The following is a 142,731-nucleotide window of genomic DNA, read 5'->3' as shown; positions in this document are numbered from 1 at the left end:
TGGGAAGTGGGTATGGGGTATATGCAATTTTGCCAAGATGCACCTCAACTTGCATAGCAGCCACCTCTATGCCAGCACAGTCACAGCCCCCAGAAGTACCAAGGCCTTGCAAATCATGTGAGTAGGGATATGAGTTGGTGACATTTGCTTATTTTTTCTGGGGGAGGTTCACTGTAGGGCAGGAAATGAGGCAAGTGTCTGCTCCCTACCACATAATTGCCTTTCCTACCCTCTTTGATATCACTTCCTCTCTATCTTTAGTTGTTAAGTTTGTTCTGCCAGTCTTTGGGTCCTTTTCTGGGTTATTTACACTGATGTGAGTATCTAGTTGTATCAATGGAATGAGACAAACTTAGGGTTCTCCTACTTTGCCATTTTCCTAGCTTTTCTCCATAATTTTTCTTTTTTGTTTCTGTACACTCAAGCTATTGTCTGGAGCCACATACTGAATGCAATATAAGATTACTCACATTCAGCCATTTTTGCACATATTGGAAAATGTGTATTTCTCTATTCATAGACTCAATAATTAAACAATATGAATTTTATCCAATTATATACAAAATGATTATATATAAACATAATTATACACTATGTAGAATTTTATAAAATTAAAAATACAATTACCACATGATCAAGTAATTCCAATACTGGGTACTTACCCAAAGAATATTACATCAATAATTCAAAAAGATATATGCACATCTCTCAACACACAAAAAACAAATAATTCAGTAAAGAAATGGGAAGAAGACATGAATAGACACTTTTTTCAATGAAGACATCCAGATAGCTAATAGACACATGAAATTATGTTCAACACAACTCACCATCAGGGTAACATAAGTCAGAACCACAATGAGATACCTCCTCACACCTGTCAGAATGGCTAAAATGAACAATTCAGGAAACAACACATGTTGGCAAGGATGTGGTGAAAGGGGAATCCTTTTGCACTGTTGGTAAGAAGGCAAACTGGTGCAACCACTCTGGAAAACAGTATGGAGGTTCCTCAAAAAATTAAAATAAGGTTATCTTATGACCCAGCAATTGTACTACTAGCTAGGCATTTATCCAAAGGATAAAAAGTGTCAATTTGAAAAGGTACATGCAACCCATGTTTATAGCAGTGTTGTCAACAATAGCCAAATTATGGAAAGAGCCAAAAGTCCATCGACTGACAAATGATTAAAGAGGATGTGGTGTGTGTGTGTGTGTGTGTGTGTGTGTATAATGGAATATTAGTGATAAAAATTAAATCTTGCCATTTGAAATGATGTGGATGGAATTATAGTGTATTATGCTAAGCGAAATAAGAGAAAGAGAAATATATTATCATACTCATATGTGGAATTTAAGAACCAAAATAGATGAACATAGGGGAGGTATGGAAAAGTAAGATAAAAACAGAGAGAGAGAGAGGCAAATCATAAGAGATTCTTAAATACAGAGAAGAAGCAGGGTTGCTGAAGGGGAGGTGGGTGGGGAGGACAGACTAAATTGGTGATGGTCATTAAGGAGGGCAGCTTTTTGGGATGAGTACTGGGTATTTTATGTATGTGATGAATCACTGGTTTCCACTCCTGAAAAAAATAATACTACACTGTATGTTAACTAACTTGAATTAAAATAAATTTTTAAAAAAAGTATACTGTCTGTAATTATCAACTTTTAATATTCATCATATCTTTTCTAAAGTTAATGACTACCTTCATTAATGGGAGTTTGCAATATCCATCATGATTTCAAATACAATGTTAAATCAATTAATTTTAATAATTTGTTTTTATATGGAATAAAAAATGTTCATTAGAGTAAATTTGTTTAGCTTTGAGATAATAGTAATTTTCAAATTTGAAAGTGATAGTATCCCTTATTATCAAAACTATACTCTTAATCTCCTATCTCTTCATTCTCTGATAGCTTCCGTTTGTAACTTTTATACAAAAATGTTTATTTACATATGTGACAAGTATATTTCAATTTAGATGTTGAAATTTAAATTTTACAAATTCTACTGTATGAATTCATTAAGAAGAGCGACTTTTTTAAAGATCATTTTTTATGTAAATTCCCATTAGTTAACATGCAGTGTAATATTTGTTTTAGGTGTAGAATTTATTGAATCAGCACTCACATACAACACCCAGTATTCATCACAAGTGCGCTCCTTAATCCCTATCACCTATTTAACTCAACCCCTCACCCACCTCCCTTTTACTAACATTCAGTTTGTCTCTACAGTTAAGAGTCTGTTTTTTTTTTCCACTTGCCTCTCATTCTTCCCTCTATGTTCAGTTGCTCTGTCTCTTAAATACCACATCTGAGGGAAATCATATCGTGTTTGTCTTTTTCTGACTTGCTTCATTTAGCATAATATTCTCTAGCTCCATGCACGTTGTTGCAAGTGGTAGATTTCATTCTTTTTATGACTGAGCAATATTCCATTGCATGTATATACCACATCTCTTTTATCTGTTCATCAGTCAATGGATGCATGGGGTCTTTCCATAACTTGGCTATTGTTGACAATGATGCTATGAATATCAGCATTCATGTTCCCCTTCCAATAGGTATTTTGTATCCTTTGGGTAAATACCTAGTAGTGCCAGTTTGTAGGTTAGTTCTATTTTTAACTTTTTGAAGAACTTCCATACTGTTTTCCAGAGTGGCTGTACCAGTTTGAACCAAATTAACAATTTAAGTGGTTTCCCCTTTACATACATTGATTCCTGCATTGTTAACTAGTTCTCAACACAGTGGCAGTGACGTTTAATGTCCAGATTTATTTAATTAAGAATGTGAGAGAAATTAAATCAAGAGAGAATAAATATACAATGAGAAGAAAGGTTTTTTCCATTTATGATATGTGAGGTCATCAATCCCTCAAAATTCCTATCATCAGTGAGCCTTTATATTTTGGAACAGTAGTACGTTTTTGCCTTAAAAACTCACATTAAAATTCTACATTCCATCCTTTAGGGAGAAAAATGTTAGGATAAAGCTCAACTGATCCTAGTCAACATATATAAAGAAGAGGGAACATATTCTTCAAAATTTTAATTTCCAAGAATTCTTCCAAATTCAATGTTTACACATTTGGTGTGACTCCCATTTTTTTTTACTCTGATGCCTTGAGACAAGATTATAAAAGATCTGTCATACTTGTGGAAGAATATTGATATAATTTCCTGGTATCTTGTTTATGATAGAAAACTCACTACCAACAGGATTTTGGGATTTTCTCAAAACATAAAGAATGGATATATAAGATAAACTCCTCTAGTTTTTCCTGACTACCACATATGTAGTGATATTTTCTTCCAAATGGTATTGCTCAGAATTAAGTGTGTTGAAATTATACATACACTTCAAGAACCATAAAATTCCTGAGTAAACCTGAACAGAGATGTAAAATGTCTGTATGTTGAAAAATATAGAAAACTCGTGAAAGAAATTGAAGAAGACATGAAGAAATGGAAAAACATTCCATTCTCATGAATTGGAAGAATAAATATTGTTAAAATGTCAATACTACACAAAGCAATCTACACATTCAATGCAATCCCAATCAAAACTGCACTGTAATTCTCAAAGCTAGGACAAACAATCCCAAAATTTATATGGAACCACAAAAGATCCCGTATAGCCAAAGTAATGTTGAAAAAGAAAACCAAAGCGGGAAGCATCACAATCTGTACTTTAGCCTCTATTACCAAAGCTGTAATCATCAAGACAGTATCTTATTGGCACAAAAACAGACACCTAGACCAAAGGAATAGAATAGAGAACCCAGAATTGGACCCAATATCCAATGGAAAAAAAGAAGTCCCTTTAGAAAATGGTTCTGGGAGACCTGGATAGCAAGATGCAGAAGAATGAAACTGGACCTCTTTCTTACACCATAATCAAAAATAAACTCAAAATGGATGAAAGACCTAAACATGAGACAGAAAACCATAAAATCCAAAATGAGAACACAGGCAACAACTCTATTTGTCTTCGGAACTTCTTACTTGACATGTCTTAGGAGGCAAGAGAAACAAAAACAAAAATGAACTGTTGGGACCTAATCAAGATAAAAGCTTCTGCACTCCAAAGGAAACAATCATCAAAACTAAAAGGCAACCAACTGAATGGGAGAAGCTATTTGCAAATGACATATCAGATAAAGGGTTAGTATCCAAAATCTATAAAAAAATTACCAAACTCAACACCTAAAAAATAAGTAATACAGTGAGGAAATGGGCAGAATACATAAATAGACACTTTTCCAAAGAAGACTTACCAGCAATCAGAATCCAACCTTACATTAAATGAATAATTCACCACGATCAAGTGGGATTTATTCCTGGGCTTCAAAGGTGGTTCAAATATTCACAAATCAATACAAGATACACCAAAATAGTAAAAGAAAGTATAAAACCCATATGATCATTTCAATAGATGCAGAAAAAGGATTTGACAAAGTACATCATCTCTTCATGATTTAAAAAGCCTCCACAAAGTAGGGATACAGGAAACATACCTTGACATACACAGCCCATGTATATAAAACCCATACCTAATAATATTTTCAAAGGGGAAGAACTTAGAAATTTCCTTTATGGTCAGGTACCAGAGAGGGATGTCCTCTCATTCTCATCACTGTTATTTAACATAGTACTGGAAGTCTTAGCCACAGCAGACAACACAAAAAAATAAAAGGCTTCCAAATCAACAAGGAAGAAGTGAAACTTTCACTATTTTCAGCTGATATGATCCATAATGTAGAAAACATGAAAGACTCCTCCCCCAAAATTGCTACAACTGGTATATAAATTCAGTAAATTTGTGTGATACAAAATCAATGTACAGATCTATTGTATGTCTGTACATCAATAATGAAGCACCAGAAAGAGAAATCAAGGAATCAATCCCATTGTTAAATATGCAAAACCATAAGATACCTAGGAATAAAACTAACCACATTGATAAAATATCTGTATTCAGAAAATTATACAATACATATGAGAGAGATTTAAGATGACAAAAACAAATGGAAAAACATACCATGCTCATGGACTGCAAGACCAAATAGTGTTAAAATGTCTAAATGTTACAAAGTTAAAATGCACCTCCCCCACTCAACTTCTCTCTCACTCTCTCAAAAATAAACATTTAAAAATTTTTAAATTAGAGAAGAGAACACAGGAAGTAATCTTTTTGACATCAGCCATAGCAACTTTTACTAGACATGACGCCTGAGGTATGGGAAATAAAAGCAAAAATAAACTACTGGGACTTCATCAAAAGAAAAACTTATGCACAGTGAAGGAAACAAAGAAATTAAAAGGCAACCTATGAAACAGGAGAAATATTTGCAAATAACATATTTAGTAAATGGTTATTATCCTAAACATATAAAGAACTTATTAAACTCAACACCCCAGAAAACAAATAATCCAGTTAAAAACTGGGCAGAAAAGGGGCGCCTGGGTGGCTCAGTTGATTGAGCGTCCAACTTCGGCTCAGGTTATGGTCCCGTAGTTCATGAGTTCAAGCCCCACGGCTGCCTCTGTGCTGACAGCTCAGAACCTGGAGCCTGCTTCGGATTCTGTGTCCCCGTCTCTCTCCACCCCACCCCTGCTTGTGCTCTGTCTCTCTCTGTCTTTCAAAAATGAATAAACATTTAAAAAAAATTTTAATGGGCAGAAGACATGAATAGACATTCTTCTAAAGAAGTCATCCAAATGGCTAAAAGACACATGAAAACATTCTGAACTCACTCATCATCAGGGAAATACAAATCAAAACAACAATAAGATGGTACCTTACAACAATCACAATAGCTAAAATTAACAACACTGGAAACAACAGGTATTGACAAGCATGTGGAAAAAGTGCAACCCGCTTACAGTGTTGGGAGGAATGCAAATGGGCACAAGCACTCAAGAACAAAGTATGAAGCTTCCTCAAAAAGTCAAAAAAGGAGTTACCCTTTAATCCAGTGATTGCTATACTAGACATTTATCCAAAGGATACAACAATACTGATTTGATGGGAAAAATTTACCAGATGTTTAAAGCACCATTATCAACAATAGGCCAATTGTGGAACGAGCCCAAATATCCTTTAACTGATGAATGGATAAAGAAGATGCTGTTTTATGCACAATGGAATATAACTCAGGCATCAAAAAGAATAAAACTTGTTATCTGCAATGATGTGGATGAAGCTAGAGAGCATATGCTGAGAGAAGTAAGTCAGTCAGAGAAAGTAAAATACCAAATGATTTCACTCATATGTGTTATTTAAGAAACAAAACAAAGGATCACAGGGAGAAAATAAAGGAGAGACAAACTAAAAAACAGTCTCGTTAACTATAGAGAACAAACTAATACTTACCCCAAGGGAGGTGGGGAAAGAGATTGGCTATATGTAAGTATTGAATCACTATGTTGTACCCTTGAGTATAATTTACCCTGTATGTTAAATAAATGAAACTTAAATAAAAACTTAAAATGTAGTTGGTATAGAAAAGGAACAATATTTAAAATTTATGCCAACACAATGGTACAAGAGCGGCTAGAAGGTGCTAATAATTGTAAAGCCTTAGTTGCAATGATGATTAATAACAAAATAATCACAGACTACTAACTACACATACTGGCTTCCTGCTCTAGGCTTTGGGAGGAACAAGACCAATAACATAAAGGAAACTGGGATGTGGCTAACAGATATTTATAGGAAACCTGTTAGTCCCTAGGCACCATGATAGGCTTGAAGAGGTAAGTGGGAGGGACAGAGTGAGAGAAAGACAGTAAAGGAATAAAATATGGCCCTTGCTCCAAGGAGCTGTCATCTTATGAAGGAGGCAGATGCATGTTTATAATCACAGCAACAGTCAGCAGACAAAGGTGATAACAAAAATGATAACATTGCCATTAATGGTGTGTTTGCTCAGTGTCATGCCAGGCATGTACCTGAGTATTTTGCAGTGTTAACTCCCTTAATCCTAAGAACAGGTGCTATGAGATATGTACTATTGCAGAGAATTTACATCAATAAACTCTGCCCAAGGGAGTTGAGGGAAGATTTATGGGCAATGAAGGATACATAGGAGTCTATCACTGTCAAGAGTGAGAAAGGACATCCCAGGCAGCAGGACTAGCATGAACAATGGCAGATGGAGGGTAGGATGTGTGTGAGGACTGAAGGAAGGATCCATGTTGGGGGACACAGCATCACAGACAGTAGGAAACATAGTCCTGGGGTAAGGGTGGTGTGAGTTAGGTTGGGACCTAATTGTGGAGAATTTGTTAATTAAAGATGTTAGGGAAGAGAAATGGGGCCTTGAACAGCTTTGGGATTTATAACACTATTTCTGGACTTTTGTGGACCAGGGAGAATTTGGAAGCAGGAGACATAGGACAAGGGTCTTAAAAGACACTAGAAACATTGTAGGAGAACACAAGGCATTCGGAATGTCATCTCAGTTTTACACGAGGAATACATGGGAAAGAGACATTAAAGACTATGGAATTACTTACATTGAGTCTTGCTAAGGCATATATATGAATATTCAAATGAGTCCTGTGCACTATTCATGTAGAATCTACAAACAGGTTGAGAGAAGAGTCTACACAAGCCTCCCTGAGGGTTATGTAGAGAGAGGGGAGGGGTTGAGAGACTTCAGTGGTAGGACTCACAGGACCTGACAAGTGACTGGATATGAAGGTGGCAAGGCCACAGACTCAGGTAAGGATGGGTGAGAAGGAGAGGAGAAAAGACCTTGTATGATGTTGTAAGGATTAAAAGTGAGGCTCCTCTAGGAGGTGGTGGTGCTCCGCCAGGGATGAGGAACAAATTTCATGGGCTCCTGAGAAGGTGCTTGACTCAAGAATAATCTGCAAAGTGTGCATGAGGGCAAAGGGAGCAAGGAAATCTATTCATATTTTATGTGCAATCAGGCTCAAGAAAGAACCCTGTTTCCATCCCTCCCACTCATTCTACCCAGTAACATGTCCATCAGTTTTATAAATCTCTGACCATTGTCTCTGGGAGATCTGGGCAGGTAGGCCTGTGTAGAAAACTCCGACGTTCAGCTGGTCTAAACCCCTTTCTCCCTTGCCTGCCTCCACCATGGAGGCCTAACATCTAAATCCTTGTATTACCAGAAAAGCCATGTGACTCAGATATGAGCTTCCAGGGTGTGGTTGGAGCAGAGCTGGAGTTCTCAAGGGCCAGGTTCCCTTTTGAGGGTCAGTTTAAGTGGGTTGACTGGATCTGGATCACTTCACCACGTTGTGGGTTCTTCTGAGTGGGCCTTCTTAACTCTGGTTGATGGACCCATGCGGCGATACCTGAAACTTTAAGGGCTGTAGGAGTTGTTAGAATAACAGTATGTGGCCCAGTCCACCGTGGTCTAAGGTTCCCTCTTCCTATCTTTGACCCACACAGAGTCTCCTGGCTGAAAGGGGTGAATGGGGGTCCCTAAGGAAATTGGGGCCCTCTCTATGGTGTATCTCTGTAACTTATTTAGGACTGCCCCCAAGGTCTGGAGCTGTTCTCTTATTCCCTTGTCTCCAATCTAGTGTAGGTCTCCTGGGAGTTTTCCTAAACATGGGGGAAGGGGGTTGCCCATATAATAACTAAAAAGGGGAGAAACCCAGTGCCCCAGGCATGCATTGGGCATGAAGGAGGGCCAGCAGTAGTAAATCTGGCCATGGGAGATTAGTCTTTTGGTGGAACTTAGCCAGGGTTTCCTTGAGGGTGCGATTCATCCGCTCTACTTTCCCTGAGCTCTGGGGTCGGTAAGCAGTGTGCAGTTTCCAGGTAGTGTTGAGGGACGTTGTCAGGGTTTGTATAACATCTGCCACAAATGCAGTTCCATTATCACTGTGTATGGTTACGGGTACACTAAAACAAGGCACAATCTCCCATAGAAGGGCTTTAGCCACCTCGCAACTTCATTCCGTTCTGGTTGGGAATGCTTCACCCCATCCCCAATGTGCGCAGATTATTACAAAAAGGTACCTGAACCCTTTATTTGGTTGTATGTCAGTAAAGTCCACCTCTAAGTCTTCAAAAGGGGTGGCCCCCCCATCCTTTGCGTGCCAGGCAGGGGCCATGGGGCAGACCAAGCATTGTTTTTGGCACACGTTACACATTGCTCACTGACAGCTTGGCATAATGCCAGCAGCTGGCTGATATAGTAGTCCTTTTTGAGGAGGGCCTCCAGTGCAGTTTTTCCTAGGTGAGTGAGTTGGTGATATTCCTTCACTAGGTGTTTTCCCATAGATGTTGGGACAAAGATGTGCCTATTAGGCATGACCCCCCATTCCTCTTTGCTTACTGTGTCCCCTTCTGTTGAGGCCCAACTTCTTTCTTCATTGGGGCAGGGAGGCTTCCCTCTGGGGTGCAAGAGTCATAGGTAGGAGCTTCACCTGGGTCACCACAGGTGGCCGCTCTGGCTGTTTTGTCAGCCAGGTGATTTCCTTGAGTTATGGAGTTGTCTTTTTTCTGATGTCCCTTAAAGTGTAGGATAGATACTTTGTCTGGCAGCCATACGGCCTCAAGAAGCTTTAGCATTTCTTCCTTGTTTTTGATAGTTTTCCCTGCAGCAGTAAGGAGGCCTCTTTCTTTATAGATGGCCCCGTGTACATGCACAGTAGCGAAGGCATACCAGGAATCCGTGTAGATGTTGACTTGTTTACCTTTGCTAAGGATGCGGGCTCTGTTTAAGGCGTGCAGTTCAGCCCGTAGTGCCAACCATCCTTCCGGCAAGGCCTTGGCTTCCAGAATTTTGGTGGTTACCGCATATCCTGCTCTTTGGCTGCCCTCTTGTAAATAGTTGCTCCCACTGCTGAACGGGGTGATCTCTGGGATTGTTATAGGCTGGTCTTGGAAGCCCGGGCGGCTGGTGTAGACGTCATCCACTACTTTGGAACTGTCATGGTCAGGTTCTCCCTCCTCCTTGGAAAGGAAGGTGGCCGGGTTTATTGTTCTTACTGTTTCAAGAGTGACCCTTGTGTTTTCGTAGAGAAGGCCTTGGTATTGTGTCAGCTGAGAATTGGAGAGGAAATGATATCCTGGGGTGCTTATGAGGGACATGACCGCTTGTGAGACCTTAACATAAAATGTTTGTACCAGTATGAGTTTGCCTCCTTGATGAGCAGGACTGTGGCTGCCAGTGCTCTGAGGCATGGTGGCCATCCTGCAGCCACAGGATCAAGTTTTTTTGACAGGTAGGCCACTGTCCATTGCCAAGACCTCATGCTCTGAGTGAGCACTCCAAGGGCTATTTTGTCCTTTTCATGTACAAAGAGGTTAGAGGGCCTTTCTATGTCAGGCAAACCCAGGACTGGGGCTCGTCCCAGAGCTGACTTTATTTCTGTGAAAGCGGCCCTTGCCTCCTCAGTCCATGTAAGGGGCTTCTGGTCTTGCCCTCCCAACAGGTCATAGAGTGGTCTCACTATGGTTGAGAATCCAGGAATCCAAATGCGACAGAACCTTGTGACCCCTAAAAATTCATGAAAGCCTCATTTTGTTTGGGGTTGTGGCAGTGTGGTGATAACTTTCTTCTTTTCCGGTCCTAGTTCTCTTTTTCCTTTTGTGAGGAGGAAGCCTAAATATCGGACCTGCTGCTGACAAACCTGTGCCTTCTTCCAAGAGGCCCGGTACCCTGAATAGGACAGGAGCTGCAGGAGGACCTTGGTACCTTTCATACAGTCTTCTTGGGTGTCGCTGGCAAGGAAGAGGTCATTTACATATTGGAGGAGGACACACCCTGTGGTTTCCCTCGGAAAGTCGGCGAGGTCTGCAGCTAGTGCTTCCCCAAAAAAAGTGGGCAAGTTCTTGAAACCTTGGGGAAGTCGTGTCCAGGTCAGCTTCATCTGGCACCCTGTAACGGGCTCAGTCCATTCAAAGGCACACAATGGTTGACTTTGAGGAGCCAGGTGGAGGCAGAAGAAAGCGTCCTTTAGGTCAAGGCATGTAAACCATCTGGCTGACCCCGGAATTTGCCTGAGGAGAGTATACAGGTTCAGAACCACTGGGTGTAAGGAAACAGTCACTTTGTTAATGTCCTTCAAATCCTGTACTGGTAGGTATTCTCCTCCTGGCTTCTTGACTGGCAAGAGCAGGGTATTCCAAGCCAATTGGCACTCAATTAGAATACCTGCTTCTCAGCTTGGTCAGGTGCTCTTGTATACCCATTGTAGCCTCGAGTGGAAGGGGGTACTGCATTTGTCTCTGAGGTTGGGCTCCAGGGATCAGGTCAACAATGGTGGGGCCCCAACTCCAAGCTAGTCCAAGTGGGTTATCTTCAGCCCATACAGAGGGGAATGTAAGCCTGAATTCTGAGGGGCTACAGGGTAGGGCTTGGGCACAGAATAGTCTCCATTCTTCTTCCCTTGGCAGGGTAATCGCCAAGACCAAGGTTTATTTCTGCCTTGGGTATAGTTGGAGGCTAGTGTGTCCAGTGGGATCAAAAGTTGTCTGGGCCCCAAGTTTAGAGATCAGATCCCAGCCCAGGAGAGGAATCGGGCAGTCAGGTAAGTAGAGGAACTCATGCTGGACCTTGTTCTCTTTTGAGAACGTTGTCGAGCTTGACAGAAGGGCTGCTGCATCACCTGTGTCCCAGTAGCCCCAAGTATGGTTTCAGTCTTTTGGCTGAAGGGCGCCACTGGGGAAGTAACAATGGAGTATTCAGCCCCAGTGTCAACTATGAAAGTTATTGTTCGCCCCCCCCCACCTTCATTTTGACCATTGGCTTGTGGAGGCCAAGAGAGAAAGAGCCCGGTCCCCCTCAGTCCTATTCTACCCCAGCCAGACCAACGAGGTTCTCGCCTCAAGGTTCCTCCTGAACCCTCCTGGCTGGGTTTTGAGGGCCCCTTCCAATTCGGGCATTCATTCTTCCAGTGTCCTTTCTCTTTGCAGTATGCACATTGGTCCCTTGCTAAGGGGGCTCTGGGCTTCCCCCCATTTGGTGGTTAGGGTCTTTTCATTTTCGCAGCATCTGTTTCTTTTAGTACCGCTTTGAGAGGGATGGCTTTCTTTTTTAGTCTTCTTTCCGCTTCTCTTTCGGCTGCAAATTCTCGGTTCATGATAACTTTGTTGGCGACCTCTATCAGCTGAGTGATATTCACCCCAGCAAAGCCCTCCAACTTCTGGAGTTTTCTTCTGATATCTGGGGCAGCCTGTGCCACAAAAGAGGTATTTACCATCTGTTGACTTTCTGGTGCCTCGGGGTCAAACGGGGTATATACACAGTATGCTTCACATAATCTTTCATAGTAGTCTCTGAGAGACTCCCCAAGGTGCTGCATGACTGATGATATTTTAGTCATGTTCACGGGCTTTCTGGCTCCAGCTAGGACTCCCCAGAAGAGGGATTCCTGCTATCATTGGATGTGGGCCTGTCCTTCTTCTGTTTTGAAATCCCATGTTGGGCATTCTTCAGGTGTGGCAGCTTGAGCACAGACAGCAGGGTCATTAACCCCCGGGGGTGTGTGATCTTCTAGGTACTGTCGTTTTTCTCTCATTCTTCTTCTTCTTTCTTCTGTATTAAACAGAGTAGGGAGTAACTGTTGACAATCTACCCAAGTCGGTTGGTGTGTCTGGAAGAGGGACTCCATCAAGTTGACCATTGCTTCTGGCTTTTCAGAGTATGATGAAGTGTTGTGTCTCCAATTGAGGAGGTCGGTTGTAGAGAAAGGTTGATAATGCATCATGGAACGGCTGGGCTGGACTGTTCCATCCTCATTCTGTCTTTCAGGCTCTCTCATCTCCCTTACAGGCATTTGGAGAGCGTTAGGTCTGGGTCTGGGGCACAGCCTGTCTGCTGGCCCTTGTGGGGGAGGGTTTTTCAGTCTGAGAGGGACGGGAAGATGGGCGGGGGTGGCAGCAGTGGTGGCAGACAGATGGGGGAGGAGTTCCAAGCTCAGGAGAGCGGGGAGGGAGCTTGGCAAGTCATAAGGAGGTAGAAAGACAATATCTTCCTCCATGTCTCCTTTAAATATTAGAGGAGCAGTGAGTCGCTTCTTTGGCTCCCTGGGTGAGCCTCCAGATAAAGTGGCTAAAACCTTTGCCTGTCTCTGTTTGCTAATGATGAATTGCACCCAAGGCGGGGGATTTCAGGCAATTTCAATCCAAGAGTCAATGTATGGAAATTGGTCAGGGTGGCCTGGGTTCCCAGTGACTATTAGCTAGACCCACTGCACTATTTGAGCATCTAATGTCCCTTCTGGGGGCCATCATACATTGAATATGGGCCATTCTAGTTCACAAAAGGTCCTTAACTTCCTGGGTGTCATTTTCACCCCATAATCGCCTGAAAATCCCTTTTTAAAATTTTTGAGCATGACCTCTAAAATCGTAGGCTTACTCTGTTTTGATCCCATTATTAATTTCTTTCTCATGTTCGGTGTTGCAAAGGGAGGGCATCCCCTCAGATGAGAGGACCAATGAGATATTCGTCTGCTCATGTTCCTGAGGGAAACTTTAGGTGAGGTTTGGCCATAGCGGACTCAGCTTTGTGACCTGTGATTGGAATCTGATCCAATGCTGCCCTAGACCTTATACGCTCACCACAACACAGGAAAGCCCATTCAGACTCCGTAGACTTTTGGGGGCCTTAAAGGTGCCCGTCTGTTGATCCACAAACACGAACTCGACTGGCAAGCCTGGCTGAGCTTCACATTCACATTCACACACACCCACACACACACACCAGAGTCTATTACATTCCCTCCTGCAAAATTCTCTACCTGTGAGAACTGTTAAGGCCTCTGGGGATTGATCAGGTCCCCCTTCCACCCTTTTGGGTGGGCCTGACTTCTTTGGGGCCCTGGCCTTACTGGTTCCAACACTGGGTCCAGGTCTTCACCTACCAGGTTTCTTTGAGTCCAGTGGGAACAAAGGAGCGGGCCGGCCTGAGGCAACTGAGAAGGTGACTCCCAAAATTCAGGCAGGGCGTGCCTTCTCCCTTGTGATCCCTCGCTCCTCCGTCACCACGTCACCACCTCGCTGTTCTCCCAAACTGGTGGCAACACTAGACCAGCGCGGTTGGGTTTCCCGGTCATGGAACCAAGTATGTTACGGAACTAGGCTGGAATGCTGGCAGAAAAACCAGGCAGCACTCAGAGATCTTGGTGTATTGGAGATTTATTTAACACAGGTGGGCTCAGAGGAGACTGTTTCTCCAAAGGTCTGAGCCCGGAATGCAAGTGGGGAGGGTAATTTATAGCCTACATCCTCCATATCTGTGGGGGGTTTCATAGGCACAGCAAACAAAGGAAGAAGAAACCAGAGGAAAGGTCTCTGAGATAGAGACCAGAGTCTGTTTTAGCCCTGTCATCCATCTTTGGCATACTTTATTTACTTCTCCAAGAATCTCATGATTGGTGAGATCGGCCCTACATGGGCTCTGTGTAGACAGTGCCTATCTCTCAAAATAAATAAACATTTAAAAAAATAAAACACAGACAAAAAGACCAATCCAGAAAAGAGAAAAATTAATAACATGGACTTTATAAAATAAAACTTCTACCCTTGATAAACCTTGTTCACAAAACCAAAGACAAGCCACAAACTGGGAGAAGATATTTGCAAACCACATATCTGAATTTAGAATGTACCCTGATCCTAAACCCTAGCTCTCTCAGGGTCTTCTACCTCTAGGTTGGAACCCACAAATTCCAGTTAATCAGTCTAGTGCTGTCCCTAATGAGTCCTCTGGACAACCAGGTTCTCCTTGCATCTTCCACTTTTCCAGCCTAAACACATTAACCATTATCTCCAATGACTCAAGGCCCACCCTACTCCTATCCTCATTTCCTAAACCCTCGTGCCCTAAACCATTACCACCTGATCTCTCTAATCTCTCAACTAATAAGCATTCATTCCCCAAACCTTCTAAACCCACAGCCAATACTGTCACCCCCTTACCACTTAAACAATTACCCTCTCAGACCTTCACTCACTCACCCTTAAACCATCGCTTCCAAATTCTGAACCCACTAGCTCCCCCCCACACCACCCACTAAACCTCCTAAACCCTCCCCCCACAAACATCCACCAGCTTACCCCCTCATCCACTCACCCACAAGAAATATTTCATCTCAAACCCAATAACACTCTTCTTCCCACCTCCTCACACAAAACACCTAAATCATAAGGGCATGTGACCAAAAAGCCATATGCCATCAACCCAAAACCATACACCATTAAATAATAGAATCCTAAAACCATAATCTATAAACCATACACCATGATCCACACATCATGAACCAGAACCGTAATCATAACTAAAGCCAACATAAATATTCATAGCAATACTATTCACAATTGGAAAATGGTACAAAATATGCAAACATGCCACAAAGGGTAAAAGAATATACAACATGGGGTAGATCCATAAACAGAAATGTTCTTCCAATATATCAACAAATGAAATAAATTTGAGCAGCTACTGAGGAAAACTGAGTGGGAGTTCCTCAAAATCTTAAGGGTAATAATCTAATCACAGAAAAGAATATTATAAGATTCTACTTGTTTGGGGTATCCATAATAATCAAATTCACCTACAAAAAGTAACATATGGTTGACAGGCAGAGGAGAAAGGGGAATGGGGAGTTAATGTTTAATATACACAGGCTTTCACTTGGTCAAAATTTAAACATTCTCAAGGTGGAAGGTGGTGATTTGTGCACAATGGTAATATATTTAGTGGCATACAACTGTACACTTAAAATCTTTTAGGGTTGCCTGAGTAGCTCAGTCAGTTAAGGGTCCAACTTCAGCTTGGGTCATGATCTCACAGTTTGTAGATTCGAGCCCTGCGTTGGGCTCTGTGCCGACAGCTCAAAGCTGGAGCATGCTTCAGATTCTTTCTCTCTCTCTCTCTCTCTCCTTCTCCCTCTCAAAAATATATAAACATTTTTTTAAAACTTTTTAAAAATCTTTTAAATGGTCACTATTATATTTTGTAAATTGAACCACAATTAAAATCATGACTAAAGTACTAAAACATATCACAACATGAACAAAGATTGAAAATACTAAATTACAGAAGCCACACAGAAAAGGCTGCCCAGATTGGAGCCCTCTGTGATCTTTAAATCAATCATGGTTGTGAAGTGAGTGAAAGTCTCAAGAACAGAAAAGTGGGTCACAACAGGAGGAGTCATTGTCACAGAGTTCAGGCAGGTGATTACAGTTGAAGTGGCCTCTGGATTAGATTATCATGAGGAAACCATAATGATTTCCCTGTTTGGGAGTTCTATAACAATTCCTGGGGAAGGTGTCCTGTTTTGAGTAAAAAACAAAGAAGTATGTCATAAGAAGTGGCAACTGTGTAAAATGACAGCTGGTGAAGCTGAGTGCAGAGATAAAGAGTATTTCTACTGCTATTGCAAGCTTTCTATATGTTGGAAATTTATGGAAACTACATGACTTCTCAGAACAACTATATTAGTAACATACCAGAAAAGTGCAGAACATATCAAACCTTATGATGGAGGCCAAACCCTACCTGGACACAGTTCACAAGATGCAACATATTACTAAAGGACACTGTGGTAGAATTATATTAGTGGCCACTCTGCTGTGGATGTTGTGGATGACCAAGGATATGGTAGAAACATGCCATTTTGAGTTCCCATCTTTCACCACTCACTCCACACAAATACAAAAAAAAGTTAAAACAAATAAACAAACTCAGTGAAATTGTAGGATACAAATTCAAGATACAAAAATCATTACATTTGACAAGCTCATAATGAACCATCAAAAGAAGTTATGAAAACAATTAGAAAAAGATTTTACCACAGACATGAAAAACTTGTATCATGGAAATAAGACATTGATGAAGAAATGGAAAGATATTATGTGTTCCTGGATTATAAAAATGAATATTATGGAATTGTCATTTTACCCAAAGTGATGTACAGATGCAATGTAATCCCTCCTGATCAACATTCTAGTACCATTTTGCACAGAACTAGAAAAATCCTAAAACGTGTATGAAACCACAGAGGACCATGAATAGCCAAAGTGCCTGTATAAGAAGAACAAACTGGGAGGCATCACATTCCCTGATTTGAAACTATATTACAAAGCTACAGTAACCAACAGTATAATATGGGCCAAGAGATAGAAAGACCAATGGAACAGAATGGAGAGCCCAGAAGCAAATCCACACATATATGGACAATTAATTCGCAACAAAGGAGCCAATAATACACAATGGTGAAAAGACAGTCTCTTCAATTAATGGTGCTGGGAAAACTGGACAGCCCCAAGCATAACACCAGACCCCTATCTTACACACCACACAACAACTAACTAAAAACCCACAACAGCTAAGAGGAAGGAGGAGCACCAGTACGGAGGGCAGGGATGCCCTGAAGTTAATGAGGCCTGGTGTCCTGATGGGATTAATTCCCAGTGGGGACATTGGTGGGACCTGCAGTGGTTCTGATTTCCTCCTAAGCTCCACTTATTAAATATCAGCAAAGACAACTCTGGGCTCAGCTGTCTCCTGGTGATGTTTCCAACTCTGAAACAATGGTTTTACAAAGGAACAAGACAATGTGCCTCAGAACCTTCCTCAATGAGGGAAGGAAGAGGGAAATTGAAAGGGATGAACCCTTAAGAAGATTTTCCTGCAAGGGATCCTGTGGGGAGAGGCAAGGACCATACAGTGGGGAAGTGATGGACAACAGCACACCAAATGCCTCCCTCACACATGAGAAAGGCCCTGTTCTGAGGGCACGAGGACCAAGCACCCACTTCCATGCTGGGGGGCTCCTTCTCTCAGTCCCAACTGAGGGTGATGTCCTGAAGAGAGGTGTTCCAAGTTTGCACATGCATCTCATGGTTTAGGGTCAGAATCCTGATTGGGAACCCTTTGCCCAAGTATGTGATCCAGGTGATATTTTGGTCATCAGACACATCAGAGGATACCTACAAGGGGGCCCTCCCATGAAGACTTCTGAGAGGTGGGGCAGAGAGGGATAAAATGCACTGGGAGGGAAGGTGCATGCCTTACCCACGAACACCATCTCTGGGCCCCTCCAAGTAACAGAGTCTTGGGGGATTCCAGCCATTGAATCCAATCTCTTCCCCTACTCACTCTGACCCCCCAACCCCAGCAACTGTCTCTTCAGCCTTCACACTGGGATCAGACAAGTTACTTAACACATCAGGAATTCAAGTAATTCTTATTCACCACTGATGGGCACGGCTTTTGCCCAGGCACTGGTCCTCCAGATACGTCGTGCCAAGCAGGCATCAAGGGAGATACCAGAGCGGCATGGGTAGGCGGGAGTGGCGTAGTGGGCTGGACTAGTTCTAATATTCTATTTTTAACATCTTCTAAGTGCCTACCTTGGCACCCCAGCCAGTCACTGGGGTTACAGAGACAGAAAAGCCCCACTCTGTGCAGGAAGGGCATTGCAGGGGGCCCACTGACCCCAAGCCCACCACTGACCACACAGCCCTGAGCATTGCCATGACCTCTGAACACATCTACAGCCAGCCCATCCCCAGAGCACCCAGGCCTGGGGTCTTAACCATGTGGCATCTTTCCTCAAAAACATGGGCCTAGAATGCCCCCACCACCCACTATAGCCCCCAAGTTTCTAAACATCCCACATATTCTGTTGGATATCTGCAGGCTGCACAAGGATAAGCCAAGAAAGTGACATACTTATGGAGTCAATGATGAGGAGACTGTCTTACTCAACCCTATGAGTCCTTCCCTCTGGACCCTTGGACCCCTGGACCTCAGGGCTGGTGAGCAGGGCTGGGCTGAGAGGCTCTCTTTGCATTGTTGCTGATCTTTCCTTCCTCAGATGTGGCTTGGAACCTTGGAAATAAATGCTGAGATTGACTTTTTCAAGCATTTTCCTGAAACAGTGGTTGAGGCCAATGATGTTTTGATGCTGCCATGGATAGGTGCACAGTGGGGAACAGTCAGAGCTGGGGACAACTTGCTGCCCTCCACGTCCCTGGGCTGATGTCCCTCACTGACCTGGTAATGGAATTTCTCAGTATCTGCTGGTGGCAGGAGGAGGTGGGATCAGGATGTCCAGGGGTTGTTCCAAAACTATGGACATCTCTCTATGCCAGCCCCGTGTACCTGGTGGCTCTGCTTTGCATACTGGATCCCCTCATAAATTACATCTGGGATCAGATTCTGTTAGTTCCTGGCTCCAACCTCCATGTCAGCTGTCCATCCACTTGTGCTGAGGCTGAGTACAATATCATGGACAGGAGGCCAACCCTGGGCCTGATCCCCACTTGGCAACAGCAGGAGACCTGACACAAGCCATGGGAGGGGAGCTTACAGGAGGGTCTCATTTACAAGACAAATCTTTGAGTTGCTGCTGCTCCATGAGTCAGGGCTCGTTTTCTGGAAAAACCTTCTTGGTCAACTGAAATTTTCAGAAGTAGCTCATGGATTTGATGTCAATTAATGTATTATGAAAGGACCTTATTTGATCTTCTTAACTTTGATGCAATTGAATTAACAAACATGGATCCTATTTAAAAAATTCACCAGGTTGCCAATGAATAGACACCTTGAAGTCAGAAAGTACTGCATCAGGAATCCAGGTCCCCAGTGTCATCCTTTTGCAAACTGTAATGTTTGCAAACTTGTGAAGACATAGGATGTACTTTGTAAGGACCACTGATACCCTTGATCCTCAGAAGGTGAAAAGGATACAAGCTTGAGTTATGGCTGACGACCACATGGTAGACATGCCTGGGTGATCCCAGGTCCCACTGGGGCTTTGGCACACGTCTGCAAGACCAGGCCATGGCTCATTGAACCATAAAGCAATGATGTTCCCAAGGAAGCAGCCCTGACATGCCTGCCCCATCTACTGGCTTTTTCATTTCTTGGATCTGCTGCTCACAGTTTCCACATCTCTTGCTCATGTCACTGCTGCTAGCATGCCTCTCCTGCAAGAGCAACCACCTCCTATCTTTCATGGTCTATGTTCCAGGCATCCTGCAGCTTCACTTTTTAGAACACACAGAGAAGAGAGCAAGCAGTCAGGAGGTGGTGCCTGAGAGCTGCACCTGCATGCAAAGTCATGCCATCACGTGGACCTCATGTGACTACTTAGGGCCTCCTGGATGTCTGGGTTGTCCACGCACATGTCACATGGTCACATGCACATATGTGAGCAATTGACTGTGTCTAGCTCTTGTTACCCAAAATGTTTGATCTTACAGAGGCTACAGCCCTACAATCCAGGTGATATTTAATCTCCTGAGGTTGATGACCCTGAGGAACAGTTGTTTCTGGGCCAGTCCAGACCTTGTGTCTGACTCACAGAAGGAGAACACAGGGTTTATTTGCTGGGGCCAGTTGCCTCCATAATTGCACAGTCCCTCGAAGTCAGGCAGGAATTCTCCTTCCACCTCTGGAGCACTGGGAGGAGCTGCAGCTGAAGGAGGTGGTGAAGACACCACTTCATCCCCTCCAGGTGCATTCCTGGGCAACCTACTCCAGAGGTCATGGACCACACAGGCTCATCGACCACATCAGTATGCTGGATATGTTACGGAACCAGGCTGGAACGCTGGCGGAAAAACCAAGCGGCACTTGGAGATCTTGGTGGATTGGAGATTTATTTAACACTGATGGGCTTAGAGGAGACTGTTTCTCCAAATATCTGAGCACTTTATGCAAGAGGGAAGGGTAATTTATAGCCTTCAGCTTCCATATCTGTGGAGGTTTTTGCATGCACAGCAAACAAAGGAAGAAGAACCCGGAGGAGGGGTCTCAGCTAGAGACCAGAGTCTGTTTTAGCCCTGTCGGCCATCTTTGGTGTACTTTATTCACTTCTCCAACATAATCACAAAGTTCTTTGAATAAATTTGAATGGCACAGTGAGAAGCAGAGGGGATGAGACAGAGGAGCACATTACCTGAATCCAGGGGTGCAAACATTAACATGCCCAGTCTCACTCTGTCACATTAGCCTTTCCTGATTGTGGGGTCCAGAGCTCAAGTCAAAGCAGGAGTCCCACACCTGGAAGGGCCCAGAGCAAATGACACACAGTGGCTCCATCAGACAGGCATGGGGATAAGCATGCCTTACGCAGCATACCTGCACAGCCCTCAGTGTTCAGATGATCACCTGGCCTACACTGTACCTGAAATATATACCAGTGCAGCAGCTTGACCGCCAACAGAGAAGCTACGAGGAAGGTTGTGGCTTTAAAGACATGACTGCAGGGAACAGAGGACAGGGTCATCTGGGACTTCCAAAGGCAGTGTCTATGGAAGGTGGAGACCCCTTCAGGAGACAGCTGGCAATGAGGTTGGAGATGTAATACCTCTATGGTCTGAATGGTCATGTGCCCCCCAAGCTCGTGTTAGAACCCCAGCACCCAAGATGATGGTGTTAGGAGGTAGGGCCTGTGGGAGGTGGTTAGTTCAGGAGGATGGATCCTCCATGGATGGGAGTGGGGCCTTTACAAAAGACCCCACAAAGCTCGCTCACCCCTCCACCAAGTGAAGACATGGCAAACAGGTGCTGTCTGTGAACCAGGAAACATGCTCTCACAAACACCTGATCTGTGGGCATCTTGATCTTGGGCTCACCACTCACTGAGAGCAGAGGGGGTGCACAAATAAATGCCTCCTGTCCCCATGGGGAGAAGATTGAGGGGTTCATGCAGCCCCTTGGGCAAGGTTTTGCATTGCCTGGAATCATGGTGAGGCCCCAGCCTAAGCCAGACCCTGCTCTCTACTGTCCTGGGATGTGTCACCCTGAGCCAGAACTCCCCCTACACCAACATCCCACAGAACATGCCAATGATGAGGCAGGGGAGGGGGGTGTCTCCAGGGCCCAGGCCAAATGGCATGGTGGTGCTGCTCCCCTCCCCAACCTGGTCTTAGCATAATTCTCAAACTTCCTGGATGTGGACAGCATGCAGGACTCAAGTATCAAGGGCAGCACAGCATGCGTGGAAGGGCAGGTGCCACTGCCTGAGGACTCTGAGCTTAGCAAGGTGATCCCACAGTGCAGTCCTGAGGGATTCTCCAGAGGCCTGGACACCCTTGAGAAACAGAGGAACAACAGACAGTGTGTGCCCTGTGCAGAAGTGGAAGGGGTTCTCCGTGGTGATGTTTCTTCCCAGTGGGCACAACGCTGAGTGAATGTTCATTCTCCCACTGTGAAGGCACAGGGAGAAGACTGAGGCTCTCAGAACTAGCTTCCCTCTCTCATGCTGCATGCCGTCGTCCCATGCTCTGCAAGAGCCCTGCCCCCTGCACCACAGCAGAGGGGAGGGAGGCCGGGAGGCTTCTCTGGACAGGCCCCACCAGCCCCTTCTGGACACAGTGCCACACTGCCCTGCCTCTGGTCCTGTGCATCCATGAGAGGCTCCTGGCGGTCTCCTCTGGGGGTCTCTAGCTTCACTGTGCACATGGCGTCCAGCACAGGCACATGGCTAGGTGGGGTTCCAGAGAAACAGCATTCCGCTTCAGGGAGGACAGATAATTATCTCATGTTGGCAGAACAGTCAATGTTCTGGGTCTGAAGTTTACAAACAAAATCCCTGTCTTTGAGAAGGAAGATTAGCAATGGAATACCTTTCACATCGCTATCTGTGTAAATGATTTGTCCTGAAGTCAATCTCTCTGTGTGCCAAACAGCGTTCTGGGTGAGACTGTAAGGTGCTTCTGGGTGAGGTTCACACCAGAACCTGCCCTTGTCAGTGAGGGTGGGCCTTGTCCAGTGCACTGAGGCCTGAATACAGCAGAAAGGGGAGTAACCCCCTCTCTGCCTGGCTGCTGAGCGGAACCTGGTCTTCTCTGCCCCCAGACCAGAATGTGCACCTGCTGTGCTTGTGCTCTCAGACCTCCCGGCTCGGGCTCTGACCCCAACCACCAGCTCCCAGGTCTGCAACGGGTCTGGGTGTAGGTCAGGGGGTTCCCAGCCTCCATAACTATGTGAGCCAATTCCTTATAGTACACACACAGGTATACACACACACATACATACCACATACACACATGCACACCACACACATGCAGGTACACACACATACAGAATCATACCACACACACACAAACACACACACACCACGCACACACATACATACATGCATACCACACATATCACCAGCTCCCAGGTTCTCAGCAGGCCAGCCGCAGGTCAGGGGGCTCCCAGCCTCCATAACTTTGTGAGCCAATCCCTTGTAATAATGTTATAGCTTCCCTGGAAAACCCACACTAAGACACTCATGTTCATTATAAAAGACAAGAACCAAAATTACATTTGCATCGCTTTCCCAATTTTCACAATTTTATGTATATAAATACCTACATACACACACATGACACAGTTTGGGAAGAAACACAGCAAAATACCCTGAGGGTTAAAACTGAGTGGTGGGACTCTGAAGAAATACTGCTTCTCTATCCTTCATTCTAATTTCTATGTGTTGTACAAGCATAGTTTACTTTTTTCAGAAAATAATAAACATCCATTTTTTCTAAACGCATACTGTCCACTGTTGAAGGCATTTATTTACAACCATCACAAACATGGAAACCACCCAGTGCCCATCCACTAGTAAATGAATAAACAGGAGTAGGACTGTGCATACACGAAACCACATGGACAGGAGCAAATTGCTGGTGCGTGTCCCCCCACATCACAGTGAGGTTTAGATGTCCTGCAGACTCACTGGTTCGGTGGGTTTGGAGGCTTTTCTGCTAAATATTGTTTCTCATTTAATTTTATTCCTTCCAAAAATGATCTGTTATGTACCAATGTTGATAGGTTCTTAAACAATGCAAGGGTTAGGGCACCGACCCCCCATACAGTCAAAAATCGATAAGTAACTTCTGACTTCCCCAAAACCTAACCACTAATAGCTACTGTTGAGCAGAAGCCTCACCAATCACATCAACAGTTGATTAGTATGCATTATGCATGTTGTAAGTATCATATGCTGAATTCTTACAATAACGTAAGCCAGAGAAAAGAAAATGCCGTTGAGGAAATCCTAAGAGAAAGTATATTTACAGGACTGTACGGTATGATTTTAAAACCACTTACACTCACATCCACACTCGGCTCCTGCTGCTGGGTCCTGGACAGTGCGTGTGCTATTGGCTGCTCCAGGTCCATCGTGCTGGGGCTGAACCCCGAGATGCTCCTGGCATTTCCCAAATGTATATGGTGACAGAAGATTCCACAATTCTGGTGGAGAAACATATCAGCCCGCTGACAGGTGCAGCTGAGTCTCAGACACATCTGCACACAGGGTTCTGATCCAGATTAGCTGGAAGTCCCAAGTGCGGGCTGATCCCCATTTTGGGGAGCTCCCAGAGAAGCTGTCCTTGCAGCTGGCCCTGCCTGCATCCACCTGGCCTCATCTTACCCTCTGGAGAGGGTCTGCGAGGCCATCAATGCCTCAGCAGGATTCTGGTGGGGAGAGACTGGGCACGAACTCCTTGGATCACTTTTGTTTCAAAGAAAAAGTGTGGGATTCAGGAAACAAATGATGGGCTACTGTTGGCTTCGTTGCTCACGTTGTTCACCTTCCCCACCTAGCCACACTCTCATGGGAGACACTGCCCTCTTCCTACTCACTGGCTCCTCACTTCTTTACCCACCAGAAGAACCCAATTCTGCGTTTATGTAGCAGGCAGAGAGCCCTTGACTCAGAGAAAAGGAGGTTCCTACATCCCTTTGGTCTAAACTAGTCACAGCAATAATGTCCCTTTCCTTTGCCACCGATTATTCCAGGGGGTGACTGGCACCTTGCAAGGCAAAAAGAAAAAAAAATCAGTGAGGTGCCTGGGTGACTCAGTGAGTTAAGCATCTGAGTTCAGCTCAGGTCATGATTTCATGGCTCGTGGGTTCCAGCCCCACATCAGGCTCTGTGTTGACAGCTCAGAGCCTGGAGCCTACTTCACATTCTGTGTCTCCCTCTCTCTCTGCCCATCCCCTGCTCTCTCTATCTCTCTCCCTCTCTCTCTGATAAATAAACATTAAAAAAAAATTTCAATCTGCTGGAGACTCCATCAGCTTCCCCCCCCCCGCCCCGCCCTTCCTTCAAGTGTGGGATGTAGGTGTCAAGCCTGGAGCTCTGGTAGCTATTTTGTAACTAAGAGGCAGCCAACATGAGGGTTAAAAGTCTTCATGTTGGGAATGGAAACAGAAGATCAGGACATGCCTGGCTCAGGGGACATCATTCAGCTCTGGCCCCAGCTCTGACTATTTCTTTGGTAACCCCACCAAATGCCATTACTGTAATAGCCCCTCTGAGATGGGTTTTCTCATATTTGCAGCCCAAACTTCTTGTTCAGAAATAGCTTTACCAAATTTCAGCCCGAGTAGATGTTATTTTACCCAAACATATTCATTTTTTTACAACCAGACTGAATTGCTGTGTTTTTCATCCTTTGTCCTGTAAACAGTGTTGGTCAGCAGACAGGGCAAGTGCAGTGTTGCTGGAGGGTGTCACCTTCAGATGAAAGAGAGGTAGGAAACTGCCTGTGCCCTGAAGATTGTGGAGGCCACCTGTAGGCGGGGTGGGGGGGAGGAACTGGCCAGGCAGCTGTCTCCTGGAGTGGGTATGGGGCTTTGGGACAGTCAGCCTCTTCCTGGGTCCCCCACAGCTCCTCAGGTGGGCTCTGTGGCCCATAGTACTCCTGAGGCTCCCATCAAGCAGGCCATACAGCTGTGCCTGCTTCCCTTGGGACATCTGTGTGGGTAGTATCCATGCAACAAGCTGGATTCTGAGGGCACCTAGCAGGGAGACCACATGCAGAGAAAGAGACAGAGACAGACTGAAAGAGAGATACACAGACAGGGCCTGACCTGTGTGCAGCAGGTCATTCAGAGGCCATTTTCCAGCCTCTTGCAGCCCACATCTTGGCCACCATGCCAAGGGGCCCTAGGCTGGATCGCTGTGGAGTAGGGTGGCTGCCCCTGCTGACTAGGGACATTGTGTTGTATCTCAGGGGGCTGCTGAGGCTGCTACAGAGAATCATTTCAGACTGTTGGAGGTCCAGGGGCCCTGGTAGAGCAAAGAGAGCAGACCCATCACCAGGCCCTCCACCATCAGCCTGCCCTCCCAGCATCTAGAAGCTTCTCTGGGGAGGGCAGGGCTAGTGAGAGAGCCAGAGGGATGTATGCTGCCAAGGGCAGCTGAGCTCGAACCACCCAGTGGACTTTGCCAGGGTCACCCACCATGGCATGCAAACCACAGAAATGCCCTTTTATGGAAGCAACAGGCATGTATTGTTTTGCATGACTGTGTGCGTGGCAAGTAGGTCCCCACTGATTTCTTCTGGGCCCCGGCAGGCCTGAGTGGGGTGCCAGGGCCTCCACACATGTCAGGAAGTCCCCAGGCTCTCCTCATAAGGGGTCTCTAATTCCAAGCTTTCCCACACACAGGGGTCCAGGCAGGTTCCCTGGGGCCACCTCCCATCTGAGGAGGCCAGTGTAGAGACCAGCACAGTCTCACAGTGTAGAGACCACCTGCTGAGGCAGAATCTGAGGTACACCTGGTCCATATCTGGTCCACTGCAGGCGGATGTCCAGGATGGATGGGATGGGGGTGCCCGCTCCCTCCTGTCACCCCAGCTCAACAGACAGAGGCTCACAGGTGGCTTCAGTCCTAGCAGGTGAGGGCCCTGCCCTTTCTGTTGACCCACCTGTATCCATCTACCTGGAGTCCCTGGAGGGTAGGCAATGTCACCATTGGTTTGGGACATTTTAGGTATCAAAGTGAGCACTGGAGACAGATTCTCGTGGGCCTGATGTTTGGACTTTGCACCTGTATCCCCAAAATCTCCACACAGGCTGGTTGTTTTATTTTACTTTAAACATTTTAGTAAGAACGGCATCTATTTAGGGTGTTCAGCACAGTGATGTGAGGCACGCATACCAGTGACATGATGGCTGGAGCCAAGTTCTGGACCTGCCTTCTCCCCACTCGGTTACCCTCTGTGTGTGATCACAGCACCTGAGGTCATGCACACTCAGTACAGGGCTGTCAGCTGGTCACTGTGCCGGGCACCAGGTCTCCAACTTCCTCCTGCATCATTGCCACCATGTGCCCTGGGATCAACATGCCCCCACCCCACGCCATTCTGTGCTCAGCTTCTGCCTGTTCTTCAGATTCCACATGTAAGTGAGACTGCGTAGCGTTTTCTTGTGTGTCTGGTTTATTTCACTCAGCATAACATCCTCCAGATCTGCCCATTCTTTTTTACAGCTGAGCAATATTCCTTTGTATATGCATCACTCATTGGATGGACACTTGGCCTGTTTCCATGACTGGCCATTGTGAACAATGCTGCCACGAATATAGATGTGCAGAGATCTCTTCCAGACAGTGATTTCCTTTCCTTTGTGTAAATCCCCAAGAGTGGAATTCCTGAATCATCAGGTGGTTCTATTTTTAACTTTTTGAGGAACCTCCATTCTGTTCTCCACAGTGGTAGCACCAGTTTGCATTCCCACCAGGAGGGTTCCTTTTTCTCCGCATCCTCACCAATACTTGTTATTTTAAAATAATGAAGGTTTAAACAGTGCCTTCATTGCCAGCAAAGAGCCAGGATGCGCCCAGGGAGCTGGGAAGTCTTTTGGCCTTGGAAGTAATAGCAAGAATGTCCTGAAATTCATTGATTATGGTGAGCCTCTCCTGGACATCCACTTTCCCTAGGGCTGAACGGCTGGCTTGTAGGAATACTTGGCAGGAAGTTAGGGACAGGGAACAGAAAGGCAGAGGGAAAGAGATGAGAGACACAAGACACAGGGAAGATGCTGGAGAGCAGGTGCTGTGTGGAGCAGGAAGGCCAAGCTGCAAACGGGTCCCTGCTGCCCAGGCTGCTTAGAGCAGGCAGGTCAGAGAGGTGCTGTCACCATCTGTCAAGTGGAAACAGTGACTTCCCAGCCACTGTGAACCTTTATGGGCAGTGGGGTTGGTGTGTCTTGGGACATGTTGGTGTGTCTTGGGAGCAACTGATATAGTCCCTGAAACTGCAGACACTGTGATTGTTAGTAATGATTCATGACACAACAGCCTTTTAGTGTCCATGGGCATTTCCTCTGACCATACTTACAGTAGCATCAAGTGTGATGGTTCCAAGCATGTCAAGGGATGAGGCCTCTTCCAAGTTACACTGGCTTTTCCATTTCTCTTCTTGTTTCACGGACACCAGGAGAAGGGAGGATGGAAGCGAAGCAGGGACACCACCCCAGGGCAGCGCCCACCTGGGGCCCCATAGTCGCCCACACATGGGTAGAAGAATCATCTTGTCACACAGGCAGACTTTTCCTCCAGGAAGGACATTGTGGGACCACAAGGCAGAAGTTCCACTCATGGGTTTTCCCCTGAGATAAACCACCAGCAATGTAGGATCTGAATCAAGAAAGATCCCAAGGGAAACTCTCCCCTTCGTGTTCCCCCAGAACTTTCCAGTTGCTATGGCGACAGGCAACCTAGTGGTGATACCTCAGATACCTGATAAGATGCTCAAGGTTGGTCCTACTTCAGCAGGTGTGTGTACTTGGTGCCTGGATGGTGGGGGAAGGAAGGATTCACAGCCCTGGTGCCAGCTTGACCTCTGATGGTGGCACCCCAGCAGCAGACTGGGGTTTCAACAACACATAGCTGGCCAGCCAGGAACAGCAGCTTTGTTTCAACGAAAAAATCCCACAGCCGATGAGGGGAGGAAATTGGGGAACAGAGGACAGACCTTGCCCAGCGATTCCTAACTGCTGTCCCCACCTCATGTGCTTCTGCCTTTGGAACATTTATGGAATTGCTTACTGCACAGCTCTCTGAGTGAATCTCCCTTCTCCAATGGCTGCTGAAACTCAGCCTCCATGATCTGACTTACTTTCATTAAATGATTTCATTGAAATCATGCACTTTGCAACTACATGGAAGGAGCTAGAGAGTAATATTCTGAGTCCAAACTTCATTCTAAACCAAACCCTAAGCCTGGTACCAAACCCCTAGCCTCAGAGCCATAAACCTAACCATGACCCTAACCATAACCTTAGCCCTAAACTTCTCTCTCTAGAGAGGTTACTGAACTACAGGATAATGGGCACATACTTTCACACTGGCCCTAACCCAAACCAGAGCCCGAACCTGAGCCCGAACGCTAACCCGAAACCATTCCTGATCCTGAACCAGAACCCATATTGTAATCCTAACTCAAAACCTAACATTAACCCAAAACCAAACTCAAATCCAATCCCAAATTCAAACCCAATCCTCAAGGTGAACCTGAACCGTAATTTTAAAGCCACTCCTTAACACATATCTGAACCTTAAATTCCAAATCTTAATCCAAACACCAACCTGAACCTGGCCCAATATGAACCTCAGTCCAAACACTAAAGCTAACCTGAACGTGAACCCATACTCCAACCCAACCCCAAAACTGATCCTGAACCTGTGCCCAACCCGAATCTGATCCCTAACCAGAATCCAAACCTGAACCCTAACCTGATCCTTAACCGGCACCAGAACCCCCAACTTTAACACAAACCCATATGTGAACCCGAACCCTAACCTGAACCCTAACACTAACCCTAAACCTTAACCCATTACCAAACTCAAACCCAAACCCTAACCTTGAACCCAAACACTGACCCTAACCTGAGCTCTAACTCTATACCAGACACAACCTGAACCCGACCGTTAAACCCAAACCTACCTCCAGACCTGAATCTTGAACCCCAAACCAAACCTGAGCCCTTAAACCTGAACTGGAATCTAACCGGAGCTGAACCTGAACCCTATGCCCTCATCCATAGCCCCACCTACTCGCTATGGGGATGACTGCTCCATGTGATCTGTCTTGGTCAGTAATATTGCAACAGCCCTAGGTCTGTGTTGTCCTGCAGAGCACACCGTGTGGTCGACAGACAGGCTGGGGTGCTTTCTGCCACTATGGCACAAGTTATTAATGTGCTCGGTCGACATGCTGCCTCAACGTACTGCACACGTGTGTATGTGTTTCCACATTTGGTCAATTTCCAAATAATGTGTGCATTCTCCTTTCGGATTGTGATGGTGTCACTTTTCATTTGTGTCCAATTGTTATTTATAGGCAAATATCACCAATAATGAATCAGAGCCCTAGATGGATTATAAATGTCCTGATGTTAGAACATTCCTAAGAGAATATTCATCCAGAGTCAAGTGTGATTCACTGAATGCATAAATATTTCCATGTTGGAATTGAGAGGAGACTCATCTCTATGTCAACCAGAAGAAAATACAGTGGAATGGCAGTATGGTAAGCTATGTGGCTTGAAGTTAGAAAGGATTAAAATGTTGCAGAGAGGGGCGCCTGGGTGGCTCAGTGGGTTAAGCGTCTGACTTTGGCTCTGGTTTTGGCAGTGCGTGGGATGGAGCCCTGTATTGGGCTCTGTGCTGACAGTGCAGAGCCTGCTTGGGATTCTCTTTCTCTCCCTCTCTCTCTCTCTGCCCCCTGCCACCTTTGCTCTCACTCTCTCAAAAATAAATACATAAGCTTAAAAAAATAAAAAATAAAATGTTGCAAAGAAAGTTAACATGAATCAGCAGTGATATTATTTCTTTATTAATGCAGATGTCTAAAATGAAATAATTGACATATCAGTGCTATGGTATGAATGTTTGAGCTTCCCCAAAGTTCACATATTCAATCCAAACTCCCAATGTGATGGTGCTAGAATGAGGGACCTCTAGGTGATTAGATCATTGGGGTGGCATTCTGGTGACTGGGATTACAGTGGACCCTTGAACAAGGGTCCTTAAAATGCATGGGTCCACTCATATGTGAATTTTTAAAAATAAATCCAGAAAAGTACTGTAAATGTATTTTCTCTTCCTTATGATATTCTTAATAAAGTCTTATCTTTGCTAGGTTACTTTATTGTAAGGCTACTGTATATGAAACACATATAAAAATATATGTTAGTAAACTGTTTACATTATCAGTAATGCTTCTGCTCAACAGTAGGCTGTTAGTAGAGAAGTTTGTGGAATCTAAAGTTATACATGAATGTTTCACTGCATGGGGGGGTTGGTAGTCCTAACCCCCACATTGTTCCTCTTATAAAAGAGCCCCTAGCCCCTTCTCTCCATGTGAGGACACAACAAGAAGTTTGTCACCAGAGAGTGAGCCCTCGCCCTATCATCCTGCCACCCTGGTCTCAGACTTTCAGCATCCAAAAGTATGATAAATAAATGTCTACTGTTCTTTTTAAGTTTTTTTGTTTATTTTGAGATAGAGAGAGAGAGAGAGGGCAGGTAGAGGGAGAGAGAGAGAATCCCAAGCAGGCTCCATGCTGTCAGCACAGAATCTGACTCAGGGGCTCAATCCCATGAACCCTGAGATCATGACCTGCACCACAGTCCAAAGTCAGATGCTTAACTGACTGAGCCACTCGGGCACCCCCAAATGTCTACTGTTTGTAAGCCCCTGTCTGTGGTGTTCTGTTATAGAGGCCCAGATAGACTAAGACAATCAGCAATGATGCATAAAACAAATTGAAATTTGAAATGAAAACAAGCTACAGTACCAGGGCAAAAAATTAAAGTTCATAATATAAATCTAACCAAGTATATATATAATATGCATTCAGAGAAAACTGAGACATGGGTTGGGAGATAAATTGAAATATAAATAAATGCAGAAATATTACTTGTTCAGGAGCAATACACTCAAAATTGTTGCCATGGTGATTCCTTCTACCTTGATCTACAGATTCCATGGCCCTCATCAAATTACCATCACAGATACTGACAAATGGTCCACACTGAGACTAGATGATGCAAGACTGAGGAACACAGTTGAAGAACCCACACATGTGGGTTCTTGTCATAAAGCTACAGCAGTGAGGAGAGTGTGATATTGGTGAAGGAATAAAGAAAACAGCAAAGCACAACATAGAGCCATGTGAATGTAGTCATTGATTTGTCAAAGGGACAAAGGTAAATCAATGCTGAGGAAAGTCTGTCCCACAAACGGTGATAGAACAATTGGAAGATGGGGGAAATATGAATGCACATGTAAGCATTCACTCAAAATAAACATAAGTAAACAAAATAGACATAAATTTTCAAATGCAAAACTATAAAGATTACACAGGCAAAATCTACATGACCTTGGGATGGTTGATTCATTTTTTAAATAAAACACCAAAAGCCAGTCCATTAAAAAATTTTGCTGGCGTTTACCTTATTAAAATTTAAAATGCCTCTCTGTGAATGTTTTGTTAAGAGAACAAAAAGATAAGCCAGATTGGGAGAAAATATTTGGAAAACACATCTGAAAGAGAACTTCTATGGAAAATGTACAAAGAAAAAAATACATACAAAGAAACCCCAAAAGAAATCGAGACAAACAATCCAAATAAAACTGGTAAATATGTGCAAACACAGTGAACCAGATGAGATATACCAATGACAAGCATACAAAATAATGGTCAACAATTTGTCAGTAAGGAAAAGCAAATGAAAACAGCAACATAGCACTGTATGCCTACCACAATAGCTAGGATCTTAAAGGGAAAAAATAGCAACAGGAAGTTTCATTCACTGTAGGTAAGATGCACAATGGCACAGCCACTTTGGAAGACAGTTGGGCAGCTTTTCCCAAAGGTAAATGATTGCATTCTTGGGTATTTGGACAACCGCTTTGAAATTCATGTCACGCAAAACCCTGTGTGCAATTATCCACATCATCTCTTCGTGATGGCCAAATACTTGTAAAAATCAGGGTATCCTTCAAAAGGTGTATCAATAGCCGCGTGAGGGACATGTAAGCATCCATGAATGGAATACTGTTCAACAATATGAAAGAATGGTCTCAAGCCACGCAAAGAAATGGATGGATCTTAATGGATATGACGACACACACACAAAAAACTGACCCAAGTAGACTACATGCTGTGCGCTCCAGTTTCTATGACGTGAGGGGAAAGGAAACATTACAGAGGGTAAAGAGACAGGGGAGATTAAGAGAATAGGGTGATGGAAGGCACTGAGGGGCCTGGTTGGAGTGGACTCCCATGAAGCCCGTCAGGGAAATGCAAATCAAGACCACAGAGAGGTGCACTTCACATCCATTAGAACGGCTATTACAGAAACAGTGGACATGAACACGAGTTGGTGCAGACATGGAGAAATTGGCATCCTAGCACGTTATGAATGAGAATGTAAAATGTCTCAGCCACTGTGGAAAAGGGTCTGGCAGTTCTTCAAAAAAGCAGAACGTACATTTAAGATGTGATCTTGCAATTCCATTCGGAACCTGAACTCTAAACAATAAACCCAAATTCAAACCTGACCTCAAACCCAATCAGAAACCCCAGCCTTACGCCGACCCAGAAGCTAACTCCCTGATGGCCGGTGTTGTTGGCACTGGACCCCTGTCTCAGACACTCGACCTGCTCCCCTCACTCAGCCCCTCCCATGGGGCATGTTTTGGGAATAAGATCTCCCAGGGACATGAGAGACTCTGTCTACCACTACCCATGTAGGGTCTGTTCCTCTGCACACCCTCCAAGTCCCACCTCCCACAGGGACGTCCAGGTAGGGAGCATGGATGGGGACCCAGAGGAGAAGCAGGCACTGGAGGTGGCAAGGGGAAAGAAGACTTGAAGAGGTTGAAGACAGCTCTGCCATGGGCCAGGACTGCCATGCATCCAGTCCCCTAGCAGCATGCCCAGGCCCAGAGAAAGAGGAGGGTACAGGTGCTGGGCTGATGGTTTGTGGGGCCCTCCTGGGTTGGGGCCACCGGTGAAACACTCTGGAGAGTACAGGGCTTGGGGTCCTGTGTCCACCATGGCAGACACCTGGAACTAGGATGAGCAGCCTTCCCTGGTGAGAGGACTACAGGAGAGAAGGCCTCAGTTTCTTCCCTTACAAGTCGGGTGTGTGAAGTGTGTGACCCAAAGGGTTCCACATGATCAGAGAAGCGTGGGTTGGACTTGGTCCTCTAGGGATGGCCCACTGTGTTTGGGAACCCTGGTGGTCCTTTTAGTAGGGTCGCGTGGGGACTCGGGGGCCAGGAGCTGGTGTGGTTCGGCACGTGCCAAGCACTGGATTCTGACTCCAGCATGATTTAGAGAGGTGACCATCCTCACTAGAGCCTTGGGTCTTAGTTTGGCAGTGGGGATGTGGCCGCCTATTGAGGCGACCTTGTGAGGGAACAGGGGAGCCTGCCGCCGGCTCCTCCGCCCACTGGACACTGGGGAGCCCCCACCTGCTCACAGGCACAGGCGGGTTTGGCGCCAGGTGTCCCGCCTGGGATGCAGTTCCAGCGCCGTCCACCAGGGGGAGGGCCGCTCCCACCGCCAGAGCGGGCCAGACGATAATTCCGGGTCCCAAATGCTAGCTGCTCACGGGTGCGAGGGACTCCGCCTCCCCTCACCTCCTCCTTCACCTACTGACTCCAAGCACTCGGCCCCGATGCCACAGTTCTGGGTGGCCCCTGCCCTCCAGGAGCTCACGGTCTGGAGGGTAGAGAGGCAAAAGCAAACGCATGTGCAAGGAGAAAAGCCAGTACAGGGCGGAGGGGAGAGGAGGAAAGAAGAGGGAGTGAAAGAGATGAGATGAGGAGAGAGAAGAAGGGGAGGGGAGGATGGGGAGGAGGACCAGAAAGGAGGAGGAGGAGGTGGAGGAGGGGGGAAGGAGAAGAGAAGAGGGAGGAAGAAGAAGGGGGAGGGGAGGAGGGAAGGGAGGAGGAGAGAGAGGAGAGGAGGGAGGGAGGAGAAGGGGAGGGGGAGGAATGTAGAGGAGGAGGAAGGAGGAAGACAGAGGGAGAAGAGAGGTGGGAGGAAGGTGGAGAGAGGGGAGGTGGTAGGGGGAGGAGGAGGGAGAAGAGAGGAGGGAGGAAGGAGAAGAAGGGGAGGGGGAGGAGAGAGCAGAGAGGAAGGAGGAAGGAGAAGGGGAGGGAAGAGAGTGGAGGAGAAGGAGCAAGGCAGTCATGGGAGGCAGGCAGAGCCTGGCAGAGGGCATCAGCTACCTATCAATCTATCCATCATCTATGGCCTTCGGTCACCCTGCCCAAAGCTTCCTGGCTCACAGCCTGCAGTGCCTCACAGGCTTAGCAGGAGCCTTGGCCTCAGGGTCTCCCAGGAGGCTGGGCTGTGCTCTCCACTGAGGCTCAACTGGGGATGCCCCTCTACCAAGCCCCTCACTCCTGAGTCCTTGACAGAGGGTGCCAGGGCCCTCCTTCAGTTCGTTGCCACGTGGGGTTCTCCACAAGGCAGCACATAAAAAGGCAGCTTGTTCTCCCATAGCCAGGGGTCAGGGGAAGTCATTTAGATAGAGGGACAGAGACACAGAGAGGGAGAGAGGCACAGAGAGAGGCAGATGCAGATAGAGAAAAACACAGGAGGGAATACAGGAGACAATGAACAAGACAGAGCCTTGGGCTTCTCGCAGTGGCATCCGGCAGGTGACAGCCTCGCACTTTGCATCCTTCACAGTTAGACAGGAGTGACCAGGCCTCCCTGCTCAGGGCAGGGGCGGGGGGCACATTACAAAAGGATGTGGGCTCCAGGAAGTGGGGGTTGCCAGGATGCCACCACATGGCCAAGACAAGGCACTCTGGTCTGATCCTAAACATGGCAACAGGCCATTGAACTTGTGATGCCAGAATGGAAAGCTATCTGCCTTTCTGCTATTTCAGGCCCCTCATGGTGCAGACTGGGGCATGAGGGCAGGAGGAGGAGGTCAGGGCACTGGCACCCAGGCCCCAGGCTACATCTCAGTGTCTGAGCTACATGGGACAGACACCACTTCTCTGCCTGGAAGGGCCATCTCACATGTACCTGATCACATCCCTGGGAAGTAAATGCTGGATAATTCCCACTGTGCAGTGGAGATGCCTGACAGGCAGTGATTCATCCAGGGTTACAGAACAGTCAGGTCTGTGTCCTCTGTGTCCTCAGAGCTGGGGTCCTGGCTGCACCCAGGCCATCTTGGGGGCCGTGTTGGTGTAACTGTGTATGGACATGGGTTGGGGCAGCAGGGTGAGCAGTCAGAAGCCCAGAGGGGCCTTTTGGGGGGTGATCCTATCTGAGGAGGGGCCCAGGGAAGGGGACCCTAGGAAGAGACCTCAGTTCCTTGGTGATAGGTCCCCAAGATACCTTGGGCACCCACATTCTAGAGACAGCCCTTACCAGCTCACTTGGACAGAGATACTGCCCCGAGCAAAGTGTCCTCCTGATGTGTACTGACTTCCTGAGGCTCTGGGCTCAGAAAACCCAAATGACAGCCTTTTCTGTTGCTATAGACATTGGCTCAGCCCTCACCCCAGTGCCTGTGGCCATTTGGCAAGAGGGACCCAAGAATAACACAGGAGAGCCCAAGCCACCACTGTGACTTCAGTTACCCTAACCCCCTGGCCACATCACTTCTTGCCTCCATGGTGTCCCATTGTTGGTGACAAGGAGAAAATTAGGGTGGAGCAGAGAAAGCAGGAGGTTGTCAGGATGAGGCCCTGTTTGTCTGGGGAGAGAGAGATGAGGGGTCATATGACCTGACATTAGGAGTGCAGGTCCAAGATGGCCAGCTGATGGCCAGCTGTACCTACTGAGGGCTCACCCAGGCTCCACCCTCACGACTGTGCTCACCACAATCGGGCCCTGGGAGCTGGGATGGCAGATGTTGGGGCCTGGTCCATGCTCTTGCCTAACTTTCCAGTGAGGAGCGTTTGAGATTCTCCTCTCACAGGTCAGCCTTCCTGTTGCCACTGCCAGAAGCTGGCAGTGTCCGAGGAGGTCCTCGGGGACCCTAATCCCTAAATGGAACAAGGGGAAAGGAGTAGGCTTCCGGAGAGGGAAGACCCTTCCAGCTGAGCTGATGGCCTTGGCCGAGGGAAGCTCCACTCCCTGGCAGATACTGGGGGTTAGCCCTCATCCAACTGGTAGATAGCAACCCTCTAGGCCCTACCTTGGCTGCTCCCTAAAGGTGAATTTCTAGGCAGAAGAGGGACAGTAGACATCTGTTTCAGTTCCCTGCTTCAGGGGGACTGTCCCCTCCTTGATGGAGGGGCTACACCTCCAAGTGTGGGCCTTTGGGGTTTGAAGCGTATGGGTACTGTTATGGGAGTGTCTTCCTGGGTGTCCTCTGACTCTGCTGTCTGCCTGCCTTCCCCCAGCACCTTCTCTCCACTCCTGGGTGCCTGGATGGACCAGTCCCCAGAGGATGTATGTCAGTTTCCATACCTTTCTCCCCAAAATGCTAGTGGACCAGCACAACTTAACGTGCCTGGTCTGGACCTGCTGCTCTGCCCAGATGTTCCTCACCCAGTGGAAGCCAACTGAGGCAGAGCCAGAGGGTCAGAAGAATTAGGGTGGCTGCTGTGATGATGAAAGAGGGGGCTGGGCCACAAACACAGGAGCAGAGAGTGGCCTCAGCCCACTCCTTTGGTGAACTCTAGTCTGGGAACCCTTCCTGGGACATGGCTCTTGGGTTGGCTTGGGTTTCTCTTAAAGGCAATCGGGTGTTTTCTGTTTTTGGAAAGTCACATGGAAAGGTAATCATGTTGGTTGAACATTCCTCTGCCTGCAGTTCATGTCAGCCAGATCCAGAGCTAATGACAGCTGTGTTGCCAGCTTTAGCAACTTCTCTGTGAGCATCAGTCTACCATCTCCAGAGTTGAAGTCAACTCCAGAGATAGCTTGAGCACGAGTTCTGGCACAAGGTCCATTTCCAACTCCACCACAGCTCCAGAGCTAGCCCCAGCATCTGCAAAATTATTACAGTGAGAGCCATTTCTAGCACCAGCTCCAGTGGTAAAGTCAGCTCTGTTGCCAGCTCTGGAAGGAAGGAAGGAATGAAGGAAGGAAGGAAAGAAGGAAGGGAGGGAGGGAGGGAGGGAGGAGGAGGAGGAGGAGGAGGAGGAAGGGAGGGGAGGGGAGGGAAGGAGGGAAAGGAAGGGAAGGAAGGAAGGAGGGAGGGAAGGAAGGAAGGGAGAAAGAAAAAGAAAAGATTCAAAGCCAGGTTCAGAACCAACTCTAGCACCATCTCTGGCACCAGATAGAGAGATGGGGTCAACTACAGCACGAGCTCTTACATCAGCTCCCAAGTTTGAGCCAGCTCTGGCACTGGCTCCAGTGCTAGTTCCAGAGTGAGGGTATTCACCATCCTCTGAGCTACAGTCAGCTCCATCATCAGGTCTGGCACCAACCCCAGAGATAGAGACTATGTCACCCACTCCTATGCCACTTCCAGCAATAGCTCTAGCATGAGCTCTGGATCCAAAACTAATCTCAGAGTTAGAAACAGCACCAAGTTCTGAGCAAGAGCTAGCTCTACCACCAAGTCTAGAACTAGTTACAGAGCCAGAGCCCACACCAGTGCCAGATTCTGCACCAGCATAAGGGCGAGAGCCAGCTCTGGCATGAGCTATGGCATCAGAGCCGGTGCCAGGTTTAGAGGTAGAGCAGCTATAGCACCAGCTCCACAGCTAGAACCAGTACAGCAACAGCTCTAGCTCCATCAGAGTTAGAAAGAGCTCAAGTACCATCACTACCACCAGCTCCAGAGCTAGAGGCAGCTCAAACATCCACTTCCAGGCCAGCTGAAGTACAGGCTCTAGCTCCATCTCTGAGAGCAGATCCACACCTGCACCGGCTCCAGAGCAAGAGTCAGCTCACCTCCAGTGCCAACTCCATAACCAGAGCCTGGCTTGCTCTCTTCCTTCCTATTTTTTCTTTTGTCGCTTTTTCTTTTTATACTTTACAATTAAGTGTTTTGTTATAACATTTATATAAAATAAAAATTTTATTTTAAATTGTACAATTCACCAGCATTAAGTACATTTGCAATGCTCTGAAACCACCACCACTGTCTAGTTTCAGAACATTTCATCACCTCAAACAGGAACCCTATCCCCCCTCATGAAGTGGTCCCTCTTCATTACCCCTGGACCCTGGAAACCAATCATATTTTTTCTGTTTCTATAGTTTTACCTATTTTGCACATTTAAGTGGAACCAATCTGTGGTTTTGTGTGTGGCTTCTGTCACCAAGCATAGTATTTTTGAAGTCCCATCCATGCTGTGTCATGTCCCAGTATATGATCCGTATTGTGGCCAAATATTTCAGTGTACATGTAAAGAAATGGCCTTTATTCATCCCATATCCATATCCACAAATTTACTTATCTGTTGCTGATGAACATTTGGGTTGTTTCCACTTTTTGGCTATTGCAAATAACGTTACTATGAATGTTCGTGTACAGACATGTGTTTGAGTGTCTGTCTTCAACTGTGTGGGAAGAATTGCTGAGTCAAATGGCAAGTCTGTGTCCAACTTCTTCAGAAACTGCCAGTGTTTTGCACAAAGGCTGCACCATTGTACATCTCCCACCCCGACTCCAGGGATGTATGAGGCCTCCAACCTCACCAACACTTGTTGTTCCTTGTTTTTTAAATTATAGTCACCTTTGCAGGTGTGAAATGGTATCACTGCAATGTCTGTGTTTTATCAATAAAAGACTCTTATCATATTTATTATTTGCAAGTATTTTCTACCATCATGTGGGTTGTTTCCTTACCTCTTGTGTCCTTTGACACACAAAGTTTTTTTTATTTTTGACAGAGAGAGTGCGAGCGTGAGGTAGGGAGGGGCAAAGAGAGAGGGAGACATAGAATCTGAAGCAGGCTCCAGACTCTGAGCAGTCACCACAGAGCTTGATGTGGGGCTCAAACTCACAAACCATGAGATCGTGACCTGGGCTGAAGTTGGACGCTTAACCGACTGAGCCACCCAGGCACCACTGACACACACAAGTTTTAAGTTTTGATGCTGTCCAATTTGTTTTATATTTTATTGCCTGTGCTTTTGGTGTCATATTCAAGAAACCAGTGTAAATCAAATGACATGAAGGTTGGCCCGTGTTTTTTTGTCTAACAGTTTTAGAATTTTAGCTCTTAAATTTAGGTGTTGGATCTATTCTGAGTTAATCTTTATATATGGTGTGAGGTAAGGCTTCAGCTTTACTCTTTTGCATATGGATATTCACTTTCCCCAACACTACTGTTTGAAGTTTGTTTTCCTCCATTGATGGTCTTGGTGCCTTTGTTGAAAAATCCACTGACCACACATGTATGGGTTTAATTCTTGGGTCTCAATTCTATTCCATTTACCTTGTATCTTGCAGCCTGACTGAATTTATTAGCTCTAACAGGTGTGTGTGTGTGTGTGTGTTCTTTAGGATTTTCTACATACAAGATCTTGTCATCTGTTAATGGACAGTCTTACCTCCTATTTTCCAATTTGGATGTTTTAGGTTTTTTTGCCTAATTGCTCCATCCAGACCTTCGGTGAAATGTTGAGTAGGGGTGGTGGGAGTGGGTGTCTCTGTTCCCGACCTTAGGGAGAAAGCTGTCAGTAAGCTGTGCATGATTTTTCATACATGCCCTTATCACGTTGAGGACATTTCCCATTATTTCTCCTTTACTGAGTTCTCCTATTGTGAAAGCATGTTGGATTTTGTCAAATACTCCTTGTGCAGCAGTGGAGATGATTGTGTAAATTTTTTCCCCTCCATTCTAATATAATAGATTTTCATATATGGAACAACCTTTCAATCCCTGGGGTAAATCCGTTGGCCATAATGTATAATCTTTTAATTTACTGCTAGATTCTGTTTTCTATGATTTATTGGGGCATTTTTGCACCTGTATCATAGAGGATATTGATCTATAGTTTTCCTGTGGGGTCTTTAGCTTTGTTTGGTATTAGGGTAATTTAGCCTTGTAGAAACCAGAAATGTTCCCTCCTCTTGGATTTGTCAGATGGGAAGAACTGGTACTAATTCTTCTTTAAATGTTTGGTAGGATTCACCAGTAGAATGTTTTGTAGTTCCTGTGCTTCTAGGAATTTTTACATTTCATCAAGATTATCCCATTTGTTGCTGTTCAATTGTTCACAGTCTCTTTTAATAAACCCTTTTATTTCTGTAGGGTTGGCAGTGTTTTTCAAACTCTGTTTCTAATCCCCGTCTAGATTTCTCTTAGTCAACCTAGGTAAGGCTTGACAATTTTTGCATTTTTTCCCCAGAAAAAAAGTTTTGCTGATTTTCTCTACTGCTCTGTTCTTAATTACATTAATCTCTCCTCTAACATTTATTCTTTCAGTTTAGTTTTCTTTGTTTCTAGTTCATGAAGGGCATCTTCTAACTGACCACCTTCTCTAGGTTGTGGCTGACCCGGGCAGCCAGCACCACTTCCGTCCCAACATGTCAGCCCAGGCCACCACCACACTCTGGTCTCATCACTGAATCTCTCCCATGGCTGGGCATGATGCCTGACAGTTGATAGGTCGACCTGGCCTTCTGTGGACCACCTGCTGCCTTCAGTACCTTCTGCTTTCCAGGAACCTGAGGACCAGCTGACCCTAAGGAGCACTGCCAATGAGCACAGTATAGGTCACTGCCAGCTGTGCCCACAGGCACCATGAAGCACTCACTCGTGGTGAGTGAAGCACCTACTGGGTCTGATGACAGCAGTTATCTCTTCTTGTCTACATCTCCCCAGGACCCTGCCAAGAGGCCTGGCTCTGCTTGCCAGTGCTCCAGCCTTTGTCGGATAGATGGACTCTCAGATTCCACCATCAAGGCCGACGGAGAGTGAGAGTCCTGCCAAGCCCCATCTCCACCCCATCCTCCCCCAGGAGGAAAGGCCCCTTCACATACTTTGCTCTTCACCAGGTGAGGAAAGGCAGATGAGTGCCACTGAAGGGCTCTGAGACCACAGGAGATGGGGTCAGTGGGAGGGGACCATTTCAGAGGAGGTGAGAGTGTAACTGAATTTTTGCACAACAGGTAAAAAAACAACAAAAAAGGGCTTACTGATTTGGACAATATTGAACATAAATGTAGAAGCTACAGGTGAATACCATATTAAAACCCTTTTTCTATGACAGCTGGGAGTTGTGATTTCGTCCTTTCATTTCCTGCGTTTATTTTTTTTTTTTTATGAAATTTATTGACAAATTGGTTTCCATACAACACCCAGTGCTCATCCCAAAAGGTGCCCTCCTCAATACCCATCACCCACCCTCTCCTCCCTCCCACCCCCCATCAACCCTCAGTTTGTTCTCAGTTTTTAAGTCTCTTATGCTTTGGCTCTCTCCCATTCTAACCTCTTTTTTTTTTTTTTTCCTTCCCCTCCCCCATGGGTTCCTGTGAAGTTTCTCAGGATCCACATAAGAGTGAAACCATATGGTATCTGTCTTTCTCTGTATGGCTTATTTCACTCAGCATCACACTCTCCAGTTCCATCCACGTTGCTACAAAAGGCCATATTTCATTTTTTCTCATTGCCACGTAATATTCCATTGTGTATATAAACCACAATTTCTTTATCCATTCATCAGTTGATGGACATTTAGGCTCTTTCCATAATTTGGCTATTGTTGAGAGTGCTGCTATGAACATTGGGGTACACGTGGCCCTATGCATCAGCGCTCCTGTATCCCTTGGATAAATTCCTAGCAGTGCTATTGCTGGGTCATAGGGTAGGTCTATTTTTAATTTTCTGAGGAACCTCCACACTGCTTTCCAGAGCGGCTGCACCAATTTGCATTCCCACCAACAGTGCAAAAGGGTTCCCGTTTCTCCACATCCTCTCCAGCATCTATAGTCTCCGGATTTGTTCATTTTGGCCACTCTGACTGGCGTGAGGTGATACCTGAGTGTGGTTTTGATTTGTATTTCCCTGATAAGGAGCGACGCTGAACATCTTTTCATGTGCCTGTTGGCCATCCGGATGTCTTCTTTAGAGAAGTGTCTATTCATGTTTTCTGCCCATTTCTTCACTGGGTTATTTGTTTTTCGGGTGTGGAGTTTGGTGAGCTCTTTATAGATTTTGGATACTAGCCCTTTGTCCGATATGTCATTTGCGAATATCTTTTCCCATTCCGTTGGTTGCCTTTTAGTTTTGTTGGTTGTTTCCTTGGCTGTGCAGAAGCTTTTTATCTTCATAAGGTCCCAGTAATTCACTTTTGCTTTTAATTCCCTTGCCTTTGGGGATGTGTCCAGTAAGAGATTGCTACGGCTGAGGTCAGAGAGGTCTTTTCCTGCTTTCTCCTCTAAGGTTTTGATGGTTTCCTGTCTCACATTTAGGTCCTTTATCCATTTTGAGTTTATTTTTGTGAATGGTGTGAGAAAGTGGTCTAGTTTCAACCTTCTGCATGTTGCTGTCCAGTTCTCCCAGCACCATTTGTTAAAGAGGCTGTCTTTTTTCCATTGGATGTTCTTTCCTGCTTTGTCAAAGATGAGTTGGCCATACGTTTGTGGGTCTAGTTCTGGGGTTTCTATTCTATTCCATTGGTCTATGTGTCTGTTTTGGTGCCAATACCATGCTGTCTTGATGATGACAGCTTTGTAGTAGAGGCTAAAGTCTGGGATTGTGATGCCTCCTGCTTTGGTCTTCTTCTTCAAAATTCCTTTGGCTATTCGGGGCCTTTTGTGGTTCCATATGAATTTTAGGATTGCTTGTTCTAGTTTCGAGAAGAATGCTGGTGCAATTTTGATTGGGATTGCATTGAATGTGTAGATAGCTTTGGGTAGTATTGACATTTTGACAATATTTATTTTTCCAATCCATGAGCAGGGAATGTCTTTCCATTTCTTTAAATCTTCTTCAATTTCCTTCATAAGCTTTCTATAATTTTCAGCATACAGATCCTTTACATCTTTGGTTAGATTTATTCCTAGGTATTTTATGCTTCTTGGTGCAATTGTGAATGGGATCAGTTTCTTTATTTGTATTTCTGTTGCTTCATTGTTAGTGTATAAGAATGCAACTGATTTCTGTACATTGATTTTGTATCCTGCAACTTTGCTGAATTCCTGTATCAGTTCTAGCAGACTTTTGGTGGAGTCTATCGGATCTTCCATGTATAATATCATGTCATCTGCAAAAAGCGAAAGCTTGACTTCATCTTTGCCAATTTTGATGCCTTTGATTTCCTTTTGTTGTCTGATTGCTGATGCTAGAACTTCCAGCACTATGTTAAACAGCAGCGGTGAGAGTGGGCATCCTTGTCGTGTTCCTGATCTCAGGGAAAAAGCTCTCAGTTTTTCCCCGTTGAGGATGATGTTAGCTGTGGGCTTTTCATAAATGGCTTTTATGATCTTTAAGTATGTTCCTTCTATCCCGACTTTCTCAAGGGTTTTTATTAAGAAAGGGTGCTGGATTTTGTCGAAGGCCTTTTCTGCATCGATTGACAGGATCATATGGTTCTTCTCTCTTTTTTTGTTAATGTGATGTATCACGTTGATTGATTTGCGAATGTTGAACCAGCCCTGCATCCCAGGAATGAATCCCACTTGATCATGGTGAATAATTCTTTTTATATGCCGTTGAATTCGATTTGCTAGTACCTTATTGAGAATTTTTGCATCCATATTCATCAGGGATATTGGCCTGTAGTTCTCTTTTTTTACTGGGTCTCTGTCTGGTTTAGGAATCAAAGTAATACTGGCTTCATAGAATGAGTCTGGAAGTTTTCCTTCCCTTTCTATTTCTTGGAATAGCTTGAGAAGGATAGGTATTATCTCTGCTTTAAACGTCTGGTAGAACTCCCCTGGGAAGCCATCTGGTCCTGGACTCTTATTTGTTGGGAGATTTTTGATAACCGATTCAATTTCTTCGCTGGTTATGGGTCTGTTCAAGCTTTCTATTTCCTCCTGATTGAGTTTTGGAAGAGTGTGGGTGTTCAGGAATTTGTCCATTTCTTCCAGGTTGTCCAGTTTGTTGGCATATAATTTTTCATAGTATTCCCTGATAATTGTTTGTATCTCTGAGGGATTGGTTGTAATAATTCCATTTTCATTCATGATTTTATCTATTTGGGTCATCTCCCTTTTCTTTTTGAGAAGCCTGGCTAGAGGTTTGTCAATTTTGTTTATTTTTTCAAAAAACCAACTCTTGGTTTCGTTGATCTGCTCTACAGTTTTTTTAGTTTCTATATTGTTTATTTCTGCCCTGATCTTTATTATTTCTCTTCTTCTGCTGGGCTTAGGCTGCCTTTGCTGTTCTGCTTCTAGTTCCTTTAGGTGTGCTGTTAGATTTTGTATTTGGGATTTTTCTTGTTTCTTGAGATAGGCCTGGATTGCAATGTATTTTCCTCTCAGGACTGCCTTTGCTGCGTCCCAAAGCGTTTGGATTGTTGTATTTTCATTTTCATTTGTTTCCATATATTTTTTAATTTCTTCTCTAATTGCCTGGTTGACCCACTCATTCGTTAGTAGGGTGTTCTTTAACCTCCATGCTTTTGGAGGCTTTCCAGACTTTTTTCTGTGGTTGATTTCAAGCTTCATAGCATTGTGGTCTGAAAGTAAGCATGGTATAATTTCAATTCTTGTAAACTTATGAAGGGCTGTTTTGTGACCCAGTATATGATCTATCTTGGAGAATGTTCCATGTGCACTCGAGAAGAAAGTATATTCTGTTGCTTTGGGATGCAGAGTTCTAAATATATCTGTCAAGTCCATCTGATCCAATGTCTCATTCAGGGCCCTTGTTTCTTTATTGACCGTGTGTCTAGATGATCTATCCATTTCTGTAAGTGGTGTATTAAAGTCCCCTGCAATTACCACATTCTTATCAATAAGGTTGCTTATGTTTATGAGTAATTGTTTTATATATTTGGGGGCTCCGGTATTCGGTGCATAGACATTTATAATTGTTAGCTCTTCCTGATGGATAGACCCTGTAACTATTATATAATGTCCTTCTTCATCTCTTGTTACAGCCTTTAATTTAAAGTCTAGTTTGTCTGATATAAGTATGGCTACTCCAGCTTTCTTTTGGCTTCCAGTCGCATGATAAATAGTTCTCCATCCCCTCACTCTCAATCTAAAGGTGTCCTCAGGTCTAAAATGAGTCTCTTGTAGACAGCAAATAGATGGGTCTTGTTTTTTTATCCATTCTGATACCCTATGTCTTTTGGTTGGCGCATTTAATCCATTTACATTCAGTGTTATTATAGAAAGATACGGGTTTAGAGTCATTGTGATGTCTGTATGTTTTATGCTTGTAGTGATGTCTCTGGGACTTTGTCTCACAGGGTCCCCCTTAGGATCTCTTGTAGGGCTGGTTTAGTGGTGACAAATTCCTTCAGTTTTTGTTTGTTTGGGAAGACCTTTATCTCTCCTTCTATTCTAAATGACAGACTTGCTGGATAAAGGATTCTCGGCTGCATATTTTTTCTGTCTAGCACCCTGAAAATCTCGTGCCAATTCTTTCTGGCCTGCCAAGTTTCAAAAGAGAGATCAGTCACGAGTCTTATAGGTCTCCCTTTATATGTGAGGGCACGTTTACCCCTCGCTGCTTTCAGAATTTTCTCTTTATCCTTGTATTTTGCCAGTTTCACTATGATATGTCGTGCAGAAGATCGATTCAAGTTACGTCTGAAGGGAGTTCTCTGTGCCTCTTGGATTTCAATGCCTTTTTCCTTCCCCAGTTCAGGGAAGTTCTCAGCTATGATTTCTTCAAGTACCCCTTCAGCACCTTTCCCTCTCTCTTCCTCCTCTGGGATACCAATTATGCGTATATTATTTCTTTTTAGTGTATCACTTAATTCTCTAATTTTCCCCTCATACTCCTGGATTTTTTTATCTCTCTTTTTCTCAGCTTCCTCTTTTTCCATAACTTTATCTTCTAGTTCACCTATTCTCTCCTCTGCCTCTTCAAGCCGAGCTGTGGTGGTTTCCATTTTGTTATGCATTTCGTTTAAAGCGTTTTTCAGCTCCTCGTGACTGTTCCTTAGTCCCTTGATCTCTGTAGCAAGAGATTCTCTGCTGTCCTGTATACTGTTTTCAAGCCCAGCGATTAATTTTATGACTATTATTCTAAATTCACTTTCTGTTATATTATTTAAATCCTTTTTGATCAGCTCATTAGCTGTTGTTATTTCCTGGAGATTCTTCTGAGGGGGGTTCTTCCGCTTGGTCATTTTGGATAGTCCCTGGAGTGGTGCGGACCTGCAGGGCACTTCCCCTGTGCTGTAGTGTATAACTGGAGTTGGTGGGCGGGGCCGCAGTCAGACCTGATGTCTGTCCCCAGCCCACCGCTGGGGCCACGGTCAGACTGGTGTGTGCCTTCTCTTCCCCTCTCCTAGGGGCGGGATTCACTGTGGGGTGGTGTGGCTCGTCTGGGCTACTTGCACCGTGCCAGGCTTGTGATGCTGGGGATCTGGCGTATTAGCTGGGGTGGGTAGGCAAGGTGCTCGGGGGCAGGAGGGGCAGGCTTAGCTCGCTTCTCCTTAGGTGATCCACTTCAGGAGGGGCCCTGTGGCAGCGGGAGGGAGTCAGATCCGCTGCCGGAGGTTTGGCTCCGCCGAAGCGCAGAGTTGGGTGTTTGCGCGGAGCGAGCAAGTTCCCCGGCAGGAACAGGTTCTCTTTGGGATTTCGGCTGGGGGATGGGCGGGGGAGATGGCGCTGGCGAGCGCCTTTGTTCCCCACCAAACTGAGCTCTGTTGTCAGGGGGCTCAGCAGCTCTCCCTCCCTTTGTCCTCCAGCCTTCCCGCTTTCCGAGCAGAGCTGTTAACTTATGACCTCCCAGACGCTAAGTCGCGCTTGTTGTGGGAACACAGTCCGTCAGGCCCCTCCGCTTTTGCAAGCCAGACTCAGGGGCTCTGCTTGGCCGGCGAGCCGCCCCTCCGCCCCGGCTCCCTCCCGCCAGTCCGTGGAGCGCGCACCGCCTCGCCGCCCTTCCTACCCTCTTCCGTGGGCCTCTCGTCTGCGTTTGGCTCCGGCGACTCCGTTCTGCTAATCCTCTGGCGGTTTTCTGGGTTATTTAGGCAGATGTAGATGGAATCTAAGTGATCAGCAGGACGTGCGGTGAGCCCAGCGTCCTCCTAAGCCGCCATCTTGCCGCCGACTAGTCCATTTCCTGCGTTTAAATGGAACAGACTCACTCCTCATTTGATAAGAAGTCTTGCAGGGGTATCAGTTTATTTTAGGTGTGGGATGTGAGAAGGGCCAGCCACAACTCTCCAGCCACTGCGAGACAGGCCCAGACACTCTTCCCTCGGAGGACATGGTCACATCAGTATTGTGACCCTGGACAGGAGCAGAGGCAGCCCCTCAGAATTCCTGGCATTTAGCGGTCAGAGGTACGTTCTCAGGTATGGGAACAACCACTCAAATTTGGGAATCTTTATACAGCCCTTGCCAGGACTGTTGCCTCTCCCAGGACAGTAGCTGTATTATTACAATTTGGAGGAAGAGGGAAACTTCTGCTTCTCTTGCTGAGATTTCTTCTGACAAGGATTGAGAAATTAACAGTTTTCAAGGTCATACTCTGGAACTCCATCAGCCCATAGTGGGAAAAATCGTAAAAACAAAACAAAAGCCAGAAGCAAGGGAGAACACAATATGGAAAGGATGAGGCCAGAGAAAGGTTATTAGTAAATGTACTGAGAGCAGGCAGGACTTAGCCTCTGCAAGCCTCCCCAAGAACCTCCCATGGTCCACTCTTTACCTACACTTAACACCTCCTGGGAGGTGGTCTCTGACCTCAGAATTCCTTTTCCTGCTGGCTTCTTGTCCAGGGGAAAGGTTTGTGATGCAGAATTTAGAGCTACAGCTGGGCCTCATCCCATAAGCATCCCCACAATGCCTTGCACAATAGCTTACTCCAGAAATGCCCTAGACGGGGACACTATGGTCACTCTGGTCAAGGCCTGTGCCTTGGTTATGTGACAGGAGTGCCAACATTTCCCATGAGGAGGCTGAAAGATGTAGCCTGACAGGTGAGGGGTGTCACCAGAAATGACCATCCATGGGCACCACAGTTGCTCCCTTACCAATACCAGAATGCCGCCAATCCGTGGGAAACACACACTGCCCTGAGCTTACTGGAGTACCCTCCCATATCCTTCCCCAAGACCAGAGGCTGAAGGGCTACACCAGACATGCCAGAAAGCCTCCAAGGCCCTACATAACTTCCTGTGTGTCCCGTCACAGACTTCCAGTAGCATCCCAACAGACAGCCTACAGAAGCAAGAGCTAGGTGAATTAGGGGGCAATTCTGAGTTATCCCCTCCTCCCCAGTGGCTGCAAGTGTCACCTACACACACAGCAGGGCTCACGTCTGCCAGGCCCAAGGAGTGTGCAGATCGTCCAACATAAGCCATCCGGGTGGCTCAGTTGGTTAAGCATCTGATTGTTTTTGGCTCAGGTCATAATCTCAAGGTTCATTAGACTGAACCCCATGTTGGGCTCTATGCTGACAGTGTGGAGGCTGCTTGGGATTCTCTCTCCCTCTCTTTCACACTCTCAAAATAAATAAACTTTAAAAAAAGAACAACATGGAGCAAGAAGCTGCTCACATGTGGCATCTCTTGGTTTGGATGGTCCAGAATTGTCACATGTGGCACTTCTTTGTTTGGAAGATCCAGAATTACCACGCAAGGGACGCCAGATGAATGATCACACATGCAGTGGTCATGGGTTTGCAGAGCAAGTATCTGATGGCACACCGTGGCTATGGAGGGAGCTGTAAAGAGAATGACGGTAAGTGATGACCTGGCCTGGGACAGTCCAGGGGTCCCGAATGGGAAGTGTGCAACAAGACAGGGTCTGATAGCACCAAGTGGGTGTGCTAGGATCAAATGTTTGACAGCACAGGAGGAGCAAGTGGTAAGCACTGCAGAAGGATGTGCTGGGGTGAAAGCTGGAGAAGAAAACACACAAGCATAGACTGTGGATTGTGCACAAGTGTGTAAAAAGGTGACCGAAATGGCAAATAATGGCTGTGCAAAGAGCAAAGAAATGGCAGAGTGGGTATTCCCGTGGTGGAAGCTGATGGTATGGAACAAGGGTGCAAGGGGCAACTGTTCAATGACCCAGTGAATGCACACTGGTTTAGTCAGCGTGCCAAAACGTGGCTGGAAAACACTTAGGGAAGCATGCAAACATGACTGTCCAACGGCAGAGTACAGGGGGGCCCGGTGCAAAGGAGTACACAGAGGGTGGCCGTACGACTGCCCACAGCAGCTGGGCAAGGTGCTCAATGTCAGGGTGGGTGGTCAGAGGCAAGGGAACACTGGGGAGTGATTGGTGGTCAGGTCCACATCCTCTTGGCCAGGCCACAGCGCCCACCCATTTGGTCCAACGCCAGGCTGGATATCACTGTTAAGGCATCTCTCAGATATGATTAACTTTTAATTCTGCACACCTCAACAAAGCAGATGACGCTCTACAGTGTGGGTGGGCCTCACCCAATCAGCTCAAGGCCTTACGAGCAAGGACTGAGGTTTCCCAAAGAAGCAATTCTGCTTCCAGGCTGCCACACACACCCTCCTGAGCTTCCAGGATTTGGACCAAAGGGTACAGTGTCAACACATCTCACTCACCATCTCTCGCTCTAGGTAGATCCTGTGGGTTCCATTTCTCTGGAGAACCCTACCACCCTGTTAAGTGGCACACAGGTGTGAAAACTGAATGGCACAGGTGAGCATGCAGTTCAAATAGACCACAGGGTGCAACGATGAACTTTTTTTGCCTGGCAGAGGTGCCGTGCAAGGTTTGGAGGCTCGACGGGGCAGACGTGCTCTGAACCACATACTGCTTGTTTGGTGGCTTAGGATGACAAACATGAGTGAAGGGTGGAAGAGGGTCATAGGGGCCCTGGAGACCATGGGAAGTACTTATCCATAGTTACCTAAGTAGGAGAGTCCCAAACCTGCAAAATGCTAATACAGAAAATTTCCACTGATTTCACATTAACTTTACCAGTGCCATCTCTGCCTATACACCTCCTGGCTGGTGGGGCATAGATATTTTTGATGGTACACACATACATGTAGAGTTGCTCCAGAATAAAAGTGGGACTCATAATACAAGAAAGGTAGAAAAAAACATCTTTAGGTTCATGGTCTATTGTTTTATGTGCAGAGAGAGTGTGCTTATACTAAGGGGCACTGCTAAGTACCCTCAGAGAGCTGCCAAAATGGCCGGTAGAAACATCTAGTTTTGCTGGTCCTCAGCTCCATTCAATTCTTTACACACCTTTCAGCATCTGGTAGGTACAAGATTCTACAAAGTTATTGTGGGGGTTCAAGATGGTTAACACAAGCTCCTGACTCTTAGGAGCTTATAATCACCTAGAGGAGATCAGTAATAAATATAGATACATGCAATGTGGAGTTAGCAAAGTGCCAGGGAAATACTGAAGGGACACTTCTGATTGGGAAGGAGAGAGGTTCACTCAGGAGGTGGCATCTGATGGAAGTTACAAAAGAGGTAGAGTCTGAGCAGATGAAAACATGTAGCCCTCGCTGGGCTCCAGGTCTATCCCTGATGGGAAAAGGCAGGGCTGTCTCAAGCAGGAGAGAAATAAAACCCAGCAGACCCACAGACCCTGAGTGGTGCCCGAGTGCTGCACCACAGTGATTCCTGGGGGCATGCGTGAGGCCAAGGACAGGGCACAGGCCCGCAGAGGGAAGGCAGGTTCTGTGTAAACAGTGGCTCTAGTGTGGGACAGAGACAGAAGCCCTGGCCTGGGGGCTGCCCTGGGCCCCAGTCCCCGCCAACAAGAAGGGGCTTGCTCCAGGGGAAGATGCACATTCACACAGTGGTCCTGCTGCAGAGGGTACCCTGCCAGATACACCGGCTGCCTCACGCTGCCATGGACGGGAGGCCTGTGGGCTTGCAGGCTGGTCTTTGCTAAAAGGCCGGGGGCACCGAGAATCCCAGCCACCTTCTGCCCCCACCTGAGTCCCCAGCACACTCCAGCCTTATTGCTGCAGATCTCACTTATCAACACCTCCCACCCAGCACCTCACTGGATCCAGAATACTCAGCCCTGGCCGAACCTCAGGACCAGGAGCCTGGACCCTCTGCACAGGCATCAGGGCCCCAGGGAGGCCAGCGGACAGCCAGGACGCTATCACGCCCTTAAGAGCAGGAGCCATGCCTGGGACACTGGAGGCCACAAGGCTCAGTGGGAGGTGATGTGTCCCAGGCTACACAGAAGCGTGGAGCTTTATTTCCGGAAGGCGCACCAGAGGAGACCACCTACCCTCCATGCTGGTGCCCCACAATCCTGTCACGTCATGGGGTACCTGATCCACGCAGCATGCATTAAAGAGTCGTGGTGGTGACCACGACCTCCTCTAGCTGCCTCAGAAGCTCCTCAGGCTGCGGCGAGAACATGCTAGTGTCCACTTTCTGGAAGTCTGGGTGGGCGACCACAGACGCCAGCACCTCGGCAATCCGGCCGATGTCGAAAGCAGCCTGCTGGGGGCCCAGCACGGTGCCCTCGCCACCCTCACCCTCCACTTCATCAGGGCCCATCCCCTTCGCCAGCAGGAGAAGCCTCCTCTCAGCGATGATCTTGAGGAAGCGGTAAAATTCTTCAAAATTGATCCCAGAGCAAGCCCTCATGATGACCTGGCCAGAGAGGAGCAGCCAGTGAGCCACAGCTTGCTGGCGGCTCCAGGCAAGTATCTTCTGACTGTGGGCAGGGCCCAGACCACAAAGGATCCAGAGACTTGGCCCAGTTCTCGAGGATGGGACAGAAATGACTGGGGGTCAGCCAGCGATGGGATGGGTCTGAGTCCTGCAAGCTGGAAACCCCAGTGACCTGCCCCTGGCCGAGGGACCTTCACACAGGCAGACCTAGAGGCTACCACGCCCCCAAGACCACAGCTCTAGCCCCCTCTGAGAATGTAGGCTGCCCTGGGGGCTGCCCCACACCCTCCCCACACTGCAGCCATGGTTCTGCAGAGCCCCTCCCCAGTCCCCACTGTAGCCCTGTGGAGCCCCCTCCCCAGTCCCCACTGCAGCCCTGCGGAGCCCCTCCCAGTACTTCCCATACCCCCGTCCTGTCCAGGCTGGCCTACCTGGCAATGATGGTGCCAGTCAGGCATGGTGTCCCTCCACTCACTGACCTCCTGCTGCACGGCACAGAGCTCTTGCTGCAGGAAGTGCCACATGTTGGCCAGGTTACAGCCATTGACCCAGTTGTGGTTGATGGAGATGGTGTCCTCCTGGGAGGGGTGAGGCAGAGGTGTCCCCATGAGCCCAGGGCAGGTACCGCCCCTCCCCCGGCCTGGAGGTCCTTCCAGCCCTCCCCAGCCCTGAAAGGGCTGCTCTTGTGTCCCAGAGGTGCCAGCAGGGAGAGCAGGCTGGTGGAACCTGGCCTGCACGCAGGCTCTCCTAGACAGGGTGGGGTCAGCAGAGGTGGGCCTAAACCCTCTCTGTGGAGAGGCATCTGAGAACATGCCAGGGGTGAGGACTGGTGGGCTGGCCAAGGGGCAGTCACAGGGGGAGACGGACTCTCTGGGGCAGGAACCACACCAGGAGGACCCCAGGACGTGTCTCCCTGGCCCGTCTGGGCCATGCTGCAGGCATGTGGGATGCGGTGTGCCCACCCTACCAGGTTGTGGACTTGGTGGTGCCAGCCACTGGGCACAAACACCATCTCGCCCGCCTCCTGCGTGACCTCCAGCGGGGGGCTGCAGTGCTCACGAGTGGGGTACAGACGGCGGTCAAGGAGTGCAGGGGAGGTCACATCGTAGGGCAGGCCACCATGGCAATCCCGCAGGGCTTCTTCCTGCCCTGGAGGAAAGAAGAACCACTTTTTCCTCCCACAAATGTTGACAGACCAGCTGAAGGAGCGGAAGATGTCGGCGTGAAACGGTGACCTGTGCAAAACATCCCCTTAGTGCCTCTTGGCTGGGTGCCATCTGGTTCTTTCCAGTGGGACGGCCACAGGCAGAGCCCCGGGGGGGAGAAGTGGGTTAAACTGGCCAGAAACAGGGGCTCTCATGGAGTGGATGGGCTTCAGGACCGCATGCAGGGAAGCAGAGGGGACGAGGTGCCAGCAGGAGGGAGGAAGCGGACAGACTGTACCAGGTGCCAGTGGGCCCCATGTAGACGAAGCGGTAGTCGTCCACATCCAGAGAGTCCCAGTACTCGTTCAGCCAGTCGGATGAGAAGTACACAGGCAAGGTGAAGACGTCCTCCGCTGATGAGTCCCTGGAGGGGGTGGCAGGGGGCTGTGGCAGGAGTGGCTAACAAGATGCCAGATCCTAAGCATTCTGGAATGATGAGTAACCCCGAGCTGCCTTCCAGAGCCAGTGCCAACTGACCACCCAGCGCCAGTCCAGCCACCAGATGACCACAGCCCCCATGGCCCAACCACAGTCACAGCAGGTAAAACGGCTTTGGGGGCGCATCGACCACACAGGCAGGGACCTGACTGCTCCAGAACTTTCCAGCACCACTTCTAGGATTTCACCCTCTGGCTGGGCTACGGCTCCAGATGCCTCATCTGCATCACCCTGTCTTTCCAGAGTCTGGGGACCTCTGTGCTTTCACCCCACCAGTGACCTCCAGTCTGAGTGGATGCGAGACCACAGGCCCATATATGCTGAGATCCTTGTCTCCTACCTCTCAACACTCCAAATCCCTCTGGTCCAAAAACCTGATCCCACAACCAAGCTGATGGGGCCCCAGGCACAAGAGCACACCAAAGCAGCCCAAGGGAGTGGGTAGCCCCCCCAACATGCTGGAACAAGCTTCTGGAGCCACTCACACATCTCTCATGGTCACAGGCCACGAAGGGGGGAACCCCAGGAGCCCCAAACCACCTGTAGTTACCCAGAACACCGGCCACTCCCTCTGCGGCCATGCCTTTATGTGCCATCAGACTCCTGCTTATCCTTCAAAACCCTGCTCCAATGTCATGTCTCTGATGGCCACCTCTGCCTGCCTGACCCAAGTGTTGCTTGGTTCTTTCTTCTATGGTTTCCAGGGTTTCCATATGTGACACTCAGCCAAAATCAGCCACCATATAATCACTGAACAAGTTTCTCGAACAAGTTCTCGTGCAATACCTAGAACGCACACCAGAAAACTCACTTATTGTTTACTGGAAGCCTGAATCCACAGTGCGGGAGCATCTGGGTCTACAAGTCCATACGTGCTGCTGGAACAGGAGTCCCTGAGGGCCAGGACCTGTGTCTGGTCTGTGAGGAACAAGCAGCACTGGGGCAGAAAGCACCCAGGGCATGCTGCTGCCAAGTGCACTTTTGGATTAGTCTCAGGAACCTCAAGGGAGCGAATCTAGTCTCAGTTTACCTTTCTGAACCTTACTTTCCACACCAGCAAAACGAGAATTCAGTCATTCACTCATCCATCCGACACTAACTTAACACCCACTCTGTGCCCTGTGCTGCTCGCTGGGGTCTGAGTACAATAGTCGATGCTTGTGAAAAACACACCCCTGAGCAGGGGAAAGGGACCAAAAAAAACCCAGGACGACCTCAGAGAGTGGGAACACAGCAGATGGGACGAGGCTGCCCATGCATGTCAGAGCTCCCAGGGAAAGAAACGAGTGCTAGGTGGGGAGACCACAACAGGCCTCCTTACAGACAGAGAGTTGCTGGTCAGTGATGGAGACTTGCTGGAGACTGGAAACTCCCAGTCCAAGGTGGACAGGCACTGGCCTAACTTGGAAAAGCAGGGCTGGAAAGGGAAGGCCAGTCCTAGTGGCACCTGAGAGGAAAGGCAAAGGCTGAGTACTACCTGCCAGCTAGGGAGGGTGGAGTCCTCAAAGAGGGTTCTGGGCAAACGTGAAGCAGAAGAGGTGGCCGCGGGAGCCCACATTCCTCACAGTCACCCACCCTGTGATTGAAGAGGACGCCTCCAACCGCGGAAGAGAGCCAGGTCTGTGCGTGCCGAAACACCCTGGCTGGGGGCGGGGCGCCTGGCTGGCTCAATCCACTGAGCGTCGGGAGTCTTGATTTGTGCTCAGGTGGTGGGTGATTCCAGAACCGCGAGATCCAGCCCCGGTGTTGTGGTCTGCGCTGAGCGTGCAACCTGCTTGGGATCCTTTCTCTCCCTACCCCTCTTCCCCCCCTGAAACAAAACCCCTAATTGAGGAGAATATAAGCTGCCCCCCGGGTGCAACCAGGGCTCGTTTAGGTACAGGTAAAACAGCGCCCCTGCGCGCGCAGTGCCCCCTTACCTGCACAGGTGCCAGTCTTTGAGATAGAGGCAGCCCCGAGGAGAGAAATAGCCCCCCTGGATGTACTCTTGCCAGTAGCTGATGTAGTCTCTGAGCGGCATGTGTTCTTTGGGGTTCGAATTGTACTCCTGGACCCCGCAGTTGGCAACAGGCACGACGACGTCTCCTGAAACAACAGGGTCCGGCACTGACTCCTCCGAGGCTCTCCGAAGACGACCACCCTCGGTACGCGCTCCCACCGCCGGCTGCCGGCCCCCGATCCTCACCGTACTTCCGAAGCAGGTGCTCGAAGTTGGGCTTCCCGCTGGACGTCACCCAGTGCCTGCGGCTGCCCCAGCCGGCGGTGAAGGAGCTGGAGAAGACGCACGGCATGTTGGGAAGCAGGTAGCCCTTGAAGAAGTCGGCGTAGGAAAACGAGTCCGGATTCTCGATGAAGTCCACGCAGCCTGGGGGCGGGCAGGCGCCGCCTGGGGGCCGCCCCTGAAGGCCTCGGAAATGATTTTCGGCGTAGACGCGCGTCTCTCTGTCCATTCCGGCACAGGCTGGGCGTCCGCGCGGGGCGGGCGGCGCAAAGGCCGCAGCTGCCCGGTGAGGGGCGTACGCCCGGAATCTCGCCTCCCGTAGTCCGGCCCGAAGACTGGGAGTGATCGGAAGTACTTGCTGAAACTACTTCCGGAGCAGACGTTAGGGGCACCGGCTGCTCACGGCCTCCGTGCCGGCCGGGGCGAAAACCGCGACGCACAGGCTCTCAGAGCCCACGGTCGGCCCGGCGCCGCGGAGCGGAATTAAAAGCATGCGGGTAGAGTTCCTGCCCGAGTACGAAACAGGGAGCGCCGGGCACTGGACGCATGCGCGTAGCAGCCTGCGGGCCTCATTCTGCGCAGGCGCGGGGGCGTCCCTTAGCACCTCTGAAGCATCTGGTCCCTCCCGCGTCTGAGATTGTCAAGCCGCGCCAGACCCGAGTCTGGCGGTCTGAGCGCCTCCCGGGTGACACAGGTAAGCGGCGCCCGCACTGTGCGGCTGGGCCTCTGCCGGAGCCCGCCCACACCTCCCGCGGCACAGTCCCGCCTTCCACTGCTGTCGCGGTGAGAACCCCCCTCTTCCCAGCGCTCCACTGACCAGGGGAGATGGTGGGGAGTGCACTGGGCTGACGAAGGGGCATGGGGGTCAGAGGTGGGGCCCTGGGGAACGCTGGGGGCCCAGGGAGTGATGGGGACCAGGAGGGGACGCTGGCACCTGGGGAGGATGCTGGGGTTCCGAGGGTGATAGGGACCTGGAGGGGATGCTGGGAACCTGGAGGGGATGTTGGGGGACCTGGAAGGGATTCTGGGGGACCTGGAAGGGATGCTGGGGGCCCAGAGGGTGAGGACCTGGAGGGGATGCTGGGAGCCCAGGGGGTTGATGGGCCCTGGATGGGATGCTGGGTACCTGGAAGGGATGCTGGGGGACCGGGAGGGGATGCTGGGTACCTAGAAGGGATACAGCAGCCCAGGGAGTGATGGAGACCAGGAGGGGACGTTGGGGGCCCCGGGGGGATAATAGGGACCTGAAGGGGATGCTGGGAACCTGGAGGGGGTGATGGGGACCTGGACAGGATTCTGGGGGCCCAGGGTGTAATGACCTGGAGGAGATGCAGGGCCTAGGGAGTGATGGGGACCTGTAGGGGATGCTGGGGGCCCAGGGGGTAATGGCCTGGAGGGGATGCTGGGGGCTCAGGGGGTGATGGGGACCTGTAGGGGATGCTGGGGCTTAGGGGGTGATGGGAACCGGGATAGGTTGTTGGGGGCCCAGGAGATAATGGCTTGGAGGGGATGTGGGGCCCAGGGGGTGATGGCCTGGAGGGGATGTGGGGACCAGGGGATGATGGCCTGGAGGAGATGCTGGGGGCTCAGGGGGTGATGGGGACCTGGATAGGTTGCTGGGGGCCCAGGAGGTAATGGCCTGGAAGAGATGTAGGGCCCAGGGGGTGATGGGGACCTGGGTGTGATGCTGGGGCCCAGGGGATGATGGGGACCTGGGTGGGATGCTGGGGGCCTGGAGGGGATGCTGGGGCCCAGGGGATGATGGGGACCTGGGTGGGATGCTGGGGGCCTGGAGGGGATGCTGGGGCTCAGGGGGTGATGGGGACCTGGATAGAATGCTGGGGCCCAGGAGGCTAATGGCCTGGAGGGGATGTGAGGCCCAGGGGGTGATGGGGACCTGGGTGAGATGCTGGGGGCCCAGAGGGTGAGGACCTGGATGGGATGCTGGAGGCCCAAGGGGTGATGGAGGCCTGGATGGGATGCTGGGGGCCCAGGGGGTGATGGGGGCCTGGACAGGATGCTGGGGCCCAGGGGGTGATGGGGACCTGGACGGGATGCTGGAGGCCCAAGGGGTGATGGAGGCCTGGATGGGATGCTGGGGGCCCAGGGGGTGATGGGGACCTGGATGGGATGCTGGGGGCCCAGAGAGTGAGGACCTAGACGGGATGCTGGAGGCCCAAGGGGTGATGGAGGCCTGGATGGGATGCTGGGGGCCCAGGGGGTAATGGAGGCCTGGATGGGATACTGGGAGCCCAGGGGTTGATCGGGCCCAGGTGGTGATGGAGGCCTGGATGGGATACTGGGAGCCTAGGGGTTGATCAGGCCCAGGGGATGATGGAGGCCTAGATGGGATGCTGGGGGCCCAGGGGGTGATGGAGGCCTGGATGGGATGCTAGGAGCCCAGGGGGTGATGGGGGCCCAGGGGGTGATGGAGGCCTGGACGGGATGCTGGGGGTCCAGGGGGTGATGGAATCCTGGATGGGATGCTGGGGGCCCAGGGGGTAATGGCCTGGAGGGGATGCTGGGAGCCCAGAGGGTGATGGGGGCCTGGACAGGATGCTGGGGGCCAGGAGGGAATCCTGGGACCCATTGGGATGGTGAGGGCCGGAGGGCATGATGGGGGAATAAGGTGCCTGAAATGGAAGTGTGGGGGATCAAGAGTGAGGATTTGAGGCTGCACACACCAGTAGGTCTGAGATGGAGGATCCTCTGAGTGGGGACGTTGGAAGGGGTGACAAGTCAGGGCCTTAGCATATTGGAGAAAGAAATGTTCTGTGAACACAAACCTACCCACATCAACATGGAAAGAAAGATTGTAGGTTTGTTACTATGTGAAGTTGGCAGATTACATGTACATAGAGAGTCTGCAAGAGAGTATAGAGTTGGGCAGAACGCGTGTCACACACGGTAAAAGCAGAAGAAAGGACAATTAGAGCTCTCATCTCCTTGAGGGAAAAACAGATGCACCTCCTTGGTCTTTTGAACCTGGTGAGAAGTTTCTGATTCTGTTCTGCAGGTGTGTGTTTACAGCTCTGAGTTGGCAGCTGGTGACTGCCTTGTAAAATCTGGACGCTGGGTTTGTCTCATTCCTGCAGGAAGGAGACTCTCTGTGTAAGGAGGAGGGACAGGTGTCTCTCTTTTATTAAATGAGGAAGATGCCACCCTGCTTACCTTTACAGGTGGGATACGGAGCTTCTGGGGATGTTGGGACTCTGAGCTTTGGAGGAGGGCTTGAGGGGGATTCTTTCCAAGTGGCATGAAGCTTACCCAGAAGGAGAACAGGGAGGACCAGAAGTGGGGAAAGGAAGAGGAGGGGGAGCAGGAGGAGAATGAGCTGGGGTGAGTCTGAGTTCCGGGTAGAAGTGGGATCCACGGTGGGAGCTGAGAACACCGAGGAGGTGGGGCAGGTGGTAGACAGTGTTTGTGGTGAGTAGAGCAGTGTGAAGAGCCGTGTGCTTCTGTGTGTGTGGTGCTGGCTTCCCATTCGGCTTCATTGTGCCCTGAGGTCAGCATGTGGCCATCAGCAAGGACACCTGGGGCCATTCATGTGGGGGAAAAGAATCACCCATGGGGTGCCTGGGCAGCTCAGTTGGTTGAGCATCTGAGTATTGCTTTCAGCTCACGTCATGACCTCAGGGTTTGTAGGCTTGAGCCTGGTGTTGGGCTCTGTGCTGACAGTGTGGAGCCTGCTTGGAATTCTCTCCCTCTCTCTCTGCCCCCCTGCCCTGCTTGTGTGCATTCTCTCTCTCAAAATAAGAAAAAATAATCACTTATGATCCTATCCAGATAAGACTTAAAAAACTTTTTGATATAGAGCTATCCTTGCAGGTATGCATTTGTTCTTTAATTCTTTCTTCCTCTCCTTGTATGCACACGCGCGCGCGCACACACACACACACACACACAGTCTGTTTCATACGTATGAAAAGTTACATGTGTAAGCTTATGCTGTCATTACCCTTTTGCAAAAATTTGACTGTGTACTGTCAAAATCTTGCCGTCTGTTGGCTCCATGGTCCTTAATTACTGGATTTCACTTGTGGCTGCAGACCTTGGGAGGCAGTTGGGGATAGTGTGGGAAATAGAGTGTTTGTGATTGTTTGAAGATTTAGGAAATACGGCTTTAAGTTTGCAGCTGAAGCTCTGAGGTTGCAACTAAGTTCCTAAGAAAGAGGAGGCTTTGGCCTAACAGGTCCACACGCTCCCCAGGTCTGATTGCACAACTGAGCCTCTAAGTCAGGGTAGGAGTTTTGTGCTATTACCTGTAGTCCATGTGGTAGCCCTCTGGTGTGGTCAGTGTTGCCACCGCTGCACCAATGGGGCTGTGGCAGCAGCGTGAGAGCAGGGCTAGGGCCAGAACATGGGCTGTGCCCCTCAAAGGCCCCCAGATGGCAGGCCTGGCATCACTGGGGAACTGTGGGAAGAGCACATTCCTGGGCCTGGGGCAGGGCACTGGTCCCAGCCTGAATGCAGCCCAGTGATGTACTGTGCACAGCCAGAGAGGAAGGCTGCAGGGGGAGTTTAAAAGTTAGCACTTGGTGGGAAATGTCGTGGGAATGAGGACAAATCCTCATTCTCTGCCTGCAGCGTTAGAGCGATGGTACATGCCCTGTGAATAGACCACGTTGTTGCAGCGGGACACCCCCAAACAGCACATGTGAACCTCTGGGTTGAAAGCACGAGTCTCTAAGGAGCAGGAGGTAAAGGTAATGGAAAAGGCGGCTGCCGGCGCCCAGAGACACTGCTCCCACTGTTCTGACTCCAGACCTGCTTGTGCCCAAGAGTCCTTGGAACTTGTGTAAAATGTCGCTGGTCCTGTTACTTTGGAAACTAACTAAAAATAGGGTGTTTACTTGATACTGAGTGTCAATCCAGGGCACAGGTCTGATGTAAGCCCTGGGAGTTATCCATGCACAATAGCGCGTCTCATAAAGTGCCGAGCGTCGCACGCTGCACCCATGTGCCCACTCATCTCTCCCCACGAGCATCCCCAGTTCTGCTGCTTTCCCAGGTCAGCACAGGTCCCCGTGGGTTCCAGACTCAATAAGGACTCCAGGAGCTTAGCACAGATCAGAGACCCAGGTCAGGACCTGGAAGGAAGAAAGTCATCCATGGTGGATGCGGTCAATGTTGCCACATGAGGTGATTTGTAGTTCGCTCAGCAGGCATTTACCAAGGGCCGAGGTGTGCCAGCATTGTGCCCAAAGCACCCTCCTTGTGATGTTTGCCTTCTGTGGTGGGTAGACTGAGCCTGTCAGTATGTAGGATCATTCACAAGCTCCTCAGAACTGTGGGCAGTGCTCTGGTCGGAGCTGTGGGCAGTGCTCTGATTGGAGCTATGGGCAGTGCTATGGTCAGTGCTGTGGTCAGGGTGGGCCCACTATGGCCCACTGGCCAAGCTTGGCAGCCACCTATTTTGTCCACGAGGACAGCCATGCCCCTCTGTTGCTGTGGTGTCTTGGCTGCTTCCATCGGCAGAGCGGGGTGCTTGTGACAGTGACCAGTGCCCACGGAGTCCAGGGTATTTACTGTCTGGCCTTTGGTCAGAAGGCAAGGAGGCTGGTGTTGCTGCATAGGGTTGGGATCAAGGGCAGGAGAGGGAGGCCTGGCCTCTCAAGGGCACTGCTTCACACAGACTAGTGAGGGCCAGTGTGGGAGTGCTGTTCTCACTTGGGTCCTCCACATCTTCCCTGTCCACTCTGTCTGCCGGGGAAGAACCATGGGAACATGAGGAAGGAGGGGTGCCGGCTGCGGGTTTCTCCTTTTGCTGCGTCCTTGGAATCATCCTCAGAATCATCCACCCTGAGTGCTGCTCCCAGTAGGCAGTGAGGTTTCTCCTCCTTTGGACTGTTCTTTCCTCTTCCCTTGCTCTTCCCTGAGTGAATTCTAGCATATCTGAGAGGTGGAGTTGTCCTGGGGTCTTCAGTTATTTTACTGGCAGATGAACAGGCCCAGCAGGAGCCATGAAGTTGGTAGAGCGAGCTCCTGACGATGCAGTACCGGCCTCAGTCACTGTTTACAGAAGGCGTGTGTGGGCTCAGGCGGTGCTCGTGGAGTGACTCCTGGGCCAGCAGCTGTGGTCAGGGATTTACAGTGGGGCTCATGCGGTGCTCGTGGGGTGTCTCCTGGGCCGGCAGCCGTGGTCAGGGATTTCCAGCGGGGCTCACACGGTGTCTATGTATGGACAGGGACTCCCTGTGGTTTGCACACTGTGGGGACTAGGGGCCGATTTGGGGGGGCTCCTGGCTGCTGGAGGACTAGGGTCAGGCTGGCCCCAGGTGCTGACCAGTACAGTGACAGGCTCCATGGCAGGGCTGAGGTGCCTGGCCTCCAACCTTAGTCTTGGTCTCAAAATCCAAAAATCATCTTAGTCGTCCCTGGTTCTGAGAGTAGAGGCTTGCCTGCCATCCATGTTCCGGATGATAGCAGGGGCCTCGTGGAGGAAGGGCACTAGCAGGTCACCTGCAGAGGACATCACAGGTGTGTGCACCTGACTTTCCTGTCCTGCCAGAGCTCCAGGCCACCACCAGCGCTCTGTAGTCTGTTTTGTGTTTGGGTCAGTGTCAGGGGAGTGCCCTCTTGGTGGGGACAGAAGTCTGGTGAAGAGATGCTTGTTTTCCAGTTCCCACTGTCCGGCTGTGTCTGCTGCAGATGGTGACCTTGCGCACCATCCCAGCATGGCTGCAGGGCTGCTGGGAATGCTCACAGGTCATGCCCCTCAGGAGCATGACTCAGTTGTCTGTGCAGAAGGTTGGGACCGTGGATACCTGGGTCCCTCGCACTATGAGGTTGGTGTTTGTCAGGTGCACCTGTAGTGCTGAGGCTCCCCTGGTCTGGCACTCACCATGTGGCCAAGGAGATGGGCCTCCCAGGGGGCTGTGAGCAGGCCTCCAAGGGGACAGTGTCCCGTAATCCTGGCCAGGAGGCAGCAGATGGTGTCTCAATCAGGAGGGACAACCCTGCACCACTATGAGAAGAAGCGCCTGGGACAAAAGCTGGCATGAGATGCAGAGAATTACATCCTGGAAGTGCCTGCCCCTGGTTTCTGTACCATCTCAGCTTCGATGGACTTTCCTGAGTCCCCTATCCGACACACTGGTTAACTAGGCCAGGACCACATCTGCCATCTGTGTCTGACGGTGTTCAATGAAGGCTGCTACCCACAGAACTGTGAGCAGCAGGGTGAGCTGGACAGACACATTCAGCCCCAGAGTGTTCCCTAAGTTGGGTTAGGAGCACAATGCTGTCCTTGCCCCAAGAGCTGGCCGTCACAGGAACCGGTGGCTGTCCTGCTGTGCCATCCTCCGATAAGACTTCCTTCCCATATGTCACCACACCTTCACCTGTGAGCTGTGGAGTTTAGTCTGCATTAGCTCAGTTTATATTTGGTGGAGCATTGCCAACTCTCCGCTCACTGTGTTTCTCTGTAAGTGGGCAGCTCCATGCAGTACACATGGCTTTGTTGTCTTGTCCAGCCGTTCTGCTCTAGTCCGGGTCTTTAAGATACAACTCAGTGAAGATGTTCACAGGGGTCCAGTGGACTGAGCTCCACAGGCCCAGGCCGAAGCCAGTGTTGTTTCCTCAGGGCCTGTGGCCCGTGGCCGGGATGCAGGGACTCCCTGTGTGTTGTTAAGAGATGAAATTAGTTATTTGTTCTCCCTATTTCACAGGGAAGGCCATGTTGTGACTGCGAGGGGTGAAGACAGAGGGTAGCAGTAGAAGCCCATGGTATGGGGGACCCTTGCCCAGAAGTGAGCTGGACGAGGCATTCCCAAGCCCAACTCTGGCCAAGTCAGCATCACGTGCTTGTGGCCTGAGCTTGCATAAGGTCCTCTTCCTGTCCCGGCTTCGGTGCCTTATCTGTTCAGTGAGGGGTGGACTGCGTGTCCTTCAGGGGTTGTTCACATCTGCTGTTTGTGACTTTCCGCCCTTCGTTAGCAAATGCAAACTGTAGGTGTGAACAGTGCGCCCCTGCTGCTTGTAACTGTATGAAACTGTACGTGTACATTTGTATGCATAGCCTGTCGATTACGTGGAGCTTTGTGAAGTTAGCGGGCCTTACAAGAAGGGAAAAGTTTTTCTGTGGGATTTTTTCTTTTATGGTATTAAGTCAGTTTCTGCACATTTCCAGTGGAGAATGTTAGTACAGGAACTTGTCAGGAATGTGGGGGGGAGGTGGGGGTCATCACAGCCAAAACAGTGTATGCATGAGGGATCCTGGGGTCGCCGTTTCCAGGGGTTTCTGCCCTTCAGTCAGGTCCAGCCATGGACCCTGCTTCTGGTGGGGCGGGCCTGCATCTTGCTCACTCCGGGTAAAGGGAGACGGCTGTGCTCAGAGCCTGGCCGCCCCCTCTCCACCCCTGCCGGTGGTGTCTCTGGTTCAGGTGTGATGATGTGCTGTAGCCTGCCCCACCCACTGATTTATCCCTCTCCTGCATAGGCAGAGTGGCCGAGGCCGTGGAGCAGACCCACCGGGAGCCAGATGAGCAGAGAGGTCTGCGTGCACACCTGGCCGTGCTCCTACTACTTAGAGCTGGACAAGCGATGGGTCCCTGGAAAGCTTTCCTTAACCTCCTGCTCCCTGAAGTTTGTGGCTGATGAGGCCCAGGAGATGCTGGTGAGTTTCCCGCTGTCTGGCATCACTGCGATCAAGAAGGAGGCTTCTCACTTCGTCTTCAGCTCCATCACTGTCCTGGAGAAGGACAACCGCAAGCACTGGTTCAGCTCCCTGCAGCCCAGTCGCAATGCCGCATTCAGTGTCATCGAGCATTTCTGGAGAGAGCTGCTGCTCTCCCAGCCGGAAGCACCGCTTCCTGCGACCAAGGGGAAGGAGCTGACTGGCCTCATGGCCTGTTCCCAGAAGCGCCTGGAGGACACGGCCAGAGTCCTCCACCATCAGGGCGAGCAGCTGGACAGCATCACCAGGGGCCTGGACAAGATGGAATCCGACCTGGACGTGGCTGACAGGTAGACAGAGCCACGGAGCCCTGCCCTGTGTGTCTTCCCCGCCATTCCCTGTGTCGTACATATGGGTCACCCCGCCAGGTGGGCTACAGTGGCACATTTGTGGAGGGGAGGCTCTGTGTTTCCAGTGTCTCAGGAAGACCACCTCATTCAGGCGCCTGTGAGGGAATAGGCCATGCGGCCGGGTGACTCGTGGAGGTCACATGCGGTCCACCGGCACATCTGTTGTGCACAGCCACGTAGCAGCAAGCCTGGGGCCGCACTGAGGCGCTCCAGCTGCTCCCAAGCCTTCCATCGCAGGACCCCCCTCTGTTTCACATCAAGGACCCCACGTGGGTCATATGTGCAAATATTAATCTGTTTTTTATGAACTAAGATTCAAAAAATCACTTGTTTGTTCAAAAAGTGCAGTAATAAACCCACGACCTGGTAACATAAACAGCTCTGTGAATGAAAAATAGTTTTTGTAGGGGCGCCTGGGTGGCGCAGTCGGTTAAGCGGCCGACTTCAGCCAGGTCACGATCTCGCGGTCTGTGAGTTCGAGCCCCGCGTCGGGCTCTGGGCTGATGGCTCAGAGCCTGGAGCCTGTTTCCGATTCTGTGTCTCCCTCTCTCTCTGCCCTTCCCCCGTTCATGCTCTGTCTCTCTCTGTCCCAAAAATAAATAAAAAAAAAAAAAAAAAAAAAAAAAATAGTTTTTGTAAAGCAGACATGCTTAGTGAGAGGGTAGCCTTGTTTGGGGTTTTGCTCCTCTCTTTCCCGCACAGTCCTGCCGCCCGCCTGCTTCTGCAGTCGCCTGCAGGTCATACTGTGTCCTGGGGCCTCTGGGTGCCCCTCACACGTCCGTGAGCACAGAGCTGAGTGCTGCCAGGTGCTGCTGTGAACACACTGGCTCCAGAAGGTCTCAGAGACGATGCTCTACACCGTGCTGACTCTAAGATGAGTGCAGGACGAAGGAGATTTTAGCGTCTGCTGGGAACAGCCTCTCCCTTGTGTCCCTGATGGCTGTCGGGGAACTCATGACCAGATGGCCTAGTGCTGGGCCCTGAGTCCAGGCCTGCGTGGCTGCTGCTGGTGGGGACCCTTGACTTGAGTGACCCCACTCTGCAGGCACCACCTGTTGCTGTCCTGGGACACTCCTGACTGCCTGCATGGTGTGGGAGGCGTGTGCTCGAGCTGCAGGGAACAGAGCCCCAAATCTTACCTTCAGAGGAGTGCTTGTGGGGGCACCTAGGGGGCTCAGTGTGTTAAGCGACCAGCTCTTGGTTTTGGCTCAGGTCATGATCTCGTGGTTTGTGAGTTCTAGCCCCATGTCGGGCTCTGTGCTGACAGCACAGAGCCTGCTTAGGATCCCTCCCTCTCTCTCTGCCCATCCCCAGCTCATGCTCTGTCTCTATTTCTCAAAATAAGTAAACTGGAAAAAAAACAAACAAGTTGCAAGTAGATGTGTACAGCAGAATACCGTTTATCAGTAGTGGAGGACAAAGTACAGAGAGCACACGAGCAGGGCGGGGGGAGGGCACACTGGGCCCCTGGGAAGGGCAAAGCAACCGCCTGGCGCTCTTGGCCACAGTCCTTGACGCACATCCATCGGTGCTTTTGTGGGGAGTCCCCAGGGAGCTCTCTGGTTGGTCCATGAGGTCTGGTTCCCCCTCAGTTCTAAAGTGTGTTCCTTTCAGATTCCTGTTGTCTGGTTGTCTGGCCTCTGATATCATTCTGTGTCTTATCTTTTTGTTTTACTTTCTGTTTCTTGAAGTGTGTCTTCCTCCTACCCTTCCATCTCTGTGATGTTTTTAATTTCTCCTAGTTATTTATTAATCTCCAAACGTTCCTTCTGAATAGCAGCCTGTTGCTTCATGGGCACGCTGACCTCTGTGTCTTGGGGTTTTCTGGAGAGCCATGTCGGAAAGGACTTGGGTGTGTGTCCCAGCTCAGGAGAGGAGTTTGCTCCCCTCCCCTGCTCCCAGCTCACCTCCCGCCCTTCAGCTGAACCACATGCGAGCTGGCCAGGCTCCCTGTCGCCAGCTCCCTCCTGACACACGGCTTGGACCTTCTGCTTGTGGGGTGAGGTAAAGCCCAGCTTCACAAACACGCCTGTTGTCGAGGTCCCTGGTACCCTCTGTCTCCACGTGTAGGTTCTTCACCACAGACTGGTTCGTGTCCCAGCTTTGCCACCACTGCCTTTTCCCTTACTTTCCTGGATTCACAAAGTCTGTCTGGTTTCTAGGTTCCAAAATGTTGTTGCTGCTGTGTCTTCTCGTTGTCCTTGGGGAAAATATGTGTATTCGATTTGTCATCTCTGATAGTGTGATTTATAATAAATATGGACTCGGCCCTTGTAACTGTTCCTGGCTCAGAGCTCCTAAAGCCCTTGGGTTTCCCAACTGAAGACGGCAATGAAGGTGTCACGGTGTTCATAACAAGTCCGAGTTCATGTTGTTGCGGTGACTTTGAAAAGCCCCTAGGGATGGCAGCTGGTGGCCTGCAGACCCCACCGTGGGACCAGAGAGTTGGAGGCTTCAGTCCTGCCCCTGACCTCTGGGGAGGGGAGACGGAATCAATTACCAATGGGCAATGGATTAATCGATTATGTCTATACAATGAAGCCCCAGTGAAAACTCAGAGGGACGGTCTTGGGGTTGGGGAGGGCTTCCAGGCTGGGGAGCACATGGAGACGTGGGTAGAGTGACGTGCCTAGAGAGGCATGGAAGCTTCCCGCCCCTTCCCCAGTGCCTCACCCTGGGCATCTCTTCCATCAGGCTATCCCTGAGTCATATCCTTTTGTAATAAACCACTAACCTAGCAAGTGAAACATTTCCCTGAGTTCTCTGAGCCCCTCCAGCACATTCATCAGACCTGAGGAGGGGCCATGGGAACTTGTGATCTGTCACCTGTGGGTCAGAGCACAGGTGATGTCTGGACTTGGGGTTGGTGCCTGAAGTGGCGGTGGTCTTGTGGGGCTGAGCCTGTGAGGTCTGATGCTGACTCCATGTGGACAGGGCCAGAGTGGAGTCCATGTGGACGGGACCAGAGCTGAATGAATGGCTTGGTGTGGGGATAAAACCACACACACCTTGTAATTGTCAGAATCTGATCATCCTCTGACAATTTTTCAAACAGACATATCCTTGAGCATCCTTTTTTAGTGCACCAACCTACAATTACTTACAATTCTGTAAGTATCTGGTGCGGAGGAAGGAGGAAGAGATGCAGGGGCCAGTGCGGAGAAAGGGATGCAAGGAGCTGTGGCAGGGGGCCGGTACATAGTCCGTTTGCTCCAGCCCTCATGAGGATGCCTGAGTTTTCTGCTCACAGCTGCTTGCTCCATCCTGGAGCAGGTGCTGTCTGTGCAAAGTTCAGGTTTTCCTGCCATCTTTGGACATTGTCCCATTTACAGTCATAGGGTAAAACAGACATAGTGCAAGTGCTTACTTCTCCATCTGTGTGGTCTTCTCCTCTGATTTGCCATTTTGTTGCCAGTTTCTGCCTTTTTCTGTGTCTGGGTGGATATTTCAACAGGAAATTGGGAAGAGCTATCTAAAGTGTGCTTTCTTCTCTTCTGTGTCAACCCATGAGCTCCTGTTATTTGCTTTTGATTCCTGCTAGGAAATGAGGGTAACGATGGGCTAACTCAAAATATCTGAGCTATTGCTCTGTTTTACATGTTGTGTTCCTCTTCCTGAAGACTCAGTGGATGAACCAGAGAAGGACTGTCACAGAAACAGACCCTTCCACTCCCAACCACTGTGCTGCTTCCATGGGGCACCAGGCATCCTGAGTCCCCAGAAGGACTGCCTCTGCGCCCATCCTTCACATCTCCCTGTGTCCCACTGTCTCTCCAGCAGCCCATCGCCGGGGCTGGCGGACTGCTGGCCCCCAACACACAATCAAGAGTTGGCACCTTCAGACATTGGTGTGAGCACCCCTGTGGGCCTGACTGCTTGCGTTCTTATTTTTGTGCTTTGTGATTCATTGTCCCCTCAGAGGTCTTTCCCGTGGGTGGGCCAGGCCGGGTACACTGTGGAGTCCTTGATTCTGCTGGAGGTGCCCTGTCACGGTGCTTGGTCTCTGTCCCACCACGGTCCCAGGTGGAAATAGCTGTGGTGCCTCCCGGGGTCCTCAGGGATGGTGGTGCCTCTTTGTCCTGGCCTGTGCCCGCCTCTGCCCACCCTTCTTCTCTGTCTCCTTCTCTGCTTCTCTCTATATTTGTGTGTGTGTGTGTGTGTGTGTGTGTGTGTGTGTGTGTGTGTGTCCGTCCTACAGGTTCTGTCTCTCTGGAGAACCTGACAGATAGGGAATCTGGTACTAAGACTGAAGGGTGATTTCTGAATGTGTTCTACAGTTTGGGGGATTAATAATCTGATTAGATTTAAATCTAATAACTCTCATTTCCACGCACTAATGCATGGCATGTAGCATTAGAGATACACAAAATATCTCTGCAGGACACTCCTAGTCAAATACTTTAAGAGGCAAGGATCCGAGTGACCACATATTTGATGCTAATAGCATTTTTGTCAAACTGAGATTTGCTGGCTGCTCCCAGCTCCACTGGACAAAGTGCAGAAAGGAAAAAATGAGCTCAGGGTGCCACAGAGTGGCCTGAATGCCATGTCTCTGCCCTGAAAGATGCCCTGAGTGCCTGTGGTTGCAGGGCCGGGGTTTCTTACCTTATTATTATATAAATCCTAGTTAGGTAACTGAAGTGTAATAATGGTTTCCGGAGTAGAATTCAGTGATTCATCGCTCACATGCAATACTCAGTGCTCATCCCAACAAATGCCCTCCTTAATGCCCATCTGCCCCACCTCCCCTCCAGCAACCCTCAGTTTGTTCTCTACTGTTAGGAGTCTCTGTGGTCTGTTTCCCTCTCTTCTCTTCCCTCCTTCCCATATGTTCATGTTTTATTTATTAATTCACATATGAGTGAAATCATATGGTATTTGTCTTTCTCTGATGGACTCATTTCGCTTAGCATAGTACATTCTAGCTCTACCCATGTCATTGCAAATGGCAAGATTTCACTCTTTTTTTAAAAAAATTTTTTTTTTTACATTTATTTACTTTTGAGAAACAGAGTGAGACAAAGCGTGAGCAGGGGAGGGGCAGAGAGAGAAGGAGACACAGAATCTGAAGCAGGCTCCAGGCTCTGAGCAAGAGGTCAGCACAGAGCCTGATGCAGGGTTTGAACCCACGGACTGTGAGATCGTGACCTGAGCCGAAGTTAGACAATCAACTGAGCCACCCAGGCGCCCCAAGATTTCATTCTTTTTGGTGGCTGAGTAATATTCCACTACATATACACATATGAATACATGTATATAGAGCTTTTTTATCCATTCATCAGCTGATGGATATTTGTGCTATTTCCACCACAGTTTGGCTGTTGTTGATAATGCTGCTATAAACATTGGGGTGCATGTACCCCTTCGAATCAGCACTTTTGTTTCCTTTGGATAAATATCTACTAGTGCAATTGTTGCATCACAGGGTTGTTCTATTTTTAGTTTTTTGAGGAACCTCCACACTGTTTTCCAGAGTGGCTGCACCAGTTTGCATTCCTACCAACAGTGCAAGAGGGTTCTCCTTTCTCCACATCCTCATCAACATCTGTTGTTTCCTGAGTTGTTGGTTTTGGCCATTCTGACAGGTATGAGGTGGTATCTCATCCTGGTTTTGATTTATATTTCCTTGATGATGAGTGAGTGATGTTGGGCCTTTTTTCATGTATCTGTTGGCCATCTGGATGTCTTCTTTGGAAAGTGTCTGGTCATGTCTTCTGCCCATTTCTTAACTGGATTATTTGTTTTTTGGATGTTGTGTTTGATAAGTTCTTTTTATATTTTGGATACTAACCCTTTATCTAATATTTCATTTGCAAACACCTTCTCCCATTCCATCAGTTGCCTTTTAGTTTTGCTGATTGTTTCCTTCACGTCCAGAAGTGTTTTATCTTGATGAGGTCCCAATAGTTCATTTTTGCTTTTGTTTCCCTTGCCTCTGGAGACATGTCTATTAAGAAGTTGCCATGGCCGAAGTTGCCATGGCCGAGGTCAAAGAGGTTGCTGCCTATGTTCTCCTCTAGGATTTTGATGATATTCTGTCTCACATTTGGGTCTTTCATCTATATGTTGAATTTATTTTTGTGTATGGTGTAAGTACATGGTCCAGTTTCATTCTTCTGAGTGTTGCTGTACAATTTTCCTGGCACCATTTGCTGAAGAGACTGCCTTTTTCCATTGAATATTCTTCCCTGCTTTGTCGAAGATGACAAAGATGTCGAAGATCATATAGTTGTGACTTCATTTCTAGGTTTTCTATTCTGTTCCATTGATCTATGTGTCTATTTTGTGCCAGTACCACACTGCCTTGATGATTACAGCTTTGTAATATAGCTTGAAGTCCAGAATCTTGATGCCTCCAGTTTTGTTTTTCTTGTTCAGATTGCTTTGGCTACTCGGGGTCTCTTGTGGATCCATACAAATTTTAGGATTGTTTGTTGTAGCTCTGTGAAGAATGCTGGTGTTATTTTGATTGGGATTGAATTGAACGCGTAGATTGCTTTGTGTAGTATGGACATTTTAACAATATTTGTTCTTCCAATCCATGAGCATGGAATGTCTTTCCATTTCTTTGTATCTCTTCAATTTCTTTCACGAGTTTTCTATAGTTTTCAACATACGGATCTTTTACCTCTTTAGTTAGGTTTATTACTACTTATCTTATTGTTTTCGTGCAGGTGTAAATGGGATTGACTCTTGGTTTTCTTTTTCTGCTTCTTCATTATTGGTGTGTAGAAATGCAACCAATTTCTGTATGTTGATTTTATATCCTGTGACTTTGCTGAATTAATATAGTAGTTCTAGAAATTTTTTGGTGGAGTCTTTTGGGTTTTCTACATAGAATATCATGTCATCTGCAAATAGTGAAAGTTTGACTTCATCCTTACAGATTTGGATGCACTTTATTCTTTTTGTTGTCTTATTGTTGAGGCTAAGACTTCCAGCACTATGTTAAGTACTAATGGTCAAAGTGGACATTCCTGTCTTGTTCCTGATCATAGGGGAAAAGCTCTCAGTTTTCCCCATTGAGGATGATATTTATTAGCAGTGGTCTTTTGACCACTTTATGAGATTGAGGTGTGTTCCCTCTATCCCTACTTTGTTGAGGGTTTTTGTCAAGAATGGATGCTGTATTCTGTCAGATTCTTTTTCTGCATCTATTGAGAGGATCATATGGTTCTTATCCTTTCTTGTATTGATGTGTGTCACATTGATTGACTTGCAAATATTGAACCAGCAGGTCTGGGATTTCTAAAGACCAGATCCGAGTGTCGTCTGCGAGCACATTAATCACAGCACAAATTGAAACCCCAGCTTTGTGTGCTGTCTTCTGTTAAGCCTAGGATACTGATGAAGAAGAAACTGGATCCTGAAAAGTGGAAAGTGGACATATGGGAAAGTCCTGATGAAACTGAGGGCATTGAACCCCTCCATTCGAGTGAGTCTTTGTCGGCAGACACGTCCCTTCCACCGTCATCCTGCTTTGTCGGAAGAGTCTGTAACGGCCCCCCTGAGGTAACTGCCTTGCAGATCTCCTGAAGAGACCCACCCTACCACCCTCCTTTGCTCCTAGATGAATTGTAGGCTCGGGTCACAGCAGATCCCAAAAGGTGAGGCACAAAGCGTGACCCTGAGGAGGATGTGACCCTGTGGAAGAGTTGCGTGAAGGTTCCAGTGTCCACAGACAGAAGGAAGTCCACAGGACATGCATGGGAATGGGTATCAAGGGTGGGGGACAGTGGTGGAAAGGACATCATTTACAGCAGAGGGCCTACAAAACAAGGGACTGGATTCAGTACTGTTGCTCCCCAGGTTGGAGAGGGCTCCACCGGTCCACTGGTGGGTGAGGCATTATGGAAGGTGACCTATGCTGGGTGAGGTTTGGAATGGTCGTATGGACTTACCATGTGAGACCCGCTCCCTACCCAGCCTGGCCCAGAGGGACACACTTGGCCCAGGACCATGAGAACCCTGTTTCTGAGGAGGCCCCATATCCTTGAGGAGCTGTGTAGCCACTCTTCTGCGTAGGCCAGAAAGGATGGTGGGCACTGCTGCCCCTGAGCTGGGACCCTCCCTGTGGCAGGGGTGATAGACTCCAGAGTGTCGGGCCAGGACCCTCCCTGTGGCAGGGGTGGTGGACTCCGGGGTGCTGGTCTGGGACCCTCCCCATGGCGGGGGTGATGGACTCCAGGGTTCCAGGGCCAGTTGGTGGCCTGCAGTCACTGAAGATACGTGGGATGGTCACCACAAGGGACAGCAGAGCAGAAGCAGCAGTCAGAGTGGTGTGAGTCCTAGAGACCTGTGGTGTTGGCTGGTTGGTCACGTGCCCCCAGGGAAGTAACAGATGGGCAGGCAGGGCCTTTGGTCCTTACCAGGGCTGTGTACACAGAAGGGCCCTGGGTCAAGTGAGCGAGCCTCTAACTTAAATTAGAAAGCAGTCATGGCCCCTGAGTCATCTTCCAGACTTGAACCAGTTTCCAGATCCGAAACCCTTTGAAGGATGGGGACACGGCCCCCTTGAGGAGAAACCCTGGGATGCCACTATCTGTTGAGACTATCATTTCTTGTGCCAGCCTTCCCCCCAGGGCCCTGTGGTGTCTAACCAGGGCGACTGAGCACTGGAGGCAGGAAGTCATCAGACTTTTAGGGACTAGGGGACACTGGATCTGGTGGTGATGCTAGCAGACCCAAAACGGCCCTATGGCCCACCAGTCAGAGGAGGGGCTTATTGGGCTCAGGGGATCCGTGGAGTCTCAGATCAGGTCCGCCTCACACAGTCACACAGTAGGCCTCTGAACCCAGCCCATGGCTATTTTTCCCAGCCCTGGAGCATATAATCGGAATACACGCTCTCACTAGCTAGAGAACCCCACACCAGTTCCCTGACCTGCGTAGTGAGAGCTATTCTGGGGAAGCCACTGGAGCTACCTAGAAGAGTGAATCATTCTTGCAGGGATTGCAGAGGTGCGTGTCCCCATCAAGGACCTGCAGGGTGCACGGGCAGTGAGCCCTGCACCATCTCCGCACAGCGCACTCACTGGGCTGTGCAGGGAAAAGTTGGAGAAGAACAGTGGATTGTCCCAACCGTGACCAGGTCGTTCTCTTATGGCACTCGCTGTACCAGACACTTGAGCAAGTTAGCACATCATGTGAGACCCGGGGCGCAGCGCTTACTCTGGCAGACACTCTCTGTCCATGCTGTTAGGAGGGGCCACCAGAGCAGTTTGCTCCCCAGCAAACTGCAACGCTGTCCCGCCTCATGGCAACACCAGCTCTCCAGTCCCATGCCCATTCCCGTCACAGGGACCTGGACTGTGTTTCCCTCCACAGGGTAGCACCCTGGTCTGTTACCTGGGTGATACCGTGCCGACTGCATCGAGGGTGTAAAATTAGCAACTACTCAGGACACACTGCGAAGGCATGTCAGAGGGTGGGAAAGTAAATCTCATAGAGAATCAGGGGTTTTCCACCTCAGTGAAATTTCTAGGGATCCAGTGGTGTGGGGCTCACCAAAGTGTCTTCTACTGTGAAGGACAGGTTTTTGCTTCTGGCTCTTTCTACAACCAAAAAGAAGACACTGCCTGGTGGTGAGCATTTTGGAAGCAACGTCCTCATTTGTGGTGCTACTCTGGCCCTTTTACCAAGTGACATGAAAAACTGTTGGTCTTGAGTGGAACCCAAAGCAAGAAAGCTCTGCAGCAAGTCCAGGCTGCCATGTGGGCCACATGACTGAGCAGATCCAGTGGCACTTAAAGTGTCCGTGGTAGACTGGGGTGCTCTCCAGAGCCTGTGGGAGACCTCTGTAGGGAGTCACAGTGCATGCTGTTAGGATTTTGGAGCAAAGCCCTGCCATCCTGTGCAGATAACTTCTTTCTTTTTGAAACAGCTCTTGGCCTGCTACTGGGCCTTTGTAGAGACTGAACGCTGGACCGTGGACCACCATGTTATCACACAATCTGAGCTGTTCTTCATGAAATGGGTGTTATTTGACCCAGCAAGCCATGACATGGGGCATGCGTGGTGACCCTCCCCCAGCCCCCACATCCAACGATGGTGTGATGCAGGAGATCAGGGGCAAGCAGGCCCTGACAGCACGGGTTAGGCTGTATGAGGAATTAGCTCCCGTGCTACGGTGCCTGCTCCTACACCCCTGCCTTCTGCCCCCAGCCTGCACCTACGGCACAACCCATACCTGCTATCAATTGACTGAGAACGAAAGCAGCAGGGCCTGGTTTACACTTACAGATGGTTCTATACCATGTGCAGGCATCACCCAGAAATGGACAGAGTTGAAGGGAGATCCTTCCAGTGGCAGAACTTCAAGCCATGCGCCTGGAGGTTCACCATGTTGGGAAGGCAGTCTTGTGCAGTCTTCTGACCCACTGTCAGCCCTGTTAGAATGGATCTGAGGGCTGGAGCACACAGCCTATGCCAGGCTTATCACCTAGTAGGGAAATAGCTTTCCCTGTTACAAGCTCAACTGGTACTCATTTGTTCTACTGAAGCACTCTGCCAGCTGTCAGAGTTCATATATCAGAGTCCACGGAGAGGGGGCAGTCCTTGAACTACAGCATTCAAAGGATGTGCATAAGCCTGTTGTCCTGCATCGGCTGCCAGGGGACCAGCGGCCACTACCAGAGCTGGTTCTGTTCTGCTCTTCTCTGCACTAGAAAAGCTGAGTATGGCATTGCTCTGTCCAGTGCTGGACTGTGTTGTGCTCCATGGTAACTCCGATACCAGGATGCTGTGGGCAAAAGTGTTTGAGTCCTCCCCTGAGATTGGTGACCAGTGTGTGGCACTCTGCTCAACAGGGTTCTTGGAAGGAGGAATGGCCAGATGCTCAGTTGCATGCTGATTGGCTGCAGCCAGTGGTTTGGCTGATGTTCAGGACTGGAAGAAACAGAACTGGAAACTTCATGACCAGGAGATCCAGGGCAGAAGTGTTGGATAGACTTCTCTGGTTGGGAAAAAAGGCAAAGATGTGTCTCACCTGAATGCTCACTGAAGGGTGTCTTCAGCAGAGGAGGATTGTAATAATCCAGTGGATAGGATGACCTGTGCCCTAGATACCCGTCGGTCTGTTTCCCTAGCACCTCCTGAAGTTGCCCACTGAGCCCATGAACAAAGTGGCCATGGTGACAGGGATGGAAGCTATGATTGGGTCCAGCAGCACAGACTTCAGCTCACCAAGGCCAGCCTGACCACAGCCACCAAGACCAAGTCTCCAATATGCCTCTAGTCTCCAGGGTGTTCAGCCTGCTACTTGGTGGCTGGCTGATTATGTTGGACCATCTCTTACTGTGAATCCTTTGAACGTGGCTCCTCATTTCCAAATTCTGTTTTTCTATTTGGGTTTCAACAGTTTGCCTATAATGTATCTTGATGTGGCTCTTTTTAAGTTTATCCCCCTTGGAGTTTGTTGAGCTTCTTGAATGTGTACATTCATGTCTTTCATCAGATTTGGGAAGTTTTCAACCAATGTTTCCTCAAATTCATTTTCTGTCCCTTTCTCTCTCTTGTCCATCTGGGATTCCCATAATACGTTTGTGGATATGTTTGATGGTGTCCTTTGGGCTCTGATCATTTTTCTTCCTTTATTTTCCTTCCTTTATGCTCCTCAGACTGGGTAATTTCAAAGGTATTACTTTCAAATTCACCCATTCTCTGTTCTCCCCTGTCAAATCTGCTGTTGAATCCCTCCGGCAAGTTTTTCATTTCAGTGATTGCACTGTTCAGCTCTAGAATTTGTTTCTTTCTCATAATTTCTTTTTACTAATATTCTTGTTTTGTTCAGACATTTTTTTCTTATTTCTTTCAGTTATTTGTCCATAGTTTCCTTTAGCTCATTGAACATATTTAAGATTTTGGTGTAACATCTTTGATAAAATATTAGGACTTCCTCAGAGATGAGTATGGGCCTTATGAATCAGCCATACTTTCTTCTTTCTTTGTATGTTTTATCATTTTTTCTTGAGAAGTGCACATTCTGTTGTGGTAAATCTGTTATGGACTAAATGTTTGTGTCCCTGAAATTCACCTGAAGTCCCTGAGGTCACCACCACCCCCAGCCCCCACCCCAGTGTGATAGTGTTAGGAGGCAGGGCCTTTGGGAGGTGATTAGGTTTAGATGAGGTCATGAGAGTAGAGCCCCCATGATGGGATAAGAGGAAGAGGCTAAATCTCTCTCTCTCTCTGTCTCTCTCTTTCTTCTTCCTCCTCCTCCTCCTCCTCCTCCTCTTCTTCTTCTTCTTCTTCTTCTTCTTCTCCCTCCCCCCCTTCCTCTCTCTCTCTGTCTCTCCCCCTCTCCCTCTCCCTCTCTCTCCTTTCTCTCTGCTATACGAGGACACAACAAAAAGGTAGCTGTCTCCAAGCCAGGGAGAGAGCTCTTCCCCCAAACCAAATCTGTTGGCACCCTAATCTTGAACTTCCTAGCCTCCATAACTGAGAAATAAATGTCTGTTGTTCAAGCCATGCAGTTTGTGGTATTTGTTACAGTAGCCCGAACTGACTGATACACTCTGGAAACCTAATTCTACTCCTTGGGGATTAGTGGTCTTTGCTTGTTGAGGGTTATGACTGGAATTGGAATCTTTTCCCAACTATTTTTGCAAAGTGTGTCTCTCTTGTTATATGTGGTCATTGAAGTTTCTCTTTCATTGCGTCTCTGTTCAGCTAGTGAACCGACAAAGATGTTCTTAGGAATTGGGTCTTGTCTCTTTGAATTCCCTCTGGCTGGGAAGCCACTTGGGCTTATCGTGGCTGAAACCTCTATGCCAGCCTCTCTGCAGTCAAAAGAAGCATAGAACTTCTAGAAAACAAAATGTTAAAATTCTGTGTTATACACTTCCTACTTTTTGGTATTCCGTGTCTCTCCTTAAATGAAATGAAGACAAGTTGGTAACCCAGTTTTGATTTCAGGAGTTTGGTAGAAGCTACTTGCTGAGGTAATTGGTCTGGTTGTGTTTTCATTGGCATCTGTGAGTAACTGGTATTGCCTCTGTTCAGAGGTTGGAAAATGGCACTCTGGAATGACAGTTTGGCTCTTCACAGTTGAGCCAAGTGTAGCTCAGCACTTTGAGGACATTTCCCATTGTGTTCCTAGTGTACATGATTGCTAAGTTGGGTAGGATTGTGCCTACTATTTTTTCCTCTCTATCCTAGATATTCTGATTGTTTTATTCTGATGTGTCTCTGATATGTAGATTTTTTAGAACAGGCTTTTAAATTACATACCATAAAATTTACTCACTGTATGTAAACAATTCAATGATTTTTAGTAAACTTACAGAGTTGTACAGACAAGACTGTAGTCCAAATTTTAGGACATTTCTATCCCTCCCAAAAGTCACCTCAAGCCCTTTGGCAGTCACTCTGTTCTTGCCCTGCCCAAGTCACCACTGATCTAGTCTTTCTGTGTAGACTTGTCTTTTTAGAGAGTTAACATATGTCTGGCTTCTTGCACTGTGTCATGTTTTTGAGATTCATCTCCATTGTAGGATAGATCAGTACTTTGTTACTTTATATTTCTGTTCTTCTTTTCTCTTTCCTTTTCTTTCTTTCCTTCCTTCCTTCCTTCCTTCCTTCCTTCCTTCCTTCTTTCTGGCTCCATGCCTACTTTAAATGGGCTTGGACTCACAACCCTGAGATCAAGAGTCTACTGACTAAGCCGGCCAGGCGTCTCATTAGTTTGTATTTCTGACCAATACTCTGTCATATGATCTATCACATCTTGTTTGTCCATTGACCAATTTTGATGGACATTTTGTTGTTTCTGTTTTGTGTCCATTATGAATAGTGCTGCTATAGACACTTGTGTACAAGTGTTTGCATGAACATTTGTTTTCATTTCCCTTGGGTAGGAAATTGCTGGGTCTCTCTTTAACATTTTGAGAACTTGACCAATTGTTTTCCAAAGTGGCTGTGCCATGTTTCACCTCCCCACCAATAATGTTATGGGGGCTCCAGTTTCTCCACAACATCACTAACACTTGTTATTGTCTGCTTTATTATTATAACTATCATAGTGGGTGTGAAGTGGCGTCTCATTACACAATCATTTTCCTAATGATAATAAGCATCTTTTCATATGCTTTTTCCCCATAGGTCTATTTTATTTTTAAATTCTTTGACCATTTTTTATGTGGTTGTCTTGTTATTATGGACTTTGTAGGAGTTTTATATATTCTGGGTAGAAATCCCTTTATCAGATACATGATTTGAAAATATTTTCTCCCTTTCTGTGGATTGTCTTTCTTGAAGGTGGTTTTTGAATTACAGAGGATTTTATTTTTTTTTTCTCCAATGAATCAAGCACAATTTATTTTAGAACTAAAAGGACAGACTGAGCAAAAGAAAGTTTTATCCTAAACTTTCCCAATAGACATTTTCTCCCCAGACTGCATGTTATCAATTTTAAGTCCCATCAGTGGTCTTCATACTGTTCATAGAGGATGTACAGATTGTGTCATTTCCTTAAAGAGTCAAGTTTGAAAATAGTATTTCTACTTTTTGTGCTTTAGAATTATTTGTAAGTAATCTCTGTGCCCAACCTGGGGTTTGAACTCACAACCCCAAGATCAAGAGTTGCATGCTCTACCTACTGAGCCAGCCAGATGCCCCACTTTTTGTGCTTTAGAACAACTCCCAAAACATACTATTATGCTCCCAGCTCATAACTGTTCAATTCATTCTTTCTTCTTGAAATAACTTAGAGCAAGAGAATCATTTACTTTGTACATTTTCAAAAGCAGAACTTGTCCATTTTCTCTCCAGTGTTCATGGAGGGAAAAACTAGTCCAACTCAACAGATGAGCAAAAAGTCTTTTTCCTATTTTGGCTTCTCTGGTTTAAGTGACCAGAGAAAATCATTAGCTGTTTTTATTTTGGTTTCAACATAATAGCATCTATAGCCTTTTCTTCCTCCGAAGCCAACACTGGTCTTTCACATTCAAAACATGAACATTTCAGAGCTTTGCAGTTTTCCTCCTTCAGATACTGCCCAGCCAACTCAAGGGGAGCACACCTCAGAAGACAGAAGACCCTCCCAGGTCCTCATTCGCCTTCTCCGCTGCTTCCTCCCCTCACACTCAGGGCACCATGATACACAGGCCTGATTGCTTGTGCCTTGCACACAGATGGGGCCCAGACCTGGCTGGACACAAGGTCAAAGGATTTTAAGTTTGATGAAGACCAATGTACCTGTTTTTTTTTGTTTGTTTGTTTTTTGTTTTTTTTTTGTTTTTGTCACTTGCCTTTGGTGTCATATCCAGTTCATTGCCTAATCCAGAGTCACAGAGGTTTATTCTTTTGCTTTGTTCCAAGAGTCATAGTTTCAGCTCTTCTGTTTAGGTCCCTGAACCACTTGGGGTTCATTTTTGTGAATGATGTGAGAAATGAATCAAATTTCTTTTTTCTTTTCTTTTCTTTTCTTTTCTTTTCTTTTTTATTTTATTTATTTATTTATTTATTTATTTATTTATTTATTTATTTAGTATGACGCTATTCAGTGATCTCAGCAATATTTGTTGAAAGATGGATGTTTCCCTACTGAATTGTCTTGTCATCCTTGTCAAAAACCAGTTGACCATAAGGATAAAGGTTTGTTTCTGGACTCTTGAGTTCCATCTCATTAATCCACGCTGTAACCTTTCGCCAGTACCACACCATCATCATTGTCATGACCGTGTAGTAAGTTTGCACTCAGCAAGAGTCCACCAACTTGTTTCTTTTTCAGGATTGTTTTTGTCTATTCTGGGTCTTTTGTGTTTCCATGTGAATATTGGGATAAACTAAGGGCTTAACAGTGCCCTAACTGGGAGAATTAGGGAGGTCTTGTTACCACCCCCCCTAGAGGTGCACCCCCCTGCACCTGTAAGGTTTCTGTTGTTACCGCTGGCTCTTCATGTGGCCTCCTGTACCGTAATCCCATGCTTGGGGAAGGACCCTAGTGCAGCAGGTAAGGGTGGAAGTCCACGCCCCCCCCCCTTTTAAATTGAAGTATAGTTGGTACACAAGGTTACATTAATTTTCAGTGGATAGCATATCGGATAAGTTGATACTTGATGCTGTGCTCACTACCAGTGTAGCTACTGTCTGTCACCATCCAACACTATTATAGTATCGTTGATCATACTCCTTGTGCTGTATCTTAATTTACCCCTATGCTTTATTCGTTCCTTAACTGGAAGCCTCTATCCCCCACTCCCCTTCACCCATTCTGCTCCTCACCCAACCCCCCTACCCTCTGGCAACCATCAGTTCTATGTATTTATGGGTCCCTTTCTGCCTTTTCTTTTTCTGTTTATTTGTTGAGTTTTTTAGATTCTGCATATAAGTGAAATCATGTAGTGTTTGTCTTTCTCTGTCTTATTTTATTTAGCATAATACTCTCGAGGTCCATCCATGTTATTGCAAATGGCAAGATTTCATTCTTTTTTGTGGCTGAGTGATATTCCTCTGTGTGTGTGTGTGTGTGTGTGTGTGTGTGTGTGTGTGTGTATCACGTTTTCATTATCCATTCCTCTATGGGTAGACCCTTGGGTTACTTTCATAGTTTGGCCATTGTAAATAATGCCTCAGTAAGCATAGGGGTGCATGTATCCTTAACACTTGTGTTTTCATTTGCTTTGGGTAAATACCCAGTAGTGAAATTATTGGGTCATATGGTAATTCTATTTTTAATTTTTGACACACCTCCATACTGTTTTCTAGAGTGGCTGCACCAGTTTGCACTCCCAGCCAACAGTACAAAAGGGTTCCCCTTTCTCTGCATCCTCACCAACATCTGTTGTTTCCTGAGTTGTTAATTTTAGCCATTCTGACAGGTGTGAGGTGGTATCTCATTGTAGTTTTGATTTGTATTTCCCTTATGATGAGTGATGTTGAACATCTTCTTATGCTTATGTGTCTGTTAGCCATCTGGATGTCTTCTTTGGAGAAGTGCCTAATCAGATCCTCTGCCCAGTTTTTAATTGAGTTGTTTGTTAGTTTGTTTTGGTGATGAGTTGTGTAAGTTCTTTATGTATTTTAGATATTAACTGCTTATCAGATGTATTATTTGCAAATATCTTTTTTCCATTCAGCAGGTTATCTGTTTGTATTATCAGTGATTTCCTTTGGTGTGCAGAAGCTTTTTATTTTATGAAAATAAAAAATGAAACAGTTTGTTTTTCACTTTTGTTTCCGTTGCTTAAAGAGACATATCCACAAATATGTTACTAAAGCCGATGTCTAGGTGATTACTGTGTGTGTTTTCTTTTAGGAGTTTTATGCATTCATGTCTCACATCTAATCCATTAATCCATTTTGAGCTTATTTTTGTGTAAAGTGTAAGAAAGGGTCCTATTTTATTCTTTTGCATGAGGCTGTCCAATTTTCCCAACACCATTTGTTGAAGATACTGTCTTTTCCCCATTGCATATTCTTGTGTCCTTCATCATAGATTAATTGACCTATAAGTGTGGGTATATTTCTGGCTCTCTGTTCTGTTCCTCTGATTTGTGTGTCTGTTTTAGTGCCAATACCATACTGTTGTGATCACTGTCACTTTGTAGTATATCCTGAAATCTGGGATTGTTATAACTCCAGCTTGGGTCTTATTTCTCTAGATCACTTTGGCTATTTGAGGTCTTTTGTTGTTCCATACAAATTTTAGTATTATTTGTTCTAATTCTGTGAAAAATGCTCTTGGTGTTTTGATAGAGATTGTATTAAATTTGTAAATTGCTTTGGGTAGTATGGATGTTTTAACAATATTAATTCTTCCAGTCCGTGAGCATGGTATATATTTCCATTTCTTTGTGTCATCTTTAATTTCTTTCATCAATGTCTTAATAGTTTTCAGAGTACAAGTCTTCCACCTCCTTGGTTAAATTTATTCCTAAGGTATTTTATTATTTTTGGTACATCTGTAAGTGAGATTCTTTTTTTCTCAGTTTCTCTTTCTGCTACTTCGTTATGGCTATTCATACTCTTGAACTACTTCTTGCTTCAGTTTTGGAAGGTTGTGGTTTTTGAGTGTTTTGTCTGTTTCATAAAAGTCCAATTTATTGGTGTGAAATTGGGTATGGTATCCCCTAGGAGCCTTTCCAGGGCTAAAGGCTCTATGGTGATGCCTCCATCACTCCTGATGTTGGTGATATGCATTTTCTTTGTTTTATTTTGGATCATTTTTTGTAAGGGTTTTCTTTTTTTTTTTTTTAATTATTTCAAAGAACCAACTTTTGGCTTTTTTAATATTTTCTTTTTTTCTGTTTTCGATTTCATTGATTTCTGCTTTTCCTTTATTCTACTTACTTTGGGTTCAATTTATAACTTTTTGAGACAGAAGCTTAAATCGCTGATTTTAAATCTTTCTAAGAAGTTTTCCAACATCCACTGAAAGCTATAAATTTTCCTCATGACTGCTCCACTTGCACCCTGCCATTTTTTGCATATTGGTTTGTTTCACTCACTTCAGATTTTTTTTGATTCCCTTTACTTAGAATCGTATTTAATTTCCAGATATTTGAGGATTTTCTATTAGCCTTTTGTTATTAATTTCAAATGTCATTTGTTTGAGGACAGAGGATATGCTCTGTATGATTTCAATACTTGAAATTTATTGAGATGTGTTACATTTTTTTAATGTTCTGAATACACTTTAAAGAGTGTATTCAGCAGATGGATGTTGGTTCCATAAATATCAATCAAGTTGAGTTGTTTAAATAGTGTTTATATTCTCACTAATTGTTTTTGTCTTATTGCTATATTATGGAGAGAAATTTGTTAAAACCTACAACTGTGGTTGTCTATTTCTTTTAGTTTGTTTTTGCTTAATGAATTTTGAAATTTTGTCAGATATACTTGTTTAGTATTCAGTCTTTTTGTTGGATTGGTGGATTGTTGATGGATTATTATGCATTGTCTGTCTTTATCCTTGGTAACATCCTTGTCTTAAGGTTTACTACTGGCACGATGCATCTTTTTACCAATACCTTTGCTTTTGACATGTCTGTGCCCTTATATTTCACAGTCTCTTGTAAACAAGATATAGCTGTGTCTTGTTTTCGTTTTTGAATCCAGGCTGACAATCTGCCTTTAAATTAGAGGATTTGGTCTATTTACATTTAATATAATTACTAATATGGCTATATTTAAGTCTACCACCTTGATTATTTTCTATTTTTTCCATTTGATCTTTGTTCCTTTGCTTTTCCTTTCCTGCTTCTATTTTTTTTTTTCATCACAAGATCTCGTGGTGTTATTAGTGGTTATTTTACAGCTGTACCATCTGATATGGTAGGCACTAGCCACATGTAATTAAGTTTAAAACTCAGTCCTGCATTAGGAGCCACACTGTAGATGCCCAGTAACCACATGTGCCTATTACCATATTGGACAGACAGATTACTGCAGAAATTTCCATCCGATGGCTCTCTACAGATTCAGATCAGGATTTATTTGGAGTCAGAATCACCCAAGGTCAAACCTGAAAAAAGAGCAACATTTTTCAGAAGACATGTGTGTCTTTTCCTTTTTATTTTTATTTTAAAAAATTGTTTTTAAGTTTATTTATTTATTTGTAGAGAGAGACAGAGAGTGCCAGCAGGGGTGAATCAGAGAGAGGGAGAGAGAGAATCCCAAGCAGGCTCTGCACCGTCAGCACTGAGCTTGACTGGGGCTCAAACTCACAAACTGCAAGATCATGATCTGAACCAAAATCAGGAGTCAGACACTTAGCTGACTGAGCCACCCAGGCACCCCAGAAGACATGCGTTTCTATTGTGGGCTTATTACTGATAGCTTTGTGTCTGTAGACAGAAGAGATATGCTCTTGGCCTCGGTTTTCCTTTCTAAAACACGGGGTAGTTATTCCTGCTCTTCTGCTTCATGGAGTGCTTGGGTAAAATGTAGCCCTGTAAAATGGCTAAGTGCTGTATGAAGGCTAAAGCACTCTTCAAGAAAACGCACTGAAACCCCGTTGACTGTTCTGTGTTTTGTTTGGTCTTTTAGGTTGCTGACAGAGCTGGAGTCCCCTTCCTGGTGGCCCTTTAGCTCCAAGCTTTGGAAGATGCCATCAGAAACAAAGCTTAAGGGAGACGCTTCAATGGCTAGTCCCAAAGCTCTTGGGAAGGAAGGGGTAGTGGTCAGAATTCCTGCTGTTGTCTCCCAGAGAACAGCATCCCATGTCAAACCAGGGAGTCTCACCGTCCTAGTGTCTGGACTGGAAATCCATGATTCGAGTTCTGCGCTCATGCACAGGTTCGAAAGAGAAGACGTGGATGACATTAAGGTTCACACGCCCTATGAGATCAGCATCCGCCAGCGGTTCATTGGGAAGCCTGACATAGCCTATCACTTGATATCTGCCAGGATGCCAGAGGCCATCCCCGTTTTGGAGGTGCAGTTCAGCAAAAAGATGGAGGTGTTAGGAGATGCCCTGACACCCAGCAGCACCAAAACCTCCTCCCCAGCAGAGAAGGGCTGCTCCATGTGGCACACAGGTGAGTGACCGCTGGTACAGGCCCTGCACAAGTCTCCAGAATCATGGTCAAACGCAGCATGCCTGTGGCACGTCCGTCATTTGAGGCATTGCTTGGAGTAGCTGCTGGTTTCCAGGCACCAGCAACTGTGCATTTGTTAGCAGGTGAGAACAACTTCGAGCCCCTTTCCTTAGTTCCTACCACCTCGAAGTGGGCAAGTCCCAGACTCAGGTGTACCACACACTCAAATGGGAGCCAGGCAGGTTTCTCCGGAGTCTGCTTTCTATCCAGAACAGAGGAGGGCTCCAGGGTAGGTGTTTTCACCTCTTTCCTTTGTGGGACTTAATTGACACTAACATGCCGGCTCTGCACCCCCGACCTGGGCCCATTCCAGGAATGTGTCTGGGAATCAGAATCCTGGACAACCGTGCAGATACATTTTGTGGGTTTGTAGGCCTTGGTGAGGGCCCATGGAGTCCTCCCATGTGTCTCCATGGAGAGCGTGGGGCTGGACGTATGCCTTTGGACAGCCTGGGACCACCTGACTCCTCAGGCTCGCCTTCCTGATGGGTGTCAGGTAACATCTTGGTCACGTCTTTAGTCTTTTTTTTTCTTTTTAAAAATTTTTTTTACATTTATTTATTTTCTTTCTCTTTTTTTTTTCAATATGAAATTTATTGTCAAATTGGTTTCTATACAACACCCAGTGCTCATCCCAACAGGTGCCCTCCTCAATGCCCATCACCCACTTTCCCCACCCTCCCACTCCCATCAACTCTCAGTTTATTCTCAGTTTTTAAGAGTCTCTTATGGTTTGGCTCCCTCCCTCTCTAACTTTTTTTTTTCTTTCCCCTTCCCCATGGTCTTCTGTTAAGTTTCTCAGGATCCACATAAGAGTGAAAACATATGGTATCAGTCTTTTTCTCTATGACTTATTTCACTTAGCATAACACTCTCCAGTTCCATTCACATTGCTACAAAAGGCCATATTTCATTCTTTCTCATTGCCAAGTAGTATTCCATTGTGTATATACCACAATTTCTTTATGCATTCATCAGTTGATGGGCATTTAGGCTCTTTCCATAATTTGGCTGTTGAAAATGCTGCTATAAACATTGGGGTACCAGTGCCCCTCTGCCTCAGCACTCCTGTATGCCTTGGGTAAATTCCTAGCAGTGCTATTGCTGGATCATTGGGTAGATCTATTTTTAATTTTTTTTTCAACATATGAAGTTTATTGTCAAATTGGTTTCCATACAACACCCAGTGCCCATCCCAGAAGGTGCCCTCCTCAATACTCATCACCCACCCTCCCCTCCCTCCCACCCCCCATCAACCCTCAGTTTGTTCTCAGTTTTTAAGAGTCTCTTATGCTTTGGCTCTCTTCCACTCTAACCTCTTTTTTTTCTTCCCCTCCCCCATGGGTTTCTGTTAAGTTTCTCAGGATCCACATAAGAGTGAAACCATATGGTATCTGTCTTTCTCTGTATGGCTTATTTCACTTAGCATAACACTCTCCAGTTCCATCCGTGTTGCTACAAAGGGCCATATTTCATTCTTTCTCATTGCCACGTAGTACTCTATTATGTATATAAACCACAATTTCTTTATCCATTATTCATCAGTATTTTTAATTTTTTGAGGAACCTCCATACTGTTTTCCAGAGTGGCTGCACCAGTTTGCGTTCCCACCAACAGTGCAAGAGGGTTCCCATTTCTCCACATCCCCTCCAGCATCTATAGTCTCCTGATTTGTTCATTTTAGCCACTCTGACTGGCGTGAGGTGGTATCTCAGTGTGGTTTTGATTTGTATTTCCCTGATGAGAAGTGACATTGAGCATTTTTTCATGTGTCTGTTGGTCATCTTGATGTCTTTTTTGGAAAAGTGTCTACTCATGTCTTCTGCCCATTTCTTCACTGGATTATTTGTTTTACAGGTGTGGAGTTTGGTGAGATCTTTATAGATTTTGGATACTAGCCCTTTGTCTGATATGTGATTTGCAACTATCTTTTCCCATTCCGTAGGTTGCCTTTTAATTTTGTTGATTGTTTCCTTTGCAGTGCAGAAGCTATCTATCTGGATGTGGTCCCAATAGTTCATTTTTGCTTTTAATTCCGTTGCCTTTGGAGATGTGTCAAGTAAGAAATTGCTGCGGCTGAAGTCAGAGAGGTTTTTTCCTGCTTTCTCCTCTAGGGTTTTGATGGTTTCCTGTCTCACATTCAGGTCCTGTATCCCTTTCGAGTTTATTTTTGTGAATGGTGTAAGAAAGTGGTCTAGTTTCATCCTTCTGCACGTTGCTGTCCAGTTCTCCTAGCACCATTTCTTAAAGAGACTGTCTTTTTTCCATTGGATATTCTTTCCTGCTTTGCCAAAGATTAGTTGGCCATCCTTTTGTGGGTCCAATTCTGGAGTCTGTATTCTATTCCATTGGTTATGTGTCTGTTTTTGTACCAACACCATGCTGTATTGATGATGACAGCTTTGTAGTAGAGGCTGAAGTCTGGGATTGTGATGCCTCCTGCTTTGGTCTTCTTCTTCAGTATTACTTTAGCTATTAGGGATCTTTTGTGGTCCCATACAAATTTTAGGATTGCTTGTTCTAGCTTCTAGAAGAATGCTGGTGCAATTTTGATTGGGATTGCATTGAATGTGTAGATTGCTTTGGTAGTGTTGCCATTTTAACAATATTTATTCTTCAGATCCATGAGCATGGAAGGTTTTTCCATTTCTTTGTATCTTCTTTAATTTCCTTCATAAGCTTTCTATAGTTTTCAGCATACAGATCTTTTAACATCTTTGGTTAGGGCTTATTCCTAGGTATTTTGTGATTCTTGGTGCAATTGTGAATGGGATTAGTTTCTTTATTTGTCTTTCTGTTGCTTCATTATTAGTGGATAAGAATGCAACTGATTTCTGTACATTACTTTTGTATCCTGCGACTTTGCTGAATTCATGTTATCAGTTCTAGCAGCCTTTTGGTGGAGTCTGTTGGGTTTTCCGTATACAATATCATGTCATCTGCAAAAAGTGAAAGCTTAACTTCATCTTTGCCAATTTTGATGCCTTTGATTTCATTTTGTTGTCTGATTGCTGATGCTAGAACTTCCAACACTATGTTAAACAATAGCGGTGACAGTGGACATCCCTGTCGTGTTCCTGATCTCAGGGGGAAAGCTCTCAGTTTTTCCCATTGAGGATGATATTAGCTGTGGGCTTTACATAAATGGCTTTTATGATGTTTAAATATGTTCCTTCTACCCTGACTTTCTCGAGGGTTTTTATTAAGAAAGGATGCTGAATTTTGTCAAATGCTTTTTCTGCATCAATTGACAGGATCATATGGTTCTTTTCTTTTATTAATGTGATGTATCACATTGATTGATTTGCAAATGTTGAACCAGCCCTGCAGCCCATTAATCACAAACATAATCAACCTTATTGAGAATGTGGTAATTGCAGGGGATTTTAATACCCCACTTACAGCAATGGATAAATCATCTAGACACAGGATCAATAAAGAAACAAGGGCCCTGATTGATACATTGGATCAGATGAACTTCACAGATATATTTAGAACTCTGTATCCCAAAGCAACAGAATATACTTTCTTCTCAAGTGCACATTGAACATTCTGCAAGATAGATCACATACTGGGTCACAAAACAGCCCTTCATAAGTATAAAAGAATTGAGATCACACCATGCACACTTTCAGACCACAATGCTATGAAACTTGGAATCAACCACAGGAAAAAGTCTGGAAAACCTCCAAAAGCATGGAGGTTAAAAACGCCCTACTAAAGAATGAATGGGTCAACCAGGCAATTAGAGAAGAAATTTAAAAATATATGGAAACAAATGAAAATGAACATACAACAATCCAAACGCTTTGGGAAACAGTGAAGGCAGTCTTGAAAGGAAAATACATTGCAATGCAGGCCTATCTCAAGAAAGAAGAAAAATCCCAAATACAAAATCTAACAGCACACCTAAAGGAAATAGAAGCAGAGCAGCAAATACACCCCAAACCCAGAAGAAGAAGAGAAATAATAAAGATCAGAGCAGAAATAAACAACATAGAATCTAAAAAAAACTGTAGAGCAGATCAATGAAACCAAGAGTTGGTTTTTTTGAAAAAATTAACAAAATTGATAAACCTCTAGCCAGGCTTCTCAAAAAGAAAAGGGAGAGGACCCAAACAGATAAAATCATGGGGGAGCCTGGGTGGCTCAGTCGGTTAAGCGGCTGACTTTGGCTCAGGTCATGATCTCACAGTCCGTGAGTTCGAGCCCTGTGTCGGGACCTGTGCTGACAGCTCAGAGCCTGGAGCCTGTTTCAGATTTTGTGTCTCCCTCTCTCTCTCCCCTCCCCTCTTCATGCTGTGTCTCTCTCTGTCTCAAAAATAAATAAACTTTAAAAAAAATTGGATAAAATCATGAATGAAAATGGAATTATTACAACCAATCCCTCAGAAATACAAGCAATTATCGGGGAATACTATGAAAATTATATGCCAACATACTGGACAACCTGGAAGAAATAGACAAATTCCTAAGCACCCACACACTTCCAAAACTCAAACAGGAAGAAATAGAAAACTTGAACAGACCCATAACCAGCGAAGAAATTGAATCAGTTATCAAAAATCTTCCAACAAATAAGAATCCGGGACCAGATGGTTTCCCTGGGGAATTCTACCAGACTTTTAAAGCAGAGATAATACCTATCCTTCTCAAGCTGTTCAAAAAAATAGAAAAGGAAGGCAAACTTCCAGACTCATTCTATGAAGCCAGCATTACTTTGATTTCCAAACCAGAGACCCAGTAGAAAAAGAACTACAGGGCAATATCCCTGATGAATATGGATGCAAAAATTCTCAACAAGATACTAGCAAATTGAATTCAACAGCATATAAAAAGAATTATTCACCATGATCGAGTGGGATACATTTATTTATTTTTGAGAGACAGAGCGTGAGCAGGGGCGGGGCAGAGAGAGGGAGACACAGAATCAGAAGCAGGCTCCAGACTCTGAGCTGTCAGCACAGAGCCGGACGCAGGGCTTGAACTCACAAATCGTGAGATCATGACCCTAGCTAAAGTTGGATGCTTAACCGACTAAGCCACCCAGGCGCCCCATGTCTTTAGTCTGTATTTTTGTCTCTGTGAATGATTGTGAGAAGGCGTGTCTCACACCTTTTATTTGTTTTGTGGCCTCACAGGTTTGTCTCTGTGGACTGCCTATCCCGTTTGTTTTTCTACCGTGCTGTTTCTTCATTTGATCTGTAGTAGCACCTTATTTGTTGTAGATATGTATCCCTTGTTGACTTCAGGGGCTACCAGTACCTCTCCCAGATGGTCATTTTCCACCACAGAAATGTTTAATGTTGCTGTGGTCACATCCACCATGTTTCCCCTTCAGTTTGTTTTTGAGTCCAGCTTAAGAAATCCCAGAGTCATAAAGTATCGTATTTTATAATACTGGTGTTATATGTGATCTTACTTCTATAATATAGCAATTTTTCTGACAGGCCAGTAGTCCTTCCTTATTAACTTTGATTGCCAGGTGTCTGTTAAAGTAAGAGACATGTTTTTACTGTCCTGGTTTCTTTTTTCTCTGAAGTGATTGATTTCAGTGCTAATGTATAATCAATTTCCCTAACACATGAATATTGTGATGTTATTCTAAATGGAAGTTTCAAGAAGAAATGTGCTTAAAAATAGACCTGGTCCCATAAATACCAAGACATTGGGAATGTTAACGTAAAAACTTAATTTAAAAAACGTATTTTTTTGGTGCACCTAGGTGGCTTGGTTGGTTGAGCATCCAACTTCAGCTCAAGTCGTGATCTTGTGGCTCATGGGTTCGAGTCCCATGTCAGGCTTGCTTCTGACAGAGCCCGGAACCTATTTCAGATTCTGGGTCTCCCTCTCTCTCTGCTCCTCCCTTGCTCGCATGTGTGCTCTCTCTCTCTCTCAAATAACAATAAAACATTTTTAAAAAATGTATTTTCTTGGTGCTCCCAGATTTTTCTTTGGCCCCTCTCTCAAGGCCAGACTTAGAAGCCCATGACAAGGCCAAGGAGGGTGAGCAGTATGAGCCAGCATAAGACCCTGACCCAAGGGGCCTGGGCAGTGAGGGGAGACCAAGGACATGGTGCTGGGCACCCACAGCCCTTGTTCTCGTGGGGCTCCACCACATTCGTGGTTCGTGGGCTTTCTGTTAGAGCTGGCGTCTTCAGAGACAGGACATGGCTCAGGGGCCAGAACCCTGCGGCCAGGGTTTGGATCAGGAAGGGCACCAGCCAGGGCTGCTGACCACGGGCCAGACGTCTTCCTCCTCAGGGAAGCCACAGTCACCTACCGTCAGCCATGTCCGCACACACCTCCCGAGCAAGGTCCAGATTCGGGTTGGATTGAGTGATGGGGCCTGTGTTCGTGGAGTGAGTGGAGCCATATCAGGATGACACATGAGTTTTCACCTTAGGGCTAACATCAGCCTGTGCAGATTAAGACATGGAGTCCTCCCTTGGGGAGGCCACCCTGCCTGCCTGTGAGCTTCTGCAGGTGGTGAGGAGGGAGCTGGGGAAGGAGCTACAGGCCCCAGTTGTGAGCAGAGTGGTGTCTGACTTGCTGTGTGTCTCTGCTGTTGGCTGCAGCACCTGAGGTGGAGACCATGGCTGGACATCTCCAGCTGCTGTTGTGATAGAGCCTGTGGCCAGAAGGTGGCAGTGTAGTCACGGGACCCAGAGGAACTTCCCGGAGATCTCTGCAATCCTGTGCAGTGTAGGCGGCCCAGCCAGCGGCCCGGCCGGCCCAAGGTGTCTCCAGGGGCTTCGGGAGCCCGGACAACACAGGTGGGCAGCGTCCACCTTGGGGGAAAGCAGTGGAAAAACTGCTGTGTTTGCCTAGCTTCCAGCTTGGGGACAAGCTGTGAGGAGGGTACAGAGTCCCCGTGTCTCAGACACCGATTCCCCTGACGAAGCGATGCTCACACACTGTCGCTCTCCCAAGTCCGCGTTTTGTCCACATTCCCTCACGCCTGCTGTCCCCAACCGCGTGTGGTGTCCCATGGGATGTGTCTGTGTGGAGGTTGGCACGTTGTCTTATGTTGTCTCATGATCTTGGGCTGACAGGTTTCAGGAGGACTTAAGAGCAAGGCCCATGCATAGTGTTTTACAGAGTTTTGGGTACTTACTTTCATCTTTGCCAACTGGTCACCTTCTCTGACTGCCTATTTAAGAGGCCCTGGTCACCTGCTCACTCACCAAATGGAGATCTTACCCAACGCCTGCCCTCAGTGCCCCCTTGGCTGTCCTGCTTCCACACTGGGACATGTGCTCCGGACCAGACCTTAATGACCGCATCTCCAGCACCCAGGACGGGCCCGGGTGTCTAACAGTACATACATCTGTGTGACAGTAATGTCCCTGTGGAGGATCGCTCATTTAAGACTCTGGCTCCAGGTGGTAGAGTCCTGATCCCAGGGCGCAGGGACCACAGTGATCACAGACAGACCCTCACCCGTGTGGTCTCTAGGCCACGGGAACCATGCTACCACATATACCCTCCCTGTGTGGTTACTAGGACACAGGTACTCCCTGACCCCAGTGGACCCCCTGGAAGCTGTGTGGCTCTGACCCACTTGATCCCCTCCAAGGACCCATGGGTCCGAGCTGTGTGCTCTATAGTTTTTCACGTTTGCAGAGTACGGTGTTGTGGTTGTAGTTAGTGGAGACTGCTGTTTCCCTCGTTTCCACTCTCTGTCCTGTGCTTCCTGCGTAAGCAGGGGTGGGAGCATCCTCTGATGTTCTCTGGGCCCATCCCTCAGCCATCGTTGAGGTGTTGGGGTCCCAGGGACAAGGAGAATGACCTCTGGAGGCTCTGCTCTGCTCCCAGGTGCAGCTGCTGGGCCTGCTCTGGGCACACAGTGAGGCCAGGTGTGCGTCCACAGCTGCCCCTCCCAGCCCAGTCGTCGTTCCTAGAAAGTGAAATCATCCGTACATTCCCTTGTACCTTGAACGATTTGTGCTGATTCTGTTTAACTGAGATAATTAATGACTTCAGAGACAGAAACTATTTTGTACTGAAATTGATTTTTCTTCGGAGATATTTCAGAGCATTGAAGTCACTGAGTCAGTGACTCAGGTCTCAGTACAGAGCACGGGGGTGCTAAGCTCTGTGTGGATCTGCTGACCCCATAGCTCTTCATGAAAAATAGCCCTGACTTAGTATATTCCAGGAAGAAAAATTCTCTGTTTCGGCTTTCTGGTTAAGTAAAAACCCCTTTTGTTACACATTCAGAAGAGGTCAGCAAGCCCTCTAGAATATAGCTGCAGGTGTGTGAGCAGCGGTGGAGGCACACAGTGTTGGGCCCCGTGGGCTGCAGTCTTGGACACGCCGGCTGGAGAGGCCCAGCTGGAGAGTGCAGGGGCGGCACGGGACTGCCGGTGTGCAGGTGGAGTGATGCTGGGACAGGTGATGAGGAAAGGTGGTTGCTGCTGGTGTGACCAAGGTGGGGGACACGTCGGTGTGATGTGGGACGGGAGCCCCGGGGGACCGGGGAGTGGACACCGAGGAAGAAATTTGCCATAGAACTGCACTCACTGTGTTCTCACTGATAACTCTGTGACATCACGTGTGTCAGCTGGCTTTCTTTTAGTTCAATAACAGCTGTAGACCAGGTTTTCTGTTTTGGCCTCCATTCTTCCAGCCGGGCTCTGATGCTGCTTTTCTGTGGCCCACTTCAGAAAAGTGCTTTTCGTTATGTAACATTGTAGGTGGTGACATCTTTGATCACGTTAAGGCCAAACAGCACTGAATTGCGGCCTATGGAAAGTTCCTTGCTAATTAAAAGCCCTGAGGAAGTTGGAGGAGGATGGGGCTTTGGAGATTTTAGAACACAGGTTGCGAAAGCAATTTCACTGGTTGCAGTCAGCATTTATTTTATTAAAAATGTTTATTTCTTTTGAGAGAGACAGAGAGAGAGAGAGAGAGAGAGAGAGAGAGAGAATCCCAGGTAGGCTCTACACTGTCAGCGCAGAGCCTGACATGGGGCTCAAACTCACAAACCACAAGGTCATGACCTGAACTGAAATCAAGAGTTGGATGTTCAACTGACTGAGCCACCCAGGTGCCCCGGCTTTTTTTTTTTTTTTTTTTTTTTTTTTTTTTAAAGAATGGAGTAGAAAACCTGATGTGTGTGCATGGTTTTTTCTGGGAGGACATTTGGACCCCCTGGATGAGGGTGTGGTGTTCTCCATGGACCCACTACTCATGGGACACACACACGGTATGCACACACCTGCACAGGGCTTCCTCCAGCAGAGGCCAGCCAAGACCCAGGGTCTTGCCTCCACGCAGCCCCCGCTCTGCCCATGCATTCCTGAGTGCTCTCTGTGTGGCCTGGGCCCCTTTCCTCTGCAGGACCCTGAGAAACCTGTGTCTTGTCCTCACCCAGCCTGCACTTGTCCTGGACGAGGCCGTGCTTCCTTTGCTCCTCAGGGAGGATGACTGTGTAAGAGTTATGTGGAGAAACTCAAGTAGCAGAGGAGTCTGTGTATGTGTGGAGCTCGCCCCAGACCAGCATCCTTCTTCCTTTCCTGACTGTGCGTTCATCCGGCTGCTATGATGACTGCTCACCACCTCTGGGGTGGCCCTTCTGCGCCTCCTGTCCCACAGAAGCCAGAGATGCTGGCATCCAAACAGCTGACTCTCGTCCTGTGCACTTTCTGCTCTGCAGCTCCCAAAAATAAACGTGGCTATGCCACGTACCTGGATGCTTTGCATGATGGAGAAGGGCAGACTACAGACCCTGACTGATGCCCCAGGGCTGCAGATGGCGGTTGGTTGCACCCCACAGGAGGGCCTGTCTGCCCTTCCGCTCCTCAGGAGTTCACCGGGCGCAGGTGTTAGGGGACGGGAGACACCCCTGAGCAGTGCCGGGCCACATGTAGCGCTCTGACTCACCCCCAGCTCGGCGCGGCTGCACACTCAGCTTTGCTTGGCCCAAGCTGCTGGCCATTTCCTGTGCTCTGGAGAACCACAGCGTTGTGTGGGGTAAGACTCGGTGCTGCAGTTTCCAGCAGGGGATTTCCTGGGCGTTTCACCAGGGGTCAGCACATGGTACATCTGATACTCCAAACGTATGGTCTTTTCCCCCAGAGAAGGATAACGACCACTCGTGGGCCTTTCTTCAGATGTTAGCCACAGAACCAGACCTTGACTCTCCAGTCAGAGCAAGGCTAAGGGAGCAGCGTGGACCTGGGGTGGGAGTGAGGCTCAGGCAGCCCCCACCCAGCCCAGCGTAGCAGAGCTCAGGGACAGGGCCCTGCCACACCCACCTCCCCAGCAGGCACAGAGGCTGTGGACCAGTGCGTGTGTGAGAGAGCCCTGATGGCCCTCGAGCCCTCAACATCAGTCCGTGTAAAGTTCTGAATGTTCTTGGGTCATTCGCACCTCCAGGAAGATGTCACGGCTGTTTGACTTTCCTTTCCAGCGTCTGGGCTGATGGACCGGGCCGTGCACCACGAGCCCTGCCCAGGCAGCCAGGACGGCCAGCCACTCCAGCTGCAGACGACCCAGCCGTTCATTTCCGAGGGGGACGCCCAGGAACTGAGACAGGTAATGTGCGCTCCCGGTGCCGTGGCGCCTGCAGACATCTCCCTGCTGGTGTACATGGGCCACCGTGCATCTTGCTCTCTGCAGATGCAGAGAGCAGAGAAAGAGTGGTGCTTGTTCTGGGTCCTTGCACTTGGTGACGTGCAGACACGCCAGTGGGCCTGTACACACACGGTCTGCCTGTGGCCGCTCCTGCCTGTTGTACATGTGCAGATATGTGCATACATGTGTACTGTGTTTGTGTGCACTGTGTGTGTGTGCTCTGCGTGTGTCTGTATATGTGCATGTGCTTTGCGTGTGTCTGTGTGTGCCTGTACTGCGTGTGTGGTGTGTATGCATGTGTCTGTGTATGTCCGTGTGTGGGCTGTGTGTGCATATGCTGTGTGTGTGTCTGTCCATGTGTGTACTCTGTGTGAATGTGCTGTGTGTCTGTAGGTCCATGTGTGTCTGTGTGTGCATGTGCTGTGTGTGTATGTGTATGTCCACATGTGTGTGCATGTGTCTATGTCCATGTGTGGGCTGTATGTGTGCATGTGCTGTGCATACGTCTGTGTGCGTGTGCTGTGTGTATCTATGTATGTCCACGTGTGTGTGCATGTGCTATCCATGCATCTGTGTATATGGTGTGTGTGCATGTGTCTGTGTATAGGCTGTGTGTACATGTGCTGTGCATATGTCTGTGTATGTGTGTGTGCATGTGCTGTGTGTGTGTGTGCACGTGCTGTGCATGTGTCTGTATGTCCGTGTGTGTGCTCTGTGTGAGAGTGCTGTGTATGTGTCTATGTCCATGTGTGTCTGTGTGTGCATGTGCTTTGTGTGTGTATGTGTATGTCTACATGTGTGTGTGCTACGCATGTGTATGTGTATGTCTGTGTGTGTTCTGTGTGTGCATGTGCTGTGCATGTGTCTGTGTGTATGCTGTGTGGGTGTCTGTGTATGTCTGCGTGTGTTCTGTGTGTGCATGTGCTGTGCATGCGTCTGTGTGTGTGGTTATGTGTGCATGTGTCTGTATGTGTGTGGGCTGTGTGTGTGCATGTACTCTGCGTGTGTCTGTGTATGTCTCTGTGCATGTGCTGTGCGTGTGGTGTGTGTGCATGTGCCGTGCCTATGTGTATATCTGTATGTGTGCTGTGTGTGCATGTGCTGTGCATGTGTATGTGTATGTCTGCATGTGTGTGCATGTACTCTGCGTCTGTCTGTGTGTTCGTGTGCTGTGTGTCTGTGTATGTCCGTGTGTGTTCTGTATGTGCATGTACTGTGCATGCATCTCTGTGTGTGCTATGTGTACATGTGCTGTGTGTGTCCATGTGTTTGCTGTGTGTGTGTATGTCTGTGTGTCCATGTATGTGTGCATGTACTCTGCATGTGTGTATGTCTGTGTGCATGTGCTGTGTGTGTGGTGTGTGTGCATGTGCTGTGTATGTCTGCATATGTGTGCATGTGCTGTGCCGTGTGTATATGTCCGTGTGTGTGCTGTGTGTGCATGTGCTGTGTGTGTGTGTGCACGTGCTGTGCATGTGTCTGTATGTCCGTGTGTGTGCTCTGTGTGAGAGTGCTGTGTATGTGTCTATGTCCATGTGTGTCTGTGTGTGCATGTGCTTTGTGTGTGTATGTGTATGTCTACATGTGTGTGTGCTACGCATGTGTATGTGTATGTCTGTGTGTGTTCTGTGTGTGCATGTGCTGTGCATGTGTCTGTGTGTATGCTGTGTGGGTGTCTGTGTATGTCTGCGTGTGTTCTGTGTGTGCATGTGCTGTGCATGCGTCTGTGTGTGTGGTTATGTGTGCATGTGTCTGTATGTGTGTGGGCTGTGTGTGTGCATGTACTCTGCGTGTGTCTGTGTATGTCTCTGTGCATGTGCTGTGCGTGTGGTGTGTGTGCATGTGCCGTGCCTATGTGTATATCTGTATGTGTGCTGTGTGTGCATGTGCTGTGCATGTGTATGTGTATGTCTGCATGTGTGTGCATGTACTCTGCGTCTGTCTGTGTGTTCGTGTGCTGTGTGTCTGTGTATGTCCGTGTGTGTTCTGTATGTGCATGTACTGTGCATGCATCTCTGTGTGTGCTATGTGTACATGTGCTGTGTGTGTCCATGTGTTTGCTGTGTGTGTGTATGTCTGTGTGTCCATGTATGTGTGCATGTACTCTGCATGTGTGTATGTCTGTGTGCATGTGCTGTGTGTGTGGTGTGTGTGCATGTGCTGTGTATGTCTGCATATGTGTGCATGTGCTGTGCCGTGTGTATATGTCCGTGTGTGTGCTGTGTGTGCATGTGCTGTGTGTGTGTATGTCTGTGTATGTGTGCATGTACTCTGTGTATCTGTGTATGTCTGGGTGCATGTGCTTTGCGTGTGGTGTGTGTACATTTGCTGTATGTGTCTGTGTATGTCTGCATGTGTGTGCATGTGCTGTGCACGTGTATATGTCTGTGTGTGTGTTGTATGTTCATGTGCTGTGTATGTGTACATCTGCTGTGCATGTATCTGTGTGTGTGCTGTGTGTGCATGTGCTGTGTGCATGTCTGTATGTCCGTGTGTGTGTGTATGTGTGTGTGCAGGTGCCCCACAGGGGTGTGTACAACTGAGCACACTCACCCACATTTCTCTCAAGGGCTTGACACTGGATTCTTGCCTCTTTTTGTCCAGAAGTAGAACTTTAAACAATATTAGATGGAAATATTTTAATTTGTCTTCCTATGTTATTGCTGGACAGTAGTGATTTAACTTTTTCCTTTTTAAGTAATTTTGAAGCAAATGCCTAGACATCGTGCATGTGCACGTCGTAGACGTGTCAGTGCACGTCTGTAGAACGTAAGAACTGGTAGAAACCCCCACACCCTGCCACGCTCACCTGGGTTCACCAGACATCAGTCCTCGCGTTCAGGGAGGTGTGTGTGTGTTTGTGCCACTCAGGACCCGCACGCGGCCCCACGCAAGACACTCAGCAAAGCGCCTGCGTGTGTACAGCTTCTCTCTGCCCTTCCCGTTCGCTTCATGGTATATTTGTAGAGAAAACTTGGATTCCCTGGTTCATAGCTAGACACTTTGTCAGACTCAGGCTCTGCTTTGGAGAGGCTATTCCGTCAGTGGCACCTCACTCTTCCTCCAGGGCACACAGGAAGACCGTTCGTCTTTTAAACCTGTTTTTAAAGAAGTCCTATTGATGCATCTGCAGAGGCACGGTCTCCTTTAAGCTGGGCCATTTCCTCCTTGGAAAAAAGGCATTCATCTTTGCTGTGGGATATTTTAAATATGCATGAGCTGTCACTCTTTCCCCTGGTCTAACTTAGTCACTTTCAGTAATGACACATAGGAACGCTGCTTTCTAGCTGCAACCACAAATTCTGCAGGTTACTGACTACTCCTTGTGACCTGCGTATTGACTGCAGAACACAGCTTCAGGCCTTGAGAAACCCTTATCCTATAACAGACAAGTCCCCGTTCTCCTGAGAGAGGATGAGAGCACACAGGCCTCAGGCTGGGGGGATCGGGGACCCTCTCCCACCCTCCTATGAAGGCATCCCACTGTGTTGTGTTGAGGCCGAGGCAGGAGCGTGACTTTTTGATAGGAAGTGTAGGGATTTCATCTGTTGGTTCTGGTGGCGTCCATGTGGTTTGAAAGGCCCCTTCCAATTTCAAGCCAGCAGTCTGTTCCCTAGGTGGTGGAGGTCAGGATGTGAGTAGGATGGGCTCCCGTGCCCTCCTTCCCCATGAGACACTGCGTCCCTGGGGTTAGTCCTGACCGTTGTCCACAGGTGACCAAGCCGTGAGTCAGGACGCCAGTTGCAGGGCGGGGAAGCAATGACCCCTGGGTAGTGGGGCTGGGGAGCACTGCAGGAGAGCAGGGCTCTGCACCAGCCAGCTGCCTCCCCCCCTGCAGGGAGGGCCCAGCTCCACAGGACCTCGTCCTCTAGAGGTGAAACACATGTTTCATATTTAGACAAGAATTCTTAGCTGTAGTTGAAGCTCAAGCAAAAGTAGGAATGAGGTAAATTTCTGGGGAAAACAGAAATGCAAGACCCACCCCCCCAACCCCCCCTCCCGTTCAGCTGTGGTTTCTGTGGCAGATGCCGTTACAGTTGTTACGTGGAAAGCAGTTCGGATGCTGACAGAGACGACCGGCTGTGGTTTCCCCGGGGCCAGTGTGCTCAGCGCAGCGGGCCAGCTCTCACCGCGGCGGCCACTGTCCACGGGGACTGGAAGAGGCACCGGATTCCCTGGACGGGTTTGGCAGAGCGCCGTGAACCATGTCTCGCGTCTGATGCTCTGGCCTTTCCTGCCTTGGGACTGCGGCCTGTTTGTCAGGACAGCAGTGTCCGCTGCCTGCTGGATGCAGTTCTCCCCTCGCTGGGAGTTTTCTCCATCATGTCTTAACCCCCACTGCCCTGTCTGCTCCTGATCTAGCTTTCCCTGCTGACCGTGGTACAGGGACCGCAGCCTGACGTGTAGCCACAAACGTGGCAAAGGAGGGTTCACCAGATGCTCCTGCCCTTCCTATAACAGGGGGTGCAGGGTGAGGACCTGGGCTGTGAGCTCACGGTCCCCATTCTGGGGGTGGGGGTGAGGACCCGGGCTGTGAGGTCACAGTCCCTGTACTGGGAGTGTGGGGTGATGAGGACCCAGGCTGTGAGCACACGGTCCCCTTTCTGGGGGTACAGGGTGAGGACCCGGGCTGTGAGCTCATGGTCCCCATTCTAGAGGTGCAGGGTGAGGACCCAGGCTGTGAGGTCACAGTCCCCATTCTGAGGGTGTGGGGTGAGGACCCAGGCTGTAAGGTCTCGGTCCCCATTCTGGGGGTGTGGGGTGAGGACCCGGGCTGTGAGGTCACGGTCCTCATACTGGGGGTGAGGGGTGAGAACCCGGGCTGTGAGGTCACGGTCCCCATACTGGGCGTGAGGGGTGAGGACCCGGGCTGTGAGGTCACAGTCCCCATACTGGGGATGCGGGGTGAGGACCCAGACTGTGAGGTCACAGCCCCTGTTCTAGGGGTGTGGGGTGAGGACCCGGGCTGTGAGGTCACGGTTCCCGTTCTCGAGGTACAGGGTGAGGACCCGGGCTGTGAGGTCACGGTGTCCGTACTGGGGGTGCGGGGTGAGGACCTGGGCTGTGAGCTCACAGTCCCCATTCTGAGGGTGTGGGGTGAAGACCCGCACTATGAGGTCATGGTCCCCGTACTGGGAGTGTGGGGTTATGAGAACCCGGGCTGTGAGGTCACAGTCCCCATACTGGGGGTGAGGGGTTAGGACCTGGGCTGTGAGCTCATGGTCCCCTTTCTGGGGGTGCAGGGTGAGAACCCAGGCTGTGAGGTCTCGGTCCCCTTTCTGGGGGTGCAGGGTGAGGACTCGGGATGTGAGATCCCGGTGAGATCATGGAGGGGCATTGGCGCAGGCAGGCACCTTGCTGGACTGGGCTCTGCTCGGGGACGGGAACTGCTGGTGTCCTTGCTGGCCAAGAGGCTGGATTCAGTGCCCTGAGCTGTTTGGAGTGACTGCTGATGTTTGAGCAGTGGGTGCTGAACTCATTTCAGGTTTCTACCCTTCCCCCTGCCCGTTCTCTTACTGTCCTGTATCTTCCCCTGAACCCTTCCAAATCATTTTCATCACTTATGGGAAAAGCAGTGCTGCTTTGTGGGGTACGGCGGGTTACGATGCCACTCGTATTTATGGTTTTGATGCCATTCCAGATACTACTGGTGAGTTAGGCCCCTCTTTTCAGTATCTGTTACTTTGTAAGTTATTAAAAATGCCCTGACATCATGTCCTGTGTCACTTGTGTGAAACCATAAGAAGAGCCTTGGAAACCTCTGACATCCTTGACCGTTGACATCTCAGTGAGAAGACAGGCGTCCTGGCATGGGCCTTGCACTAGGAACTAGGGTCCTGGCTCTGGCCCGCCTGCTGCGGCTTCATGCCCTCCCTCCTAGCTGCCCCCTGAAATCGCTGGCTGTGGTGATCGGCCCCAGGGCATCGCCAGGACGCAGCTGGGCTTTGAGGAGGGACAGCTCCCTTGCAGTCTGGGTGGTTGGGAACGCGTTGTGCCCCTTCCACTGCCCCGGAGACGTGGATGGGGAGGCAGTGCAGCAGACAGATTCTAGAATGTGCCAGCCCCAACTAGAGCAGCTGCTGGGCTGTGTGGAGGGAGGAGTGCTAGAGACAGGAGCTCAGGGAGGGAGGAGCATGGTTGTGGGGGTGGGGGGAAAGGGGAGTAGCATGGGAGAGAGGAGCTTGAGGAAGGAGCTCAGGGGCAGGAGCAGAGGTGAGGGGGCGGAGCACAGGACAGGGGACGGCAGGAGTGGGTAGGGTCAGGAGCAGGTATTGGGAAATAGGAGCAGGGGCTATAGAGCCTGGGTTGAGGGCAGGAGCAAGAGTGAGGGGGGCAGGAGCTGGCGGGGAGCAGGGTGGAGTGTGGAGTGGGGTGGGGTGGGGAGGACAGGAGGTGCGGGGGCAGGGTGGAGCGTGGGGTGGGGTTGGGAGGGCAGGAGCAATTACGAGGGAGGGTAGGAGCTGGGGGGGCAGGGTGGAGCGGGGGCTGGGGTGGGGTGGGCAGGGCAGGAGCAGGGGGAGCCAGGCAGGAGTGTATGCTTTCCTCTTGCCTCAGCTCCAAGGGAACCCCACACCTTAAAGTGCAGACATTTCAGGATGGCGCGCCTCAGCACTTTACCCTGTGTGTGCTGTTGTAGTGAACACTCATCATGTAAGTGTGCGGTTGTGTCCAAGTCCCGTACAGTGTCAGCTCCCGGCCGTGGCCCTCCTGTGCTGCTCCTTGAGGTCACCTGCTCTGGGAACCTCCTTCAGGTGCAGTCACCTGTGTGTCCATCCACGCTAGGCTTTCCTCGCTGCGCACTGAGCTTTCCGGCTGATGGTCTTGAAGCACCTGCACTTTCCTTTCTGCAGCCAAGTACACGGTGTGTGGATGGCCCACGTGTGTGCATTCACTGTGTCTGTATGTCTGGGCCCCACTGCCACTCCCAGGTAGCAGGGTCACTCCTCCTGTAGTATTTTCCACACACTCCTTCCCACGCTGGTGTGGGGAGCTGTGAGTCCTCCTGCCTCAGTCTCCTTCTCCAGGGTTGCTTTGGCCCTGAAGGGCTCATTGCAATTCCAGACAGATTGGAGATTCCTCCTCCTTCTGGGGAGGAAGAAAGGCTTCTGGAAATTTGACACGGATTGTGGTGAATGTGTAGGTCACTTTGGGACGTACCGCCATCTTGCAGCCCAGGAACACGGACACCCTTCCCTAGTTAGGTCTTGAACATGTCTCCGTGTGGGATGCAGGTCTTAGGCCTTTACCTCTATTTTCTTGCATTCTGGGGTGAGTCCTACTTGGATCCCATGGTGACCTGATGGTAAGCTGGTGCCCGGGGCCCCCCTAGTCCTGGGCGGCGTTCCGTGTGCCTGCCCTGCCTGGACCCTGAGTTGGACAGGCCGGTCGGCCCACTTTCAGGGCTGAGGGATCCCTGAACGCAGCTGCCCATGTCTCACTGTCGGGATAGGATCCTGGTGAGTCCACTTCTCCACCCACTGCACAGGGAGGCGGTCTTGAGGAGGGGCCTCCCTAGAAGAGAACCCTGTGCTGCTGTCCACAGACAGCCCTCAGGGCCTCGAGGAATGCAGCAGAATGGACGAGGTGGGACATGGGGGTGGTCTATGAGGGTTGAATGTGACAGATCGTAGCCTAGAATGTTCTTTACAGCCTCCAGAGCTTTGGCTGTGCTGGAGGCCAGTGTTTCCCTCTTTACCTTCTCTATAGCATATTAATGGCCCCAACTGGAAGAACTATTTGGACTTGCAGACAGCTTGATTTATCCCAGCTCTGTTCTTAAATGGTTACTAATTTCTCACTGCAAGAAAATTCACAGTTTTTCAGTGAGTCAGCTTAATAACAAGATCAGGGCAGACAGTCTCACTAATACTAAACTCACTTTAGGTACTCAATATTGATGTAGTGGTACTCTGAATCCTGGGGTTTTATCATGAGGCAGAACAAGGCATTTTCTTCTTCAGACGGTGAGTTAGCACATTGCAGATGTGCACACGTTAAGGTCCATCCTTCTGTGCTCTGTGTCCCTCCCCTGCCACAGTGACGTGGTCGGAGCCGGAGGCTGGACAACCAGGGCCCTGGAGGCTCACAGCGGATCTGGGCCTCTGCCTCCTCCCTCTGATTCTCACACCTTGACAGCTTGTGGTAAGGGGCTTACATTGAAACACACGTGTTTGTAAGTGGACCTTCCTTGCTGGATGAGCTGTTTTTCCATCATTTATTATAAACAGAATGAGAGTGTCATCTGCGCCACTATCTCGCGGTCCGTGGTGTCGGGAGGTACAAGCCATCCTGGCATATGGCCAGTACAGAGAGAGCACAGTAACTTCCCTGCCCTGGGGACCACGTGGCGCCACCCGCTGCTGGCCCGAGCCATCCAGGCATCTCTCCTGGTTGTTGAAGCTGCCGAGTGGGCCCAGTGCCCTGCCGGAGGGGACCGAGCTTTCCCGGCAGTGCCTGTTCGTGTCTGTCTGTGCCTCGCCTGTGCTGTGTGCACTGTGTGTTTCTCTGTAGTTTACAAAAGTTGCTTCCTCCCAAAACTCAGTGCGCTTTTACTCAGGTCATTTCTGTGTAGGTTCACATGTGTCCAGGAAGATGGCTTGTCACTGGGGCAGGGACCTGAGGACGAGCCGTGGAGCCGGGTTGAGACAGTGCCCAGGGATGGCTCCTCTGAGCGGCCTGCTGATCCTTCAGAGACTGGCAGCATGAGACATTGCTGACGAGACAGCTTGTCATCCTGGGCCACAGCAGTAACAACTGTTCAGGTTTGGCCAGACTTGCTACTCCCCATTCTTTCCACCCTGTGTTCTGTGGAATGCACATGGTGCCGCTTAGTGTCTCCAGCCCCTTTCTTAAAGGGAAAGAACACCACACCAGCATGCGAGGCTCATTCTTAGCCTGACAGTGTCCTCAGTAATTTTATTGGCAGACATGGTGGCTGTAAAGGGCACTCGTATTTCTGCAGTATCAGTTCATTTCAAGCACAGTTTTGGCGGGCCGGCCAGGGTATCCTCACGGGCTGCACAGAAGGCGTCTCAGAGAGACATTTTCAGAGTCCAGCAAGTCAACAGGAACGTGCCGTGTTTGGACTGTACACTCAACAGAATGCTCCGCGTTTGCGGGCGAGTCAGCCGGTCCTGGATCCTGGCAAGAGGCATGCGCTGGGCCACGAAGGGGTGCGGCTCTGTTGGGAGAGCTGTCACATGGTGGGGTGGTCTTGTGCTCCCTGGCACGATGGCCATGGGCCACATGTGGCCGCCGAGCACTGGAAGTGTGGCTTATCCAGCTTGAGGTGTGCTGGGAGTACACCATTCAGCAATTGATGAAAGCATGTGTCTCGTTAGCATTGTTCGCGTTGACCTCACGCTGAAGTGAGAATATCTTGGTTTGATGGGGTAAAATAGGGTGCATTGTTGACAGTCATAATACTTACCGTTTTTACTGTTGAAAATGTGCACGTTAGAAAATTTCAAGTCCCAGCTGTGGCTCTCCATAGGCAAGACATCTGCCATAGCTGCTCAGGGCTACGAGAGCAGGCCTGCGTCCTAACCCCCTCGCATGGCTGTGTGAGTGCTATGACCTGGGTCATCACACCATGATCCCTGTGGGCTCATCACATCAGGGCTGCACTGACTGGCCCTGAGCTTAGGGTCTTGGGCAAGCTCCTGGGCCTGGTTTGAGACACAGCTAGTTTAAAGGCTCTTAGAGACCAGTTGGGGTGCATGGCAGGGGACCCACAGTCCTTACCCAGATCTGGGCTGACCGGGATGAGGTCGTGGGTGTGTGCTTCAGCCCCCAGAGTCACACGTCTGTGCGAGCGTGTGGGCACGGGGTGGAAGGAGGCCAGATGCTCAAGCGCCATAGCGTTACTAGCAGTGCTTGTCTGACAGCACCAGCTGGTTTTGGGTTCAGGACAACATACTTCCTTTTCTAGTTCTGTGTCCTGTGTGCTTGCCCAGTGAGATCTGGCCAGTAGCTGCCTTACTAAAAGCCCATGCCATCAGCACAGGTGCACCTGTGCCTGCTCACAGTGCAGATCCTGCTGGTCCTGGAAGATGCTTGGTGGGGTTGACAGGGACATAGATGGCCCAGCACAGGGGGTCCCCTCGTGGGTGTGGAATAGGGTGCACATGGGTAGTACAGGCCGGCCCGCCGGGGACATGGTGTGTGCATACCTCCTGGAGCGCCGCGTTGGTGCACTCAAGGTGGAGGCCTGCTGGGAGGGGTGGTTGGTGGGAGAGGGACCTGCCTCACACGGTGCTGAGCGGTGACTGTTTATTGTGCTGTTTGGGCCTCAGCCATGTGAGGTCATAGGAACGCGATGGAAAAGACCTCCTGTATTAGGTCATCCAGCCCGTCCCTCAGAGCCGACTGACCCCACAGTATACTTTCCAGAGCTCCGTCCAGTTTTTCCAGTGACTCAGCGGCTCCCAGAGGGCGCGCAAGGCTGGTGTCTGAGCCTGCTACCTCGGGTCAGGATTTGTTGTTCCGTGCCTGGACGGGGCTCCCGGGGGTGATGCTGGGCTCGCAGAGAGGTGAGGGGCCCAGCCTGCCTCTGTCACAGCAACCTCTGTGCTCCTCACCGCTGGCCCCTCCACGAAGCAGGCTGTCGCGGTGCTCCTGCAGCTGAGCCTCCAGGACTTGGCGGGCGCGCCTCACATGGCGCTTTATAGTTTTGACAGCTTGCTCCCATTTGTGAGCTCATTCCAGCCTCACCGCTCCTGAGGAAGGAGCTGATCTGCTCATCCTCCCGGCCACCTCCCTGCCTCCATTCTCTTCCTCGTGTGGCAGCCAGCAGTGCAGGGTGGCTTCTTGCGATGCCTCCCGAGACGTCACCTGGGGACTGGTGTGCTGTCCCTGAGGTGTGGCCAGTCCTAGGCTGTGGTGTCACCTGGTGGTGCCAGTGGGGGTGATATCAGTGCGCGGTATGGCGCCCTGTGGGGTCCCCGCTGTGTCCCCTGGGCTAGTCACTGCTGACATTCGTCCCTGCATGACCAAGGACTTAGAAGTCATCTGCGGGCCATGGACCCGCTGGGAGAGGGCAGACAGGCACCCCGTGCTCCTCGACGATTCACATTCTGCAGGCCCTTTGTCCTGACCCGACTTTCCCTGAAACTGGCATTAACATTTATTGCAGGTAGTTGGTCATTAAGATTTCTCTTAAAATCATTCCTTTTTGTTGTCAGCTTGAGGATATTAAAGTTTTAAAGCCAGGCTCAGCACGCACGTAGTTAAAGTACCTTTCACAATGCAAGTAGTCTCAGTAGAATTGCAGTAAAACGCCTGCTCTTACAGCGTGTGAGACTTTGGACGTGTGACTGAGCCACAGAAATGGGGTGAGGGGCCACCATCCAGCCTGTCAGCGTCCCTCCTCCCCTCTCAGCCCGCAGGATTGTGCTCCACGATCTCACCTCCCTTGGGTGCTTTGTATGTGAAATGTTTCAAACACAAAGGAGAAAGTGGTTTGGCTTTTCTTTGTAAATCCTGTGTTTCCAGCTAGTCTGGGTTCGGTCCTTGGGTGCAGACAGGTACTGAAGACAGTGACTGTACAGACCCCAGGCTGCATTGTCAACTCCAGCCTGCTGCCCGCCCTGGGGGTCAATGCTGCTGAGTGGCCCAGCTGAGACCCAGACCCAGGACTGGAGGGCAAAGTGTTCATCACCCCTACTGACTCACAACATTTCCTAAACACTATAAACGTGACAGGAAGATACACTGTTTTTGAGAGTTTGAAGAAAGGCATCCCCCCCTGCCACATGTGCCTCTCTTGCAGATCCTGAGGAAACTCAAGGGTCTTGCCCTGGACACCGAGGCAGAGCTGGAGAGGCAGGACGAGGCCCTGGATGACATCACCGCCGCCGTGGACCGGACCACCCTAACCATCGACAAGCACAATCGGAGGGCAAAGAAACTGACTTAGAGGGACAAGAAAGCATGACAGTCACTTCCCTGAGTGCTTTGTTCTCAACACCTGCACGCTTCCTTGACCAGAAAGCCCGGGAAGTTGGGTCCAGGGCTAGGCAGTACCTGGAGGCCTTGCCCTGGGAGGTGCAGGCCTGCCTGGGCTGTAGGGGCCTGGCTCCCTGTGTACTGTGATGCTGACCATGGCCCCCAGGGGGGAGGAGAAGCTCCAGGAGGCCTGCACCCCCATGGTGGCCCCAGCTCCTCTTGCTCCCACCTGTCCTGGGCCCTGATTCCCTGCTCCCTACCCTTACTCCCCTCACTCCTCCCCCCCACTCCCCCCCTTCTCCTCCCTTTTCTCCCCCCTGCTCCCCCCCCCACCCCACTCCCTGCCCTCCCTCCCCATTCCTCCTCCCTGCAGGGCTCCCCCCTACCCACTCCCCCCTCCTTGCAGGCCACTCCCCTTTCATACTTGAGCCCCTTGGAGCCTGGACAGCAGCTGGAAGCTGACCCCAGTGCTCAAGGCTGCTTTGCATGGCCAGCAGCACAGCTAGCGGAGTCTTCATTGTTTCTCTGTCTTTGCTTGGTGCAAAAGGGCAATTTAAGTCTCTGGTAAAGAAGTCTGCTGATTTTTGACTCTGCCCCCCTAACTCTGTGTGCTATGTGAGCAGAGCCCCTTCTGCAGGACCACATTCAGGCCCGAGACCCCCCCTTCTCTGGGCCACTGTGCGTGGGCCCCAGTGCCCTCAGTCTGTCCTTCTCTAGGTACAGGCCAGTTCCTTCCTGGTTGTGCTGTGATTTTCTACCCGAAGTCTAGTACATCTGAAGGTCATCCTATAAACACCTGAAATGTTCTTCCCCTGCCCAGTTTTTAGCCAAGTGTGAAAATAATACATATTGCACCTATTTTAAAAAGTGTCGATTTTTTCTTTAGATGCCCCATTTCTGCCCAGAAATAGAAGAGATACCGTAGTTTTAGAATGTATTTTGAAGATACATGTTGATGCTGCTTTCTGCTTGGGATCCCAGTGGGAGGGCCCCTCAGGAAAGGATGGGGGCAGAGTGCGGAAGTGGGTGAGCCCTTCTCTCACAGGCCGGGCCACCTGCAGACTGCTTTGGAATAGGCTCTCCTGTGGCTGTCCTCTGGCTGTGCAGGTATAGTGCTAATTTTCTGGGGCTGCTAATGAAGTACAAGTGGGGGGGCTAGGACAGCAGGCTTTGTTCTCTCCCAGGTCTGGAGGCCAGGAGACTGAGGTCAAGGTGTCAAAGGGCCATGCTTCCTCTGAAGGCTCCAGGAGGATCTCTCCTGCCTCTCCTGACTGCCAGAGCCTCAGGAGTTCTGGGCTCATGGCCGTGTCTCCCCAGTCTCTGCCTCCATCACCAAATGGCTGACTAAAATTCCCCCTCCCTTGTCTCATAAGGACACCTGTCACTGACTCAGGGCCCGCCCTGATCCAGGGCTAGCTTTTGCATAATGTGGCCATTTCTGCTAATGTCGCATTCCAGTTCAGTGTGGATGTGAATTTGGGGTCACCTAGGAGTGCGCAAATTTCTGGAAGCTGGCTTGTTCAAGAAGACACAGGAAGTAGAACGTCTAGAAAATAACCTTCATGGGTATCTTCTGGTTCTTGTTACTTTTGGTGAGATATAGTCCTCATCTCTGTCTACTTTATTTGGCCTGTCCCTACCAACCTCCAGAATGACAAGTGGGCCTGTGCTTTCAGGGCCCCCAGTCTGATGCTGGCGTGTGAGCGAGTGCCCCAGCACTTTTCTGGCACCGTGAGATTGGAGCTCTCAGCCCCAGAAGCTCCTTCTTCTCAGGCTCAGTGCTGGGGAGGACAGGGAGGGCACAGCAGATGTGTACGTGTGTCAACAGGACAGTTATTGAGAGCTTCTGCTGTGCCCAAATGCAGTGGCGGGATCGTGTCCTGTGGAGCTTGGAGTGAGGCAGGAGGACGCAGTTTGTGCCCTGGGCCCTGGGCACGTGCAGGTAGGCAGGCTGCCCTAACTCCAGAAGCTGCAGTTCCTGCAACAGCCCATGAGGAGCGAGGTTCCTAGAGGTGGAGCATGTGGTTCTCTGTGACAGCTGAACTCCAGACTCACACCAGGGACTCAGAGTGCACACACGTGTGCATACACACATGGACTTGCATGTGCACACACACACACATGCTGACCCCAGGCTCCTCAAAACTCCGTGGGTATCTGTGCATCTCACATCAGCAGTCAGAGGAAGAGCCACAGGCCAGGTGACTTCTGCCATCAAGAGCCCTGAAGTCGGAAGGAAAGCAAACCTGTCCCACCCTTGGCCTGCTAGGGCGGTCCTGCCAGCATCCGCTCATGCTGGAGATAGCCACTGCCCTTCATCTCCTGGCGGCTGGGCTGCACAGACTTCTGCAACTGACAGTACTCAAAGCAGGGCCAGGACTCCCGGTGAGTTCTCCAGAACTAGCCTCTCCTTTTCCAGCACCTGGGGATGCTTGAGACCCCAAGCACCAGCAAGGTATGTGGCACTGAAGACACTGGAGTGTTAGGGCATTATCTCTGGGCCATTGTCTCCCGTGAATACATAAATTGATGGAGACAACAGTTCTCTGCAGAATTAGACTGTTAAAAAAAAAAAGGTACATCAGGATCATTTTATGCTACTTATTAACCTTGACTCTAAGTTAACTCTAAGTTAACTTTTTCATCTTACACACTTCCACTAGCAAAACTCCATTGCCAAATCAGGCTGGAACCAAGGACAGACACCTACCTGTTTAACCACTGGACTCCAAGGCACAGGCCAACCCTAACTATGAAGGGCAACCTAAAAGGCCAGCCCTTTTCAAAAATCCCTATGAAACCAGGCACTAATTGCAACACCAGTTACTCCTAATCCCAGGTGCTCTAACTCCACCCCCACTGCTCCCACCCCAGGTGCCCTGACTCTTCTCCCCACCTCTCCCCTCCCCTGGTGCCCTGACTCCACCCCCACAGCTCCCCTCCCCAGGTGCCCTGACTCTACTCCCCACCTCTCCCCTCCCCTGGTGCCCTAACTCCACCCCCACAGCTCCCCTCCCCAGGTGCCCTGACTCTACTCCCCACCTCTCCCCTCCCCTGGTGCCCTAACTCCACCCCCACCGCTCCCCTCCCCAGGTGCCCTGATTCTACTTCCCACCTCTCCGGTCCCCTGGTGCCCTAACTCCACCCCCACCGCTCCCCTCCCCAGGTGCCCTGACTCTACTCCCCACCTCTCCCCTCCCCTGGTGCCCTAACTCCACCCCCACCGCTCCCCTCCCCAGGTGCCCTGATTCTACTTCCCACCTCTCCCCTCCCCTGGTGCCCTAACTCCACCCCCACCGCTCCCCTCCCCAGGTGCTCTGACTCTACTCCCCACCTCTCCCCTCCCCTGGTGTCCTAACTCCACCCCCACACTCCCCTCCCCAGGTGCCCTAACTCCACCCCTACCGCTCCCCTCCCCAGGTGCTCTAACTCCACCCCCACTGCTCCCACCCCAGATGCCCTGACTCTACTCCCCACCTCTCCCCTCCCCTGGTGCCCTGACTCCACCCCCACAGCTCCCCTTCCCAGGTGCCCTGACTCTACTCCCCACCTCTCCCCTCCCCAGGTGCCCCAACTCCACCCCCATCGCTCCCCTCCCCAGGTGCTCTGACTCCACCCCCACTGCTCCCATCCCCTGGTGCCCTAACTCCAGCCCCCACTGCTCCCTAGTCTGGGTGGACTGGCCATGCCCCACTTTTTGGACTCAGGACATAACTGGGACTGGACACTGAGTTGCTTCTGGAAGCTGGACCAGGGGAAGCAGGTGAATAGTCAGGTGGTGATCTCTCTGGCCATCTTCAGGCAGCTCGGGTGTTGGTGTGATGGTTGGAGCCCAGTTCTTTGCATCAGGTGAGGAGATGCTCTGGAGGGTGTCATGAGGACCCCACTGACGCTTAGCAGTGGCAGCGGGCTGTTAGCAATGGGGCCTGTGGTGTCCACCCTGTTTTCTGCTTTCCTGATGTGGGCCTTGACCCCTGACACTGACGTTCAGTCCATTTGTGGGGTTGAGGTCACCCATGTGCTTTATTTCTGCACCAAAATATTAGTGTTTGCCCTTTAACTGACGATTGGGGCTGGACTATGTTGGTTTGTTGTCACCCTGGGAGGTGTTTGCACTTCCTAAAACACAAAATGCTCTGAGTCCAGTTTTACTCCATATAAAGGTGGGCAAAACGCAAGACCCTTGCAGCTATGGCACCAACTTCACGCTGACATGAAACTGCTTTCACATCTCATCAAAAACAATTGACTCTGAAACAAAACAACCCTGAGTTAATTGGTCTATTTCAGGCACAGGTGGGTTTTGTATAAAAGGCCCAGAAGTAACTACTTCATCTTGAGCCATGTGACACATATCACAATGTCCAGGCTGTGCTACTTACAAGAGAGCATCCAGGACTTGTGAGCAAATGGGCTTGATGTGTTCAGACAAAACTGTGACATTACAGTGTCATTTATTTCACGTGTCAGGATTTGTTATTCTTGCTTTGATTTCATTCTTTCAACTCTCTGAATTTTAAACACGCCCTGGGCATGCAGGCTGCAGGTGCGTCACCCGCCAAGGTGTGTGGGTCCCTCAGGAAGTAACTCGCTGGCCTCCTCAGCCCTGGACTTCAGTGTGGCCGCAGCTGGGGGACCCCCCCCCCCACCTCCATTCCCCGGCCGTGCCCAGCGGTCCACAGCTTCAGAGGCTGCACGGATGGGAGTCCGTGGTCCTGGTCCTTTAGAAGGCGGAGCTTGGAATGGGAGGAGTAAAGTGAGGAGCAACTGATGTGGATTCCACAAGTGATTTTCTCTGCAGGCCCCAAATGAGCACACACAGAGATTTTAGCCGAGGAAAAGATGAACATCCTGGAGACATTTTCAAACACACAGACACATGCACACACAAGGAATGTGACTGTATGCAGTCAGTTAGGGTGGGGGCTTTGGTTTGGTTTGGACTTTGATGAAATGCCTTCTCAGAGGCAGGGCGTCAGCCCTGGCATGAGACCACCAGCCTCACCTGTGAGGAGCCCCCTCCCTCCTTATTGCTGCCAGTTTAATTATTAGCCATAGGTTTGAGTAAAACTTGAAAGACACACAAATTGTAGTCAGTTTTCACATTTGCAACTGATTTCCACATCCACATAATATTTCAAACTTCTGGCACCCATCTGGAAACTTGGAACAGCAGTGGGCCTGTTGAGGAGGTAATTTTCCCTGATTCATTTTGAAAGTGAAAAGCCGCAGGGCGGGAGGCAAGGGTAGTCCTGCTTCCCAAAACGGCTGGTCAGTCTCGCTCCTAGGCTTCCTCAGCACAAGCAGGCCGGAGCAGTGGGAAGGTATCGCTTTGCAGCCCCAGGAGCTCCTGCCAGCCCAAGAGAGCCACGCACAGCCAGGCTGTGCTGCCAGGTAAGGACCCCCGGGCTGCAGAGGTGGAGAGCTATGAGCAGGACCAGAGACTGTGCCCCATGGACCAGACTCCCACAGGCATGGACAAGCATGTCCTCAGTGTGGCTGGTGTGCCATCATGGGCAGCTGCTCTCCCAGTGGGCAGCTTGGGCACTGGCACCACCCTGTCTCTCTGGCACATTTTCCCCCACCAGGTGCCCCAGGGTCCTTCAGACTCTGCTCAACATCTCCTGTCCCCACCTCTGCCATTTCCTCTCACCCTCAGGATGGGGGACTGGTGACTCACTTTCCCCAGCTGACCCTTCTGCTTGGAGCATCTTTCCCGGAATGAGCAAAGGGCTTGTGTCTATCAGCTGGTTGCTGGGTGCAGAAACCCAGCTGGACATGGAGAAGGCTGTGCCCACCCACAGTGGCCTTTTCTTCCCATGCCTGGCCGTGTAGCAGGTGCCCGGAGGGCTGACCCTTGTTGGGAGACTCGGGGGCAGATGTTCTGGGAGGTGTAGGGGCAGCAATGGCACTAATCCCACACTGTGTAAGGTGAGCGTGTGAAATTAAAGAGAAGCCCCACTAACGTGGACTCCGACACTAGCCAGGGATGCCAGAAAGGGGAGCCTGCCCCTTGGGGACCCCAACCAAAGCATCCACAACTGGAAAGAATCACCAGCTACAGGCCCCCCAAAGGAAGAGGTGTGGGTTGCATCTCCTACAAGAAGGCCACCTCTGTAACCCAGCCAATGAGAAACCGTTAGAATGTCCTAAACTGCAACTCTCTGTTATCCCTGAATAAACCCATTTTTGCTGATAAAATATCTATTTATTTTTGAGGTGAACAAGGACAGTCAGGCAATGCACAGCCTCCTGCCGTCCCTTGGCTGTTGCTGTGGGACCTCAGGCCACAATGTCCAGTGAACTGAAGCTCTGGTTCTGAATGTGGCCAAGGCGCTAAGATCACAGCTGGGGAAGATGATGCAGACGGGTCAGAGGACAAGCCCAGGAGCCACCCCCAAGTGCTGAGGAAGCACTTCTATGATTCGGACACTCAGGTCTGCCCCGCATGCGGTCTTGCCCCGAGGGCTCACAGAGGCACCCCAGAACAGCGCTGAGGCCTCTGGAGCATGAGATCCCTCCCAGCTGACCAGTGGGACCAAAGACTCTGGGAGGACAGTGTGGAGAGAAGAGAAGGGGTCTCAGCCCTCAGGGCAGGATCCAGACCAGCAGGCTGCTCAGCGTGCAGATCCAAACCCACCATCTATGCCCCATCTCAGAAAATTAGCTTCCTTCTGTAGTCGGTGGCTTCCTGCTAAACCCACAGACCACCTTTCTTCCCAGTTGGCTTGACCACACAGGACCTGGCCCTGACAGAGGGTGTCACAGAGAGGGGCTGGAGCATTAGCTGGGGAAGAAGAGCAAGATGCCCTGGGTAGCAACAGTGATCCCTCGAGACTAACCCAAATCAGGAGGTGCCTGAACCTGCAGCCTCACTGGCTTTCTGGGCTTGCAGGGGTGTTCAGGTCCTGAGGAAGAAGATCATGGCATCTTGTCCAAGCTCACTCTGAGCTCTGGGTCTGGGGAAGTAGGTACCCTGCCGTCCTGTATTCAAACCCTGACCCCAGGAGGCCCCACAGTCCAAGCCCTGCTGCCGGTAACACTGTCAGGCCTCCCTTCTTACACTGCCTAGTGGGGCGGGGGGGGGGGCAGACCTCACAGCCTGGACAGGATCCAGGATCCCCCCCCTCACCCACCCCTCACTGTGCACAGACCTCATAGCCTGGGGAGGGTCTCCCAAAACCCACCCCTCACTGTGCACAGACCTCACAGCCTGGGGCAGGGCCTCCCCCTCACCCACCCACCCCTCACTGCACACAGACCTCACAGCCTGGGGAGGGTCTCCCCCTCACCCACCCACCCTTCACTGTGCACAGACCTCACAGCCTGGGAAGGATCTCCTCCTCACCCACGCCTCACTGTGCACAGACCTCACAGCCTGGGGTGGGGTCTCCCCAAAACCCACCCCTCACTGTGCACAGACCTCACAGCCTGAGCAGGATCTCCCCCTCACCCACCCCTCACTGTGCACAGACCTCACAGCCTGGGGCAGGGTCTCCCCAACGCCCACGCCTCACTGTGCGGCAAACCTCACAGACTGAGGAGAGTCCCCACCCACCCACCCCTCACTGTGCACAGACCTCACAGCCTGGGGTGGGGTCTCCTCCTGTCATGTGGCCTGACTGCAAACTGAACAAAAAGCAAATAGAGGTGTGTGATTTTCCTGGGGCTTCCGTAAGGAACTACTACAAATAAGTCGGGGGAAACCATAGAGCTTATGCTCACGTAGGTGTGGAGGCCTGAATCTGAAGCCAAGGTGTGGTCAGGGTACTGCTCCCCCCAAAGGTCCCAGAGGAGACTGCTTCTGGCCTGTGCACCTCATGGTGGCCTGAAGCTGCATGTGCCCATCCCCCCAACATTGTGGCATTGCTGCCTCATCCACTGTGTGTCTATCAACACTTGTCAGTGGATTTAGTGCCCAGCAAATGACCCCACGTGATCTCAACATCCTTAACTGCATCTGCAGAGACATTTTTTTCTAAGTAAGGTCACATTTGCAGGTTCCTGGAATCAGGACTGGGACATATCTTTTTGAGAGCAATAAGTCAGACCATTATAGGCTGCCCTCGGTTCCTCCTGAACTCACACTTGGCCCACCTACAAAATATATTCACTCCATCCCAACATCCTCAAAAGTCTCATCTTTTTACCCATCATCTTTGTTCAGTGTCATCTAAATATCATTGGCTCGTTATGTGAATCTCCTCAATCTGGTGGGGGAGAGACTCAGTATGGTCCCCCCTGGGGCAAAATTCCTCTCCATCATCTCCAAACTACTTGGTGGGACAGGCATAGGGCAAGAGTAGCAGACTGTCCCTAGCCCAAGAGAAAAACACAGAAGTTAGAAAGGTTTCCAGAGTTCCTGTTCTGATCTCATACTCATGGAGCTGGGAAGTTGCTACCCCATCCTCACATCCAGACAAAAGCTGAACAAGCTGAAAACACAACTCTCCTTTAGTCCCTCAGAGAAATGAGGTCACAGGGCAAACCACTGCCCCCAAATCTGGAGACAGGTGAGCCCAGAGAATCACAACCTACTAAACCAGAAACCCCCTTGGGAACCAGTGCCCAGGCGTGAAAAACTACACTGTATGGGACAGGTTGCTGGAGGCTCAGCATGGACAAGTCTGAGAGTGAGGACTCCAGCAGGCTATCACAGCGAAGACTGGAGGAGACGTCCGCTCATGCTCCTGACAGGGAGGGGAAAGTAGTCACCACAAAACACCAGAGCACTGGCCCATCTTCCGGAGAAATGAGTCTACCAGAGCCTGACCTGCTCACCACATCACTAAAGTCCTGTTTACAGTGGTTTCTTTCACCTGGTACATCATGTCTGTCACCATCAAGAAAAAAACACAAGGCACACTGAAAGATAAGAAACACAATTTGAGGACACAGAGCAGCATCAGAACCAGACAAGGCAGTTGTGTTGGAATTATCAGAGCAGGAATTTAAAATAGCTGTGATTAATATGCTAAGGACTCTACTGGATAAAGTAGAGAGCACGCAAGAACAGGTAGGTAATGTATACTGAGGGATAGAAATGCTAAGAAAGAATAAAAAAGAAATGCTAGAGGTCAAAAACACTATAGTGGAAATGAGGAATGCTTTTGGCAGGCTTATCCATAGAGGGGACACAGCCGAAGAATCTGTGAGCCTGGGGATGTGTCAATAAAAATTTCCAAGATGAAAGCGAAGATAAACAAGGCTGCAAAACAGAGAACCCAGATTATCCAAGGACTGTGGGACAACAAAAGGCAAAGTGTACATATGGAAGGGAAAGACCAGACAGAGAACCAAGAGGAAGAGGGACAGAAGAAACATTTGAAGCAACACTGAGTGAGAATTTCCCTCCAAATTCATGCTAGGCACCAAACCACAGATTCAGGAAGTTCAGAGTATACCAAACAGGATTAATGCAAAAACAAAATAACAACAAAAAAACCTAAACCTAGGCATATCACAATCAAACTTTAGAAAATCAAAGATAAAGAAAAAATCTTGAAAAAAGCCAAAGGGAGAAAATCACCTTACCTGTAGAGAAGCAGATCCCATGAACATTAAAATGATACTAAAGAAATATTATGAACAACTGTGGCCACAAATGTAATAAGCTAGATGAAATGGACCAATTCCTTGAAGGAAAAATCTGCCAAATGCCCATTAAAAAAGATAAACAATTTGAATAGACCCATTTCTATTAGAGAAAATGAATCAGTGATTTCATAGCTTCCCCAAACAGAAAGCTCCAGGCCCCAATGGGTTCACTGGTGAATTCTACTAAATATATAAGGAGAAATTTACCTTATTATCTACAGTCTCTTTGCAGAGGATAGAAGCAGAGAGAATACTTCCTAACTCATTCTATGAGGCAGCATTACCCTAACACAAATCTGGCAAAAACATTACAAGGAAACTACAGACAAATATCTCTCATGACCATCGATGCAAAAATCCTTGACAAAATGTTAGCAAACCAAATCCAATAATGCATAAAATAATTATACACCATGACCAAGTGGTATGCAAGGCTGGTTCACCATTCAAAAATCAATTAATAGAATTCATCACATCAACATTCTACAGAAAAACCACATGATCATATCAATAGATGTAGAGAAAGCATTTGACAAAATCGAACACCAATTCATGATTTAAAAAAAAAAAAACACTTCCAGTAAACTAGGTACAGAGGGAAACTTCATCAACTTCATACAGAACAGCTACCAAAAAATCTATGATCTATGGCTAACATCATAGTTAATGGTGAGAAACTAGAAATTTTCCTGCTCAGGTCATGAACGAGGCAAGGTGTTCCCTCTCGCCATTCCTTTTCAACGTCGCACTGGAAGTCCTAGCTAATGCAATAAGATAAGAAAAGTATACTGATTGGAAAGGAGGGAAAACTGTCTTTGTCTGCATGTAAAATTCAATACTGTCAAGATGTCAGTATTTCCAAACTTGATTTATAGATTCAGTGCAATCCCAATTAAAATCCCAGATGTCAACAAACTGATTCTGAAGTGTCTTTTCAGAGGTGAAAGACTCAGAAAAGGCAACTCAGTATTGAATGAGAACAGAGGACTGACACTACCTGACTTCATGACTCACTACAAAGCGACTGCAATCAAGACAGTGTGCTGTTGGTGGAAGAATAGACAAGTGGGTCACTGGAACAGAACAGAGCGCCCAGACATAGACCCAGAAACATGCAGCCAAAAGATTCTGAACGAAAAAGCAAAGGCAATACAATGGAGCAGAGATAATCTTTTCAAGAAGTGGTGCTGGGCATCTACATGCCAAGAAAAAAAAAATCTAGGCAGAGTCCTTATATCCTACACAAAAATTAACTCAAAAATGGATCATGGGCCCAAATATAAAACATGCAACCATGAAACTCCTAGAGGATAACATGGGGGAAAACCCAAAAGGCTTTGGGTGTGGTGAGGCCTTTAAAACCCAACAATGAAGGCACAGTCCATGAAAGAGAATGGATAAGCTGGAGTTCATTACCATTAAAACTTTCTGTTCTGTGGAAAACACTGTCAAGAGAGTGAGAAAACAAGCCACCGCCTGGGAGAAAATGTAAAAGGCACACCTGATAAAGGACTATTATCCAAAGGACTGAATGGATATGTGAACAGTGGTCCATCCAGACAACCCTACAGCACTCAGTGCTAAAGAGAAACGCACCACCCAGCCGTTAAAGGACATGGGGAACCTTAACCACGTATCACTAAGTGAAAGGAGCCAATCCAGGGGACTAGGGGGGGCCAGGGATGACTCAGGGTGCAGGAGGGCTGGGCTGTCAAGGCGGTGACGTCACACACTGTGTGAGATACGGCTGCAGTGGTGGATACACTTGTCACACAGAATGCGCAGCAGCAAGACTGAACCCTACTGGAAACGGTGCACTTTGGGTGACAATGATGTGTCAGCATGGGTTCCTTTCTGAATAAAGGCACATCTCTGGTGTGGGGTCAGGGCATGTCTGGGAAATCTCTGTACCTTCCACTCAATTTTGCTATGAACCTACAACTGCTCTAAAAAAGAAACTCTACTTAGAAAGGCAGTGAGTCGGGGGTGGGGGTTGGAAAAGAGTCCCAAGAAATATCAGAATCCAGCAGGGTGAGCTCCAGTGGGTTTCAAGGCATGAGAGCAATCCTCTGTGAATCAAGGCTGTGCTCTGTGCTCTTGGAGTCATTCAGCCTTTTCCTGAAGGGCAGCACGGGTCCACAGCCTGTTTTCCTCCTGTGCAACTCTGGAAATGCAACAGCCCATTTCCCTTGGTCCCTTCCAGTCTAAGCACGAAGTATTTCTACTGATACTACGTTCTCTGAGACCCGGTGGGCCACACCATCAGAACGTGGTCCTGGCTGGACTGCCTCTGCTCCTGGCCTGTGCGGAGAGGCCTGGACACCTGTGAGCCACATGGAGGGTCTCTCAGGGACATGCGTTCCCACCCCCGAGTGGGTGCCACCTGGACCGGCTGAGGACGTCCCAAAGCTTCAGGAGCTGCTGTCTTCCCCCATCTCTCTCCACCTCACTACAAACCAGATGCACCTTTCTCCCCTGGCCCAGGAATCTCCCAGGGTCACGGCTCTCAAGTTCTGCCCTGCGTCCAACAGGAGGACACAGTTCAGCCAGACACAGTTCACTCTGCTGCTGTGACAAGTGCCCCTCCCCCCATCTCAGAGTGCCCACTGGCGCTCTGACAGCACATTTCCACCAACAGTCTGTTCACGGCAGCCTGGGATTTTCTCTTATGTGTCTCAAGAATCTCAAGCCGCTGCCCAATTCCCAAGCCACTTCCACGTTTTTAGGTGTTATGACAGTGGTGCCCCACGTCCTGGTAAGAGGATCTGTGTCAGTTTCCTGTGGCTGCCATAGCAAAGTGCTTAAACTGGGTGGGTGGACACAAGAGGAATGTGCTGTCTCCTGGGTCTGGAGGCCAGAAGTCTGCAAGCAGGCTGTTGGCCGAGCTGCGTCATCTGGGCTCCTTCGAGCAGAATCAAGCTCCTTGCAGCAGTGGCACTGAGGCCACCCTTTCCTCTCTGGTTGTCAGCTGGGCCGCTCTGAGCTCCTAGAGGTCACCTGCATTCCTCGCCCCATGACCCCCTCCATCGTCATGCCAGCATCTTTTCATGCTGGGAATCTCAGACTCCCCTTCTGTGACCAGCAGTTGAAAAGTCTGCTTATAAAGGACCTCATGTGATGAGGGCAGGCCCACCTGGACAGTGCCCTGATCTGGGACCTTGATTCCATCTGCAGAATCTCGTCACAGCATCGTCTCATTATTATTGGACCGAGTTACTGGGAACAGCTGTGTGTGCACCAGAGCTGGGATACTGGGGGAATCTTGGGATCTGCCCTTCTGTTTCCAGGAGAGCTGTGGTCCAGCTCTCACTCCTCATGTACCCACAGGGAGTGGACACCTCCACCTTCAGTGACCCTTCTCACTGTTGGGGAAAGTCACTTCCCGCCTCTGCATCTACAATGTGCAGACCCTACAGAACCCATGTCTCAACCAGCAGAGCCCCTGGCCCAGGTCACCACTGCCTCTCTGCTCCTTGTCCTGTTCCAGGACCCTTAGAGCTACAACCCTGAAGAAGCCCCCTACTTTCCCCCACATGGCCGAAGAGACAGCAAGAGCACAATGGAGCCCACTGTGGGGGCAGCGGCCTGGCGGGTGAGGAGTCCCTGTGCCTCCATCAGCTCAGCAGGAACTCCCTCCTGTCACTCCGGGCAGGCTGACCACAGGCTGACAGGCAGACCAGGACCTGCAGCAGGCCAGGGAGGTGCAGCTGGGGGCTCACGGCGATGGGCCAGTGGACACCGGTCCCATCCATGGAAACCTGCCGATGTGTTCCACGTGTCTGGCATGTTTTCAATGGGGTGGTTTCTGTTGTGGTGCATGGTGTTTATAGCAATGAAGCCTGGACAGATGGGAAGTCATGGTGGGCCCAGGAGTGAGTGGGGTCCAAGAGGGGACATCACTGTTTGTGGGCACAGCAGTGCAGTGGGGGGTGAGGGTGGGAAGAGACAGAGGCCTGAGGGGCCAGGCCTCTCTGGAGCTTACTCTGCTCCACAGGGTCCCTCAGCCCTGCAGATGCATGGGCGAGAGAGGCAGGCACCCGCTACTGCAGGCCGCAGTGTCTGATGGAGACCAAGTCCTGAGCACCCCAGCCTCTGGGCTTGCCCACTGCCTGGGTTCTCTGTGGGCAAGAACAGGCGGGAGATAGGGGCGCCTGGGTGGCTCAGTCGGTTGAGTATCTGACTTCAGCTCAGGTCATGATCTAGCAGTTCGTGAGTTCAAGCCCTGCGTCGGCTCTGTGCTGACAGCTCTGAGCCTGGAACCTGCTTCAGATTCTGTGTCTCCCTCTCTCTCTCTGCCCCTCCCCTGCTCATGCTCTGTCTCTCTCTGTCTCTCAAAAATGAATAAATGTTTTTAAAAATTTTTTTAAAAGAGCAGGCGGGAGACAGCGAGGCAGGACAGGTGGCTATGGCACATCAGTGTCCGGGGCGAGGCCCAGGCAGGCCCACAGGGGACACTGGAAGTCCCGATTAGTGCGTGAGTACATCAGGAAAACCCACTGCAGCTGGATTCCTCTGCCACCCTACAGGGAACTGCCCAGGTTAAAGTGGGCGGCACACAGTTGGTGCCAAACCCTGCTTAGGGCTGTGGCTGCATGAGGCCTGGTTCCTGAGGGCTGTGCCTCTGGAGAAGCTGCTTTTTACTGCCCTAAATCTTTTTTTTTTTTTTTAATGTTTGCTTGTTTGTTTGTTTGTCTGTTTGTTTTTGAGAGAGAGGGAAACAGAGAGTGAGCAGGGGTGGGGAAGGGGCAGAGAGAGGGAGACACAGAATCCGAAGCAGGTTCCAGGCTCTGAGCTGTCAGCACAGAGCCAGACGCAGGGTTCAAACCCACGAACTCTGAGATCACGACCTGAGCCCGAGTCTGACACTTAACTGACTGAGCCCCCCAGGTGCACCTTTACTGTCCTAACCCTTGAAGCCCCAGTTCGCGTGCACCTCCAAGCCCAGGAGTGTCTCCTGGGGTGGGGGCAGGAGGCAGAAAGTCAGAAGGCTTGAGGGGGATCTGGGGGGAGGAGGGGTGGGCGTGCCTGCGTCCCCCTCCTGTAGAGAAGAGGACTGTGAGGAGACAAGCACAGTCCCCAGTCTCCGTGGAAGGGCTCCACCCTGGGCGCTCACCCCCGACCAGCCTCCTGTTTTAGAAAGGCGGCTGGCGCTCGCGAGGCTGACGCTGCATGCCAGGCACCATCGAAGTCACACACTCTCACCAAAAGCAGACGTCTATCTCCAGATGCCATCCCAGAGAGCGTGCGGCCTGAATAAACAAATCACTCTGGATTCAGAGGAGAGCGTGCCTGTCAGCACCGGCTTTCCGTGATTTTCAAAGGAGAAGTTTCCAAAACAAAAATCTTTGCTTAGCTTTGGAAATGATACCTCCTTCAAAGCTTGATTCTTTCCTTATGTTCTGAGTCCGATAAAAGTGAGAGGCAGAATGAGGCCCATGCTGACATAGCCCTGCTTGCTGTCTGCATGGGGCTGAAAGGGTCAGGATAAGTTCTGTGCTGGAGGAAGTGATTCGCTCGTTCATTTGTGGAGCACAGACCTCTGTGAGTGGCACACCTGGACCCTGCCCTCCAGAGCCCTGGGAAGGTGCAGGACTGAGCCAATAGCAGAAGGGGCATTGTGGCGAGGCCCAAGAAGTGGGCAGACAGCAGGGATTTGGACCTGGGTGGACAGAGGGCATCCAGGAGGACAGACAGGGGATAGAGTGGGAGAGTCTCCTGGCAGCTGGAACACTGCACGTGTGGAAGGTGGGAAATGGGTGGGTGCTGAACTGTCTTCAGGAGGGAGATCTTCCCTACACCTTCCAGGCTGCAAGCCTCAGCAGGAAGACAGGGTCAAGTCCCAAGGGGTGATCTGGACACAGAAACGGAGGTGACAGAGGTGCGCCAACACTGTGGAGCCCTCCACACAAGCACATCTGCACACAGGCTGTGCCCAGGTGGTCACCAGCTCACCGCTGCAGGCTTCCGTCTCCTCACAGAGGGTCCCACCTTCTAACCAGACCTATGGCCTCCTCTGTCCCTAACCTCTGCTCCTTGGGCCGTGGTCACCAGTGTTTGCACAGGAGACATACCAGGAGCCCTGCCCAGGACTGGCCTCTTTCCCTCCTGACTCCAGAGCTGGATTTGGTCAGGGGACACATGCTTGGTACTGTGTGGGTGCAGTGGGACAGCAGCATGGGTGGGAAGGGGAGGGCGAACCTGACTCAGGGACTGTGGGAGAGGGTACTGCCCTGTAGCTCACCAGGCTCTCTCAGTGCATTGCTGGCCGTGTTCCTGGTCCTGGGTGGAGACACCTCACAGGGCACGTGGTGTGTGTGCATCGCATGTGTGTGTGTGTGTGTGTGTGTGTGTGTGTGTGTTTGTATATGTGTGTGTGCATGAATTTGGGCACATGAATAAGAGTATGGGTGTGTATGCATGGGTTTGGGTCTGTGAGAGTATGTGTTTTCATGTGTACGTGTGTGGGTTTGGGTGTGTATGTGTGTGTGCACAGTTGTATATGAGAGCTTGGGTGTGTATGTATACATGTGCATGGATTTATGACTCCATGTGTAGATTTGGGTGTCTGTAGGTTTTGATGTGTGTGACTTTGGGCGTGTGGGGGTATGTGAGTGTGAGTTTGTGCATGTGTGTGTGAAGGTTTGGGGTGTGGGGCATGTGTGTGGGTATGCACGGGTGTGGGAGGGGTTGAGGGCGTGGGGTATATATGTGGATGAGTGTGTACACAGGTATGTGAAGGTTTAGGGTGTGGGGGTGTATGTGAGTGTGTGCATGGGTGTGTGAAGGCTTGGAGGTGTGCATCAGAGTATATATGTGTGTGGGCGTGTCTGGGTGGTGTGCCCCAGCAGGCTCGGGGGTGTGCATCAGAGTATATACGTGTGTGGGTGTGTCTGGGTGGTGTGCCCCAGCAGGCTCGGGGGTGTGCATCAGAGTATATACGTGTATGGGCGTGTCTGGGTGGTGTGCCCTACCCATGGAGTACACTGGTGTCAGTTCGGGAGATAGAAGTTGGCAGGACTTCAGTTTTGTCACCCCCCATGCTTCCCTGGAGCCAGGCCTGGCATGTGGTGTAGATGCTCATTGGCTCTGGTTCCTCCTGTGGGTGAGCAGCTGGTCTGGCCCCTGGTGGCACCCTGGCCGTCCTCTGAGCAGGATTATGCCTGAATCTGCGGGTGGCATTGCACCCTCCAGACCACTCACCAGTGTGAGCCACAGGCCAGGTGGCCAGTGCCGGTGGCAGGCCAGCAATCTGTGCCCCACCCAATGCCCAACTCTTGGACCCAAGGACATCTAGTGGAAGCAGGGTCCCAATGCATCAGCCAAAGTGCCTTCCCAGTGGCTGGATCCTTCACCCGGATTGTCAAACAAGGGTGCACGTGTCCTTGGTAGCAAGACCCGCACTAGCTTCCTGTGTTCTCCCTCCACAGTACAGGGACTTTGTACTCACTAGGCCACTCCCAGGTTCAGCCCAGGGCCCGCACGTGACCGTCACCCAGGTAAGCTCTGGAAAGGTGGAGAGGGCTGGGGACACCAGGCCAGACATGTGACATGTCCCTCTGACTTGTTTAGGTACCCACGGCCCCAAGGAACCCCCCAGAGAATCTCTTCTGGAAGACAGGAGCTGCAGCCCCTCACTCTCTGTGGCCGGCAGGAGTCCATCATGGCCAGCATTGCCTCCCAGGATTTCTCTGTGAACCCACGAGGGCAGCATGTCACTCCGGTGGCCAGGCCTGGACATCCTGCTGAGGATGGGAGAAAGATGGAGAATGTGGCAGCCACAGCAGTCCTCCCGATGGGGCCCTCTCCTCAGCCCTGCTCTGGGGGGGGGGGTGCAGGACCCGCATGGCCTCCGGTCTCAGCCCCATCCTCCCCGAGTGCTGCTGGTTCCTCCCCAAAGCAGGAAACACGGTGCTCTGTCACAGCCACAGGCAGGCTCAGGACCAGCTTCCCTCTGAGGACAGGGGGGCTGATGTCTGCACAGAGCTGAAGGAGAGAAGGGCTACAGAAGTTTTAGAAAGAGGAGAGACCCCTGGTTCAATCCCCATCCCCTGACAGAAGGGAGGGAAGCTGAGGCCAGAAGGAGAGTCACCTGCTGAGGCCACCCAGGACTTCAGGCTGAGAGCCAAAACATGGAGTGACACGGAGAGGCAGGCCCTGTGCACAGAGCCATCTGCCCAGGGGGTGGGCACTTCTCCCCAACTCCACTCCTGTTTCCAGGTCTTCACTGAAAGGGGCCAAGCAAGTTGCCAGACATTGAAGGAAATCTGAATAAAAAAGCAGAAAAATTAACAAATACAGAATCTGCAAATAATGAGGATCCCGGGTAATAAATGAATGTGCCAACCAGCTAATTAACAGTGTATCTGTCTTAAAATAAAAGCATGTGTACCAAACACTGAAAACTGGAATAAAGGTCAGGGAACCTAAATGGTGTTTTGGAGGCAAAGCAGGCCAGGAACCGGGGCAAAAGAACCTTGGGAGGCTGAGGTGTGACTCCAGACAGGCATGGAAATGTGCACCTGTCCCATCTCTGGACGGACGTGAGTAAGCTGAAGAGTTGGTGGGAGAAACAGACTTTTACACATGGGGCTGTTTGGGTCCCTCTTTGAGGTGGGGACAGGGCAGGTGGCACTGCGGGCTGCTGTCCTGGCACCGGCCTGGTACTTCTGTGACCCACACGTGTTGGAGCCCAGTGTCTGGGTAGATTAGAGATGGCTCGGGGGTGCCTGCCTGTGCTGGATTCTCCCAGCTGGCTTGTAGCATCTGTAATTAACAATGAGAGCAGCTGTGCAGAGTTTTGCAACACAAGCTTCCTGTCCTCTGGAGCTTCTGGATGAGTTTAAAATGTGTCTTGATATCGCAAGGGGAGTTTAAGAGCCAAAATACTTAATTCGCTGTGACCAATGAGGAACATTGTAGCGGGGACTTGCTGGTGAATCAGCCTCTTTCTCCACATCTGGGTAAAGGTTACAGTTTAAACACAATAGTAAGTGTCTCATTACACAGACTGACTTGAAACCCAGAAACTTGTTCATTTTTATTGTATTGATGTGTGGACAATTCAATTGCAGTGATTTCTTCAAGGGATAACTGAAGAGCCACTTTAGCAGTTCCTGTGCAGACACGTTCTGCCCGGGGGCCCTGAGGGTGGGGTGACATTCCCAAGACTACGACAGTCGACATTCCTTGTGAGAAGGAGGAAGGAGGAATTCATGTTGGAAAGTAGTTTTCTTCTCTAGTTGCTTTTTCACCTACATCAGGAAAGGGAGGTTGTTTTCAGGCAAAACTGTGGCTTGCAGACATGGCAAGTGTGAATCTAGATATCCACATGCCAGGAGCCATGTATGCCCTGGGCTACCAATGCCTGCCATGGGTTGCAGGCCACTGTTCTGTCTTACTATGATGTTAGGTGCATTTGTAACGTGCTATGTGTCTGTGTATTCAGCATTTTGCCACACAGACCCCTGCCCATGGAGCTGGGCCGGAGAAAGTGTCGTGTCCCAATGTCCTCTGGTGGCCACTCCATGCAAGCATGGCCTTCCGTCACATGGGCTCCTGGGACACGGGCCAACCCATTAAAAACAATGTGAGAGAGTTGCCTGGGACTTCTCCATCTCCCACCGACCCAGATGTACTTATGAAGTTATTTATTCGTGTGTGTGTGCGTGCACACAGAGGCCTGTGGATTCCACGGAAAGGTGCGGACACCTGGAAACACACAGACATGACGCGGCCTGCAGACGGTGCAGAAGCACACATACGCACAGAAACATGTTGACAGGCATGAACACACAGCACTCAGTGCACCTTGTCCCAAGTTTTTAAAACAGCCTGTAAAGAATGAGTGAGATATCTCTGAAAATTAACTACAAGACAGAAAATCGGAGAAAAGGAGAGCAACATCAGACAGCAGGAAGAAAGGCTGAGAGAAAACCAATGACAATAATATAAACAACAGCAGTGCTCCTAAGTCGCTCACTATGTGCCTGGACCGAAGGATGTGTGGTCACCTCTCATTTCCGAGGTGGGCAGGTGCCAGGCTCCCATCTGGCATCTTTTCACAGCATCACCATGTGAAGGACAGAAGCCACCAGTAGGACCCCCCTCTGAGCCACATTTATGAGTGGCACAGGGCAAGCCATGTCCCACAGTGGTGCTCTGGGTGACAGAACGGGCTTCCCTCCTGAGGCCTCTATGGCTCACACAGCCTGTGCCTGGTGTCTCTCATGCCCCAGGTGGATGCTGTGACTTTGGCATTTACAAGGGCCATCGCTGGGCCAGTGGGGGCTGTTGTTTGGGGGGCCAAATATGGCTGGGAGATCAAAGAGCGTATGTTGAGAAGGGTGGGGGGCTCATGTTTGGACACCCCCTTGTGTCTCCATCTCATCCCTTTGCTGGGATGGAAGAAGGGTTGGCAGCCCAGACACGGTCACAGCTGTGTGGACATGTGATTGCAGGCATTTCCTGGCCTCTCCGGGTGCTTTCCAGCTTGGCCATCTGTTCAGTGAGGGGAAGCTCTTGTGAGTGGGTGTGTTGTTCTGGTCAGGCCGGCCCCTGCACTCACACTGCAGGAGGGCAACCACAGCTGGGGCCTCAGACCAGGGCAAGTACAAGTGCCTGACCCACAGATGCCACCAGCAGCCAGGAGAAGCTGAAGAGGAAGAGAGGCACTGACTGGGGTGAGAACCCCACCCGGTGACCAGGATGGTCCTGGGACAGGTTCCTGTCATCATGCGATCCGGATCCTCCCAGAGTCTTTACGGAACTCACATCATCTGTTTGTCTACATCCTGTCTTCCCCACCCAACAAATGGAATGCAAACCCATATGCTCCAGGACTTTATGCAAAAGTATTTAATGAGTGAAGCTGGACAGTCTGCCTCAGGTTCACGTAGGTCCACGCTGGCTGCCTGGGGAGGTGGGGTACCTGGGGAGGTGGAGCACCTGGGGAGGGAGGTAAAGCACCTGGGGAGGGAGGTGGAGCACCCAGGGAGGGAGGTGGGGCACCCGGAGAGGGAGGTGGAGCACCCGGGGAGGGAGGTGGAGCACCCAGGGAGGGAGGTGGAGCATCCAGGGAGGGAGGTGGGACACCCGGGGAGAGAGGTTGGGCATCCGGGGAGGGAGGTGGAGCAACCTCAGGAGGTGGATCACCTGGGGAGGCAGGTGCAGCACCTGGGGAAGGAGGTGGAGCATCAGGGGAGGGAAGTGGAGCACCTGGGAATGGAGGTGGAGCACCTGAGGTGGCAGGTGGAGGATCTGGGGAGGGAGGTGAAGCACCTGGGGAGGGAGGTGAAGCACCTGGGGAGGGAGATGGAGCATCAGGGGAGGGAGGTGGAGCACCTGGGACGGGAGGTGGAGCACCTAGGTTGGCAGGTGGAGGATCTGAGGAGGGAGGTGGAGCACTTTGGGAGGGAGGTGGAGCACCTAGGGAGGCAGGTGGAGCACCTGGGGAGGGAGTTGGAGCAGCCTCAGGAGGTCAAGCATCTGGGGAGGTGGTCTCCTTAAGCCCTTCTCGGGGGTAATCCCGTTTTAGCATCCAGAGTGTGGGCTTCCTGAGGACAGGTTCCTAGTGCTCTTCTCCCAGCCCAGCCCAGTACAGCTCAGGAAGGAGGAAACAGACCGCCCAGAAGCGTGTGGATATCTGTGTGTACAGGTGTGTGTCTCTGTGTGTGCATGGATGTGTGTGTGTAGACTTACATGTGCATGCCTGTCTACCTATGTGTGCATGGGCATATGTACCTCTCTGTACATGCATCTACATGCATCTCTCTGTGTGCATGGACCCACATATGCAGTGCTTTCGGATCCACGTGTACAAGCCTGTGTCTGCATCTGAATGTGTTTCCCAGCCCACTTGCAAAGCTCCTTGGATGTCAGAGGTACATCATCTCCCAGCAGGACTTGACAGGTCAGACCCTGCCCCACAGTGAGGGGACCTACAACTTTTCCCAGGACGTGCCAGGATGCTTGAGACCCTCAAAGGTATATAATGGCCTCTGAATACAGAAAGTAAGTGGAAAGTACTGATTTAAAAGCAAACAGAGACAACTCCTTTTGCAGAAGATTTTCCCAGCAAACACCTGTGCCCCGAGGGCTCCCCACAAAGGGTCTGCCTGGTCCAGGAGGGCTCCCGTGTGTGTCTCCAGATAAGGGATGGTCCTCTGGGCACCCTCCATTCAAGAGCCTCATCTGCGCCAGCAGGTCAGCAGGGGGTGTGGGGGTGCAGAGGGAGGGGGTCCCCCCAGACCAAAGTAACACCCCCAACTCTGAGGGCTCCTGCCTTACCTGGGCTGTGAGGTACAGACACAGATTCCTGGGCCCCAGAGCAGTCTGCGACCAGAACCCCAGCCACCCCAGGGCTCCACATTTTAGGCTGCTGACCCTGAAACCTGTGCACATGTGAGTCCTTCTCCAGAAGAGCACGTGGCTACTGAGACCCAACCCTCCCATTCCGAAAACAGAGTTCTCCTTGCTTCACGTGACCCACAGCCAGGGAGTGGCTTCCTGTCACAGCTCTGTGCCTAGGACTCTCCTATGGGTCTGGAGGGCACAGTGAGGGACAGGGGTGTGGGGGAGGAGTCAAGGAAGATAAAAGAGAATACCGCATTGTGTACGGGCCTGGAACTGGAGGCCTCATGTGCTGAGGCTTGAGGGGTGGCCAGAGGCACTGAGATGGCATCATTGAGCTTACATGGGCCTGGAGTGGGGGTGGGGCACACCTGGGTGGGGGATGGGGCACCCCTGGGGTGGGAGGTGGGGCACACCTAGGCTGATGGATGGGGCACCTCTGGGGTGGGGGTGGGCACACCCAGGCTGATGGATGGGGCACACCTGGGGTGGGGGGTAGGGCATACCTAGGGTGGGGATAGGGCACACCTGGGGTTGGGGTGGGGCACACCTGGGGTGGGGGTGGGTCACACCTAGGCTGATGGATGGAGCACCTCTGGGGTGGGGGTGGGGCACACCCAGGATGATGATGGGGCACACCTGGGGTGGGGGATGGGGCTGGGCAGGCCAGGGGTGGCCTAGGACACTGACCTGCACACAGGTCCTGCCAAGTCCTGGGCCCCACCATCAGGCAGCAGCCTGGCATGCATCAGGGGAAGCCAACAGCCCAGGGTGACTCCAATGGCCGTCTGCCTTGGCCCTGTCTGTCTCTTCTCCAGCTCCTAGACTGACTTTGGGGTCAGCATGAAGTCCAACTGGGGTATTTTTCTTGTATGGCTTGTGATTTTGGTGTCATATCCAAGAATCCATGACAAATTCCAGGTCATAAAGATTTGCCCCTGCGTTTTACTCTAAGAGCTTCATGGTTTTGTGTCTGATTCGTTCTGGTGTGTTTAGGGAGTTAAATTGAGGAAGGGGTCTATGCAGTCATCCCTGCATTATTTGTTGGTGAGACTGTACCCTCCCCGCAAAGGTCCACCTGCCTGGGTGTGTCCCTGGGCTCCAGCTCCACCCGGCTGGTCCTGCCCATGCATTTCAACCACCCCTGGCAGCTTGGCCTCACCTCCACTCCTATTCCCCGCCAAGGGTCCCTGCTTCTCATTTACCATCCCTGCTCAGGCCTCAGTCCCCCATGTGCAGGATGTGTGTGTCCTGGGTGGTGTCCCCACTAACACAGAGTGCTGGACCCTCCTCCTCCTGACCTCCACCCAGCTCCTTGCAGCCAGTCCTTTCCTGAGAGGCTGGACCTGGGCTCCTGCTCCACACCCTCATCCGTGGGCCACCCAATCAGGAGTATCTGGGGCCATGAGGCAGTCCTAACTCCAGAGATGCAGCACTTGATGGTGAACTTGTGTGCACACAAGTGTGAAGGCCCAGCTTTGACACCCACTCCCCTGGGCTCAGATCCCGTCTCAAATGCTTCTGTGGTGTGACCTGGGCTGGTTGCCCTCACAGGGATGAGCCCTACCTTTCCTGCTTCTTGACCCCAGGCCCAGGCCCCCAGAGCCCCCAAAGACTGGAGCGAGAGTGCGTAGGTGACAATTAAGCTTGGCTGGCATTTGTTGGGTGGGGTGATGCGTGCGGGACAGTCTTGCTCTCTCTATGGGGACAGGAATTCACCTGAGGGCTGGACATTGCACAGAGGAAGCCTGTGTGACTGGACTCAGGGCCGACCATCAGCAGACCAAGAGGGGGATGGGTGTGGAGGCAGCTGTGGCTCAAAGTCCAGAGAGAGAAAGTGATGGCCCTGTGCGTGCAGCTGTGTGTGTGAGCATCTTGTGTGCATATGTCTGCATGTGCACAACTGTTGGTGTGAGATTGCATATTTGCACATGTATGTGTGTGCATGTGTGTTCCCCAGAACCTGCCTGCATGTCCAGCATGGACCACACTCTGGGTGATTGACAAAGGGCAACGGCTCCAGCAACGCCCTGGAGCTGGGTGTCCTACAGGCAGTGAGGCTTCCCAGGGCTTGCAGACCCTGCTGCTGGGTGGAGGGCTGTGGTCCTGGCAGTGGTGGGGACAAGCCCAGAGTACAGAGGGAATGGACAGAGGGGTGGGCACCTGGGGAGAGATGAGTGTTTGGACAGAATCCCAGGATGGTGGGGGTCAAGAGGTAAGCCTGCCAGGTTCCAGGTATTCTGGAATCACAGAACTCCAGGGCTGGGCTAGACCTGGGCAGGACAGTCCCGCTCAACAGGTCCTGGCTGCTCCCAGAGGCCGGACTGGGGTGGCGGGCGGGGGGGTGCCAAAGCCCAAGCAGCCTCCGGGATCCCTGTTGGTCTTGGCTGGCACTGGGTGGCTCTTCCAGCCCCGTCTGGCTGGCACTGGTCCCAGGCCCACCAGTGCCTGCCTCTGGTGTCTTGGGAGAGCCAAAGGACCCAGAAAAGGAGGGTCTCCAGCACCTGTTCTGGCCACCAGCTTCCTCACCAGCCAGGCATTGCCACCCCAACAGGCCCCCGCCAGGGCCAGAAGCCCCTGAGTGTACATCCCCTCCCCAGCCCTTTGCCCAGCAGACCCCACCAAGAGGATCCAGAGTCAGGAGCCAGGCTGGGTCCACTGGGGCAGACAGCACGTCTGGCTGGGTGCACGGGCTTCATTTCCTGTCCTAGAGAGTGAAGACACATGGCTGCTTCACCCACGCAGAGCACCCACATGCAGCTCACTCACACATGCACACATGCAGCTCACACACACATGCGCACAGGCAGCTCACACACATGCAGCTCACACACACATGCACACATGCAGCTCACACACATACACGCACGTGCAGCTCACACACATGCACACACGTGCAGCTCACACACACATGTGCAAGGCAGCTCACACACACATGCAGCTCACACACATGTACACACATGCGGCTCACACACATGCATACCTGCAGCTCACACACATGCGCACACACAGCACACACATGTGCACACACATGCAGCTCACACACATGCACACGCATGCAGCTCACACACACAGCACACACACATGCGCACATGCAGCTCACACACACGCACACATGCAGCACACAGATGCACACATGTAGCTCACACACATGCGTACATGCAGCTCACACATGCGTAATGCAGTTTCCACACACATGCACACACACATGCAGCTCACACACATGCACACATGCAGCACACAGATGCACACATGCAGCTCACACACATGCGTACATGCAGCTCACACGTGCGCAATGCAGTTCACACACACATGCACACACACATGCAGCTCACACACACATCTCACACACATGCACACATGCACACACACGCAGTTCACGCACACACACAGCCCACAAACATGCACATGCGCACACAAGCCCCCCAGGACCGCCTGCCTGCTCAGTCCTCTGTCCCTATAACCTTTGTCTGTGTGATACCAAGTAACCCTCCTGGTCAAGAGACTGGACAGACACAGGCCAGGCGGCCAGGTTGGGGGAGGAGACAGGCTGGGGCAGGTGGACATGTGGAGTCCCAGCACTCACAGCTGGCCCCATGCTCACAAGCAGGGTGGGCTGCTGGGGGTCCTGGGGCAGCTTCTGCCCTTCCTTCTCACTGGGCGGGTCCTTGATGGGTGAGGATTGGGGACCTTGCGGCATCCTCAGAAATCCCCTCCTGCTTGCCATGCCGGGATCCAGGACAGGATGGTGGCGACCTTGTCCCATCCCCAGAACCACCCTCTTGTCATGCATGGATCAGGGACAGGCTGGTGGGGACCTTGTCCCATCCCCAGAACCACCCCCCCCCCGCCCCCATCATGCGGGGATCAGGGATGGGCTGGTGGGGACCTGGTGCCATTCTTGGAACTCTCCCCCTCCGCACACCAGGGCTGGTGTTCGGCCCTGCAAAGGCGTGCAGCTGCTGGCCCCTGTCAGGGCCCCAGCAGCCTGGGAGCTAGGCCGCACAAGGGGGGCTCTGCAAATGGTTCCCCCAACAGAACGAGCCTCCTCCCAGGTCCTCTTCCCAGGAGCCCCTGTCTGCCTTCTGGAGCCGCTTGAGGGTGAGGTCCCATAGGGGCTGAGGAAGCAGGAGGAGTTGCTCTGGGGCTCCCAGGGCTGGAATGTGGGATGAGCCATGGTCAGATCAGATTTCCTCATTTGCCTGAGGAGCTCCCTAAGTTGGGGGAGCCAGCCCTGCTCTAATGGGAACCAGCTGTGGGAGGGGGAGGCCGTGTCTGGAAGAACAGGCCACGTACTCCGTGCTCCCAGGGAAGATCTGATGATCCCCGTCTTTTACAGCTGGGGAAACTGAGGCCCAGAGAAGGCCCATGTCCAGGACCCCTCCAGACTGCAGCTGGGCACCCTCAGCGTCCAGCCGGCTGTTCCCTGTGCTCAGACCAGGCAGACCCTCCAGCAGGCTGGGCCAGCCCCTATGGGGCCCCTCTGCTTCCCAGGGCACACGCTCTGCTCCCCACGCTGGGCTCACAGGGACACAGGCTCTGTGGCTGGGGGGTGATTCTCAGGCCATCAGCAGAGGGCTGCTCTGGGAGAAACAGCAGTTGTGGTGTGGGCAGAGAACCAGGGCACACCGTGGTCCGCCCCAGCCCCCCAGCTCCTGCTATTGACGGCTAGCTGTGTATCGGTCAGCGTTTGCTGCATGACAGACCACCCTCGACTCATGGGTGAACCACAAGGAGGTCTCATCCATCTGCCTGCAGGGCCTAGGTCTGGGGTGGGGACCTTGGTGCCAGGTCAGCCTGGAGCTGCAGTTGAAGGTGGGGTTAGGGCTTTGACTGTGGCTGAGCCTTCCTGGAGAGGGCTGGGAACTGGTGGCTCAGGGGGTACAAATCACAGGGAGGCTGCCCGGGGCTGGAGGGATGGCGTGGGCCTGGGAGAGGGCTTTGAACAGGAGGCAGGGGATGGGCATGGGTCAGACCCAGCTCAGGCATGAGGCACAGTGATGACCATACCTGGGCTGACCCTACACTCAGGACCCCACGGCCTACTGCTGACACCCTAGGATCCTGTCAGGGCCAGGACCCCTATTCCTGCTCTGCTGATGTGGCCTGGCCCTGGCAAAACTCGGGTAGGGGGCACCAGAGCAAGGCCCAAGATGTGGGTGGACTGGGTCTCCAGGGCAGGGACACAGAATGGGGTGTGGTCGGGAGGGGATGTGGGGGTGAGAAGCAGGTGGGCGGGGACAGTCCAGGGGGCACAGAAGGGGATGTGGGAGTGAGGAGCAGGTGGGCAGGGACAGTTAAGCCACAGGAATAGGAGTTGTTTCTGCAGAGAGGGGCATTATCTTGAAACGAGGATGTTGATGATTGTATTGAGGTTACTGAGGTCATCAGCATCCGTGAAGAGGATGCTGAGCACACCTGTGCATGCTCAGCGGGCCTCAGCCATTTCCACTGGTGTCTGCACATAACTGCAGAGCGCTGGGCAAGAGGTGGGACCAGGCCTGAGGAGGAGCAGGGACAGTCTTACCTACCAGGCAGTGTTGCTGGAATGGCAGAGTGGCAGTGTTGCTGGAATGGCCAGTGGCAGGCCCCCCCACAGTCAGGCACCATGGCTGGGGTTGGGGTCAGGGCTGACCGTGGGCACCCTGGCTGGGGTGGGGGCTGGATTAGGAGGACATTCCTTGGATGCTGTGCCCTCCTTACTTGGGGAGTCCACTGCCTTCAGGGCTCCAGGGAGGAAAGCAAGACCCTGCCCAGCAGAGCCCCCAGCCTAGGTGGCAGGACAGCGTGGCTGTGTGGCCCCCAGGGGACAGTGGTGGCGGACTGCTCCCCAAGGAGCTGGAAGGTGCCTTGGGTGAGGTGGAGCACAGTGGGCAGGATTACAGGCATGTGGGACAGCTTCTCGGTCCCTCTGCCAGCCCCCCGAAGCAGAGGTCCCTTTGCAATCACACCGTGCTGTGGAGTGTGTTCTGCAGCGCCCAGGTCCCACCCCTCAGGTGTGATGGAGGTGACTTTGCCAGCAGGGAGCCTGGCCAGCCCCCACCAGCAGACACTTGGCACACAGGAATCTGCCTCCTGATTACCCAGTTCAAAGGGCTTGTGTGTCCCCAGCTGCTTCTGGCTCCTGGTCCTGGCCCGGAAACGGGGTGCCACACAAGCCCTCCACCCGGGGACTCTTGTCCAGCTCCTGCTGTCATGGGGCCTCAGCACCAGACCTGATGTAGGGGCCAGGATGCTCAGAGTGGAGCTGGCTCAGCTGGATGCCAGGACATGCAAGTCTGTGCAGACAAGGCTTCTGGCTGACCGGGGCTCTGGGTCTCCTGCATGTCAGCTGGACCTCCTGCTGCCTGGAGGAAATCAGACCTGTCCTGGATGCCCCGTCCCCCAGGTCTCACCCAGATGTCCCTGTCCCCCAGGTCTGTCCTGTATGTTCCTGTCTCCAGGTCTGTCCTAGATCTTCATGTTCCTCAGGTCTGTCCTGGATGTCCCTGTCCCCAGGTCTGTCCTATATGTCAGGTCCCTAGGTCTGTCCTAGATGTCCCTGTTCCCCAGGTCTCACCCAGATGTCCCTATCCCCAGGTCTCTCCTACATGTCAGGTCCCCCACATCTGTCCTGGATGTCCCTGTCCCCAGGTCTGTCTTAGATCTTTCCATGTCCCTCAGGACTGTCCTAGATATCCCTATCCCCCAGGTCTGTCTTGGATGTCCCTGTCCTTCACATGTGTCCTAGGTGTCCCTATCCCCAGGTCTGTCCTACCTGTCATGTCTCCAGGTCTGTCCTGGATGTCCCTGTCCCGTAGGTCCATCCTGGATGTCCCTGGGCCCCAGTTCTGTCCTAGATGTCCCTGTCCCCAGGTATCTCCTAGATTTCCTTGTCCCCTAGGTCTGTCCTGGATGTCCCTGTGCTCCAGGTCTGTCCCACATGTCCCTGTCCCCCAAGTTGGTCCTAGATGTCCTTGTCCCTAGGTCTCAATTAGTCACTGTCCAATGACTAATGAATGGATAAAGAAGATGTGGGGGTGCCTGGGTGGCTCAATCAGTTAAGCGTCTGAGTCTTGGTTTCAGCTCAGGTCATGATCTTATGGTTCATGGGATCAAGCCCCATGTTGGGCTCTGTGCTGACAGCAAGGAGCATGTTTGGGATTCTCTTTCTCCCTCTCTTCCTGCCCCTCCCCTGCTTATAATCTCTTTCTCAAAATAAATAAATAAACTTGAAAAAAAGATTTGGTATAATACTACTTGGCGATGGAAAAGAATAAAATCTTGCCATTTGTAATGATGTGAATGGAGCCAGAATGTATTATGCTAAACGAAATAAGTCGATTAGACAAAGACAAATACCACATGATTTCACTCATATGTGGAACTTAAGAAACAAAACAGATGAACATAGGGGAAGGGAAGGAGAGAGAAGAGAGGGAAACAAACCACAAGAGACTCTTAACTATAGAGAACAAACTGATGGTTGATGGAGTGAGGTGGGTGGGAGATGGGCTAGATGGGTGATGGGCATTAAGGAGGACGCTGTGATAGGCACTGGGTATTGTATGTAAGTGATGGATCACTGAGTTCTACCCCTGAAACCAATATTGCACTTAAGTTAAATAACTACAATTTAGATTTAAAAATAAGTTTAAAAAAGTGTCCACGTCTTTTGTTTAATGTATTCCTAAGTATCTTATTCTTTTTGATATTATTGAAATGGACCTGTTTTGTTAATTTCATTTTCAAATTGTTCATAGCTAGTGTACAGAAATTGATTCATTTCTGCATATTGATGTTGTATCCTGCAACTATTATAAATTCTAACCATTTTTAGTGGAGTTCCTATGCACAAGATCATGTCATCTGCAGATAGAGATAATTTGACTTCTTACTTTCCAATCTGGATGCCTTCTTTTCATTTCTTATCTAATTTCTCTGGCTGGAGCCTCCAGAACAATGTTGACTAGAATGGAAGTGGTGAGGTCAGACATCCTTGTCTTGTTCCTCATCTTATGGAAAACACACCCAGTCTTTCACCATTAAGTATGATGTTAGCTGTGGGGGTTTTGTAGATGCTCTTTATCAAGTCCATAAAGTCCCTGATACTCCAAGTCTGTTGATCATTTTATCATGAAATGGTATTGATTTTTGTCAGGTGGGTTTTTTTTGCATCTATTGAGATGAGCATGTGGATTTTGTCCTTAGTCTATTAATAGAGTTTATCACATTGTTTTTGCATGTTAATCCAACCTTACATCCCTAGCACAAATACCACTTGGTCATGGTGTATAATGCTTTTAATTTGTTACTGGATTCAGTTGGATAGTATTTTATTGAGGACTTTTGTTTCTGCATCATAATAGATAGTGGTTTGCAGTTTTCTGTTCTTGTGGTGTCTTTGTTGGGTCTGGGAAATACTAGCCTTCAGGACTGAACTGAGAAGGGCTCCCTTCCCTTCTATTTCTCCCTTCCCTTGCTTATTTCTCTTTGGATGAGCTTGTGAATGAGTATTACTTCTTCTTTAAGTGTTTGGTAGAATTTACCCTTGAAAGCCTCTGGTCTGGGGTTTTTCTTTCTGGCACATCTTAAAAGTACTAACTCAGTCTCTTGGAATAGGTCTATTCAGACATTTTATTTCTACTGAGGTCAGTTTAGATAGCTCGTGCCTTTCTAAGAACCTGCCCATTTCATATAAATTTCTCAGTAGTTGGCAAACAGTTGTTAAAAATATTCCTTCACTAACTTTTTTTTTGGTAATTATCACTAACTTTATTAATGTGAGCCTTTCTTTTTTTCATTGTCTAGCTAAAGGTTTATCAGTTCTGTTGATCTTGTCAAAGAACTTCGGTTTTCTCTATTTTATTTTGTATGCCATTGATCCACTCTCATCTCTATTACCCCCTTCCTTTTGTTTGCTTTGGGTTTAGTTTTTGCTTCTTTCTGTTACTTAAGGTGGAAGGTTAGGTATTCATTTGAGAACTCTCTTGTTTTTCATGCAGTAATTTAAAGCTATACATACTTTTAAGACCTGCTTGAGCTAGATCTCTTATGTTTTTTTAATGTTTATTTTTGAGAGAGAGAGAGAGAGACAGAGCACAACCAGGGGAGGGGAGAGAGAAAGGGAGACACAGATTCTGAAGCAGGCTCCAATCTCTGAGCTGTCAGCACAGAGCCCAATGAGGGGCTTGAAATCACAGACTATGTGATCATGACCTGAGCTGATGTCGGACGCCTAACCAACTGAGCCCCCAGTTGCCCCATACATGTCTTATGTTTTTATATGTGATGGGGGGGGATCTCTCTCCCCTCTCTCGCCTCTCTCACTCACTCTTGTGCTTTCATTTTAATCTATTTCCAAGTATTTTCTAACTTATCCTGTGATACTGTCTTTGACCCACTGGTTACTGAGGAGTATGTTGTTTAATTTACTCATATTTGTGAATTTCCCAGATTTTATTCTATTATTCTTTTCAGATTTCATTCCATTTTGGTGAGAGGACATAATTTGTATGTCCCTTAAATTTCAGTCCCTTAAATTTATTTGAGGTTTATTTTTTGATCTAGCAAATGGTCTATTCTGGAGACTATTCCATGAGTTCTGGAGAATGTGTGTGCTGTTGCCTGGTTAGGTGTTCTACGGTTCTTGAGGTCTGGTGTTGTTCCAGGCTTGCTCATCATTGGTGATCTTCAGCTTAGCTTTTTATCCACTACTGAAAGTGAGTTGTTAACATATTCAGCTTGTTATTGTTTAATGTCTGTTTCTCCATTCAATCCTGTCAGTTCTGGCAGCATGAATTTGGGGACTCTGTTGTTAGATGTTTCTGTCTTTATAATTATTGCATCTTCATGATACACGACACAATTCATGATGAATTGATCCTTTTACACTTTTTAAATGTCTTTTTTTTTTACCTCTAGTAATGTATTTTGTTTTAAAGTCCTTGTGATGCCCTGAGCATACAATCTAGCTATATCATTCTAGAATTCTGACCTACAGATCTGTGAGATGATAAATGTGTGTTTTTAGGTAAAATGATAGGTTTCTGATCATTTGTTATGCACCAATAGGGAACGAATATGGATTTTGGTATTAAGTGTGAGCTGTTGCCTTACCATATACTTAAGTGTGCAGTGGCTTTGGAATCAGGCAGAGAGGGTGGTGGCTGGAAGGACTCTAGGGACATGATAGGAAAAGCCTAGACAGGGTTTATGGGGGTGACAGTGGGAATATGGATGCTGGGGATGCTATAAGTGCAGTGCTATTGGGATCTGGGGGAGGAGTCTCCTCGTGTAGTGGAATAAGGCTTGGCAAAGTTTGTTTCAAGGGGACGCTGGGTTTCTTCTTGCCCTTATGGGGAACATGAAAGAGGAAACATAAGCAGAGGAAAGATCTGTTGAACAAAAAGACACTAGGGAGTGATGATTTTGGAAATTCCCCTCCATGCTGCTGTTTCCTCAGCAGTAGCCACTGTACAACCGTACAATAGCATTTAGTTACCTCAGTGTGCACATCTTCCTATGTGATTTCTTTTTTTTTTTAATTTTTTTCAACGTTTTTATTTATTTTTGGGACAGAGAGAGACAGAGCATGAACGGGGGAGGGGCAGAGAGAGAGGGAGACACAGAATCGGAAACAGGCTCCAGGCTCTGAGCCCTCAGCCCAGAGCCTGACGCGGGGCTCGAACTCCCGGGCCGCGAGATCATGACCTGGCTGAAGTCGGACGCTTAACCGACTGCGCCACCCAGGCACCCCTACCTATGTGATTTCTTTACCCACCCATGGTTTCTGTGCTATTATCATCAGAAATATTATGTTTATTTGTATACACATACCCAAATACGTGTGTGTGTGTGTGTGTGTGTGTGTGTATGATTGTATACATTTGTATACTTGTAATATATATATATATATATATATATATATATATATACACATAGCCTTATGCAACAGCTTTTTAAACAAGTTAAGGGGATGAAAGAGAGGGTATATACATTATGCAGTCTCTTACAATGATCTGCATAAGTACCAGTCCCAGAGAATTTCATTTGTTCATGTGCATCCTAATTACCATCCATTGTCCTTGCTTTCAACCCAAAGAATTTTCCTAAATAAAACTTAGGAAGCAGATTTGCTAGCACCAGATTCTCTCAGCTCTTATTTATATGGTAATGTTTTTATTATGCCTTCATTTTTTTTAAAGATAATTTTGCTGGATATAAAATTCTTGGTTGGTATTTCCTTCCCCCACCCCCACCGCTTTGAGTATGTTATTCACTGCTTTCTGGCTATCATTGTTGGCTATTGTGAATACTGTTTAAAATATATTGTTTTTGACTGAAGCAGTCTTTAATTCTTTTTTTTTAAGATTTTATTTCATTTTGTAAAATATTTATTTATTTTGACAGAGAGAGAGAGAGAGAGAGAGAGAGAGAGAGATCACAGTGGGGGGGTGGGGCAGAGAGAGAAGGAGAGAGAGAGAATCCCAAGCAGGCCTCACCAGTCAGTGCACAGAGCCCGACTTGGGGCTGAAACTTATGAAACAGATAATGACCTGAACTGAAGTTGCACGCTTAACCAACTGAACCACCCAGGCACCCCACTTAAAACATTTAAAAAACCTCATTGCAGTCTCTTCTTGAACTCATGCTTTATGAGGAGAAGTCTGATGACATTGCTCCTCTATAGGCAAGGATTTTTCCTCTGATGTCTTTCAAGATTTCCTCTGTCTAATTTTTTGCTGCACTGAACATGATATGTCTCTCCATATATCTTATTTGATGATGTTCTCTAAGGTTCCTGGATCTGTGGTTTGGTGTCTACCATTAGTCATTAGTCATTACTCCTTATGGCTTCAAATATTTCTTCTATTCCTTTCTCTTTTTCCTCTCCTTCTGATATTCCCACTATGTGTATGTGACACCTCTTGTGATTGTCCCACCATTCTGGGGCATTGTGTTATTTTTTCACTTTTTTTCTCTTTGTCTGTCAGGGTTTGGACATATCTTCAGGATTCATGACTGTCCCCTTGGCCATGTCCACTTTGCTGATGAGTCCAGCAAAGGGGGTCTTCATTTCTGTGACAGTGTTTTGATTTCTAACATCTCCCTTTAACCCCACCCCCCTTAGCACTTCTATCTCTCTGCTCACATGGCCCATCTGCTCCTCATGCTGTCTACTGTATCCATCAGAGCCCTTAGCATATGAGTCATAGTTTATGTTACCTGTCCAGTAATTCCAACATCTTTGCCACACCTGGGTCTGGTTCTGGTGCTGCTCTGTGTCTTCAAACTGTGTTTGGTCCTTAAGTATGCCTTGTAACTGTTGTCAAAGCTGACATGATGTATGAGGGCCTTTAGTGTGAGGCTTTGTTTACCTGTCTGCGTTCACTGCTGTAGTGGTGGGTCCAAGGACAGA

The 142,731-nt window shown here is 49.4% G+C and overlaps 2 protein-coding genes and 1 long non-coding RNA gene across 5 annotated transcripts; 2 read left to right on the top strand and 1 right to left on the bottom strand.

Annotated features, from left to right (window-relative positions):
* Window positions 1–47,773: 47,773 nt before the first annotated feature.
* JMJD4 (jumonji domain containing 4) lies at window positions 47,774–56,644 on the bottom strand. Of its 2 annotated transcripts, XR_007152046.1 has the most exons (7): window positions 56,256–56,644; window positions 55,990–56,155; window positions 53,871–53,996; window positions 53,395–53,662; window positions 52,859–53,005; window positions 52,036–52,406; window positions 47,774–49,509 (listed from the first exon to the last, which is right to left on the bottom strand). XR_007152046.1 is itself a non-coding variant. In XM_047857921.1 (6 exons), exons 1-6 carry the CDS (start codon window positions 56,518–56,520, stop codon window positions 52,098–52,100), a joined length of 1,281 nt encoding a protein of 426 aa, XP_047713877.1. In that variant the 5' UTR covers window positions 56,521–56,644; the 3' UTR covers window positions 47,774–52,097. The 2 variants fall into 2 exon arrangements, 1 of the variants encoding a protein (XP_047713877.1); XM_047857921.1 differs by having other exon boundaries at window positions 47,774–52,406.
* On the top strand, window positions 56,544–108,381 carry SNAP47 (synaptosome associated protein 47). 2 transcript variants are annotated; one of them, XM_047857938.1, is made up of 5 exons: window positions 56,549–56,985; window positions 64,732–65,258; window positions 85,308–85,798; window positions 96,277–96,401; window positions 108,211–108,381. In XM_047857938.1, exons 2-5 carry the CDS (start codon window positions 64,774–64,776, stop codon window positions 108,355–108,357), a joined length of 1,248 nt encoding a protein of 415 aa, XP_047713894.1. In that variant the 5' UTR covers window positions 56,549–56,985; window positions 64,732–64,773; the 3' UTR covers window positions 108,358–108,381. The 2 variants fall into 2 exon arrangements, with proteins under 2 accessions (XP_047713903.1, XP_047713894.1); XM_047857947.1 differs by lacking the exon at window positions 96,277–96,401 and having other exon boundaries at window positions 56,544–56,985.
* A 20,173-nt stretch (window positions 108,382–128,554) lies between these two features.
* On the top strand, window positions 128,555–130,669 carry LOC125171933 (uncharacterized). The gene is made up of 5 exons (XR_007154516.1): window positions 128,555–128,874; window positions 129,517–129,636; window positions 129,779–129,965; window positions 130,044–130,184; window positions 130,356–130,669. It is a non-coding gene; the product is annotated as an uncharacterized LOC125171933 (long non-coding RNA).
* Window positions 130,670–142,731: the final 12,062 nt, after the last annotated feature.

Source organism: Prionailurus viverrinus, chromosome A1 (assembly GCF_022837055.1).
Source record: "Prionailurus viverrinus isolate Anna chromosome A1, UM_Priviv_1.0, whole genome shotgun sequence".
NCBI lineage: Eukaryota > Metazoa > Chordata > Mammalia > Carnivora > Felidae > Prionailurus > Prionailurus viverrinus.
Note: the sequence above shows the minus strand (reverse complement) of the source record. Positions and strands in the feature narration are given on the sequence as shown.

What these genes read in the sequence shown, in the direction of transcription:
- JMJD4 (XM_047857921.1), bottom strand. Translation starts at nt 56,520, where the DNA reads ATGGACAGAGAGACGCGCGTCTACGCCGAAAATCATTTCCGAGGCCTT. An exon ending in AAAGACTGGCACCTGTGCAG is followed by an intron (nt 53,997 to 55,989) that starts GTAAGGGGGCAC and finishes CACCCCCTCCAG; the next exon opens with GGACTCATCAGCGGAGGACG. An exon ending in ACTGGCACCATCATTGCCAG is followed by an intron (nt 52,407 to 52,858) that starts GTAGGCCAGCCT and finishes CTCTCTGGCCAG; the next exon opens with GTCATCATGAGGGCTTGCTC.
- SNAP47 (XM_047857938.1), top strand. Translation starts at nt 64,774, where the DNA reads ATGAGCAGAGAGGTCTGCGTGCACACCTGGCCGTGCTCCTACTACTTA. An exon ending in CTGCTCCATGTGGCACACAG is followed by an intron (nt 85,799 to 96,276) that starts GTGAGTGACCGC and finishes TTTCCTTTCCAG; the next exon opens with CGTCTGGGCTGATGGACCGG. An exon ending in ACGCCCAGGAACTGAGACAG is followed by an intron (nt 96,402 to 108,210) that starts GTAATGTGCGCT and finishes CCTCTCTTGCAG; the next exon opens with ATCCTGAGGAAACTCAAGGG.